The sequence below is a fragment of the Erinaceus europaeus genome, chromosome 16, assembly GCF_950295315.1.
Source record: "Erinaceus europaeus chromosome 16, mEriEur2.1, whole genome shotgun sequence".
NCBI lineage: Eukaryota > Metazoa > Chordata > Mammalia > Eulipotyphla > Erinaceidae > Erinaceus > Erinaceus europaeus.
The window spans coordinates 28,640,316-28,784,494 of record NC_080177.1 but is presented as its reverse complement, the minus strand read 5'-3'; the positions used below and the strand labels follow the sequence as shown (position 1 = coordinate 28,784,494).

At 40.1% G+C, this 144,179-nt stretch overlaps 3 protein-coding genes across 5 annotated transcripts; 2 read left to right on the top strand and 1 right to left on the bottom strand.

Moving 5' to 3' along the window:
- Positions 1–29,013: 29,013 nt before the first annotated feature.
- On the bottom strand, positions 29,014–60,246 carry LOC103121213 (coiled-coil domain-containing protein 170-like). Of its 3 annotated transcripts, XR_009545308.1 has the most exons (10): positions 60,187–60,246; positions 53,891–54,200; positions 52,813–52,941; positions 50,171–50,427; positions 46,107–46,242; positions 41,065–41,265; positions 37,092–37,319; positions 33,950–34,162; positions 30,417–30,487; positions 29,173–29,274 (listed from the first exon to the last, which is right to left on the bottom strand). XR_009545308.1 is itself a non-coding variant. In XM_060174856.1 (9 exons), exons 2-9 carry the CDS (start codon positions 54,026–54,028, stop codon positions 29,122–29,124), a joined length of 1,455 nt encoding a protein of 484 aa, XP_060030839.1. In that variant the 5' UTR covers positions 54,029–54,200; positions 60,187–60,246; the 3' UTR covers positions 29,014–29,121. The 3 variants fall into 3 exon arrangements, 2 of the variants coding, with proteins under 2 accessions (XP_060030839.1, XP_060030840.1); XM_060174856.1 differs by lacking the exon at positions 30,417–30,487 and having other exon boundaries at positions 29,014–29,274; XM_060174857.1 differs by lacking the exon at positions 30,417–30,487 and having other exon boundaries at positions 29,014–29,274; positions 53,891–54,194; positions 60,187–60,214.
- Positions 60,247–65,014: 4,768 nt separating this feature from the next.
- MTHFD1 (methylenetetrahydrofolate dehydrogenase, cyclohydrolase and formyltetrahydrofolate synthetase 1) lies at positions 65,015–127,027 on the top strand. Its single transcript, XM_016191933.2, has 28 exons — positions 65,015–65,243; positions 75,513–75,597; positions 85,881–85,940; positions 86,376–86,429; positions 87,423–87,559; positions 87,696–87,796; positions 90,676–90,812; positions 91,554–91,665; positions 97,489–97,616; positions 98,379–98,476; positions 98,643–98,816; positions 99,467–99,603; positions 101,109–101,155; positions 103,192–103,299; positions 103,427–103,501; positions 104,921–105,023; positions 107,112–107,188; positions 108,372–108,512; positions 108,902–108,970; positions 109,237–109,348; positions 109,785–109,924; positions 111,543–111,584; positions 117,261–117,361; positions 118,386–118,563; positions 121,499–121,606; positions 122,239–122,391; positions 124,963–125,056; positions 126,708–127,027. The coding sequence occupies exons 1-27, from the start codon at positions 65,203–65,205 to the stop codon at positions 125,050–125,052; spliced, it is 2,808 nt and encodes a 935-aa protein (XP_016047419.1). The 5' UTR covers positions 65,015–65,202; the 3' UTR covers positions 125,053–125,056; positions 126,708–127,027.
- An 8,569-nt stretch (positions 127,028–135,596) lies between these two features.
- On the top strand, positions 135,597–143,615 carry AKAP5 (A-kinase anchoring protein 5). The gene is made up of 2 exons (XM_060174855.1): positions 135,597–135,830; positions 141,458–143,615. The coding sequence occupies exon 2, from the start codon at positions 141,696–141,698 to the stop codon at positions 143,202–143,204; it is 1,509 nt and encodes a 502-aa protein (XP_060030838.1). The 5' UTR covers positions 135,597–135,830; positions 141,458–141,695; the 3' UTR covers positions 143,205–143,615.
- Positions 143,616–144,179: the final 564 nt, after the last annotated feature.

Below are 144,179 nucleotides of genomic sequence, written 5' to 3'. Positions count from 1 at the left end.
CTAACTGGGGTCCTTGAGCATTGTAACATGTATGCTCAACCAGGTGTACCACCACCAGGTCCCCTCAGTAATCTTCTGTAACCCACTATTAATTACAAATTTTACAGTGGCTGGATTTAAAAAAAAAATACAGATGGAGGCTGGGTGATGGCACACCCAGTTAAGCACACATATTACCAAGCTCAAGGACCCAGGTTTGAACCCATGCTCCCCACCTGCAGTGAGGGAACTTGCTTCATGAGCAGTGAAGCAAGTATGCAGGTTTCTTTCTCTGGGGCTTGGTGATGCCGGCACTATGAGTCCACTGCTCCTGGTGGCCATTTCCACCCCTCCCTTTTTTAATGAGGAGAGAAATTGAGAGAGGAGGGAAGACACACACACAGAGAGAGAGAGAGAGAGAGAGAGAGGATCAGGGGTTCAAATCTGAGTCCATGTGAGTATCCTTTCTCATAATACTATGTGTGCTTAATCGGTTGTGCCATCAACTGGCCAACCTCCACCTCTGTATCTTCCTCCCCTTCTCAGTTTCTCTTTGTCCTATCTAAAAAAAAAAAAAAAAAGAAAAGAAATGGCCTCTGAGTGCGGTGGATTCGTAGTGCCAGCACCAAGCCCCAGAAATAACCCAGGTGGCAAAGGGAAAAAAAAACCATCTGTGCACAGGTAAGTATTTCTTTCACATCTACTACTGCTTTATCTTCTAAACCTAACCAGAAAAATAAATGATTTCCTCCACTATCCAATTCTCTCACAGAAAAATAATTATACAGTCCAAAAACTATCTTCTCCAACTGGTTCTTGCAGCTTCTGAGGGATCTCCAGTGCTTTCTGATATACTTAGATTTCTCCATTCTCCCACAGACACATGACTTTTTCTCCTCTTTTCATGCCTCCACCATTTTTTTTCTCTATTTAAGAAGCTTTGCTCAGTGATTTCTCCTTAATGGTTCTCCCCATGTTAAGATCTCATGACCTCCTCAGTCTACTCCCAAATAGTCTTTTCTCGACCAACCCCACTTGCTGTCACATAGGATGGCACTGACTTTTATAGTTATCTAGGCTCATACTTGACCACATCACACTTTATTTTCACACCAACACTGTGATACTGATTTTTATCCCCATTTTTCAAGTTAGGAAAAAAGAGAAGGGAGATATATTGACCATTCATTTAAGCCTGTATCAACAGATCCTTTGTCTGCCTTATTTCATTTAATCCTTTAGACAATCTCACAAGGTAGATAGTATTTATGTTCCTATTTAACAAATGAGAAAGCCAAAGCTCAAAGTTTAAGCAGCTTGTCCCCATATCACATACCTAGTAAGTACTAGAGGGTTCAGATCAGATCTATTTGACTAGAAAGCCTATTTTCTCTAAACTGCTAGTTGCTCTAAGATTTTTCTTTTTCTTTTTCTTTTTTTTTTTTGCCTCCAAGTTTATTGCTGGGACTTGGTGCCTGCACCATGAATCCACTGCTCCTGGTGGCCATTTTTCCCATTTTGTTGCCCCTGTTGTTGTTGTTGGATAGGACAGAGAGAAATTGAGAGAGAGGGGAAGACAGAGAGGGGGAGAGAAAGATAGACACCTGCAGACCTGCTTCACTGCTTGTGGGGAGCTGGGTGCTCGAACCAGGATCCTTACTCCATTCCTTGTGCTTCCTGCCATATGTGCTTAACCCGCTGTGCTACTGACTGGCCCGCTGCTCTAAGATTTTAATACACTACGTTAATAGAGAAAACAAATGCACAGAAAAAATAGTTACTGACAATATCTAGTACAAATATAAGTGGCAAATGGGTGATGAAGATTGGAATTTTTGTGAATGTTCAGGAGACAACTGGCTTCCCTGCATGCATGGGTTTCCTGCAGATATTTGCACTAACCTCCTAAATTTATTGCATCTCAGACATATGTGGTGCTAAACTCACTCAGGGTGTCCTCTGAAGTCTATGCATCCTTCTCTTACCTCTCCCCCCACCCCCCGAATCTTCTAACCCTGGCATTCTGGAAGCTGCGTTCAGGTTAGATGAGTCCTACAGCTAGGATGGAGAACACAAAGTCATCAGGGAAGATGGGTCAGGGTTTTCATCTTGACCACTTAGTTGTTTGCCCTTGAACATTCCTGCCCTCTTTGACCTTCCTATGGAAGGTCACTTGCTCAAAAAATACCAATTCCCAGCTCATCACCCCAGTAAATTCTGAACCAGAAACTCCAGGGTAAGTCCTGGGTATGTACACTCTCCACAAGCTACTATGTGGTTTTATGATCAGGGAAGTTTGAGAATTATTGTTGTAATGTTTTCAAAGTGTATAATAGAATCTGCATAAAAGGACAGGTAACTAAGACCAAAGATGACTCAGTTGTGTGTAGGAGCCTGTGCATGTGGATTTAGGAAGCTTATTGCTCAATATCCAGGTATTTGCAATTTGGTTGTTAAATCACTAAGAACTTAAAATCTGCTATGGTGAGTAGTTACACCACAGTTAACTGACCAAAAGAGGAGCTCAGGTCTGTTTCCTTCATATCAACACAGGACAGATTGAAGTGAGCACTTTCAGGCAGTTGTCTGGTTTGGGGTGTATGCCTCAATTTGAATAGTGTATTTTTCTTATGGGGTTTTTAAACACTGAATACAAAAGCAGGAAGTTTTTCATTTGGTAGTTTGTTTTTTGCCACCAAGGTTATCACTGGGACTCGATGCCTGCATGAAGAATCCACTGCTCCTAGAGCTTTACTACCTGTAAATCCCCCCTCCACCCTGTGCAGGTGGGGCCTGGGGCTTTGAACCTGGATCCTTGGGCATGATAATATGTATATTCAACCTAGTGTAAAAATAATTACCAGGAATTATTTTTTAAGAGCTAGTTTATGGGCCTGAGAGAGATAGTGCAGTGCTTATGTAAAATTACTTTCATGCATTAAGTACCAAAGGTCCCAGGCCCAGGCCCGAGCATCACCATAAACCAGAGTTTAGAAGTAGTCTGACTAGGGACTTGGCAGTGGCGCAACTGGTAAAGGCAAAAAGTTACTGTGTGAGGACCTGGGTTTGAGCTGCTAAACCCTACCTGCAGGGGTGAAAGCTTCACAAATGGTAGAGCAGGCTGCTGATGTCTCTCTTTCTCTCTCTCTATTTTTCCCTTTCTCTCACTCTATTTCTATCATAATTTGAGAAAGAAAAAAAAATACACCAGGAGCAGTGGATTCATCATGTAGGCACAAAGCCCCAGCAATAACCTTGGTGGAAAAAAAAATACTGTGTGTATGTATTTTTAATTTGTTATTATCTTTATTTATTTATTGAATAGAGATAGCAGACATCTACAGGAATGGAGTGATAAAAAAGGGAGAGAGACAGAGAGATACCTGCAGCCCTGCTTCACAATTCATAAAGCTTTCCTCGTGGAGGTGGAGACCAGGGGCTTGAACCCAGGTCTTTGCACATTACAACATGGGCACTCAACCAGATGTATCACCACCCAGTCCCCTATGCATTTTTTAAGGGCTGGTTTACTAACATGCTACCAAGCTGGGGCTATTTGTCTTTCTTTCTTTTTTTTTTTTTTTTTTGCCTCCAGGGTTATCGCTGGGGCTCAGTACCTGCACTATGAATCCACTGCTCCTAGAGGCTATTTTCCCCTTTTGTTGCCCTTGTTGTTATTATGATTATTGCTGTCATTGCTGTTGGTTATTTGTCTTTTTATGGGTAATTAAATGGAGTTTACCTGTCGCTTTAGTCTACGCACATTCATAGTTAACTTCCTTTATCATTTCTCCAGTCTGGGTAAGTTTACTGATTTATTCAGCTCAGCTCAAATTCTATGGAGGATCACCTACTGTAAAGTTGGTTCTGATTTCTTTCTTTCTTTTTTAATCCTAGAGAATCTATGTTTTACACAACAGTTTGCTGTCTCCCTCTAATGGATGAAAAAGAATAAGGCAAGTGATATTTCTATATGTTAAATCAGAAGGCTTTATATTAATGTGTGATATGTAACATATTTTGAAATAATTACAGCAGTTTATTCAGCTTATCTTTAAGAAGAGCACAAAACTGGTCTTTTGTTTTCATTAATCCACTGTTTATCATGTACTTCACTGTGTGGCAGATATTGAAGTATATCAGTAAGACTAAAACTATGCAATGAGATTATAGAATGAGAAAAATAGTCTATAGTCAAATGGAAACATTGCCAGTAAAAGTTACGGAAAAGATCAGAGTAAAGAGAAGTATGAGTAATATGCTACCATATGTTCATAAGGGGGTGAAACATATATCACATCAAATGTCTCCCAAAGGAGCTGGGCAGTGGTACACCCATGTAAGTGCATAGGTTACAATGTGCAAGGACGATGTAAGTACACAGGTTACAATGTTCAACCCCCCAGTCACCACCAGCAGGGGGGAGGCTTCATGAAGCAGTACTGCAGGTGTCTCTCACTCTCCTCCACTGCCACCCCCTCCCCCTCTCAACTTCACTCTGTTCTAATAGAATAAACAGAGGAAGAGGGAAGAAAAGAAAGATGAAGAAGAAAAAGAGCCACCAGAATCAGTGGATTTGTGTGAAGGCACCCAGCCCCAGTGATAACCCTGGTGGTAATTAAATAAATAAATAAATAAATAATCTCCAAAAACTTATATTCACATTAATTGGCTTTCCATAGATAATTTAAACAGATTAAGTTAAAGGAAAAAAATAGTAATCAGGATTGGGGAAATAGCATAAAGGTTATACAAAAACTCTTATGCCTGAGGCTCTAATGTCCCAGGTTCATTCCAGAGCACCACCACAAGCCAGAACTGAGCAGTGCTTTGGTCTTTCTTTCTTTCTTTCTTTCTTTCTTTCTTTCTTTCTTTCTTTCTTTCTTTCCTTCTTTCCTTCTTTCCTTCTTTCCTTCTTTCTTTCTTTTTTCCAGGGTTATTGCTGGGGCTTGGTGCCTGCACTACAAATCCACTGCTCCTGGAGGCTATTTTTTCCCTTTTGTGCCCTTGTTGTTTATCATTGATATTATTGTTGTTGTTATTGCTGTCATTGTTGGATAGTACAGAGAGAAATAAAGAGAGGGGAAGAGAAAGATAGACACCTGCAGACCTGCTTCACCACTTGTGAAGCGTCCCCTGCAGGTGGGGAGCCAGGGGCTCAAAATGGGATCCTTACACTGATCCTGGAGCTTCCTGCTATGTGCACTTAACCCGCTGCGCTACTGCCCAGCCCCCTGTGTCTTTCTTTCTGTATCTCTCTCTCTCCTCCCCCCATATAAAATATTTAAAAACATTGTAATCAAACTGTATGTAAGACTTTGTGAGTATGGTGGCTATCAGTGGGGAGAGCACAGAACTTCAGTGGTAGTATGGAACTAAACCCCTATAATCTTGTGATCCTGTAAAACATTATCAAATCATTAATAAAAATTGAAAGAAGGGAGTCGGGCTGTAGTGCAGCGGGCTAAGCGCAGGTGGCGCAAAGCACAAGGACCGGCATAAGGATCCCGGTTCGAACCCGGGCTCCCCACCTGCAGGGGAGTCGCTTCACAGGCGGTGAAGCAGGTCTGCAGGTGTCTATCTTTCTCTCCTCCTCTCTGTCTTCCCCTCCTCTCTCCATTTCTCTCTGTCCTATCCAACAACGACAACAACAATAATAACTACAACAATAAAACAACAAGGTCAACAAAAAGGGAATAAATAAATTAAATAAATATTTAAAAAATTGAAAGAAGAGGAAATTTGTGAATTAATTCCATTATAAAAGAATAGGATATCCAAAAATAGAGAGCTTTATCATGTTCTTTAAATAACAACGATGAGGGTATCATGATTTCAATACAACCTGCTCCCTCCTTGACAGCTTCAAGTTCTGTACTGTCAAGATCACTTCCTGATTGTACTGCTTGTTACAATCACAGAGAAATCATTCTTCTCTGTTTCCCCACCACCTGGATGCTTATCTTTTGTCCTTGTAGAAACCTGTTGGAGATTTGAGTGCATTTCTTGCTGGCTTTTCTATATATCATGCTCCTTTTGATTGTGGATGATGCAAAGGTAATTCCTAATACAAAATAAACAAATGTTGAATGTTAATATGACAGAAATGAATGAGACATATCATTCATTTAAGTTACTCTGCCATTAGCAACCAGGCAAAGGATTTACTTGCCAAACTAAAGAGCTTTCATTTTACTTTGTAGGCAATAATTCATTCAAAGGCTTTAGGAAAAGAGTATCCAGTAGATTTAAATTTTAAATAATTTTCCTGAAGGGAGGGAGGATCTGAAGAGATCTGCACTGTGCAGGGCAAAAAGAGCCATTTGTGTAGTTTTTCTACATCAAGGGCTTAATGTATAGAACTGGAATGCTTTAGGGTTATAGTAGGAATAGACTTGGGTGAGTCTAAGTTGAACACAATGTATAGGGGCTGGGCACACCCCATAAAGCATACACACTACAGTGTGCAAGGCCCTGGGCTCAAGCCCCAGCACCCTCCTGCAGGGGGGAAGAAGTTTCATGAGCAGTGAAGCAGTGTTGCTGGTGTCTCTCCCTCTCTATCTTCCCTTTCTGTATCAATTAAAAATAAATAAAATATTAAAATGGTGATAAAGTATGTGGTCCTTTCTTTTTTAACTTCATCTACTTAATTTGATAAGACAGAGAGAAGTTGAGTGGGAAGGGGGACAGAGAGACACCTGCAATCCTGCTTTACCACTTGTGAAGCTTCCCCCCACAGGTGTGGACTGGGGTCTTGAACCTGGGTCCTTATGCACTGTAATGTGTGCACTTGACCAGGTGTGCCACTATCTGGTCCTAAGTATGAAGTCTTTATTCAAATGAATTATTCTTGGTTTGGGAGTAAATTAGCCAATAACTTCTCAGAGTGTGCTAGACACACAAACAAGTACTTAAACCATATATATGTATATATACATACATGTATATTTAGATGCATATATATAGTTATTCCACACAGTGATCCTATAAGCAGATCTTATCATTCCCAACATTTTATAGTTGAGAATACTGATATTCAAACAGGTTAGCCAACTTGTCTAAGCGAGATAAAAAATGTCAGACAAATTTGAACTCACCTGATTCCATGTTTTCAAGTATCAGCTGCTTAACAGAAAGCCTAGTCCCTGCTTAGTGGCAAACCCTGCCTTCTAAGAGCATGACCTTCTTTCCAGATGCCTCTTGGCAAAAACAGCAGAAAGGGTAGTTAGACTTTAACCTTCTCCTCTTTTCTCCCAATTCTATCATATTTCCATTCATGCCTCTCTCCTTGCCCCCAGCCCAGTTCCCATCATCTTCAGATCCATGCACTCTTCATCCTATGTCCAATACTCTCACCCACTCGACTCCTCTTCATCTTCTTCTCTTTTTTTTTGCCTCCAGGGTTATTTCTGGGGCTCAGTGCCTGCACCATGAATCCACTGCTCCTGGAGGCTATTGTTTTCCCTTTTATTGCCTTTTTTTTAATCGTTGTTGTGGTTATTATTATTGTTGATATTACTGTTGGATAGGACAGAGAGAAATGGAGAGAGGAGGGGAAGACAGAGGGAGAAAAAGACAGACACCTGCAGACCTGATTCACCACTCGTGAAGAGACCCTGCCCCCACCCCCGCAGGTGGGGCGCCCTGAGCGCAACCAGGGTGCTTGCACTTAACCTGCTGCACTACGGTCCAATCCCCATTCCCAGCCTCTTTATCTCCATTTCAACTCCCCTCTCACATCCTCTCACCTCCATCCCAGTTTCATTCATCTCTCTTCAGCCAGCTCTCATATTTATCTCAGGTCCTCCTAATCTTTGTGGCCTGCCTTCCTGTAGCATTGAGGACCCAGGTCTATTCTGTTCCTTTCCCAAATCAAGTATTTCCAGAAATTACCAATCTATTAAGATAGATAAGGATCAAAATCTTCAGATAAAGCTTTTGTTTTTAATTTTCAACTAAATTATTCATTTCCAACCTTAATAGCTCTGTTTGATGCTAAGTCCAGAGAATTTTTAATATTTATTTTATTTAAATCATATATATATGTATATATACATACACATATACAGAGAGAAATATAATAAGAGAGAGAGCAGAGTACTGCTCAGCTCTGGCTTATGGTGGTGTGGGAGCTGAACCTTCCTCTCCCCAACAGGAAGCTTTAATGGTGAATCTCTGCTGTGCTCCAGTACTGACAGTGGGTAAAAGTTGGGAAATTAGCATGCTAGAAGGTCTTCCCACTATCAGAACTTCCTTATCGCCCCACGTTGAGTCTCTTAGAAAACAGAGAGCCTCTCTTCAAAAGATCCTCACTCCAAACCTATGCCCCATTTTTAATAACAAAGAGGGAGGAAAAGAAGGAGAGGAAACTGACCAAGGGGATAGTTCAGGTTCAGGTGAGTTTCACAGCCAACCATCAATCACCAAACAGCCTCCAGACCTGCCAGAGTCCCTCCTTACAACTGTCCTTATCATTTCCAAGGTCTCAAGCAAGAATATAAATGAAGACTTACATGTTTAAAATTTAACATGATAAATCAAGTAACATCATTAGGCAAAAATGCATCTTTGTGTGCAAAAACCTTTGCAAATGCACCTTTGAAATGATAAAATTTTAAAGTATATGCAATGCTTCTGTTTGCTAGGACTGAAAGTTGGCAAAGTATAAAGGATGACTGAGTTATTACTATGCACATCTGTGTTTTGCTGGTAGGATAACAATGTTTGAATGAATAAAAACATTTGAGTAATAGCATGAAAGCATACATAATTAACAATTACTCCCTAAAAAATATTGCCTTAATCCATTTGGGCTGTTATTTAAAATTGCCACAGACTGAGTGGGTGACTTACAAACAACAGAAATTTATTCCTCACAATTCTGGAGGCTAGAAATCTAAGATTAGAGAGGGTGGATTCAGATGAAAGCCTCCTCCCAGGTTTCAAACTGCTGACTTTTGGTTATGTTCTCACAAGGTAGAAGGTACAAGGGGTTCTTTGGAATCTTTTATTATTGTTCCACTCTCAAGGTTTAAGCACCTCCCAAGATGGTGGTGCACCAAGTTGAGTGCACGTGTTATCATGCACAAGAACTAGGGTTCTAGCCCCTGGCCCCCCACCTATAGGGAGGAAGTTTCCTAAGTGGTGAAGCAGTGCTGCAGGTGTCTCTCTCTTTCCTTTTCTATCCTCTCTTCCCTCTCAATTACTCTCTGTCCTATCAAATTGAAAATTAATGAATAAATAAATAAATACTTTTTAAAAATTACTTTCCAAGGCTCCTTCACCTTGGGCATCAGATTTCAAAATAAAAAAAAAATTGAGGCAACACAAACATTGAGATTACAGCAATCACATAACTTTTGCTTTGAAAAGCAACTGTTTTTTTTTTTTATTTAACTCAAAAATTATTTTGTTCCAATCGAATGTTTAAATAATTCATGCCATATTATGTAAAGGATAAAATAAAATGTAATTCTCAAATTGTAATTTCTTTTTCAATTGGCTTTCTTTCTGTTTTTGTTTGTTTTTAACCACAGTACTGCTCAGCTCTGGTTTATGGTGTTGTAGAGATTAAACGTGGGACCTTGGGGTCAGGCAGTAACCGCAGCGTGTTAAGCGTACATGGAGTGAATGAAGCACAAAGACTGGTTTAAGGATCCTGGTTCGAGCCCCCAGATTCATGAGTGGTGAAGCAGGTCTGCAGATGTTTATCTTTCTCTCCCCCTCTGTCTTCCCTTCCTCTCTCCATTTCTCTGTCTTATCACACAATCTTATCAATCATTATTAAATCAATAATAAAAATAATAAAATAAATTATACATATAATAATTTTAAAATCCTAGGTATTACCATAAGCCAGAGCTGACAAGCACTTTGGGGAAAAAAATATACTACCAGATGGTTTTAATTATATGCAGAATATAAAGAGATAAAACAAATTTGAAAAAAAAAAAACTAGTAGTAACCAAACTGACTCTTAGACTTTATGCAAACTCTTCTTATCAAGATAAAATGAAATGGGCACAAGAGAAAAAAAAAAAAAGATGAAGTAAAAGTGGGAAAGAGATGAAGGATTCCAATTAGGGTAAAATTTGATGATAAGTATGATAAGGTAGTGTGTGTGTGTGTGTGTGTGTGTGTGTGTGTGACTATACTCTGTAATAAAGTAAAAAATAAATTTAATAAATGTCCTTCTCTGCCACTGGCAGCAATACAAACCTTAAAGCATTTTGGACATAGCTGGATTTTACTCAAGGACACAGGACCTAAACAAAGGTAAATAAAGGACCTATTTCCTAGTTTAAGAATTTCCATTGGCAATAGACATTGGATTTTGCTTTTTCTGTGTCTGCCATGTACTAAATGTTTGTGTCCCCTGATAATTCATGTCAAAATCTCAACCCTCAAATGGAATAGTTGTAATAGGGAGAAGCTTAAGTAATGAGAGGAAAGCCCTCATGAATAGAATCAGTGCCATTTAAAGTTGCTCCTGAAAGATCCTGACCCCCTACCAGCATGTGAGGACACAGAAATAGATGCCATCCCAATGTTCCCTTACCAGACACCACGGTGAATATTCTGGTACCTTTATCTTGGACTTCCAAGCCTCTATAACTGTGAGGAACAATTCTATTATTACTATTTTCTTTATTTCTTTATTGGATAGAGACAGAAATTGAAAGGGGGAGTTATAGAAGGAGGGAGACAGATACCTGCAGCCCTGCATCACAACTTGTAAAGCTTTCTTTCTCCCTGCTGGTACTGGTGAGGACCAGGGACTTGAAGCTGTGTCAGGCATTTCTACACTCCCAAAAGAATACAAGAGAGCAGGGGAGATAGCATAATGGTTATGTAAACAGACTCTCATGCCAGAGGCTCCAAAGTCCCAGGTTCAATCCCCCACACCACCATAAGCCAGAACTGAGCAGAGCTCTGGCATTTCTTTCTGTGTCTCTATCTGCATCTCTCTCAAAAATAAAATTAATAAAATTAATAGATAAAAGGAGAATACAACAAGAGAGTAGGGGAGATAGCATAATGGCTATGCAAAGAGTCTCATGTCTGAGTCTCTAAGGTCTGAGATTCAACCCCCCCAGGAGCTTTTCAGTTTCAGGCAGTAAGTCTTGCCTAATTGGTCTAAACAGAGGGAAATGTAACATCTCACTTAATACGTCTGGGTATAAGGCAACTCTAAAATTTCATTCTAAAATCGTAAGTGCAACATGGTCATGCAGTCTGAGCTCCTTTCTGTTTCCTGTTCTTCCACTCATGGTGTGACTCACCTCATCCTCAAGTCAACTAGTCATGCTTTTCAACAATATAACAGTTCATAGAACACATTCAAGCATGATAGTTGATGAAAAAAGGATTATCAGAGGTTTGCTTTGGTTTTGCAAATAAGGAAACTAAGAGAGAAAAAAAATTCTGAAAGTCTCTCCTGTGTGTATTTCTCAGGTCTCCTTAGTCAAATTAGCCCACATCCATGTCTAAAACTAGTCCCTCTCTCCACCCCTCCCTCTCTTTTTTCTTTTCTTTCTTTAGTATTTTAACTGCCACCAGAGTTATTGCTGGGATCTAGTACCAGCACTATGAAGCCACTGCTGGCCAATTTCTTCCTTCCTCCCTCCCTCCCTCCCTTCCTTCCTTCCTTCCTTCCTTCCTTCCTTCCTTCTTTCCTTCCTTCCTACCTTTCTCTTTCTTTCTTCTTTGCTCCTTTCCTTTCTCTCTATCTTTATTTCTATTTCATTTGATATGACAGAGAAAAACAGAGAGGGAAAGAGAGACATACATACAGACCTGCTTCAGGGCTCATAAAGCATTTCCTCTGCAAGTGGGAAGCAGAGGCTCAAACCTTGGTCCTTCCGCAAAGTTAACATGTGTGCTCAACCAGTGCTGCCTGACTTCCTAAAACCAAGCACTTTCTAATGCAAAGAGCAACTGACTTGCTTGGATTTACTAAGATTTACTTCTGGGGGTCAGGCAGTGGCATAACAGGTTAAGCACACATAGTATTAAATGCAAGGAACTGCACTAGGATCCAAGTTCAAGCCCCAACTCCCACAACCCACCTCCAGCTCCCCCCCTGCAGGAACGCTTCACAAGTAGCAACATAGAGACCCAGCAATAAAGATTTACTCCTTTCCAAGGGCAGGGGAAATAGCATAATAATTATGAAAAAGACTTTCATGCCTGAGGCTTTGAGGTCTCAAGTTCAATCCCCTTATGCCACCACAAGCCAGAGGTAAGCAGTGCTTTGGTAAAAAAAAAAAAAAAAAAGTTATAATAACTATTAACTATTATTATTATAAATAAATAAATACCCCTTTTCTGTGCATAGTACTGCAATGAAAGGGTACATCCTAATAAATATGGACCTCTAGCCACAAAGAAAAGGGAAATGGTAGTTTAGTAAGGAACCAAAGGTACCTGCTACAATGAAGATGCCAGTCCCTAAAGATCTCGTCAGGACTACTACTTCAGAATGCCTGCATTTGCATTCAGCACAGTTTGTATTCATCCAGGGGCTAGTATCAAAACCCACCGGAACCCCAAAATAATAATAGAAATGCTGAAAGCTTTTCAAAAATGAAAAAAGCATCAGGTGGATAGCAATGGTAAATATATAATACAGATTTAATATATGATTATTAACACTCTTTAAAGATAAAATTATATGAGTGTAGTTCCGAATTTTCAAGGGATTCTAAGAAACTTTTACAATCAGCTCTTGCATTTGCTTTAGCTAACCTAACATGGCATTATCACATTTTTCCATCTTCCCACTGTTGTTAAAAGTTCTTATTAGAGGCAACAAAAATGGCATATTGCCTTCAAAATCTCATTTACAGTACATTTGAAATACTTAACATGATTCAATCTGTCTGACCTACTCTTTCATCTATGTCCCTGGTCATTTGCTGTCAGTTACCTAGTATGTCCTTCCCTGCAAAATGAAACTTTTTTTTCATTATTATTAGATTTTTGCTCACAGGTCTCCAAAATCATTTTAACTTGCAGCAGTGCTTAAGAGATTGGAAGACGCTAAAATTACTAAGAAAGAATACTGACTTAGGGATTGATTTTAAAGTAATCATGAAGCACTGTTGCCTTAGAAGGTGTAAGAGATACTAAAGAAAATTATATTAAAATGCATTAACAGGAGAACTTATATTACTTTCAAAAGACTCTTAAATTCACATTTGGGTCTCTTAACACTTTAAAATTTACTGTTTGAATCCCAGCTAGCAGAACAATTTTGTTTTACATTTAGATGTGGGCATTTATTTCCCCCTAGTACATTTTCCACTAGTCATTACTAGATATCATCAGTGGTATCTAGTAGACTTGAAGAATTCTCACATGTGTGCTGTAAGACTTACCATTCCCCAGTGAAAACAATGCACTGCTTATGAAAATACTGCTATAATACTAGATGGATGTGAGAAATATATTTGGAAAAAAAAGAAAACAGTTAACACAGATTTCTTTCTTGGGTACAAAAGCAATATTGGTTCCACAGTGAAAGTATATGTGTGAAATGGTTACTTGAAATAAACTGAAAATATTTTTAAATGTAAACTCATAATTTTAGATAATTTATTTTAGATTACTGAACTAGTTAATTAACCTATGAAAAATGATTGTTGCAGACTTGTCAGAAAGTTGAAGAAATATTATTATTATTATTATTATTAACCAGAGTAGTACTAAGCTCTGATATATGGTAGTGCTGGTAATTGAACCTGAGATGTTGGAGCCATGGGTATGAAAGTTTTTTCCCCATAACCATTATACTACCTCCAAGTTCAAGGCATAATTTAAGTATAAAAGTTATTACTTTAATGTACATTTTTATTAATTTCTTATGATGTTTTTCTCCTATGTATTCATTTGTCTATGAAATTAAATACAGATTATAGAAGCATCTATTATTATCCAAGGTAGTTTTACAGACTGCCTTTGTTTGAGATGACTTCCTCCCCACTGTGTCCTGGAATCCCACCTTCTCAGAGCCCTACCCACTAAGGAAAGATAGAAATAGGCTGGGAGTATGGATAGACCTGTCAACACCCATGTCCAGCAGAGAAGCAATTATAGAAGCCAGACCATAAAGGTCCATACTCCCAGACAGATAAAAGAATAAGGAAACTTCCAATGGAGGGGAGGGGATATGAAACTCTGGTGGTGGGAATTGTACCCCTCTTATAACCATAATCTTCATAATCATTATTAAATCACTAATAAAAATAATAAATAAAAACTGCCTTGAATATCCGTCATATTTTGTCAATAAACTTTTATGTAAGAATCTTTGCACATAAATGAATTAGGACAAATCTTTTACTACGTTAGAAGTAGTCTACTCCAGGGGCCAGGCGGTAGCCGGTTAAGTGCATAAGGCATGAAGCGCTGGTACCTGCATAAGAATCCCGGTTCGAACCCCCGGCTCCCCAGTCACTTCACAAACAGTGACACAGGTCTGCAGGTGTTATCTTTCTCTCCCCTTCTCTGTTTTCCCCTCCTCTCTCAATTTCACTCTGTCCTATCCTGCCAGTCCCTGTTCAGGCGCCATTTGCTGGTCCCTGTTCAGGGCGCCATATGCCGAGCTGGGCTAGCTTCACAGACGGTAGAGAGACGACCAGGGACTCATGGCTGAGCTGGGAAGCAGTATCTCGTTTATTAATCAGATATATCGCCTTTTATGCATCTCTTTACCGGAAGTGGCAAGCGAAAGGAAATGACTAGGAAAGGGGGCAGAGCAAAAAAAAAAAAAAGCGCAAAAGAACACAGAAAGCTTCCATTTAACCAGTGGGGATTAAACCAATACCCTGCAGGCAGGGCGGGACCCAGGTAAAACAGTGATTATGTAAATAGACCACATCCTAAGTAATATAAGCGAACCTAATGTGATGATCAAAACAGGTCTTAGAAGCAGAATTCAGAAGCATACCAACACTATCCAACAACAACAACAGCAATAACAAGAAGGGCAACAAAATGGAAAAAAAACGGCCTTCAGGAGCAGTAGATTCATATTGCAGGCACTGAGCCCCAGCAATAAGCCAGAAAGAAAAAAAAAAAGTAGTCTAGTCTATGTCGACATTTTAAAAGATTTGTGTATATTCACAACTTGTTTTCACCAAGCCTCTCAGACCATTGAATGTGATTAAGATTTATAAAAGAGAAAAACAATAACCTTATATACTAACAGAAACAATCTTGTTGAAAAATAATTTGATCACAAAACCTCAGCAGGGCGCAAATTGCACAGTATTTATCAAAACCTGAATGTTGTGCTTCTGGGACACTAGAGTTGGTATACTTTTCACTGTTTTCCTTGCCAAGTATACCTAAAAGGCTGAGGCATAGTACATAAAACAAACATAAAAAGACTGAAAGGTGGAGAGAAAAAAGTAGATGATCCAGAGATCTTAGGCCCTGGGGAATAATATGGTGGTTGATTTCCTGGGTTTTCTCTGATGCCTTATCAGTCCCACTTATGGAACAGAAGAGTTCAGCTTCCCAGAAATGCCCATGTCTAAAAACAGTTAAGTATTATCATCTTAATCTGTTAGGCTGCTATAACAGAACAGACTGGGTAGCAACATAAACTTATTTCTTATATTTCTGGGGACTAGGAAGTATAAGGTGTGTCCACATATGATGGAAAGAGTGCAGTATTTATCCGGAGCTCCTTTTATAAGGATATTAATCCCATTCATGAAGACTCTTCCATCATGACCTAATAATTCTCAAAAGTCTTACTTTCCAAGGGTATCACAATGAGTATTCAACATAGAGATTTCAACATAAAAATTCGAGGGAATACAAGTATTCAAATCATAGCAATTATGAACAACTTCACATATAAATTTCTCAAATTAAATGGACTGATTAAAAAAATAGAAACATACACAACTTATTAAACTTTAATTAAACTTAATTAAAAGTTGGCACATAACAATTCAGGGCATTAAATATATATAATTTTAAAATATACTCTCCAGACTGGGGATCCAGAACTCTGGTGGTGGGAACAGTGTAGAGTTGTACCCCTATCATCTTGTAATTTTGTAAATCAATATTAGATCACAAATAAAAAGAAAAGAAAAGAATATATACCCTCCATACACAAATTTCCCTGTTTAGATGGTATAACTAGAAAATTCTACATCCCCTGGAAATTGTCTGGGGATTTCTCAAAACACTGGAGATGGACCCACCCTATGATCTGGCACTTCCTGTCCAAACAACACAAAAACATCTATGCAAAGAGATCCGTGTACACCTATGTTCATAGCAGCACAGTTTGTAATACTGGAAACAAACCAGTGGCCCAACAATAGACAAGTGGCTATGAAAGTTAGAGTATATAAACAAAATGGAATACTATTCAGCTGTAAAAAAAAAAATGATGTAACTACCTCCTTTGCCACAACTTGGATGGGACTTGAAGAAATGTTCAGTGAGATAAGCCAGAAGGAGAAGGACAAATACCAGATGGTCTTTCTCACAGGTAAAAAGTAAGAAATAAGAAAAGAGAGAGAGAACACAGGGTGAACCTGGACTGGGTGTGGTGTATTGCAGCAAAGCAACAGGTCTTGGGGGAAGGAGAGATTGGCAAGAGAGTAAAAGCACTTGCTGGGGACTCAGTGCACAATGGTAGACAGGGACTTGGGTGAGTGGTAGGAGTGGGGTGCAGACACCTGCCACGGGGAAGTAAGATGCCTCCAGCAACAGTCCTGTACCAGTTTTCCCAATAAAAGTTTTAAAAGAATTCTGTTGAAAATATCAACAACAACACACACACATGCACACATACAAAACACACACACACACACATACACACACACACACACTGCAATAGGTGGATATTTCAGTGTTGTGATTCTCCCTCTCCCTGTATATCTAAAGAAGTCAGCCCAGAGTAGTGAAATCCTGACAATGACCAAAAGAGAGAGGGGGAGAGAGAGAGAAAGGGAAAGAGAGGGAGATCAAGTAATCTTAAAAATCAATAATAAGGGGACCAGGCGGTAGTGCACTGGGTTAAGCACACATGGCACAAAGCACAAGGACCAGCGTAAGGATGCCGGTTCAAGCCCTCAGCTCCCCTGCAGGGGGGTAGCCTCACAAGCATTGAAGCAGGTCTTCAGGTGTCTTTCTCTCTCCCTCTCTGCCTTCCCCTCCTCTCTTGATTTCTCTCTGTCCTATCCAACAACAATGACAACAGTAACAATAATAATGGCAACAAAAATGGGGAAAATGGCCTCCATGAGCAGTGGATTCTTAGTGCAGGCCCCAGCGATTACCCTGTAGGCAAAAAAAAAAAAAAAAAAAAATCAACAATAAATTACCTATCCATGAGAGAAAGCATCAGACTATAACTCCAGCATACATGGTACTAGTGATTAAACCAGAGACCCCATACATGCAAGTCCTACACTACACCACTGTACTATCTCCCCAGAAACACAATCTAACTTTCAAATGGGAACAGTCCTGAACAGACTTTTTACCAAAGGGGATATACAGATGACAACTGAACATATGAAAAGATGCTAAATAAACAAGCAAACAAACAAAAAACAACACGGCACAAAACAAACAGGGCCCAGGCAGTGGCACACCTGGTTAAGCACACACATTATAATGCACAAGGACCCAGGTTCAAGTCCCTGGTTCTCACCTGCACGAAAGCTTCACGAGTGGTGAAAGAGGGCTACAGGTCTCTCTCTCTCTCTCTCTCTCGCCTCCTCCCCTCTCAATTCCTCTCTGACTCTATCCAATAAACACACACACACACACACACAACACAAAACAAACAAAAGAAGCTCAATGCCATATGACATTAGGCACCCTGCATATTGAAACAATGAGATACCACCACATACTGTTAGAAATGCTGGGAGTAGCATTCTGTCCCTTATGGCAGAAGAAGTTGATGGTGGAACTGAACTCCTGTGAAAAAAGCAATTGTGGGGGCTGGGCAGTGATGCACCCAATTAAGTGCACATATTACGATGTTCAAAGATATGGGTTCAAGCCCCAGCTCCTCATCTGCAGGGGGGAATGCTTCATGAGTGATAAAGCAGGTCTGTAGGGGTCTACCTTTCTCTCTTGCTCTATCTCCTCCACCCCTCTCAATTTCTCTGTCCTATCAAATAAAATAGAAAGAAAAAATGGAAAAATAAATAGCTGCAGGGAGCAGTGGATTCAAACTACTGGCCCAATGATAACCCTGGTGGGAAAAAAAAAGACCAAACATCTAAATAAATATTCCTTTAATAATGTGATAGATTATTTTAAATGCTAAAAATCCAAAACACTGAGAACACCACATACTGGTGAGCAAGTGGAGAATTGGAACTCTCATTTATTGCTACTGGAAAGAAAAATGATACAGCCATCTTGGGAAACATTTTAGCAGGTTCTTACAAAATTAAAAATGTTCTTATCATATGATCCACTGATCATACTCCTTGTTTACTACTGAATGAGTTGAAAATGTGTGCCCCAGGCTGGACAGCAGCATACTTGGTAGGGCATACACATTATATATGTAAGGATCTGCACTCAAGTCCCCAGTCCCTTGCCTGCAGGGGAAAACCACAAGCAATAAAATAGTGCTGCACATCTCTCCCTCTCTCTCCCCACCCCTTTCCCTTTCAGTCTCTCTCTGTCTTTATGAATAAAAATATTAAAAAATTAAAAATTAAAAAAATTAAAAAGAAAAAAGTCATTTAACTTGCTCAACAATTTGTTTGGCTTTGTATGTTAACTCTCTTTTCAGTCACCAGGTTCCAGATGTCATCAGGATGCTGGCCAGGCTTCCCTGGACTGAAGACCCCACCAATGTGTCCTGAAGCTCCACTTCCCCAGAGACCCACCCTACTAGGGAAAGAGAGAGGCAGACTGGGAGTATGGACCGACCAGTCAACGCCCATGTTCAGCGGGGAAGCAATCACAGAAGCCAGACCTTCTACCTTCTGCAACCCACAATGACCTTGGGTCCATACTCCCAGAGGGATAGAGAATGGGAAAGCTAACACGGGAGAGGGTGGGATATGGAGACTGGGTGGTGGGAATTGTGTGGAGTTGTACCCCTCCTACCCTATGGTTTTGTTAATTTATCCTTTCTTAAATTAAAAAAAAAGTCATTTAACCAAAATAAAGAAAAGAAAATGTACCCCAAAAGAAACCGGGGGGGGGGCGGGTAGTAGTGCAGCAGATTAAGTGCACAGAGCACAAAGCGCAGGGACCAGCCTAAGGATCCCAGTTCGAGCCCCCAGCTCCCCACCTGCATGGGAGTCACTTCACAGGTGGTGAAGCAGATCTACAGGTGTCTTTCTCTCCTCCTCTCTGTCTTTCCCTCCTCTCTCAATTTCTCTTTGTCCTATCCAACAACAATAACAATAATAAGAACAACAAGGGCAACAAGAAATGGAAAAAATGGCCTCCAGGAGCAGTGGATTCATAGTGTAGGAACTGAGCCCCAGTGATAACTCTGGAGGCAAAAAGGAAGAAAGAGAGAAAGAAAGAAAGAGAGAGAGGGAGAAAGAAAGAAAGAGGATCCTATATGTGAATGATTATAATTTATTTTAAATTACCAAAAACAAGCAAACAAAATTGGAAACAAGTAAGGCTCACCAACAAGTGAATAAGTGAATGGATACCCAGACTGGTATATCTGCACAACCAAACATTATTCATCAATAAAAAATGATAAGTTATAAAGCCATGAAAAGACATGGAGTATCTTAAAATAAAAATTGCTAAGTGACAGAAACTATTACAAACAGGCTACAAACTAAACTACTCCAATTATATGGCATGAAAAAGACAAAAGTATGGAGATAGAAAAAACAAAGGCTTGGAGAGCAGGAAAGAATGAATAGATGCAACACAGAACATTTACAGGGCAGCATAAATAGCCTGTTAGTAGTACAAAACTATGTACTCTGATGGTTATTAAATGTAACTATACATTTTCCAAAACAATCAAAATGTGGGAGGCAAGGCAGTGGCACATTGAGTCAAGCAAACATAGTACTAAGGACCCACGCAAGGATCCTGGTTCCAGCCCCTAGGGCCCTACCCGCAGAGTGGTTGCTTCACAATGAGTGAAGTATGTCTGCAGGTGTCTCTTTTTCTCTCTACCTTCCTATCTCCCTCTGCCCTCTCAATCTCTCTCTGTCCTGCTGGGCTAGCTTTACAGATGACCAGGAACTCATGGCTGAGAATGCAGTGCAACCAATCAATCTAATCTCTATTCATTAGAAAATCTTGTCCTTTATATCTCCTGAGGCAGAAGTGTCAGAAAGAGGAAGTACGTAGGATAGGGGGTGGGGAGAAGGAAAACAGGGTGTGACTAGGAGAGGGGTGGAGCGAAAAAAGAGTACAAATCAGTGGGATTAAACCAGTGCCCTGCAGGCAGGGCAGGTCTCAGGTAAAACAGTGATTATGTAAACAGACCACAGCTTCAAGCAATGCAGGGGAACGGAAGCAGACTTCGAAGCAGACCAACACTGTCCTATACAATAAAAAAAGAAAAGAAAAGAAAAGAAAAGAAAAGAAAAGAAAAGAAAGAAAATTGGTTGCCAGGAGCAGTGAATTCTAGTGCAGACAGCTCCAGTGATAACACTAGAGGCAAAAAAAAAAAAATTCAAAATGTGTAACATAGTAAACCCTAGTGTAAACTATGATATTTAGTTATTAGTGTATATATAAACTGATTCATCAGTTATAAGTGATCCACACTAAAGCAAAATGTTAATAGTGGGAGATTTGCAGATATAATTAAACTCTGTATTTTATATTTAAATCTCTAAGTCTAAACCTATCCTAAAAATAAAGTATATTAATTTTAAATGGTATATCCACACAACAGAATATTAAGAAATAAAAATAACAAAATGCCAGTATATGCTACATTAGTTAACCTCAAAAATATAACCGTAAGAGTACCCAGATATAAATGGCCATATAGTATAGTCATTAATTTCTATGAAATGTATATGAGCAAGAGCAATCTTTAGGGGTGACTAAAGTGTTCCAAAACTGAACTATGGTGGTGTATAGATTTGCTAAATTGATATATTTTCTAAATTTGCTCAAAATCATTGGGACAAGCTGGATAGAGCTGGAAGTGATTATGATAAATTAAATAAGTAAAGAAATGAAAGATGGGGAAGATAACATAGTGATTATGCAAAAATAGTTCCATGCCTAAGGGTCAAAGGTCCCAGGTTCAGTCCCCCATATTACGATACGTCAGAGCTGATCAGTGCTCTGGGAAAAACATACAAACAAGGAAGTTGGGCGCAGCGGGTTAAGCGCATGTGGTGCAAAGTGCAAGGACTGGCATAAGGATCCTGGTTCAAGCCCCCGGCTCCCCACCTACAGGGGAGTCGCTTCACAAGCAGTGAAGCAGGTCTGCAGGTGTCTGTCTTTCTCTCCCCCTCTCTTTCTTCTCCTCCTTTCTCCATTTCTCTCTGTCCTATCCAACAACAATGACAACAATAGTAACTACAACAATAAAACAAGGGCAACAAAAGGGAATAAATAATAAATAAATATTTAAAAAACATACAAACAAAAAACAGGCAGATAATTACTGGGTGGTTTCATGCATATGGAGAATGAAGATAACCAAAGTAGATGAACTTGAAATAAAAGATAACCAAACAATTTCTTCTTAGACTTTGTGAAGACTATTGGCGGTTGGGGGGAGGAAGAGGAGGGAAGCATATGACTTGTTGGTAAATATGATGATATTACATACTCCTGAAATCTTTAATTATGTAAATAACTAATAATAACTGATTTTTAAAGGTAATTAAACTCAAGCTGGGGAGAAAGCATAATAGCTATGCAAAAGATTTCCATGTCTGAGGCTCCAAGATCCCAGATTCAATCCCCAGCACCAAGATTAACCAGAGATGCCCATGTTCTGGTCTTTCTTTCTGTAACTCTCATTAATTTAAAAAAAAAAAAAAAAGTCATTAGACTTCACTAGTGTCAAAGGGATCATAAACTGTCACAAAAATTAACCTAAACATCCCATCTTCTTTAACATATGTGTGAACCAGAAATCAGTATGATCCTGTGAAGAGGTTGTACCCAAAGATTTCAAACTCTCTGCTAGGTGACAGAGAAACACAAACAACTCAAGCACATGTCAATCCTTAGCCATCAAAGATCCTTAAATAACAGCCAGGCCATGATGGTCAACCCATAATTCCCCAAAAGAATGGACTAAGGGGGGTGGTATATGGGAATGGAGGTGGTGTGGGAGATAGCTCACTCAGTAGAATGCATGAACTCACCCACCACATAAACACTCATTCTTTATCTAGTAGAATTACTTTTTTTTTTTTTTTGGCACCAGTTATTGCTACGGTTCTGTCCCTGGTGAGATTTTGTTGTCAGTGAGAGACAGAGATGGAAAGAAGGGGGAAAGGCAGAGACAAGGAGAGATTCTTGCAGCACTGTTTCATGGCTTGTCAAGCTTTCCCTCTAAAGGTAGAAACAAAGGCATTAACTTGCGTTCTCATGCGCCGCCCCGTCATGACCACCAGAGAGACTGACAAAGTCATCTCCTCTGGACCTGCATTCAGACTTCAAAGAAGCTGGGCAGAAGGACGGGAATGGGTCGACGCATTCTCCCCCGTTATTGCTACAAACAATTATACTGTCACAATTGATTAATAATGCTTTGGCAGTGCCTGGTGAGAAATTATACTACAAAGATGATAATAATTTTATTGTTAAAAAGGCCTTCTAAAATTATATAAATATATTTAAAACAAATTCTAAGTCATTAGATTATCAATTTTAATATTTTTCCTGGCTTTGTGTATGTCTTGCTGGTCACAATAAAAGACTACAACCATGACAAGCCTTCACATAAAGAATCAGCCTTTCATATGGTAAAAAGCTTTCTTAAAATAAAAAATTCCCTGTATGTAGCCCAATTTCAGTTTATGTGACTTAACAATGTTTTTATGTTTTTCCAAAGATAACAAAATCTCAGCTGATTCCAACAGCCTTAATAGTCTTTACTGATGAGTCCTCCTCAAAGACAAGACCACAGACTCCACACAGCATTCTTGGTGGAACACTCTTTACTATTAATATTTTAATTAGACACACAGAAAAAATCTGCCAGTGATGGGTTCTGAGAAACTACAACTAACAGTAGATATATACTGGTTAAATGAAAAGACCCCCTGTCAGGGTCCTAAAAAGACCAGATCCCGTCCTCATATGGGGACGAGGGCATGTTTGTGTTTTCTCCCATACAGATAATGAAGCCCGCTGGCCACCAGAGAGGTCCATCCAACAAACGGAGGAGAAAGAGACAAAATGCCTACAGATGCCGAGACCTATAAAAATTGACAAAAAAGATGGAGAAGCTGAGGCTTGAGATCACCCGGCGTTGTTGATAATGATTATACAAGAAAAATTAAGCTCATGATCTTCTCCCCATATGGGGTCGCTGCCATAGTAGTTATAAAACACTATGTGTTACTCCTTTGCCTTATAATTCCTCCACTCCCTGAGATAGGACTAGGAACCACCTTATGGGCATTTGACAACACAATAATATTTCCCATGACATTGATACCCTTCAGGCCCAGATTAGTGCCATAAGCGCTTCCTCCCTAGATACCCCGGATTTTTGAAAATTTGCCCAATCTCTAAAAGAGGGTTTGACATTTCTCAACCCTATTAATTGGCAACATATTCTCATATCACTGGGAGGCATTGTTTTCGTACTAGTAATTGTTCTGCTTATTCTTCCAGTCCTCTTCAAGCTCCTCTCCAGATCCATCAAACAGCTCCAAACCGAATTCCACTGCTTTAAACTAAATAAAAAAGAGGGAGATGCGCCGCCCCGTCATGACCACCGGAGAGACTGACAAAGTCATCTCCTCTGGACCTGCATTCAGACTTCAAAGAAGCTGGGCAGAAGGACGGGAATGGGTAGACGCATTCTCCCCCGTTATTGCTACAAACAATTATACTGTCACAATTGATTAATAATGCTTTGGCAGTGCCTGGTGAAAATAGAGTCAGAAGCACCCCCTCTCCCTTACACAGGAGCATATTTAAAAGTTACATTATAAAAGTGGAAAAGGTGGGTCAACATAGACAGACAAAACAAGTCATGTTATGACTTGCCCCTCATAGAAACAATACAGAGATTGAGGCCTCCCAGGTACAAGTTGACGTATTAAAACAAAAAAAGATTAATAGTTAAACTATACCAGACCTAGATGAGCAGTGGTCCACGACTAGGCAAAGATCTATATGCCCCCATAGAAGATTAATGGTAGAGATAGCCCTCAACAAAAGTCTAAAACAATTCTGGGTACAACCTCCCCTGGGAACAAAACGATACAAAGTATTGTACCCATTCTTTACAGTTATGGGGGAATAACATGTAGCCTGCCAAAGCCACAAGACTATTGTTACTTCTTTATGAGCTGGTTGCTTAGACAACCTAAATGTAACCTGAAAAAAATATAAAAGCTAATGCAGTTTCACTATTAAAACGAGTCCAGATTCACCCTCCAATAGAGTGTGGTGTCTATCTGTTCTCCCTCGCCCACTCCTGACCCACCTGGGAGGTTGCCTTCAAGACCCCTGACCCTCCTGCTGTTCATCCACTGAGTGGTCCGCGGCATTCTCATACATAGCAATGTGTGCATCTGCATACAGTTCACAGAGAGAAGAGTTTTGTAGGCACACAGACCTAGTGATAAACTTAGTAGCAAAACATACTGTAGAACGGTATGCAGTTAATAAAGGAATACGTATATATTTTTACAATCATGAGATGCTATCAAGTAGAAGAGAAATGTTGCATAATATTTTTACTAGATAATCCAACTTTTATAAAAGTACCAACACACACACACTTGTATATTTGCATAGCCATGATAGTAACATTGACTACTGAATTAAGATAGGCAGAAAAGAGAGGTGGGCAGTAGCGCAGAGGGTTAAGCGCATGTGGCACAAAACACAAGGATCAGCCTAAGGACCCGGTTCGATCCCCCAGCTCCCCAACTGTAGAGGAGTCGCTTCACAAATGGTGAAGCAGGTCTGCAGGTGTCTATCTTTATCTCCTCCTCTCTGTCTTCCCCTCCTCTCTCCATTTCTGTCCTATCCAACAACAACGACATCAATAACTACAGCAATAAAACAACAAGGGCAACAAAAGTGAATAAATAACTAACTATAAATACTTTTAAAAAGATAGGCAGAGAGAAAGTTGAGGAATATTGTTTCAAATCCTTTAGCATAATTTCAAGAGCTGTGGTAATAATGTCAGCACGTATATTTTCTGTTGTGGGGGAGGAGACGTTATGGCTTCAGGCCTTTTCAAATAGAAACAGAGATACACACATGTAGAGAGGGAAGAGAGAGACCTCAGCACCAAAACTTCCTCCACTGTGGTGGGGGTTCAGGTTCAGGTTCCCACCAATGGTGACGCAGACACACTACCCCGGTGGGTTATTTCACCAGTCCACTTTATACAATCTCCAAAAACTTTACCAAAGGTTGACTAGGGGGAGGTCGCGCGGTGGCGCACCCGGTTAAGCGAACAAAGTGAGGTCCCAAATTTAATCTCCATAATAACTGAAACTGAAGTTGAGCAGTGCTTTTTTTTTGGGGGGGGGGAGAAGAAAGGAGAGAGGGGGAGAAGGAAAACAAAGAGGACAAGGAAAGGAAGGAAAAAAACAAGGGTGGTTTTTTTACTTGCATGGACAGGCTGCAGTGGATCATTTCTATACACATTTCTTAGGGCAAAGTTAGAAGCTGAATAAGAGCACATAGATCTTCTGAATAACTAGGTTATAACTTCTGGCTAGTTGACTAGTTAAAATTTGTGCTGTCAGCTGAAAACATTAACATAAACTGACCCAGTCTCTAAGGAAAACAGTATCAAGTTTTCTCAAACTCGTAAAAATACATCGACGGGGTCAGGGGACAAGCTCGCTACAGAGGTAGCCTGCCACGCACGCGGCCCTGGTTCAAGTCCCGGCTTCACTCGCAAGCGACACAGCACCAGGCTGAGCAACTGCCAGGCCACCCCCTGCCGTTGAGCACCCCAAAGGGAGGCGTGAAGTCCCCACAGTTTTTCTGCGGTTTCCCCACCCGTACGCGACGGCACTTTCTGGACTTGCACCAGGCATCTTTCCCAGCGAGACAGTCACCGCCGACTCCTTCACGTAGCCTCACTCTACAGCAAAGGACTTTCTAGACCGCGCAGGTGCAGCCACGGTCGGCGGTCTGAGGGCGCAAGCGCAGTAGTACACTCTCTCTTTAAGGTTGTAGGTGCCCGGCCGGGTGAAGAGTCCTGCGCAGCCGCAGAAGAAATCGCTCCACAGGTTGTGCTGTGACCACAACGCAGTCCTGAAGGTGAATTTCGCAGAGGCGGCTCAGCTGCGCCAGTATCAAGTAACCATATTTGAGTGTATGGGCCCTATAGGGGAGCTCCAGACTAGGGTGTGGTGGTAATGGTTACTCTTGACAGGGGGAACACTAGGCAGAGTATAGAGTCTTATAGGGGGTCTCAGGTGGAGATTATTGTCAGCCTGTCACACCCGAAAACAAGAGCTTTGCAGCTTCAAGATTCGGGTTCAAAACTTTTTTTTTTAAAGATTTTTTTATTTATTAATGAGAAACATAGGCGGAGAGAGAAAGAGCCAGACATCACTCTGGTACATGTGCTCAGGGGATTGAACTCAGGACTTCATGCCTGAGAGTCTGATGCTTTATCCACTGCGCCACCTCCCGGACCACTCAAAACTGTTTTTTCCAAAGTAATTTTAATCAGTTCACAGATTTATGTAGCTTTGAAAATATCCATGCTTCAACCCCACAGCACTAAAACAGGAATAAAGAGTGCTCCAGTGTTGATACTGTAAACTACTTGGAGCTAAAACTTGCAGTATTTTCCTAGTAACCAAGTATCATTGGGAAGAATGATACTTTAATGCTGGAAAAGTCCATGGCATGCTGAGTACCCTGTCATGCACCAGTGTCTCTGCACAGTTTGAGAAGCATGACTTTGAACATTTAGAAAGCAAGTGATAGAGGTGGGGGTGCTGGGGGAGGCTGGACCATGATGCACACATTACCATGCCAAGGACCTAGGTTCAGAGCATAAGGGAAGCTTCATTAGTATTGAAGCAGTGCTGCAGGGTGACTCTATCTCCCCTTTTCCTGTCAATGTCTCTATACAATAATATATATATATTTTTTAAAAATATGAAAGTGACTGGTTGTCATTTTTCCTTGAGTGAACATACGAGATAATTTTCCTTTAAAATTATACTTCTGCAAGGATCGATGTGCTCTAACTCCTTTCACCCTAAAGATTCCTCTCTAAGCCTGATGGAAGGGCCTTTTTTTTAAAAAAAAAATTATATTTATTTTCCCTTTTGTTGCCCTTGTTGTTTTTCATTGTTGTAGTTATTATTATTATTATTGATGTCATCATTGTTAGATAGGACAGAGAGAAATTGAGAGAGGAGGGGAAGACAGAAAGGGGGAGAGAAAAATAGACACCTGCAGACCTGCTTCACCGCCTGTGAAGCAAGGAAGGGCCTTTTAAGTGGCAGTTGCCAGTGCGGAGTATCCATATACGTACCCAGATTCTGACCTGTCCGTACAGAGGACGTCTTCAATAAACTTAAAACTACTTTGAAAGATGAGTAGTTTCCTGTTTTAATAAATTAAAAGGTTAGGAAGATACCACAGTGGAAGCAGATAAGACTTGCATGGAAGAGGTTCCCACTTCTATCCTGGGCAATATCAATATCTAGAACTGAGCTGCGCCCTGCTCAACATAATGTATTAACAAATCAAATTAGAAATTATACTATTAAAAATGTTTATTATTAACTCAGAGATGTTCTATTATCAGGATAACAGTGGCAGGTGCTATTAAGTAAGAAAATTAAAACATAATACAGTCTTGCACACTTATATTCTTAATGCATTTTCTCCTCTACATTTCTTGTCTGATTCTCATACTCTGCTAATCAAGTACATTAGATCCAAATTACAGAATATGGGGTGAGAATATTTTGCAGACACCTATCACAGGAATGTGAGAAATTTTACCCATATGTAAACAATTGTACTGTAAATCATTTAACTTCTCTCAATAAAATAATTACAAAATTCAAATTACAGAATTTAATTTTGTAAGGGGGAAATATCCAATGTACTGTTTGTTCACTCTATGCGATTAGCCTTGGGTGTAAATATTCCAATGAATATTACAAGTTCTGATTAATAGTCCATCTTAAAATACAGTTAGTAATGAATACATCTTATTTACTTTAACTTTTTTTTTTTGTAGAGACAAAGTGAAAAAGACCACAGCAACAAAGCTTCCTTCTTCAGAGGACCTAGTGGGGGTTGTATTGTTATATGGGAAACTGGGGAATGTTATGCATGTACAAACTATTGTACTTACTGTTGAATGTAAAACATTAATTCCCCAATAAAAAAAAATCAGTCAAAAAAAAAAAAAAGAATCAAAGAAAAACACACACACACACACACACAAAAAGCTTCCTTCAATGCAGTGAAGACCAGGCTTGAACCTGGGTTATGTACATGGCAAAACAGAATACTATATAAGTAAGCTATTTTGCCAGGCCTGTAATGAATACATTTAAGATATTATAGTTGCCCTTTGAATAACACATCTATGTACAATTTGATTTCTCCAAATCTATTTACCATATATATAAGTAACTAGACAATAAATAAATGTATATAACAAGATTATGACAAAGCTCTAAGTCCCTATGGTGAAACCAAGATCACCATCTGATGTAGAATGAAATATACTGACAACTCTCTTGGAAATGTACCCTTACAGTAGTAACAGTTCTGTAAATCAACATTCCTTCAATAAGATATTGATTTTGGGAAAAAAATATATATAAAGGTTATGACAAAGAAATATTGAGTGCCAAAAACAAAAAGATAGAGGAGATAAAGAGGACATTTTTCAATGTATTTTATTCATAATGTAACCATAATCAAGATGCTACAGGAAATGTCCCATATCTGTTAATGTTCTTGCTGACAGCATGGAAGATGTTGAATTTTTTATTCATTATCCTGTCCAGCCTGACCAGTCTTTGACTTGTTAGAATCTTCATAAACTTGTATAATAAGCCTTAGGTGATTAATGATTTCCTTGTGTGATGTTTTTGTGTTAAATCCCAACATTTTCAGAATAGTTTCTTGAAAGTTGGCAAGCTACAAAGAGCCACCACAAAAAAAATTAAGATATATTATTAATTTTGGTCACCTACGTACTGCATATAGTAAGATTGGTACTAGAAACCTAGTCTTATTTAACATTTCTTTGTGAAATGTATTGTTCTGCATGTAAGTACTTATTTATATAAGAACTTTACTCAGTTCTGACTTATAGTGTTGCTAGAGATTATGGGACCTCAGAGCTTCAGGCATGAAAGTCTGTTGCATAAACCAATATACCATCTCCCTGACCCTCATCTACTATTTAATCTAGAAAAATTGTCTCCTGTATTACAAAAACTTTTCACTTAAAATTTGAGTTATTAAAATTTTCCTTTTATGATTATTATTTTTTATTTGTGTTGCTTTTATTTCTGAGTGTTTTTTTTTCACACATAAGGTAATTGCTTTTTGAACTTCTAGCTTGCTGTATGACAATAATAGTGTCCTAGATATATGTCTCTTTCTCATCCTCCAAAAACTAGAATAGATGAATAAGAACAAGTAAGTCATACCTAAAAAAAAAAAAAATAGAGAGAATACTACAGATAAGTTTGCATACGAGTAGGAAAATACCCTAAGTCAGCAGAAGCAATTAAGGATGTTTTCACTGGTGTCCAAAAATGGGACAGTTCATATATTGATAAATGCTACAAGTAAGTCTGAGGGTTGCTTGATCAGCATACCATCAAATAGGGAAGAAAAAAACAGAAATGGAAATTTTAGACACTGCGCTGTCTGAGGGAAAAGGGGTACACTGGAGAGGGAAAGATGTCTGTTGGAAGCTGGTGATAAAGAAAAATAAAAACATGAAACAAAACAATTTAAATTAAGAAACATATAAGCAAGAGTATTGCCAAGTCAAATATATAAACCCTAGCCCCTAAATAAAAGGCTTTATGTAGTCTACTTTAAGAACTGTACGAATAGAAGAGGGTAGTACTATATCAGAGCACTATCAAGTAAGCCCTGCCCCTAGCAACCCTAAAGCAGAAACATCTGAAATCAAAAGGCTAACACAATTCAAGGGATTTTAAAGTGAACAGTTAAGAAACGGGGAGGTGGAGGGAGGTGGAGCACACAGTACAGTGGACACATTACCATGAAGCAGGACTCAGGGTCAAGCCTGTGGCCCTCACCTGCCAGGGGTGAAGCTTCATGAGTAGTGCTATGAGTGTCTCTCTCTTTCCTCCCTCCTCTAATTCTGTCTCTGTTTGAAAAGAAAGGGGGAAAAACACACACAAAGTGAATTCATGGTGAATATTCATTTTAAAAAACTAAAAATAAGAAAGGTGGTAACAAGTATCACCCAAACTGTTCAGGTGATGGAAGTACCCACCCCGCATGCAAATAATCATAAAGCAAAAGGAAAAACAGGTCTTGCAAAATGCCTGATATGAGTTAAATATCAAACAGGGACTTGCAAACAAGGGGGAAAACACAGTTCTTTTGAATCAGAAATGTAATGAGTCAGAACAGAAATAGACCAAATAAGATGTGCTTGATTGAATTCAAGCAAGAACAAAACAAAATCATCTCAGAAATAGAGAGTGCCTAATGAAAAATAGATCAAACTAAAAATAATAAAAGACACTGAGGGGGTCAGGCAGTGGTGCGCCCAGTTACGTGCACTTATCACCATGTGCAAGGACCCTGGTTCAAGCCCCCACTCCCCACCAGCTGGGGGGATGCTTCACAGTGGTAAAGCAGGTCTGCAATTGTCTATCTTTTTATCTCTGCACCCCTCTCCTTTCAATTTATCTCTGTCCTATCAAATAAAAATAGAAAATAAGGGAGTCAGGAGGTAGCGCAGCGGGTTAAGTGCACATGGCACAAAGCACAAGGACTGGTCTAAGGATCCTGGTTCGAGCCCCTGGCTCCTCATCTGCAGGGGAGTTGCTTCACAGGTGGTGAAGCAGGTCTGCAGGTGTCTATCTTTCTCTCCCCCTTCTGTCTTCCCCTTTTCTCTCCACTTCTCTCTGTCCTATCCAATGAGGACAACATCAATAACAACAATAAAAAAAAACAAAGGCAACAAAAGGGAATAAATAAATAAAATGAAACAAAATATTTAAAATAAATAAATAATAGAAAATAAAAAAAGAAAAAGAAAAGAAAAAATGGCCACCAGGAGCAGTGGATTTGTGATGATTTGTCATACAGGCACTGAGCCCCAGCAATAATCCTGGTGGCAATGAGAAAGAGACAGACTGAGGAGAAGAATATACAAGTAAATGTGCATAAGTTCAAAGAAGAAAATATTTTAATGCGAAATAGAGAAAGATACAGAATGAGACAGAGGGGAGTCGCGCTGTCGCGCAGCGGGTTAAGCGCAGGTGGCGCAAAGCACAAGGACCGGCATAAGGATCCCGGTTCGAACCCCAGCTCCCCACCTGCAGGGGAGTCGCTTCACAGGCGGTGAAGCAGGTCTGCAGGTGTCTATCTTTCTCTCCTCCTCTCTGTCTTCCCCTCCTCTCTCCATTTCTCTCTGTCCTATCCAACAACGACAACAACAATAATAACTACAACAATAAAACAACAAGGGCAACAAAAGGGAATAAATAAATAAAATAAATATTTAAAAAAAAGAATGAGACAGAGAGAGAGAGAACGAGAGATGCAGACCAGAGCTCAATTCTGGTTTATGTTGGTCCTAGGGATTGAATTTAGGACCTTAGAGCCTCAGGCATGAAAGTCTTTTGTATAACCACTTGTTAATTGGTTAAAATTACGTGTTTTAAGCAACTAATAGATATGTGATATAATTTCACTATAGATTTAAATGTTTAAAAAGATCAGTCTATGTAATGAGAGAGAATAACACAGTGGTGAAATTTAAACTCTGGACCTCACACTTGCAAGCTTGCAAGTCTTACACTATACTACTGCATAACCTTGCAAGCCTCAGTAGCCTAAGTTTCAGTCTTTAAAAAAATCTCTTTGCTAAGCATTGAGACCACTAGAGCCCCCCTGCTGGAATTAGGGAGCTCAGAAATCCCCAAGATTCTTACCCCCTCATTTCTGCTCAGTTCCCTCTCTGGGTTTTTTTTTTTTTTTTTTGCTTCCAAGGTTATTGCTGGAGCTTGGTGCCTGCTCCATGAATCCACTGCTCCTGGAGGCTATTTTTTCCCTTTTGTTGCCCTTGTTGTTTATCACTGTTATTGTTATTATTGTTGTTGTTATTGTTGCCACTGATGTTGTTGGATAGAACAAAGAGACATAAAGAGAGGAGGGGAAGACAGAGAGGGGAGAGAAAGATAGACACCTACAGACCTGCTTCACCTCCTGTGAAGCAACCCCTCTGCAGGTGGAGATCTGGAGGCTGGAAACGGGATCCTTACACCCATCCTTGAACTTCAAGTATGTGCGCTTAACCCACTGCAGCCCTACCACCAGGTCCCTAGTCTTGAATTCTAAAACTCAATGCCCCCCATCTCCAACATTTCCATGTAGTAGTTATACCTGTCATCGTGTTTTCTCTTCCTTGCAACTTCTACCTCCTCCTTTTCTCCTGACTCCTTATTCTGTTGCAGATTGCTCCCTGATCTATGAATCTTCTCATCAATTACGATCTATTTCTGAGGGTCAGGTAGTAGTGCAGCGGGTTAAGTGCATGTGGAGCAAAGCACAGGGACCTGCATAGGGATTCCCGATTCGAGCCCCCGGCTCCCCACCTGCAGGGGAGTCACTTCACAAGCAGTGAAGCAGGTCTGCAGGTGTCTTTCTCTCCCCCTCTCTGTCTTCCCCTCCTTTCTCAATTTCTCTCTGTCCTATCCAACAACGAACAACATCAACAACTACAATAATGACCACAACAAGGCTACAACAATAAATGCAACAAAAGGGGAAAAAATGGCCTCCAGGAGCAGTGGATTCATGGTGCAGGCACTGAGCCCCAGCAATAGCCCTGGAGGCAAAAAGAAAAGAAAAAAGATCTATTTCTATAGGTACCACCCCAAGTTAATGCCTTCTTCATGCAGTCAATGGGCCTGGATTAAGTGGTACTCCTTGTTGTGTCCACATCACCAAGTATGTCTCTATGATTTGCACCCACCACACTGCCAGAAGATATGTAATTAGTACTTGCCAGATTAATTAATTAATAGATAATTATTAAGCAATAAAGGTGGTGATGCCTCAGAAATTTTCCTTGATATAGTAAAAATCAAAGTAAATTTAGAAACACTATCTTAATGTCCTAGAATGTGACCAGGCCCTAAGCAGTTTCCCATGAACTCCATTTCCACATCCTTAGTACCGCTAGCATTGCATAGGCAGAGTGTATATACAAACCAACCTAAGCTAAGAGAACCATGTATCACATCCCTCACCACTGTGGATTCACCAGAGATGGACATTTGACCTGAGTCTGTAAGATCCTTCCTTGGGATTCTCAATGCTATCAAAGAAATTCTAACTACAGATTATCGTTACTATCTGACAGACAACACAACACACAAAGGAATGGCTATGAAGAGATTGTGAGAAAGTTTCAGGTGCTGATTCTAGAGCCTAGGTTCATCTCTGCTCCCTCAAAGGTCTGGTAGTTTAAATTTACCTTTGATACCAAAAACCAGTATATCTCCTCTAAATCAAAACCGAAGCTGAGACAGGTGATTAGCATTTCAACTTAACAAACTTAATGAAATAATAGTTAAACAACAACCACCACCTCTTCTTGTCCTGACACTTCTTCAACTGTGGTCTTTGCTGTGCAGACCTCAGAAATGACATCTAAGGTCTGATGATCTCGCTCTTCTTCCATTCTTGCCTGTTGTTCAGTAGAGTCATACGTAGTTTTCAAATTGTCTGTTTTCATAATTGTTTCCCCTTTAATTGTTTCAATATTTGTTAAAGATTTCCTGAGTTTTTCAATTGTTTTGTCCTGTAAAGGTGGGGGGGGTGTGGGAAGAGGTGGTAGAGATGGTTGTGATTAGACCCTTTCTAAATAGACATACTACAAGACAAATTCGTGCTCCTTAAGAGCTATATATGGAAAAGGGGAGAATAATAATCCACACCTTATGAGTTGAGATGGTTTTTTTTCACCACCATACTTATTAAGACCCAAGATTCTGTGAGCACTTACCTTAAATGGGTAGGCCTAGACCTCTAGTGGCTCTGTCTCACCACTGTCACTGGTCATGTCCATCAGGAACAACATAGTGGACCCCTCTGTGGGCCCCTATAGGACCTTGCCCTCAATGTGGATAAATAAGGGTAGGGAATATTCCATTCTCCAAAGGGAAGTTGGATAAGATACTCTACCTACTACCTGAGGATGATGGGTCCTGAAAATAGTGCAGCCTGGAATGTTCCTAACCGTGACCACAGAATGCGAGCTCAGACCTACAGGGACGCAGAGGTTACATAGGCTCCTGTGCTGACTATGGGCCTCAGATCAAATCTATGGGGTGTACAGTTAACAATATTTATACACTTTTCCCATATTTGGGAGCTACTCTCCTCCCTGATTCAGCTTTCTAGTTCTTTTTTCCAACTATGACACCACCTCCCCAGACAATAACTAGGTCACCTGCATGTTAGATGTCAAGCTCAGACAAAAACTAGTAAGGTCATGGGACTCTTGGAATATACCTAAAATAGACCTACTAGCTTTTTCCAGAATGGAGACCCCAATCTCCTTCTGCAATATTCTTGCCTTTAGGTTCATGATTAGTCAACAATTTGTTCTGCCTTATATCTTAACTCTTTTACAGCCACCAGGTTCCAGATGCTATCATGATGCCAACCTGACTTCCCTGGGCAGATGACCCCACCAAGATGTCCTGGAGCCCATCTCCCCAGATCCCTACACAACTAAGGAAAGAGAGAGACAGGCTGGGAATATGGATTGACCTGCCAATGCCCTTGTTCATTGGGGAAGCAATTACAGAAGCCAGACTTTCCACCTTCTGTACCCCATAATGATCCTGGGTCCATACTCCCAGAGGGACAAAGAATAGGAACGCTTTCAAGGGAGGGGATTATATATGGAGTTCTAGTGGTGGGAATTACATGGAATTGTGCCCCTCTTGTCCGATGGTCTTGTCAATACTTCCATTTTATAAATAAATAAATAAATAAATAAATAAATAAATAAAACCTTTTAGGGCTGGGGAGATAGCATAATTGTTATGCAAAGAAACTCTCATGCTTGAGCCTTCAAAGTCCAGGTTCAATCTCCCACACCACCATAAGCCAGAGCTGAGCAGTGCTCTAGTGGGGAGGGGAAAAAAAAAAAATATATATATATATATATAATATATGGCTTTCATGAGGTCCCAAGTTCAATACCCAGCACCACCATAAACCAGAGCTGAGCAGTGCTCTGGTGTCTGTCTGTCTGTCTGTCTCTCTCTCTCTCCGTGTGTGTGTGTGTGTGTGTGTGTGTGTAATTAAGATATTTTGAAATAATCTTTTAATTTTATGCCACTGTAGCACAATTTAGACCAAATAATTTTTTTCCAATTAAGATTGGAAATAGGATTTTACAAGCATTAAACCTTTTTTTCATTTTTTTATTTGTGATTATTAGTGAGTTACAAGATTTTAAGATAATAAGATATAGTTCTGAGGGGTCAGGCAATGGTGCACCAGGTTAAGCACACATAGTACAAAGTGCAAGGACTCACTCAAGGATCCTGGTTTGAGCCCCTGACTCCCACCTGCAGTGGGGTCACTTCACAAGTGGTGAAGCAGATCTGCAGGTGTCTTTATTTCTCCCTCTATATCTCCCTCTTCTCTCTCAATTTCTCTCTGTCCTATCCAATAAAAATGAAAAAAAAAAAAAAAGCCTGCCAGGAGCACTGAATTCATAGTAGCAGCACTGAGCCCTAGCGATAATCCTGAAGGCAAAAAAAAAAAAAAAAAAAAGTATAGTTCCACACCCTCTAGGATTCTGTGTCCCTACCTATCCATTTCCCAAATATAACCACCATGAGTGCTTTTACAAATGAAGCATTTGGTGTTTAAAGAGGCTTAACATATAGTTCATGTCTTCAAAAGTATCAGTCTCTACTAACCAAACAGGAATAGGTAAAATAACTGGCTCTGCAATAAGAGAAATACTGCTGATAAAATGGTTACCAGAAGGCTTACAGTATCTGATGTGTCTATAGTGTAAGGCATAAAATATAAGTTTGGAATATTACTATTAGAGTTGATACTGGGAAGTTCCAAGGAGGAGTAAAAAAGAATTTTTTTAAAGACTGAATTTTTAAACAATTCTCTTAGTAAGAGAGACAAAAATAAGATTAAAATAAAAATAAAGGGTTCCAGAATCCTCCATGTTGAATACTAAGGCAAGTACATGAGACTTGAGTGCAATTGCTAATATTCTTTCTTAAGGTGACTAGCTTTGTAAGTACCCAGTTTCATTACTCTTCAATATACAACATACTAGGATAAAAATCTTTTGTACGCATGTAGAAGAATTTTAGTGTTTTTCTTTTAAATGCAGTGCCTGGTACCAAACCCAGGACCTCATAAATATACATTTCTACTGAATCACTTCCCTGGGTCCACTTTTATTCTATATCTTCCCTGGGTCCACTTTTATTCTGTATCTCTCAGAGTGAGACAACAGAGCTCTACCATCTGTGAAGGACCACACTTTTCTTCCTTGGTGTTTTCCAGAGTGCTCCCATGTAATTCCAGTGATCAAACAGATGGCCTCATGTGTGGAATGCATGCACTCTCCTCATGCAGTCCCCTCCCAGGTTCCTCAGTGAGTCAAATGAGAAACATACATCTAAAATAACACTAGATCAAAGCTTAAGTGAATTTCTTTAAAGCCTTCCTTCTTTACTTACTTTAAGGACATTTACTCTTGTCAGTTGAGTTTTCATATTTTTATTGGACAATTTCAAATCACTGAGCTGTTTCTGTAGTTTCTGAACTTTCTCTTCTAATCTTCGAGTTGTAGCAGTCTGCAAATTATGCTGAATATTCAATAGCATATGTTGCTTGCTGTCCTTCTCTAGCTGTTTAAACATCTTGCTTCGCTCATCTATCTGGGTATTCTTTGTTCTGGAGCTTTCCTTTGTAGGAATCAACAACATGAAAAAAAACAGAAGATATGCTGAAAATGGTGTGCTATTCTAGAGCGATAAATTGCAAATGTAATAATATTTAAATTAGTACAGTTTCTGTCATCATGAATGTGTGTTAGTAAAACAATACAGGAGCTAAAACATGACAAGAGAATTGATAGTTCAAAGCTTAACAGCATACATTTAAGGAAACAATTTTATGAACACCAGATAGTAGTATAGCTTTCACTTTGTTGTCACTGGGGCTTAGTTACTCTGGGTAAACACTTTTGCAAATATGAGGGCCAGGAGGTAACACACCCGGTTAAGTGCACATAGTATGAAGCTCAAGGGCTCGTGCAAGGACCAGAGCAAGGATCCCAGTTCCAGCCCCCAGCTCCCCACCTGCAGAGAGGTCGCTTCACAAGTGGTAAAGCAGGTCTACAGGTGTTTTTCTCTCATCTCCTCTCTATCTTCCCCTCCTTTATCAATTTTTCTCTGTCCTATCCAATAAAATGGAAAAATAGCTTCCAGGCACCAAACCCCAGCAATAACCCTGGAGGGGAAAAAAAAATACTTTTTCAGGTGGAGAGAGACACCACAGCATCAAGGTCTCCTCCAATGCAGGGGAAGGGGGTCAGGGCTTAAACCTGAGCATAAGTTAATTTAACTTTTCTAGGAATGTATTATAAGTAAATAATTATAAAAATCGATAAAGATTCATTTAGAAATCTATGATGATGCCACCAAGATGGCAATAGAGGAGATTCTTTATTTTGATCCCAAGAAAAATAACTAGCAACCACAAGGCAGTTGGTTCAGCAGTAGAATACAGGACTTGCATGGCTGAGGTCCCAAGCTTGAGCCGTAGGACTCAATATGCTAGATTGGTAGTCTGGGTCCCTCATTCTCTCTCACACATAAATAAATATCCAAATCTAAATCAACAACAACAAAAAACAATTAGCCACAATTAGTTTCCCTTTGTATGGTACCCCCATTTCATGAGTGAAGGCTTGAATCTGGGTCCTCACACATGTTAATCTACTGGACGCGCTACTGCCAGATACTCTCAAGGAATGTACTAAAGTTTCCTGTATGGCCTAAAGTTTGTTTTGATAACTATTCTTTTTGTGCCTGTAAAGAATATGATCTCTATTTGTCGGGTATAAAGTTCTATACCTAATGTTCAAGAATGTTATTTCAGGAGTTGGGTAGTAGCACAGTGGGTTAAGCGCACATGGCGCGAAGCACAAGGACTGGCATAAAGATTCCGGTTCCAGCCCCAGGCTTCCAAACTGCAGAGGAGTCGCTTCACAGGTAGTTTAAGCAGGTCTGCAGGTGTCTAGCTTTCTCTCCCCCTCTCTATCTTCCCCTCCTCTCTCCATTTCTCTCTGTCCTATCCAATAACAATGACATCAATAACGACCGTAAAACAACAAGGGCAACAAAAGGCAATAAATAAATAAATATTAAAGAAAAAAAGAATGTTACTTCTGTGGTTTGGGTTGTTTTTATTCTGGTTATTTTTATTTCAGGTTGGTGAAATAACTCAATTTGATCGTGGAAAAGTTACGCTCAAGTTCTTCAAGCATAATTTCTGGTTGTTGTCCCTTCTGTTCTGTCAGTTTGTATATATGCATTTATGATGATTTTTGCTGACTTGTTTTTTTTCTTAAGCACTAGAAACATTATCTTCCACATAACTATATATCTGGCTAACATGATAACTGAAATTCTACTTTGAGTTATTTCTGAGGGAACTCATAAAACACTATATACAATAGTTAAACCAAGAAGAAACATTGGAGAAATGAAACAAGACAAGAGCCCAGGCAATATAGTAAAGTGTTGGGCTACACAATTAACATACAAAAGTCAGTAGCATTCCTTTATGCAAACACTTCTTCTTCTAGCGTTTGCCCTTCTTCTGTAGCCAGTCAACAGCATCAGGTTGAAAGCTGTCAGGAGCTGCTTGTTGCTGGCTTTGAAAGTGACTGGGATCCAATGCAAACACTAAGTTACAACAAGAAGAAATCCAGAAACCAATTCCTTTTACTATAGCAACAAAAACAATAAAATATCTAGAAGTAAACCCGATCAAAGAAGTGAAAGACCTGTATACTGAAGATTATGAGTCACTAATTGAAAAAGACACAAAGAAGTGGAAAGATATTCCATGTTCATGGGTTGGAAGAATTAACATCATCAAAATGAATATACTGCCTAGAGCCATATGCAAATTTAATGCAATCCCCATCAAAATCCCAACCACATTTTTTAGGAGAATAGAATAAAAGCTACAAATGTTTATCTGGAACCAGAAAAGACCTAGAATTGCCAAAAACAATCTTGAGAAGAAAGAACAGAACTGGAGGCATCACACTCCCAGATCTCAAATTATATTATAGGGCCATTGTCATTAAAACTACTTACTTAGTACTGGAACATGAATAGACCCACTGACCAGCGGAATAGAATTGAGAGCCTGGAAGTAAGCCCCTACACCTATGGACATCTAATATTTGACTAAGGTGCCCAGACTATTAAATGGGGAAAGGAATGTACGAACTATTGTATTTACTGTCAAATGTAAAACATTAATTCCCCAATAAAGAAATTTTTTTAAATGGGGAAAGGAGAGTCTCTTCAACAAATGTTGTTTGAAAAATTGGGTCTAAACATGCAGAAGAATGAGACTGAACCACTATATTTCACCAAATACAAATGTAAATTCCAGGTGGATCAAGTACTTGGATGTTAGACCAGAAACTATCAGATACTTAGAGGAAAATATTGGCAGAACTCTTTTCTGCATAAATTTTAAAGGCATCTTCAATGAAATGAATCCAATTACAAAGAAGACCAAGGCAAGAATAAACCAGGGGAGTCACTTCACAGGCGGTGAAGCAGGTCTCCAGGTGTCTGTCTTTCTTTCCTCCTCTCTCCATTTCTCTCTGTCCTATACAACAACGACGACAACAATAACTACAACAATAAAAAAAATAAAAATAAAAATAAATTAAAAAAAAACAAGGGCAACAAAAGGGAATGAATAAATAAAAAAATTAAAAAAAAAAAAGCTTCTGCATAGCAAAAGAAACCAATACCCAAACAAAGAGACCCCTCACAGAATGGGAGAAGATCTTCACATGCTATGAATCAAATAAGAGGCTAATAACCAAAACATAGAAAGCTCACCAAACTCAACAACAAGAAAACAAATGACCTCATCCAAAAATGGGGAGAGGACATGGACAGATATTCACCACAGAAGAAATCGGAAAGGTCGAAAAACATGAAGAAATTCTCCAAGTCATTGATGGTGAGAGAAATACAAATAAAGGCAATGATGAGATACTACTTCACTCCTGTGAGAATGTCATACACCAGAAAAGATAGCAGCAACAAAAGCTGGAGAGGTTGTGGGGTCAAAGGAACCCTCCTGCACTGCTGGTGAGAATATAAGTTAGTCCAACCCCTAGGGAGAGCAGTCTGGAGAACTCTCAGAAAGCTAGAAATGGACCTACCCTATGATCCTGCAATTCCTCTCCTGGGGATATATCCTAAGGAACCAAACCCACTCATCCAAAAAGATTTGCATATAACTATATTCATAGCAGCACAATTTGTAATAGCCAAAACCTGGAAGCAACCAAGGTATCCAAAAAGAGGTGAATGGCTGAACAAGTTGTGGCATATGTACACATGGAATATTACTACTCAGCTTATATATATATCTGGAAATTCTTACTTTATTCCTGTTCAAGTCCAATTGCTCTTGAGAAAGATCATTAATAACAAATTTCTCTTCCAAGTGTTTCAAGGGTCTTTTTTCTTCTCTATGTTTTTCTTCAGATTGGGATAATTCTTGAGTGCTTTCCTCATAGTGGTGATGTAGCTTGTCTAGTCGTTTTGTGAGCATCTGAATTTCCTGCTCCAAATTTTCACTTCCCTGCAAATATATATATATGATCATTCCTGATTTCTATTTCTATTTCTTTCAAACCTGTATGCAAGCTCTACTTAACTGACATTGTAGTGACATTAACTAACTAAATAGAAAACTTGGAAGACTTGACATGATATATATGGTGTATATGTAGAAAGATATTTTAGGAAGTTGGTAGCACAGCAAGTTAAGCACACATGGCAGAAAGCGCAAGGACTGGCATGAGGATCCCGGTTTGAGCCCCTGGCTCCCCACCTGAAGGGGAGTCGCTTCACAAGTGGTGAAGCAGGTCTGCAGGTGTTTTCCTTTCTCTTCCCTCTCTGTCTTCCCCTCCTCTCTCCATTTCTCTCTGTCCTATCCAACAACGGTGACATCAATAACAATAATAAAAATAATAATAAACAAATTTTTTAAAAAGACATTTTAATTACTTTTTTATAATTTATTTCTTTATTGTAGAATTAATGTTTTACATTCAACAGTAAATACAATAGTTGTACATGCATAACATTCCCCAGATTCCCATTTAACAATACAACCCCCACTATGTCATTCATCATCTTTCATGGACCTGTATTCTCCCCACCCACCCACCCACCCCAGAGTCTTTTACTTTGGTGCAATACACCAATTCCATTTCAGGTTCTACTTGTGTTTTCTTTTCTTATCATGTTTTTCAACTTTGGCCTGACAGTGAGATCATCCCATATTCATCCTTCTGTTTCTGACTTATTTCACTCAACATGATTTTTTCAAGGTCCATCCAAGATCGGCTGAAAACGGTGAAGTCACCATTTTTTACAGCTGAGTAGTATTCCATTGTGTATATATACCACAACTTGCTCAGCCACTCATCTGTTGCTGGACACCTGGGTTGCTTCCAGGTTTTGGCTATTACAAATTGTGCTGCCAAGAACATATGTGCTGCCAAGAACAGATCTTTTTGGATGGATGTGTTGGGTTCCTTAGGATATATCCCCAGGAGAGGAATTGCAGGGTCATAGGGTAGGTCCATTTCTAGCCTTCTGAGAGTTCTCCAGACTGTTCTCCACAGAGGTTGGACCAATTGACATTCCCACCAGCAGTGTAGGAGGGTTCCTTTGACACCACACCCTCTCCAGCATTTGCTGCTGTTACCATTTCTGATGTATGACATTCTCACAGGAGTGAAGTGGTATCTCATTGTTGTCTTGATTTCCATTTCTCTGACAATCAGAGAATTGGAGCATTTTTTCCTGTGTTTCTTAGCCTTTTGGATCTCTTCTGTGGTGAATATTCTGTCCAAGTCCTCCCCCCATTTTTGGATGGGGTTATTTGTTGTCTTGTTGTTGAGTTTGGCAAGCTCTTTATATATGTTAGTTATTAAACTCTTGTCTGATGTATGGCATATAAAGATCTTCTCCCATTCTGTGAGGGGTCTCTTGGGTTGGGTAGTGGTTTCTTTTGCTGTGAAGAAGCTTTTTAATTTGATGTAGTCCCATAGGTTTATACTTGCCTTAGTCTTCTTTGTAATTGGATTCGTTTCATTGAAAATGTCTTTAAAATTTATGCGGAAAAAAGTTCTGCCAATATTTTCCTCTAAGTATTTGATAGTTTGTGGTGACATTTTAAAATTATTATAGAGAAATAAAACAGCATATATAAACTTTAAGAGTGTGAAAAAATCAAAACACTACAATAAACAGCCTACTGGGTATCAGGTTTTACTAGTACATTGAACGTTAGTAATACCTATCTTTATTTAACTTTTAGGGTAGAGAATAATTGGATTTCACTAGAATAATGTGGTGATAACAAGAAGACATGATCACTTAAACCTACTAGTTCAAAATTTTGATATAATTTACCTGTAAGGTGGGTGGCACAAAAAACTAAATTGACTGATTTTACTGCACTGATTGAAGTCACCAGTGTCTGATCATCCCATAAACATTAACTTCACCATCCCACTACTATCCTTTTTCACCAGAACACTGCTCAGCTTATGATTGTGCTGGGACCTCTGACAACCCAGGCGTGAAAAGTCTGTGCTCCCACTGGGGATATCTCCTCGGCCTCCTACCTCTAAAGATAGCATTCATTGAGCTCACAGTGAACTATACTACGTTTTCATCATGTGTTATCCCTATTCATCTTTATAACCATTCTGTGAGACAGGAACTATCAATTACAGTCCCTACCCCATACCTGCTTCTGTGAAATTTCACAAACGAAACAAGAGGCACACAGAATATATGTAAAGGGCACACGACTGTCAATGGAGGAGTCAGAATTTTGTTTCTTTCTCTCTTCCTCTCTGTCTTCCCCTCCTCTCTCGATTTCTCTCTGTCCTATCCAACAACAACAACATTAATAATAACTACAACAATAAAACAGCAAGGGCAACAAAAGAGAATAAATAAAAAAGAATTTTTTTAAAAAAGCAAAATTAAAATTCAGAGCCAGAGTTAGTAAGTTGGCCAATATCAATATCCACATTTTAAACAAATTTAAAGGGTGCCAAGTAGTGGCACACCCAGTTGAGCGCACATGTCACAATGTGCAAGAACCCAGGATGGAGTCCCCAGTCCCCACCTGCAGGAGGAAAGCTTCACAAGTGGTGAAGCAGTGCTGCAGGTGTCTCTCTGTCTCTATCCCTCTCCATCCCCCCCTTCCCTCTTGATTTCTGGCTGCCTCTATCCAATAAATAAATAAATAAATAAATAAAGGTAATAAAAATTAAAACCAAATTTAAAAGATTATGTTTTATGTCAATATACTTAGAGATCTCCAAAACTACTCATTTGCATCAATTTTCTGAGTCCTCTGTTTCACAGCTTCCTCTGTGCTTGGTAGGGGGCTAGCACTACTGCTCAGAAGAGTACACAACTAATCAAGGAATTTCTGATAGCTGGATTCTACTCATGTAGTGATTTTTATTAGTAAGTTGCCAGTGTTTTATAAAATCATAAGCTCTCAGAGGTTTGATTTCACATCCACACAATGTACGTATAAGTCACCACACCCTCCAACAAAGTGTTACTCCCTTATATTTTTGTTTTGCCTTATAGGTTAAATATTGTTGACATTTATCCCACATTCTCTGTTTATCTTTTGTTTCTTTTTAATATATTTTAATGTTTATCTTTATTTATTTATTAGAGACAGAAATATAGAGAGGGAAAGAGACTGAAAGAGAGACCTACAGCCCTGCTTCACCATTCCTGAAGCTTTCCCCTTACAGATGGAGGCCAGGATCTTGAACTCAGGTCCTTGCACACTGTAATGTGTGCACTTAACCAGGTGTACCACCACCCGGCCCTTCTTCTTTTTTTTTTCAGAGTGAAAAATCTCTCTCTCTCAAAGTTCTTGGCTAGGATAGCACCACCATTATTCTAAATATGCCAACCAATATATTAAACTTACCTTTTGGATTTTGATATAGAGACACCTAAGTTTTTTATTTTTAGTATTTTGTTTATTTATTGGATAAAGACAGAAGAAATCAAGAGGAAAGGAAAGATAGAGAGGAAAAGAGACAGTAAGATCCTTGGAGGACTGCAGCATTGCCTCAATGCTTGTGAAGCTTCCCCCTTGAAAGTGGAGGAGGAGGAAGAAGAGGAGAAGGAGAAAGTGGTGGAGGATAGGAAGAGGAGGAAAAGAAAGAAGAGGAGGAGCTGCCACTGGAAACAATGGAGTGACTGTACAGTTACCAAGCCCCAGAAATAATTTTAATGGCCAAAAAAAAAAATCAGCATTTTAAATCTCCTAATGAAATAACTGAGTTGGGCAAGGATCTTTAATGAATAATAAGACGTGTGTAAACTTGGCAGAAATATGGCTGTTTTCTAAGACAGTTATGATTATAGAACACTACTTAATAATAAACTTTGATAATATAAAAATATACATGAAAGAAGTTTCTGTTTCCCAACCTCTCCTTTGTACTCTTGCAACTGTCCTGCTTACACTGTCAGGAAAAAATACATATAATGTAATACTCCTCCTTTTCCCAACATTCCATAGGAAGACTACATTTATACATTTAAGCTTTCCTTCCCACCAGATCCAAAATCCAAATTTTATAAATAGCAGGAACTCAACTGTGTGAGAAATTTCATTCTCTACCACCTACCCTAGCAGCTCTCTCACAGTTCCATTCCCTTTAGACTTTTTGAATCACAGAGGCCTTCAGATGCTCCCTGCAGGCTCTGTCTCTCCAAATCTCAGAAAAGCTCCCTTTCAACCATGTTGTGTGGTGTTCTCTGATCCTCCATGCAAGGAAGACCAACATTTGCTAATAATCTTAACACAGATAATAAAAATCCTGCTTCTAAAGAAAGAAACAAACCAAGTCAGAAAACATTCTCTAGAGCCCAAGTGGTGGCACATCTTATTATTTTTTATTTGTCTCCAGGGTTATCACTGGGGCTCAGTGCCTGCATTACGAATTCACTTCTCCTGGAGGCTATTTTTTTCCCCCTTTTGTTGCCCTTGTTGTTATTGCTGTCATTGTTGTTGGCTAGGGAAGAAAGAAATCCAGAGACCAAGGGAAGACGGAGAGAGAAAGATGGGCACTTCAGACCTGCTTCACTGCCTATGAGAGCCCCCTGCAGGTAGGGAGCAGGGGGCTCAAACTGGGATCCTTACGCCTTGTGCTTCACACCATGTGTGTTTAACCTGCTGCACCACTGCCCGGCCCCTTATGGCGGCACATCTTGTTGAGCACACATTATAATGCGCAAGGACCGAATTAAAGTCCCTGGTCCCCATCACAAGCTGTGTTGCTCTCTCTCCCTATCTTTCCACCCCTCTCAATTTCTCTGTCTCCAAATAAATAAATAAATACATAAAATTATTCTCACCTTCATCATGAAACTATCCAATGAATAGTCTTGTTCTCTGATCTTCATGTAGGGGGTGGATCTGTTACCACTTGCTAATTTTTTCTCCAAAAGGTCTGCTTTTCGCTCTGCCTTTTCTCTTTCAACCAGATGTATTCTGTGTAAGATTTCAATAGGAAAAAAATATATATATCATAAGACCAACTGAATAAATTTACAAACTTCAATTTAGAATTATAAAAGAAATTGTATTTCACTTGAAATAAATATACTAACAAAATAATGGGGGCAAGGAGGTATGGTGTTAGCACTAAGGACAAAAACAAAAACAAAAGCAAAAAGTTCATAATGACTCAGTCTCCAGTTATATTAAAAGACGTGATGAACTTATTACAGGTGGTAACTTATTACTGAGAATATATTTACTTGGAAAGTAAATTGCTATCAGTCAATTCTTTAACTTTATCAGCTTTCTTTTCCAGATACTGTACAGCTAGGAAAAAGAAGAAAATCCCACTCTTCCATTCACTAGCTTTCGATTTTAAGAAAGTTTTCAGTCTAAGTAGTTTGTTTCTCTGTAGTTTCAAGCTCCTGTGTTTTCCTTTCAAAAGTAACTTTGTAGAGACAAAAGACTAGAATAAACCTCATTCTATCAATTGACAAATGTAGTAAGCAGAATAAGAATGAGTTACATCGTTATTCATATAGAGTGGCTTTTTTGTGACTTTTTAAATGTTATTAATTTTATAAAAGAGAAAATTAATGACTTTATTTCCTCTTCTGTCAACCAAGAGTGCATGACCAATTATCCTCTGTCTGTATACCAACTGTAGAAACCATGGATACAAAAATTACAATTTGGAGGGGCCAGGTGGTGGCACACCTGGTTAAGTGCTCACAGTACAGTGCTCAAGGACCTAGGTTCAAGTCCCTGGTCCCCACGTTCAGGGGAAAAGCTTCACAAGCCAAGTGGTGAAGCAGGGATGCAGGTGTCTCTCTGTTTCTCTTCCAATCTGCCACTCCCTTCCCTCTAGATTTCTGGCTATCTCTAGCCAATAAATAAAGATTTCTTAAAAAGAAGAAAAAGAAAAAAATTACAATTTGTATAAAGGACAAAATCACATGGTTATCCCAATCAATGCAGAAAAAACTTACAATAAAACTCAATGAACTTTTTGTTATAATACATTCAATAAGCTAGGGATGGAAGGGAATTGTTTTTTCAATAGGGAGTTAGAAATCTAAAGAGGAGAAAAATGTTAGGTAAAACTTTTTTGCTTTTATTTTTTTCTTTATTGAAGGGATTAATGGTTTGCAGTAGTTTGTACATGTGTAACATTTCTGTTTTCCACATAACAATTCAACCCTCTCTAGGTCCTCCTCTGCCATCATTTTCCAGGACCTGAACCCTCCCCTCCCCACTCCAGTGTCTTTTACTTTGGTGCAAAACACCAAACCCAGTCCAAGTTCTGTTTTGTATTTTCTTACTTTTCAACTTTTTTTTATTACTTATTATGTAATAATGGTTGACAAGATTGTGGGATAAAATTAGTACAATTCATACAATTCCCACCACCAGAGAGCCATATCCCATCCCCTCCATTGGAAGTTTTTCTATTCTTTATCCCTCTGGTAGTATGGACCAAACATCTCTGGGGCACAGAAAGTCAGAGGTCTGGCTTCTATAATTGCTTTTCTGCTGAACGTGGGCTTGGCAGGTATATCTATATCCCCAGCCTGTCTCTACCTTTCCCTTCTGGGGTAGAGATCTGGGAGGGAGGGTTCCAGGACACACTGATGAGGTCATCTGCCTAGGAGAGGAAGGTTGGCATCATGGCAGTATTTTTCAACCTGTCTATAAGTGAGATCATCCTGAAGGGAATTTCTTACACAGATAAAGAACACCTATGAAATCCCATAGCCAATATCATACTCAGTTAAGAAAGACTGAAGTCCTTCCCCCTAATATGAACAAAATACGATGTCTTGTTTCCCTACACTGTCATTCAATAATAATTTTGTTTTGTTTGTTTGGGGATATTGGCCGGTTTTGGTACCTGCACTACGAATCCACTGTTCCTGAAGGTCATCTTTTTTTTCTTTGTTCTTGTTGCTGGTGCTGCTGTTGTTGTTGGATAGGGAAAAGAGAAATCGAGACGGGGAGAAGGGAGGGGAGAAATATAGGCACCTGTAGACTTGCTTCACCCCTTGCAAAGCGACCCCCCTGCAGGTGGGGAGCCTGGGCTTGAACCAGGATCCTTGAGCCAGTCTTTAAGCTTCGCACTATGTGCACTGAAGTTGGTATGCTACTGTTCGGACCCCTTGTTTTTTTGTTTTTGTTGTTGTTGTTTTAATATTTTCCCTTTTGTTGCCCTTGTTGTTTTTTATTGTTGTTGTAGTTATTATTGTTGTTGTTATTGATGTCGTCGTTGTTGGATAGGACAGAGAGAAACGGAGAGAGGAGGGGAAGACAGAGAGGGGGAGAGAAAGATAGACACCTGCAGACCTGCTTCACCGCCTGTGAAGCGACACCCTGGCAGGTGGGGAGCTGGGGCTTGAACTGGGATCCTTACTCCACTCCTTGCATGCTTTTTTTTTCAACAGTCAAAACCTGGAGGCAACTTACAAGGCAGTGAAATCTACTTTATTTATTTATTTATTTGGATAGAGAATGAGAGAAATTCAGAGGGGAGGGGTGGTTTAAGAGGGAGAGAAACAGAAAGACTTGCAGCTCTGTATCATGACTTGTGAAGCTTCCCCCTTGCAGGGGAAAACCTGGATTCTTGGGCATTGTAATGTGTGCACTCAACCAAGTGTGCCACCACCCAGCCCCTTATTCAATATGTGCTGGTGGTTTAAGTTAAGGGAATTAGGCAAGAAAAAAAATTTCAAGTATCCACATTAGAAAGAAAGATGTAGGGGGCATGGTGGTAAGCGCACATGGCAGGAGGCACAAGGACCGGCATAAGGATCCCATTTTGAGCTCCCAGTTTGAGCCCCTATATCCCCACCTGCAGGGGGTCGCTTCCCAAGTGGTGAAGCAGGTCTGCAGGTGTCTCTCTCCCCATCTCTGTCTTCTCTCTCAATTTCTCTCTGACCTATCCAACAACAACTACAGCAACTAAAAATAACAACAACAAGGGCAACAAAATGGAAAAGGTGGCCTCCAGGAGCAGTGGATTCATAATGCAGGCACCGAGCCCCAGCTATAACCCTGGAGGCAAAAAAGGAAAGATGTAGATCTTTTTACAGATAACATTGTCATATGTAGAAAGCCCCAAGAAATACACACAAGGCTACTAAACTATAACAGTTCAGCAAGACTGTAGGGCATAAGATTGAAATACAAAAGTCAATTTTAGTGGGATGTGTGATAGTACACCCAGTAGAGTCCACATGTTACTGAATGCAAGGACCCGGGTTCAACCCTACTATTAAGAGAGAATCTTCACAAGTGATGAAGTAGTGCTACAGGTGTCTCTCTTTCTAGCTCTCTCTCTCCCCTTCCTTCTCAATTTCTTTTTGTCCCTGTAAAAAAATAAAGAAAAACAATGAACAGTGCAGGCATTAAGTCCCAGAAATAGCCCTCATGGGGGAAAAAGGGGGGTGAAGAGCTAATTCATGCTATAATACAGTTGTACCTCGAAAACACTGTGCTAAATGAAAGAAATCAGATACAATGACTATGTACTATACGACTGCAGTCACATAAAATGTTCAGAAAAGGCAAATCTACAGAGCAAGAAAGATTCCTGAAGATTGTATTAATGACTGGAGAAGCTAAACTAGGAAGTAATTGCTGATGGCACGGGATTTCTTTAGGAGCTAATGAAGTTCTGAAATTAGATTGGTTATAGTTGCATAGCCTTGTAAATGTAGTAAAAACTACTGAATTGTACACAGAGTAAATTCCGTTATATAAATCTTACATCAACAAAAATGCTTATTATATAATACGTTTGAATCAGATATTATGTAAAAATCTACTAGATTTCAACTTAGTGATCAATCAAGAGTATAAAGTTTATATATTATTTGCAAATGTGCGTCAAATGTATTTGAAAACAAAGTATAACATGCCTTACCTTAAATGCTTTTCTAGTTCTGTAATTCTTTCAGTTAGATCCCAGTTTCCTCTTTCAAGACTCTGAATATTGGTATTTTTCAAAGATTTAAGTCTGGTTAGAGAAGCAATAAGTTTCTCTAGGTCTTTGATATCTTCTTTCAGGGACATTATCTGGAATGACTGTTGTACATTATTTTCTTTGTAATTTTGTAGCTCACTTTTCATCTCTTGCAGAGAATATTCTTTTATTGAAAGTTTGTTTTGAAGATTTCTTAGCTAATACAAAAATGAAAGTGTTACTTAAGATCATTTATAATTGTGCCTGTAAAAAAAAAAAGTATGATTTGGGAGTCGGGCGGTAGTGCAGCGGGTTAAGCGCAAGTGGTGCAAAGTGCAATTACTGGCGTAATAATTCCGGTTCGGGCCCCTGGCTCCCCACCTGCAGGGGAGTCACTTCACAGGCAGTGAAGCAGGTCTGCAGGTGTCTTTCTCTTCCCCTCTCTGTCTTCCCTCCTCTCTCCATTTCTCTCTGTCTTATCCAACAACAACGACATCAATAGTAACTACAACAATTAAACAACAAGGGCAACAAAAGGAAATAAATATTTAAAAGTATGATTTAAAATCATTATATTTAATCAATGTGCGACTATGCTATAGGAGAGATGAAACATTCAAACTTCCTAACAGCATATTCCAATGTTAAACACATTAAATAAAGCCGACACATAAGGTTTAAAAATAGTGATTTTATTCTTATCAAAAGTAAAGTTGTTTAAAGTATCTTGATTCTTTTTTAAAGCTTTTTTTATATTTATTTATTCCCTTTTTGTTGTCCTTGTTTTATTCTTATATTTATTACTGATGTCATTGTTATTAGATAGGACAGAGAGAAATGGAGAGAGGAGGGGAAGACAGAGAGGAGGAGAGAAAGATAGACACCTGCAGACCTGCTTCACCGCCTATGAAGCGCCTATGAAGCGAGCGACTCCCCAGCAGATGGGGAGCCAGGGGCTCTAACTGGGATCCTTAAGCCGGTCCTTGCACTTTGCGTCAACTGCGCTTAACCCGCCTGACTTCCCCCCCCCTTTTTTTATTAACCAGAACATTGCTTAACTCTGGTTAAGATAATAAATTGAAAAGAAAAAAAAAAGAATGATGATTCCTTCTTCACCTCATCTTGGATACAGTTTGAAGGAATCATATTGAGATAAATCAAAAAGAGAAGGGTAAATATGAGGTGATCTCCCTGGCTGGCAGAACTTAAGAAACAAAAACAGAAAAGGGAAGCACAAAGTAAAACTTGAACTGGCTTGGTGTATTTCACCAAAGCAAAGGATTCTGGATAAGGAAGGCAAGGAGAAGGGGTAGGAGGAGTGAGGAGGGGACACTTGGAGGTCCTGGTGCATGACTATAGAAAAGGATCCAAGTTGGCAGTGTGTTTTGCACACATCTATTATGACAAGTTGAGAAATTATGCTAATATGTCAACAACGTACTGTAACCCATTAACCCCCTAATTTAAAAAAATGGAAAAAAGTTTTGTTTTATATATATGTATGTATGTATATATATGAGAGAAAATATATGTTCACACAGTTAAATGCATTTTAAAACAATTTTGGGAACCAGGTGGTGCACCCAGTTGAGAGGAAAAGGAAAAAATGACCACCAGGAGTGGTAGATTCTCGCAGTACTGAGCTCCCATGATAATCCTAGAAGCAAAAAATAAAAAATAAAAAAGTGGGGGGTGGAGAAAGCTGGTTAGTGTCCCAGAATGAAAACATTAATAATTTATCTATTTTTCATTCATTCATTATTTATTTATTTACTGGGACGGAGAGAAATTGAGAGGGGAGGGTGGGAGAGAGAGAGAGAGAGAGAGAGAGAGACATGCCTGCAGCACTGGTATACCACTTGTGAAGCTTCCTTCCTGCAGTGGGGCCCAGGAGTTTGAACTCAAGTCCTTGCACACTATAACATGTACTCTCTGAGTGAGTCACTATACAGCCCTCCAAAACACTTTAGTTAAAGGTAACTATAGAGATGGTACAGACAAACGGTCACATCACACTATGTTTCACAATTAAAATGACCCCTAGGCTTCCAACCATGGGTACCTATAAAACTATCTCTTGCAATAAATATTTTGAGGATAATTGGAATCTTAAAAAAAAATTCCTACAAGCACTATCTAGTTCATTATAGAAACTAAAAGTCAAGATATTTCCTATTAATGAGGTTTCTTTCATTTTCATCAATTGATGTAACTCAGGTATTTATCACATATTAAATAAGAATAGTGGGTACTTGCCACTTGGTGCTACATTTAAAATGGGAATTAATTCTTTCCATCAAAATGCTTAATACATATTGTTATTATTCTTACATCAATTTTAAGTATGGTAGTCTCTAAGTAATAGTCAAACATTACAACATTTGGTAGTCAACTCAAAAGCACTTAACTTGTACCACCTACAAAGCAATTTTTATCAGACAGAGTTGACACTAAATTAGTACTCCTCAGTGATAGAGTTCATTATTGAGAGAGAAAAACAAGAATTAGTTAAGATACACATTAATATTTTTATCAGAATGTTTCCCTACTCTTATAGAGAATGTGCTTTCCCATAGTGTTGCTTATTGAGATAATCCATATACCTCAGCTGAAAGATTCTTGTTTTTTACCAACAATCCAGTAAGGTGAGGGCGAACTATGCAAGCTGACTTTTTAGGGAATATAACTGCGTTCCTGGTTGGAACTACTGCAAGAGGTGGATCAAAACCATCCTAGAAAAAGAAATGGCAAATTATCAACTAAGCATATACTCTATAGATGAAAACCTGTAATGTCTAAAGATAGTGATCTCCCATCCAAGTACTAACCAGGCCAACTCTTCCTAGCTTCCAAGATCAGGTGTGTTCAGAATGGTATGGCCATAGACAGATAGGTAGAGAGAGAAAGTCAGAGTCTGGTGCACCTGCTAACACACACATAATACTAAGCACAGGGACCCGAGCAAGGATCTAAGTTCAAGCCCTGCCTCCCACTTGCAAGGGGAGATGCTTAACAAGCAGTGAAGCAGGTCTTCAGGTGTCTTTCTTTCTCCTTCTCTATCTCCCCCTCCTCTCTCAATTTCTCTCTGTCCTATCCAATAAAATGGAAAAAATTGCCACCAGGAGTGATGGATTTGTAGTGCAAACACCAAGTCCCAGCATAACCCTAGAGGCAAGAGAAAGAAAGAGAAGCAGAGAGAGAGAGAAGCAGAGAGGCAGAGAGACAGAGAGGAAGAGGAAAAGGAGAATACAATAGACCAAAATGTAGTGTGATCTGGGTTTGAACCTGGGTGATGCACAAGACAAAGCAGGTGCACTATTCCAAGTGAGCTAGCTTTCCAACTCTGTCATCTTTTTAAATCAAATACTGTTCTGGAACTGCTGTACTACACTGAAATGTCATAGTGATTAAAAAAAAAAAAAAGCAAAACTAATTAAAATCAATTTGAATTCCCATTAGAATAACATGGTTCACTCTTTCTTACTCTCAAGAATCACAAGAACGACAAATCCTTAAACCTCATCTTTTGCCTATTTACTGCCAAAGGCTTGAAAAGGTGTTAGCACAAGGATTAGAATGTGGGCAAACAGAACTGGACTTTCCTTTCTTCTTGTTCTCAACTGTGCAGAATACTCTTTTATCCTCGCCTTCTGGAAATAGAAAATACCAAACCAAACTCACCGCTGGGGTATTTTTCTGAGCTGTGTGAGCTGATAGACACCTGGGTTCCGTTGGTTTAGCCTTCTGGGGCACTTTGCTTTGGCCAACAGCAAGCTTTCCTGGATCTGAGTGGTTTATAGTCTGGAGAGGGCCTGGCATGCTGATGAGGCAAGGAGTATAATGAAGATCTAATAATGGTGATCTAACGTATCTCCAAGAGGAGTTTGCATAGAGTTTGCATTGCACCAAGAACAATGTTTTCTGGAAGGTTCTGCTTCAGATTCTTCCACCTTAGACAGTCCTCAGAAAGAACTGTCCACTGAACCTGTTGCTTAGAGACAAGGTAGATCTCATTACTAAATATATATAGTACAGCACCACAAACACTGTTTAAAACTGTAATTTGAAAACAGTGAAATTACTATTTTTCATAGCTGAGCAGTATTCCATTGTGTATATACACTACCATTTTCAGCCCATCTTGGATGGAGCTTGAAGAAATAATGTTAAGTGAAATAATTCAGAAGCAGAAGGATGAATATGGGATGATCTCACTCTCAGGCAGAAAGTTGAAAAACAAGATCAGAAAAGGAAAAACAAGATCAGAAAAGAAAACACAAGCAGAACCTGAACTGGAGTTGGTGTATTGCACCAATGTAAAAGACTCTGGGGGTGGGGTGGGGTGGGGAGGGAGAGAAAATTAAAAAATAAAATAAGTAAATAAAACTAATTTGTTGAAACAGTATAGTAATATACAGATACGTACTTATAGTTAAGTGTTACTTGTGAATGATATCCTTAAAACACCCACTTTGCAAATTTCTTTCATGTTCTATTTTTCATTTTATCAGAAACATTAACTATTTCCCTTGAGGTTCAGCCAACAATTAAAGTGTCGAGCATGAGTTAAGAATGTAGAATGTGGCAGTTCCTGTGCTCCTTCTGCCCCAGAGGAATCTAAACTACAACCTCACAGTATGATTTTTGTAAATTCAATATTCCAAGAATTTAGTACTGGAAATTTTAGTATTTCCCTACCTAGCCCATCCCATATATTATATTTACCAAAGTGAATTTTTCTAAATGTTAATTGAAAAACAACATTGCCCTCAATTAACATTATATTGCTGTTATCAAACAATCAGATAATAGGTTTTTTTAAGATCAGGGAATGCATTCTGAGGGAGCAGCACTTACTGACTGTACAAAGGAGGGGCTTTATCTAAATGGACTATGTGTTCCTTTGCTGCATGGCATCTTCTAGAAAATTTAAAATTTAAAAGTCAGGGGCTGGGCGGTATAGCACCCAGTTAAGCACACATGCTGATATGTGGACTGAACAGTGCAAGGACTGGTAGCTGGACCGGGGTTTAAGCCCCATGCCCACCTGTAAAGGGGAAGCTTTACAAGTGGTGAAGCAGGTCTGCAGGTGTCTTATTCTCCCTGCCTACCCCTTCGCTCTCAATTTCTCTCTGTATTATCAAATAAAATAGAAGAAAAATGAAAAAAATGGCCCCTAGGAGAAGTAGATTCACAGTGCCAGCACCAAGCCCCAGCAATAGAAGCAAAAAAAAAAAAAAAGAAAGAAAGAAAATTGAAAAGTCACAGGAGAAAAATGAAAAATGTAAGGATAGTGTAATGTACAGGACATAAAGCATGAAGACCTAGTTTTCTTTATTGATATTAAACAATATTTTGAAATTCCTCTGTTAAGCCTATAATCATTATAATGTGTAAACCTGTAATTACTACAGACTTGAGAATATATAAAAATAATTATATTTTTCTAATATTGAGGCTAATTATTAAGTTTATAGTTTATACGTAAACTATAAAGATATAAGTGAAGGCTTTAGTGTCTTCATCACTTCATACTTAATATTACTACATCAATTCATTTTCTAAGAATATGGGAATCAGAGAGTAAAACAAATGTTGGTAAATAGAAAGGAGAAAAAAACAACAACCACTTAGTCCTAAAGTAAAAATGATGTCAGAATTACGTTTATTTTATTTTTTCAGTTTATTCTTTTTTTAAATAGTTTTATTTTTTATTTTTATTATTGGATAGAGACAGAGAGAAATTGAGAGGGGAGGGTGAGATAGAGAGGGGAAGAGACAGAGTGATACCTGCAGCCCTCCTTCACTTGTGAAGCTTTCCCCTGCAGGTGGGAACCAGGGGCTTGAATCTGGGTCCTTGTACACTGTAATATCTGCACTTAACCAGGTGCTCCACCGCTAGGCCCCTCAGTTTATTCTTAAGAATCCTCTCCTGGGGGGTGGGGACAGACAAAATAGCTTAACTTGGATAGGTGCTTCTTTGCCAAATGCACAACCCAAGTTCAAGTCTGGTCCTGACCACACTGAAGGAAGCTCAAGCACCGTGGTCTCACTCTCTCTCTTTTTCTGTTTCTATTTAAAAATAAATAAATCAGAATAAGAAACAAGTCCTATCGCAGGAATAGTATAATGGTTATTAAAACAAACAAAAACCTTTCATTCCTAAAGACTCCAAAGCCCAGGCTCACTATGCCTGTATTACTTTAAGCCAGAGTAGTGCTCTGGTAAAAAAAAAAAAATGAATTAAAATAAGAAGATTAAAAAGATTCCCACACCTATGGACATCTAATCTTTGACAAAGGTAACCAGACTATTAAATGGGGAAAGCAAAGTCTCTTCAACAAATGGTGTTGGAAAGAATGGGTTAAAACATGCAGAAGAATGAAATTGAACCACTGTATTTCACCAAATACAAAAGTAAATTCCAAGTGGATCAAGGACTTGGATGTTAGACCACAAACTATCAGATACTTAGAGGAAAATATTGGCAGAACTATTTTCTGCATAAATTTTAAAGACATCTTCAATGAAACGAATCCAGTTACAAAGAAGACTAAGGTAAGTATAAACCTATGGGACTACATCAAATTAAAAAGCTTCTTCACAGCAAAAGAAACCACTACCCAACCCAAGAGACCCCTCACAGAATGGGAGAAGATCTTTATATGCCATACATCAGACAAGAGTTTAATAACTAACATATATAAAGAGCTTGCCAAACTCAACAACAAGACAACAAATAACCCCATCCAAAAATGGGGGGAGGACTTGGACAGAATATTCACCACAGAAGAGATCCAAAAGGCTAAGAAACACAGGAAAAAATGCTCCAATTCTCTGATTGTCAGAGAAATGCAAATCAAGACAACAATGAGATATCACTTCACTCCTGTGAGAATGTCATACATCAGAAATGGTAACAGCAGCAAATGCTGGAGAGGGTGTAGGGTCAAAGGAACCCTCCTGCACTGCTGGTGGGAATGTCAATTGGTCCAACCTCTGTGGAGAACAGTCTGGAGAACTCTCAGAAGGCTAGAAATGGACCTACCCTATAACCCTGCAATTCCTCTCCTGGGGATATATCCTAAGGAACCCATCACATCCATCCAAAAAGATCTGTTCTTGGCAGCACATATGTTCTTGGCAGCACAATTTGTAATAGCCAAAACCTGGAAGCAACCCAGGTGTCCAACAACAGATGAGTGGCTGAGCAAGTTGTGGTATATATACACAATGGAATACTACTCTGCTACCGTTTTCAGCTGATCTTGGATGGACCTTGAAAAAATCCTGTTGAGTGAAATAAGTCAGAAACAGAAGGATGAATATGGGATGATCTCACTGTCAGGCCGAAGTTGAAAAACAAGATCAGAAAAGAAAACACAAGTAGAACCTGAAATGGAATTGGCATATTGCACCCAAGTAAAAGACTCTGTGGTGGGTGGGTGGGGAGAGAATACAGGTCCATGAAGGATGATGAATGACATAGTGGGGGTTGTATTGTTAAATGGGAATCTGGGGAATGTTATGCATGTACAAACTATTGTATTTACTGTTGAATGTAAAACATTAATTTCCCAATAAAGAAATTAAAAAAAAAAAAAAACAAGAAAACAAGGGCAACAAAAAGGGAATAAATAAATAAATATTTTTAAAAAACATTAAAAGAAGAACAAAGTGTTTAAAAATCAGAAATCTAAAGGCAAAAATATAACAAATGAGATTGGGGTCTCCATTTTGGAAAAAGCTAGTAGGTCTATTTTGGGTATATTCCAAGGGGTCCTTTACTTTACTAATTTTTGCCTCTTCCCAACAGCTAACATGCAGGTGGGCCAAAGGTATTATCTGGGGAGATGGTGCCGGGATTTGAAATAGGACTCGAAAGCTGTATCAGGGAAGAGAGCTGCTCCCAAATATGGGAAAAGCATATATTGTTAACTATAAACCCCATCTATTTGATCTGCTATCATGCCAACCTGACTTCCCCTGGCTGACGACCTCACCAATGTACTCTGGAACCACACCTCTCTGGAGCCCTGTCCCACCAGGGAAAAAGAGAGATAGGCTGAGAGTTATGGATCGACCTGCCAAGGCCCATGTCCAGTGGAGAAGCAATTACAGAAGCTAGGCCTTCCACCTTCTGCATCCCATTATAATCCTGGGTCCATGTGCCCAGAGAGATAAATAGGAAAGCTTTCAAGGGAGGGGATGGGATACAGAACTCTGGTGGTGGGAAATGTGTGGAATTGTACCCCTCTTATCCTATGGGCTTGTCAATATTTTTTATTTTATAAATAAATTTTTTTTAATTTTAAAAAATTTTATACTTGGGGCTGAAGAGATAACTCACTGGGTACAGCCCTCCATAGTAATATGTGTAGCCAACGTTCAAGTCTTGGTACCATATCCAAGGGGCTATGGTACTGGAGAAGGCTGTGGTGGACTCACTCTGAATGAAAAAGTGGCCCAAAACAGTGAAATCATACACATGTGAAATTCTAGTTGCAAAAAAATCGTATTCCTTAGGATTTCATTTTTAATTTTTTTTATCATCTTTATTTATTAGAGACAGCTAGAAATCTAGAAGGAAAAGGGGCGATAGAGAAGAAGGGAGACAGAGACATACCTGCATCCTTGCTTCACCACTCACAAAGCTTTCCTCCAGCAGATGGGGATCAGGGGCTCAAACCTGGGTGCTTGCATACTGCAACGTGTACTCAACCAAGTGCACCACCACCCGGCCTCCAGTTACAGTACTTTTTTAAATGTTTTATTTGACAGAGATAGAAATTTAGAGGGGAGAGGGGAGACAAAGAGTGAAAGAGACAGTGAAAGACACCTGCAGCCCTACCTCACCACTTGAGAAGGCTTCCCCCTGTATGTGGGGGCCGGGGACTGGAACCTGGGTCCTTGCACACTATAATGTATATGCTTAACCAAGTACATCACTAATTGGCCCCAAATCTTGTTTTTTTTTTTTTCCTCCTCCAGGGTTATTGGTGGGCTCGGTGCCTGCACCATGAATCCACCGCTCCTGGAGGCCATTTTTTCCCCCTTTTGTTGCCCTTGTTGTAGCTTCATTGTGGTTATTATTATTGCCCTTGTTGACGCAATTCGTTGTTGGATAGGACAGAGAGAAATGGAGAGAGGAGGGGAAGACAGAGAAGGGGAGAGAAAGACACCTGCAGACCTGCTTCACCGCCTGTGAAGCGACTCCCCTGCAGGTGGGGAGCCGGGGGCTCGAACCGGGATCCTTACGCCGGTTCCTGCGCTTTGCGCCACATGCGCTTAACCCACTGCGCCACCGCCCGACCCCGGCCCCAAATCTTGTTAATAAAGCAGGAGAATAACTATCTGTTCTTACAATTCCTTTACAGTACTTTTATTTTTATTTACTTACCATTTTCTGATTCTCCTGTTAAAAATAGCTAAATGAGTTTCACTCATATTTAGTCTAAGAAAAAAAGTGTGAACCCACAAGCATAACATATAAATCCTCAATATCAACTTAAGTAGAAATCATTTTTTGATTCCTACAAAATAAAAATAACTTTTCTTCCTTTATAGTATGTATCTATTCTTTTCTTGTCATTCAAAGTATGCAAAACTCGAATCCCTCCTACTACATTGAAGATACCTAAGAAAAGGATCTATTTCTAGTTTATCTCTATCACTTCATAATAGGTACACAAAATATAGCTGAAACTAAAGAACACAACAGAAAAAAAAGTCCTTAACACAAGCTAACATACATATGGTGATAACACTGTTTTCTCAAAATTAAATTCTTATAAAAATAGTATGTATCAGAAGTCTAAGATAAAAAATATAGCAAAATGACACAAGTATTTTGTGATTTTTAGTTTATACATGGCTATTCTATTTTGTTTTTAGGCATCCTAAGTTTTATCAATACTTCAGGTTAGATACACTGTGATATATACTTCATTTAATAGGAAGTAAAAATAAAAACATACATTTTTACCATATCAGGCACAAGAATGAATTCTGAATCCAAGATCAACTCTTAGAAGAAACCTGAATTGTCCACTAGGAGTGACTACTCTACAGAATTTGCCTCTAGAATGCCAATATATCAAAGAAGCTGTTGCTAGGGGAACGCATCACAGAGCTCAAAGGAAGGAAAAAGTGACATCCTAAAGAGATACAGTAATTACTTCCCTAACTATAAGTGAAAATACCAATTGTTTTTTATCAAACATCAGTAAACTTAAGCACTTTTAAGAAGATGATGCCACCCAAAGTAAATATTCCAAAGTGAAACCCACATTTGGAGCTATTCTTTTGTGAAATTCTTGAAATACGTCAAACATCTGTATTCCCAGGCACAAACCTCATCCACAAAGAAGTGCTTTGACAGGAAGAGAAAGTAATTTTATCCAAAAAAGAAAAACGGAAAACTGGGATTCTAACTCTAGTGAAGTACATTTGCAACAGAGAGAGTATGTTCCCAATATGTACTCGACATCAACACCACTAGGATTATTACAGTAAATCTTTACCTTACTTTGTGTATAGTTTTCTTTTTCTTTCAGAAACTGGGACTTTAAGGAAAACCAATTTATTGTAGGATAATTGATATAAAGAAGAATTAAATGAAGGGCAGGAGTAGGTAGCATAATGGTTATACAAAGAGACTCTCATGCCTGAGGCTCCAAAGTCCCAGGTTCAGTCCCCTGCACCACCATAAACCAGAGCTGAGCAGTGCTCTGGGAAAAAAAAAGAAAAAAAAAGAAAAAGTGAAATGAAATTACTACAGCCTATTCTTACTAGTCACAAAACTTCTGAATTTGTGAGATGATAAATTTTAGTCTTTATTTTATTTAATTTTTAAATATCTATATTTATTTATTATTGGACAGAGACAGAGAGAAATTGAGAGGGAGGGGGAGATAGAGTGGTAAAGACAGAGACACCTGCAGCCCTGTTTCATCACTTGTGAAGCTTTCTCCCTGTAGGTGGGGTCCGGGAGCTTGAACCTGGGTCCTTGCATACAGGATGGTGTGTACTTAACTAGGTATGCCACTACCTGGTCCCAATTTTCAATCTTTAAAAAAAATGTTTATGTATTTATTTACCAGAGGTAGTATGGGTTTTTGAATCTGGGGCATCAGGCTTGAGAGTCTGTTTGCCTAACCATTATGCTGTCTCTCCAGCCCCAATTTTCAGTCATTGTATTATTATTATTATTTTTTATTATTACTATTATTTACCAGAGTACTATTCACCTCTGGCTTACAGTGATGTGGTAGATTAAACTTAGGACTTTGGAACCTCAGGAGAAAGAATTTCTTTATGCTATCTATCCTCACTCATCATTGTATTATTGGAACAGTCTGTGATAGAGTAGTAAAGTAAAAGCAATTACCAGGAAAAAAAAAATTCACTAAAGATGCTCTGACTCTGTTACATTGATGGATGAATAGCTCTGTAAATATACTAAAAGTCACTAGACACTTTAAATCGAGAGCATTTTATGATATGCAAAATTATATCTCAATAAAACATGCTAGTAAAACAAAATAGTTATTCTGTATATGAGGTCACTCTAAAGTATTTTCAGAACTGGGTAAAATATCTCACTGACATAGTGTGCTGCTTTGCCATGTGCATGACCTAGGTTCAAGCACAGCCCCGAACGTAGTGAAGGAAGCATTGGCGTGGTAATCTCTCTCTTGCTCTCTGCCTTTCTAACTCTACAAGAAAAAAAGAGAGAAACAAAGAAGAAAAAAAAAAAGACAGAATTAAGGAATCAAGCAAAAGCCACCTACTAAAAGTACCACCTCCCCCTCACCAAAAAAAAAAAAAATTCTGGAAACACCCCTCATCCCCTCTTCATGGTCACTGCAGCAATGTTCACAATAATCAAGACATGGAAACAACCCATGTGCCCGCTGATGTAAGCATGGATGAAAATGTTACTCAAAAACATGTACTGTTCAGTTACTATAAAAAGATGGATGGGGGACCCGGCAGTAGCACAGCAGGTTAAGCGCACATGGCGCTAAGCGCAAGGACGGGCATAAGGATCCCGGTTTGAGCCCCTGACTCCCCACAAGTGGTGAAGCAGGTCTGCAAGTGTCTATTTTTCTCTCCCCCTCTCTGTCTTCCGTCCTCTCTCGATTTCTCTCTGTCCTATCCAACAACAACAACAACAATAATAATAACAACAACAATAAGCAAGGGCAACAAACAGAAAAAAAAAAAAGATGGATGGATCTTGAGGGTATTCAACCAAATGAGATCTAGCTGGAAAAAAAAATAGTTTGATACCATTTACATGTAATATAAAAAAGCTGAATCCACCCACTCACACAAAGAGAATGGTGGCAGCCAGGGGATTAGGGAAACCAATTTGGCTAAGAAGTACAAACTTTGTGGCCCTGGAGGTGGTTCCGTGGATAAACTATTGTATTCTGTTTCTCTCTCTTCCCCTTTCTTTCATAAAAAAATGAATCTTTTTAAAAAATATTTTTATTTATTATTGGATAGAGACAGAGAGAAATTGAGAGAAGAGGGAGAGATAGAGAGGGGAAGAGACAGAGAGACACCCTCAGTCCTGCCTCAATCACTCGTGAAGCTTTCCTCCTGCAGGTGGGCATCAGGGGCTTGAACCTGGGTCTTAAGCACTGTAGTGTGCGCGCTTAACCAGGTGCGCCACCACCTGGCCCCTTTGAATCTTTTGTTTTAAAGTACAAATTTTATGTGCTAGATGTGTACACTGGTGATGTAAGGTATAGCAAGGTAACTACAATTATTATTATTTTTAAAGTATTTTATTTATTTTTGAGAGAGATGCAGAGTGAGAAAGACACAGAGAAACACCAAAGCACTGCTCAGCTCTGGTTTATGGTGCGGGGGGATTGAACCTGGGACTTCAGAGCCTCAGGCATGACAGTTTCTTTGCATAACCACTATGCTATCTACCCCCGCCCTATAACTATTTTTAAAATAGAGAATGAGGCGGAGTATATAGCATATTGGTTATGCAAACAGACATGACTGAGGCTCCGCGGTTTCAGGTTCAGTTCCCTGCACCACCATAAGCTAGAGCTGAGCAGTGCTGTTACAAAAGAAAAAATAAATAAATAAGAGAATAAAAACCCACAGCACAGAAGTTTTCTTCAGTATTGTAGAGGTCAGTTTCCAACCTGGGAGGCACACACTGCAAAGCAGCACACTAACCGAGTGAGCAATTTCATCATAATACTGTATTATATGCTTGTGAATTGTAGATCTCTCCTGTTATCACTAGGCTCCACAGTTAACAGGAAGGGATGGATCTGCAACTAACTTTATTGCAGTTATTTCACATTACTTCCTTGTAGCATTCATGATTTGAATTTTTTTTTTTTTTTTGCCACCACTGGGGATTGGTATCAGCACTATACAAATCCACCTCTCCTGATACCTGTTTCCCCCCTCTTTTTTTTTTCTATTAATTTGATAGAACAGAGAGAAATTGAGAGGAGGGGAAGGAAGTAGAGAGGGAGAAAGAGACATCTGCAGTACTACGTCACTGGTCATAAAGTTTGTTGTCCTGCATGCGGTTACCAGGGGCTTGAACCCTGGTCCTTGTCCAACATCAAGCACGCAACTGGGTGCGTCACCGCTTGCCCACTGAACTTCACATCTATGCCAGTACTATCTAGTAAAGTAGGGAAAAGGAAGTAAACAAAGCAACCAGGACAGTTTCTCTCACAGAACCACTGTGATGACTTCTTAGGACTTCGTATAATTTCAGCCCAGAGCTCCCCAGTGGAGAAAACAAACATGGCTGTTCCATAAGAGGACTTGACCTCCCGAAGTACCACCCACCACCCTCTGCGATCCCTCTCCCCTCAAAGCAAAAGCCCAAGCCACTTCTATTGAAGAAATAAGTGTCAACCTTGGGCCTCATGGCCCCCAACCATACTGTCCTACAAACTCATATATATATATATATATATATATATATAATTTATTATTATATATTTATTATATATATAATTTATATACAAATTTTATTTATTACTGCATATAGACAGAAATTGAGAGGGGAAGGAGAGATAGGGAGAGAGGTAGAAGAGACATCTGCAGCTCTGCTTCACCACTTTGCTTTCCCCCTGCGGGTGGGGGCCAGGGGCTTGAACCTGGGTCCTTGTGCACTGTAATGTGCGCGCTTAACCAGGTACACCGCCTGCCGCCCGCCCTCCCTAGATTTCTGTCTTAGCAAATCCACTCTTTGCAAAGCGGGGCACAACCTTCCGCAAGGGCTTCCAGGGACCCAACCAGAGTCCCACAGCACTTGCAGCTCCGCCCTGGCCCTGGGGCACAAAGTCTGAGAAGTGAAAAGCACAGAGCGCCGCCCAGCCCTCAAGGCGCGGGTAGGAAGGAAGTCTCCACTAGGATGGCGCGGGGCGGGAAAGCCGGGTACTGCCTAGCAGATTCTTCTGGTTTAACCTCTATGAGCCACTTTGGCATCCACCGCAGCCACGCTGTGAAAACCACGTGACGTCCGCGACCTGCCCGACAAAACAGTTTGTCCCAAACTCCCCCAATCGAGCCGGCGTAACTCAGCTCGCCCCCTTCCGGCCTCGCCCCCAGCTTCGCCCCCGAAGGTCTGACACTGAGGCCACACCCCTCCATGAACTGGTCCCGCCCCACAAGAAGGCTCGAGCTGAAACAGGTCATTCCACCTGCCAATCATTTCTTCTAGCCATTCATCACAGCTCATCTTCCGGCGACATGGCAGACGTCCCGTTCAGTTCTCCATGACAAGAAGGACCTACGTCTTTCCGGATAGCACCGGCGAATCTTGGTCCTGGAAGGTCTTGGGGTAGGGGTGGGGCTGGAGGACGGGCGCAGGCGCAGTGGTAGCATCTCCCTGGACGATCGCTAAGCACGTGGGTTGGGCTTGATCTGCGTGGCTGGACAGAGAGTTGAACCTGGATCTTGGAGTTTCCAGCGTGGGCAGCGGACTACTAAAGGCCATGGCACCTGCGGAAATTCTGAACGGGAAGGTGGTCTCCGCGTAAGTACCTGTCATTCCTGTAGGGCTGCCGGCGGGGGCTCAGCTGAGTGTGCAACTCCTTGCTTTTGGCGGGAGGGACATTAGTCCACCGGTGGGGAGCCAGGACGATGGTCTGAGACTGAAGACTGATAACGTGCAGGCGGAGAAAGAGCCCTGGGCGCAGATTGCGTTTGCATATAGACTATTAGCTCTGCCCTCAGATTCATGACTTTATTTTATCCGGCCCCAAAGTGACAACTTTCTGTCATAAGACAGTAGTTGGAGTTATCGGCAGCACCACAGAACTCAGACATCTTTTTTTTTTTCCATCTATAATTTAGAGGTGAACAGACTTGACTTGAAAATAGTGAGGTGACAAAGCTAATGAGTGACAGGGACTCTTTTCCCACTAGTCGATTGCCTAGTGGGCTCCAGTGTATGTTTCTCACTCTTCAGTTACATATTCCTCTAACAGCCATTGCCTGACCTGGCCCTAGAGTTAGTTTCTGGTTTTTATATATCAGTATTTTGATTTCTGAGTCCTAATGACATTCTGTATTTCCTTTGACCTCTCTCTGTTCAACCCTTCTAGGAAATCTTGAGTGCTTACCTAGTATTAAGTGTGATCGCCAAACTTACACCCCGGAAGTAACATAGTTGCTAAAAAAATTTTGTCTGGAGATTACTAGTGAGGAAAGTTATTAGACTAGAAGAGCGAAGGATGTATTTTGTCTGACCTTCCTGGAGGTTGTTGCTCTTCAGACTTTTGACTTGAGTTATTTATTAACTGCTGTAACAGGTAACAGTAACTGTCCTATGAACTTCTAAATTTATGAGTAAGCTATAATAAGAGTTACTGGTGGTCACACTTACCTTGAAGCATAATTATTTATTTCTAAAAGGTAGAGATGGTGGGTAAAGAAAATGAGATGGTAAATTAGATGGTGATCAATCTTCCACATTGGTGAGGAGGGACACCAGACTTGTAGATTAGAAATTTGGGAGTCAGGTGGTAGCACAGAGGGTTAAGAGCACGTGGCACAAAGCGCCTGGACCGGCCTAATGACCCAGTTCGAGCCCCCTGCTCCCCACCTGCAGGGGAGTCGCTTCACAAGCGGTGAAGCAGGTCTGCAGGTGTCTGTCTTCCCCTCCTCTCACCATTTCTCTCTGTCCTATCTAATAACGACATCAATAACAACAATAACTACAACAATAATGAAAAACAAGGGCAACAAAAGGGAAAATAAATATTTAGAAAAAGAAGCTGTAGTATTTATATATGCCTGCTTTTCAACAAGTGGTTTACTAAACTACATTGTTTGTGCTTTACCTTTTATGTTTCTTTCTACTCAGACATACTGCCTTGACCAATAGCTTTTTCTTGATAGAGTCTTCCTTTTAGAAAGACTGGTTGGGTAGAGAGAATGTAGGCCTGCTTCTTGGCTAGATACTGAAAATAGTTGCTCACCAGATATGTTTTACTTAAGCAGAGAACAAGTTAAATACTGCTAGCTGCTGTAAGCTCCTTAGGGGGAAATTCTTATTTTATGTCTGTACTTCTAAACACCTGGAAACCTTTCTCTCTTGAATACTATGTATTGTGCCTTTAAGCAAAATTCATCTCTCTATAGCAACATTTCTCTATCTAGACTATTAAATTATTAAGACAACTAAATGAGAAGAGCACTTAGAATTCTTCCTGACACATAGTTGCAGTAGTAATTATTAGTAATTATTGTGTAGATGAATAACTGACATGTTATCTTTTTGACAGTGATAAACTGCCTTGAGACCTTTATGTTATAAAGTGTTAAGAGATTGTACTGAGGGTCTATGCACGTGCCTCTCTGTCCTTTAGAGAATGAGAAATGTAGAAAGGGGAGAGAGAACAAAGCACAGCTTCATCATCTCTGGTGGTCTTCTTAGTGCTATTATGTGGTGCCAGGGATTGAACCCTAGTGTATCTCTCTGTGTCTTTCTCTCTCTTCATATCACTCAAAAATAAAAATATATATATATAGTACTAAAAAAAAAGAAAAGAAAAGTTATTCAAGCTTGGGCAGAGGAGTTATGGCTTTGATTGCCAGTGTTAATTTGCATCAGGAAATGGGGGGGGAGGCTTTTGTGAAAGGTTTAGCCAGAGCACCTCAGGAATTTTTCTTCTGCCTTGTATGGCTTAGCATGTTAAGTGGTTGTTTTGGTTGGGCTTTGGTACCCAGGTACTAGTTCCCACTTACTTTATTTTATTTTTATTTATTTACTTTGGATAGAGCCAGAGGGAAGGGGGAGATAGGGAGAAAGAGAGACACCTACATCACTGCTTCACTACTCATGAAGCTTTTCCCCAGCAGGTAGGAACTAGGGCTTGAACCGGGATCCTTGTACATGGTAACATGTACGCTCTACCAGATGTGACACTGCTCAGCCCCTCCCTGCTTATGTTATAAGCAGTCTTTTAGACCTAAGACTTTCTGCCCTAACTTTCTCTTTAGTCATCTCTAAAATGAGAAAGACCAGGTTTTTCTGAGACTTTTCTTAAGTCAGAGCTCTGTCAGAGCTCATGGTCTACTCTTCCTCTCTGAGTGGAGATCCCCAGTATTTCACATTTTTGCTCGTTCTCGCCACATTCCTCCAGGATGATGATCCAGAAGCCAGTTTTTGGGGTATTGGGGTTATTCATTGGAACCATAATGAGCTGCTTTGGCCAGATCAGTATTTAGGTACTCCTGATATATTGAGACCAGCTGTGAGTGTAGGACCCTTATTGGTAGACCTGCTGGTATAAGCAAATATATTGGCATAGTCCTCCCACATCTTCATACTCAGGACCACCCTGATAAAACTCCTGCTGAGATCATACAGTTGTGCCTTAGAGGACAAATGTAGTTATATGTTTTATTTGGCTCACAGGTTTTTTTGTTTGTTTGTTTTTGCCTCCAGGTTATTGCTGGGTCTTGGTGCCTGCACTACGAATCCACTGCTCTTGGAGGCCATTTTTTCCCATTTTGTTGCCCTTGTTGTCATTATTATTGTTGCCATTGCTGTTGTTGTTGGATAGGACAGAGAGAGATCAAGAGAGGGGGAGAGAAAGACGCCTGCAGACCTGCTTCACCACCTGTGTAATGACTCCCCTACAGGTGGGGAGGCCGGGGGCTCAAACCTGGATTCTTATGTCTGTCTGTCCTTGCGCTTTGCGCCATGTGCGTGTGCTTAACCCGCTGCGCTACCGCATGGACCCGCAGGCTCACAGATTTTTTAAAACTGTATTTCTTCCCAACACATTTATATGTGGAATTACACATAAAAGTTGGGATGCCTGGCTTTTTTGAGAAGAAATGGGAGGAATGGTAATACCTTCTCTATCCTTCATGTTCCTAATTTATAGGATCAGAGTAGAAACTGTTCCATACAACAGGGGGACAGAGGTGGGAACATACTGTTCAGGAATTCTACCACACCTGATTGTGTGCACTTAGACTGTGTGTTTCTATTTTATTTTATTACTTTTTTGTTGTTGTAGTTTATTATTGATGTCGTTGTTGTTGGATAGGACAGAGAAACGGAGAGAGGAGGGGAAGATAGAGTGGGGGAGAGAAAGATGGACACCTGCAGACCTGCTTCACCACCTGTGAAGCTACTCCCCTACAGGTGGGGAGCCGGGGACTTGAACTGGGATCCTTATGCCGGTCCTTGCGCTTTGCACCAACTGTGCTTATCCTGATGCGCTACCGCCCGACTCCCCCATTTTTTTTTTTGAGAGAGAGAAAGAGATGGAAAGATAACAAAGTACTTACTTCTCCACTATCTATGGAATTCCTGCCGCTCTCATTGGTGCTGCAGATCCAACCCAGAACCTCACAAATGTAGGAAGAGTACTCTTGCTGAACTTCTTCCCTCCCCATATAATATACTTTAAAATTGAAAAAAAAATTTTAAGGAGTTGGGCGTTAGCGCAGGTAGTGCAAAGCGCAAGGACCGGCATAAGGATCCCTGTTCGAACCCCTGGCTCCCCATCTGCAGGGGAGTCGCTTCACAGGCAGCGAAGTACGTCTGTAGGTGTCTGTCTCTCCCCCTCTCTGTCTTTCCCTCCTCTCTCCATTTCTCTCTGTCCTATCCAACAATGATGATATCAGTAACAACAATAACTACAACAATAAAACAAGGGCAACAAAGGGGAATAAATAAATATTTTTTAAATTTTTTTAAATTTTTATTCCCAGAGTACTGCTCAGCTCTGGCTGATGGTGGTGCAGGTGATTGAGCCTGAAGCCTCAGAATCCCAGACATGAAAGTCTCTTTACATAACCATTATGCTGTCTCCCTCTCCCCCTCTCCTTATCTAATACACTTCTAACCTTTAAAATCATACCTTCTGTGAAATTTCTCTACCAATTCATGCTAGTTTTCTAACTATTTGTTTCAAGATCAGTGGTTTTCAGCTGGAAGCAGCTTTGCCTTCCCTTTGACCCCAAGCACATTCAGCCAGGACATGTCTGAAGACATTGTGGGTTGTCATGGAACCAGAAATGCTGCTGTAGCCCTGCAGTGCACAAGACAGCCCCCACAAGAACAGATTATCTCACCACAATATCAGTAGTGCTGAGATAGAGATACACTGACCTAGTAGTTCAAGTGGCAGTTATTCTGTACTTTTGTATGTGGATTTATGATGACCATAACACTCAACTCATTTGAGAATTCAGTATTTCAAACCACTTAGCTATTTTCATATCATAAAAATCATGCAATGTACCTTTCCCTTCATATGTATAAGAAATAGAATGGAGGGATTTTACATTATAATTTTTATTGGAACATGAATTCCTAAGGGCCAGTTACCAAGTGCAAGCACCTGGGTTCAAGTCCCTACTCTGTATGTAGAGGGGACAGTTCATGAGCTCAGTTGGGTCTGCAACCATCCAGTCCCCAAGTATTTTATACTTTTTTTTTTTTGGCCTCCAAAGTTATCACTGGGGCTCAGTGCAACAACACTGTGAATCCACCACTTCTGGCAGCCATATCTCCCCCCCCATTTTATTCAATAGAACAGAGAAATTGACAGGGGAGGGGGAGATAGAGGGAGAGAAAAAGGCACCTGCAGACCTGCTTCACCACTTGTAAAGTGTCCCCCCTGCAAGTGGGAAGCTGGGGGCTCAAACCTGGATCCTTGCACTGGTCTTTGGGCTTAGGACTATGTGCACTTAACCTGGTACACTCCCCTCTCTCCAGTATTTTATTCTTAAAAAGAATAGAGTAGGATTTATTTTTAAATTTATTGATTTATGAGAAAGATGTGGGAGAAAAGAGAGAGAGAAATGGAGAGAGAGAGAAACCAGAGCACTACTCTGGCATATGCAGTGTAGGAGATTGAACTCATGATCTTTAAACCACTATACCACCTCCTGGGCCACTAGAGAAAGCATTTCTATTAGTTAACTGCTCTGTATCATGACACCACGTATCTTTCACTACTAGTGGTATGTGAAAGCTACAGTTCAGTGGGGAAAAAAATCTTTAAAAAAAAAAACTAGGGGGCCAGGTGGTGGCACACCTTGTTGAGTGCACATGTGCAAGGACCCAGGTTCTAGCCCCCGGTCCCCACCTGCAGGGGGAAAGCTTCGCAAGTGGCAAAGCAGGGCTGCAGGTGTCTCTATCTTCCTCTCTATCATCACTTTCCCTCTTGATTTCTGGCTGTGTCTATCCAATAAATAAAGATTTGAAAAAAAATTTAAAAAACACTATTATATTTGTGAGAGAGAATCAGATCATCACTCTGGCCCTTGCAATGCCAGGAATTTTACATGGGGCCTCAGGCTTGTGAATCCAGTATTCACCCACAGTGCCACCTCATGGGCTACAAATAATTATCTTTAAATTTTATTCAACTAGGAATATAAAATGTATTTCTTGAAACACTAGGTGTCCTCACAATCACAATTGTTTCCTCAAGGAACTAAATGGCAAGCTTTTCAAAAGTTTGAGGTGTTTTTAAAGCTCAAAAACTTAAACAAAATGTTATATTTTATAGTTAACAGTCATTGTAATTGATACTAATATTGCACTACATATACTTATACTACATATTACACAGATAGTACAATAACTATAATATAACAATCTATCCCTTGTGGGGAAAACATAACAGATTTTTTTTTTCTTGTTCAGGAAGACCTGTTGTGAAAGATTATTTTCTTTATTTTTTGACCAGTTACTACAAGCATATTTTGTGAGCTTTAAGAAAGTCATGGGGGCTGGGCGGTCGCATCGCGGGATAAGCGCACATGGCACAAAGCCCAAGGACTGGTGTAAGGATCCCGGTTTGAGCCCCCCAGTTCCCCACCTGAAGGGGAGTCGCTTCACAGGCGGTGAAGGTCTGCAGGTGTGTATCTTTCTCTCCCCCTCTCTGTCTTCCCTTCCTCTCTGCATTTCTCTCTGATCTATCCAACAACAATAATAACAACAACAATAAACAACCAGGGCAACAAAAGGGAAAAAATAGCCTCCAGGAGCAGTGGATTTGTAGTACAGGCACCGAGCCCCAGTGATAACCCTGGAGCCAAAAAATAAAACAAAAAAGAAAAGAAAATCATTTTAAGAATTACTCTAAGATTCTGCTGTTTCAGTCTCTGCTGGCTTGTGGCAGCTTTTTTGCATCATGTATGTTTCCTAGCCATATAGTTAAAAAAAGACTACTGAGGGGCTAGGCGGTGGTGCACCTGATTGAGTGCACACATTACAATGCACAAGGATGCAGGTTCAAGTCCCCGGTCCCTACCTGCAGGGGGAAGCCTTCAGGAGTGGTAAAGCAGGGCTGCAAGTGTCTCTCTGTCTCTCTGTCTCTCTCCCTTCCCCTCCCCTCTCAATTTCTCTCTGTCACTATCCAGTAAATAAATAAAAAGAAAAAAAATTTAAAAACAGACTACTGCATAGTATTTATTGAAGTGTTCTGGCTAATTTACGTTTTATTTTATTTTATTAAAGATTTGTTTATTTTAATTAGGGAGAGAGACCTCAGAGCACTGTTCAGCTCAGAGCAATTTTCAGCTCTGGCATGTGGTGATACCCAGGATTGAGGCTGGGACCTCTGGAGCCTCAGCCATGCAAGTCTAGTACACTACCACTGCACATAGCATCAGCCCATTGATTTTTATTTTAACCATGATTTTATTTTTCACAATTATCAGATGTCAAAAATTTGAAAATGAACTATTAATTGGAATTTGTAATGAAAACTTTTAAGAGGGTTGTACAAGCCTTGGGCAAAAGAGATCTGTATGACTGTTTATGGGTATTAGGCTCAATTAGGACTCTCTAAAGATTATAGGATTCTACAGGGCTCTACACATCTATGGGTTAGCCTCTTCCACAGATATATGTGGGTAAAGTTAACTTTGAGAAAGCTGATAGTAATACTCAACACTCTTAATCCATAGAGATACAGACAGGCTGAGGTATAAGTTTTTTTTTTTTACTTGCATTTTTTTTTCTCTTGAAAAGGAACCGGTTACCCCAAACATTACACTTTAATGGACAGCAACAGAAGTTCTTAACCTGAGGCACTATTAACATTTGGGCTGGATAAATTTTTGTTGGGAGGGACTGTTTTTATATTTAATTTTATTTTATTGCCACCAGTTTATCTCTGGGACTTAGAGCCAGCACTATGAATCCACTGTTCCTGGAAGACAGTTTCTCCATTTTATTTTTTCTACATTTATGTTTTTACTTGATGGGACAGAGAAAAATTGAGAGGGAAGAAATTGAGAAGGGAGAAAGAAACACTTACAGACCTGCTTCACGGCTCATGGAGCATCCTCCTTGTAGGTGGGGAGCAGGGGCTTGAACCATGACCCTTATGTATGATAACATGTGCCCTTAACTGAGTGCGCCACAGCCCAGCCCCTTGTTTATATTTTTTTATGTGTGTCTTGTCCTTGGAGCTTGACTGCTCCAGGTAGACTTTCTCAGATAAGAAAGAGGCTGGGGGTCGGGTGGTAGAGCAGCGGGTTAAGCGCAAGTGGCGCAAAGTGCAAGGACCGGCGAAAGGATACTGGTTGAAGTCCAGGTTCCCCACCTGCAGGGGAGTCGCTACACAGGCGGTGAAACTGGTCTGCAGGTGTCTATCTTTCTTCCCCCCCTCTGTCTTCCCCTCCTCTCTCCATTTCTCTCTGTCCTATCCAACAACTAACGACATCAACAATAACAATAATAACTACAAGGCTACAACAACAAGGGCAATAATTAAGCGGGGGGAGGGCCTCCAGGAGCAGTGGATTCATGGTGCAGGCACTGAGCCCCAGCAATAACCCAGGAGGCAAAAAAAAAAAAGAGGCTAAGAGACAACTGGAGAAAGGGAAAGATAACACAACACTGAAACTTCCTGTGGTGTAGTGGGGCCTAGGCTCAAACCTAGTGACACCCAAGACCAAGTAGTTGTCCTCCTAGGTGAGCTATCTTGCTACTCTTTCTGTCTTGTATGTTGGAGACTGTTTCCTTGCAGTCCTGGACTTTACCCACTAGATGCCAGTAGCAACTTAGTTAAAACTACATCTACATCTGCATATCTAACTGGCTATAATTATTTCATTAGTATCTGTAAAGACCAGAGAAAATTTACTGGTTTGCTGTTTCTTTGTCTTATTGAAATCATTGACATATGCTGGTACTGTTTTCTCCTATACTCAGATTACACTATACCTTTCCTTGGATGTTTGGAATGTTGGTGGGTGTTGTATGTTGGTGTGACTGTGGTAGGTTTAGTTCTACTATTCAGGGGCTGTCTTTTCCCTGAATGTACCAGGATGGTATAGAAGTGGAAGGCACTTGAAACTCAGGGGAGTTCCAGCTGATTTAGGTTTAGTAATTAGGAAGTTGTTCTATTATATAGTAAAAACTCTTCTGGAAACCAGCTGGGGCCCTATTCGGGGAGTCCTGAGTTTCCCAAACAGACATGTATGGATCGACCTGTCAATGCCCAGTTCAGCACCCATGTTCAGCAGGGGAGCAATTACAGTAGCCAGACCTTCCACCTTCTGCATCCCACAATGACTTTGGGTCCATACTCCCAGAGGGCTAAAGAATAGGAAAGCTGTCCAGGGAGGGGATGGGATACAGAGTTCTGGTGGTGGGAACTGTGTGGAGTTGTACTCCTCTTATCCTATGGTTTTGTCAGTGTTTCCTTTTTATAAATAAAACGAAAAAAAAAAAAAAACTCTCTGGAAATAAGGAACTATCAGCATGAAAAAGCATCCTATCATCTAGTCCATCACGACGTTATGAACCTAAAATAAGGCATGAGGAAAGAAGTGTGAATTTTTGTTAAGTTTTTAAATAGTTTTTTCAGGTCTGGCTGATATTTGACTTTCATTATTACACTTTTCATTTTAGTGTTCTTCAATTAGTGTAAAGCAATATAGAAAACCAGAGGGATTTGGGCGGTAGCACAGTGGGTTAAGTGCATGTGGCACAAAACACAACAACTGGTGTAAGGATCCCGGTTTGAGCCCCAGGCTCCCCACCTGAAAGGGGAGTCGCTTCACAAGTGGTGAAGCAGATCTGCAGGTGTAATAAAACAACAAAGGCAACAAAAGGGAATAAATAAATAATTTTTTAAAAAGAAAGAAAACCAGAACAGGGAACATTTAATGCACGTAGAACAACCTCATTGTAACCATCACGGTTTTTTGTTTTTTTTTCAACCATAGCAGAAAATTTCCCACCTGTTATTTTAGTATTCTGGGTTGTCTAGTTCTTGCTGATAATGGCTTGTGTGCATTTAAAAATGTCTTTTAGTACTTTTTTGTTCTTGTCACATGAAGCTTTTTAAAAATATATCTAAAAAATTTTTTTTATTATCTTTATTTATTGCAATAGAGACAGCCAGAAATCGAGAGGGAAGGGCAGGTAGAGAGGGAGAGAGACAGAGAGACACCTGCAGCTCTGCTTCACCACTAGCAAAGTTTTCCCCCTGCAGGTGGGAACCAGGGGCTCAAACTCTGGTCTCTGTACACTGTAACATGTGCGCTCAACCAGGTGCACCACCACCTGGCCCCTCCTTTTAGCTTTTAAAACTTTCATTATTCATTAACATGAGAGAGCGAGAACCACTAAGGCCATATGAAATGCCAGGTATTATACTCACTGGACCTCATGCCCGAGAATCCGGTTTTTTATTTATTTATTTATTTACTTACTTATTACCAGAGAGCACTGGTTGTCTAATAATTCATGTTATTTGCTTCTGCTTGAAATATTATTAAGTACTAACTCCAGCCTTACCTTTTTCCCTAGGCAAATCAGGGAGACACTTAAGAACCAAGTCACTCGGATGAAGGAGCAAGTACCAGGTTTTATACCAGGCCTGGCAATTTTACAGGTATTGTGACAACCTATCTCCATGAATAGCCTCTTACACAGTATTTAGTAGGCATTCAAGGTATCTCTGTGTGTGTCTGTGTGTCTCTCTCTGTCTCTCGTTGTCTTTTTGATTTTGCTCTGCTGGCCCCCCTTCAGCTCAACTTCTAGATGCTTGTGTGTGCTGGCTCTCAGCCATTCTCTGCGTACCCTTTCCTAAGCCCAGTGTCTTGTCAGCTTTACTTTGGTCTGAGGACCCTTTTGCACTCTTTACACATGTAAAATGCCAAGAGCAAGCAAGCTCATATGTGGCATAAATGACACTTATTTATGAAAAAAATTTGAAAGCAAAATTGTTTATTGTTTGTTGTTTTTTTTTTTTAATCCCTTACTATCTTGCTTAATAAAAACCAGCTGGATCCTTGTCTGCTTCTGCATTCAGTGATGTCTTGCTAAATGCTAACTTGATTGAAATATATGAAAACATTCTGGCCTCATACAGATGTATAATTATAGAAGGGATAGTTTTCTTTCTTATTTTTATTTTGTTTTATTTCCCAGAGTACCACTCAACTTTGGTTTATGGTGGTGTGAGTGATTAAACCTGGAACTTTGGAGCCTCAGGCGTGAGAGTGTCTTTGTGTAACCATTATGCTATCTCTCCTACCTTTGATATTCTTTAATTGACCTCAAATAATTGTGGGTATATTCTTCATTACACTAGGACTCGAACAATATTTTTTTTAATATTTATTTTATTCATTTATTCCCTTTGTTGCCCTTGTTGGTTTTTTTTGGTAGTTATTATTGTTGTTGTCGTTGTTGGATAGGACAGAGAGAGAGGAGAGAAAGAAATGGAGAGAGGAGAGGAAGACAGAGAGAGGAGAGGAAGACAGAGAGGAGGAGAGAAAGATAGACACCTGCAAACCTGCTTCACCGCCTGTGAAGCAACTCCCCTGCAGGTGGGGAGCCGGGGCTCGAACCAGGATCCTTATGCCGGTCCTTGTGCTTTGCGTCACCTGCGCTTAACCCTCTGCTCTACAGCCCGACTCCCTCGAACAATATTTTTAAGGGTTAATTGTGATATATAATCTGAAACTATCATTTCAGCTTTATACTTTGCTATATCAAAATTTGTTGTTTTGTGGTTTGGGAGGTGGCACAATGGATAAAGTGTTGGGCTCTCAAGCATGAGGTACTGAGTTTGATCCCTGGCAGCATATGTACCAGAGTGATGCTCTGGTTCTGTAGCTCTCTCCTCCTATCACACTCATTAATAGATAAATAAAATCTTTAAAAAAGAACTCATTGTTTTACGTTACAGTTTAATAAGCTATGTAGCCATGTATGGTTTTATGTCCTCTATTTGTAACTTGAAAATAACGGGTTCTGGGGCCAGGCGGTGGCGCACCTGGTTAAGTGCACATGCTACAGTGTGCAAGGACCGAGGTTCAAGCCCCTAGTCCCTACCTGCAAGGGGAAAGCTTCATGAGTGGTGAAGCAGGGCTGCAGGTGTCTCTGTCTCTCTCCATGTCTGTCCCCCCTCCTCTCAAATTATGTCTCTATCCAGTAATAAATAAATAAAAATAAATTTAAAAAAAAGAAAAGAATGAGTTCACTGAATTACATAGGTCTTACACAGTATAGGAAAAAAAACACAGTTGTTAATATCACCAATGAACTCATCAAAAAAATCTTTTAAGTTTAGAAAGCTAAACTCAAAGCAGTGAATAAGAAATTCTAGTTTTCACTTGACTACTTGAATTTTATCATTGGCAATAAATGCTACATCATTTTTCTTGAAGCAGCAGGCTAAGTTTATCCAGCATTTAGAAAATATTTGCCAATATTCAAGCCTGAATATTTGTTGTCATTTGTTCTTAAAGATGGTGTTCCATTTAAAAATGCTGTAATTCAGCTTGCAAAACCAAAAAATTGGAAGTGCTATTCCTGGTGACTTCCACTATGTTTCTATATACAGCAGAACTGCTTTACAGGAGTACACCTGTTTCTTTACACCAAATATTGAAAAGACGTGGGGTAGGGGAGACAGCATAATGGTTATGTAAACAGACTGTCACGCCTGAGGCTCCCAGATCCTGAGTTCAATCCACTGCACCACCATAAGCCAGAGCTGAAAAGTGGATTGGCAAAAAAAAAAAAAAAAAATAGACATATACTGAAGGGTTAATGTTTAATAAAAATTATTAATTTTTACTGCTTCATCCGGGGCATTTGTGAAATTGGCATCTGTTTTTACAGAGAAATGTGTGGCACCAAAGAATACTCTTATACTTGGTGCTGTTATATCTATTCATGCTAAGTTGCCAGCAGTCTTACCATTACTTAATACACTTGTCCTTTATTTTTTAATTATTTTTATTTATTTATTATTGGATAGAGGCAGAGAGAAATTGAGAGGGACAGAACGATATCTGTAGCCCTGCTTCTCCACTCCTGGGGCTTTCCCCCACAGATGGGGACCAGGGACTTGTGTACTGTGATGTGTGTGACTAACCAGGTGTACCACCACCTTGCCCCAACTTGTCCTTTATTAAGCCTGACTGCAGATGCTAATACAGTGAAAAGGGCAAATGATGTCATAGTATTTTATGAAAGTACTTTGTCACAGCTCTTCTGAAAAGGCCTCTTAGGGTTTTCTTTTTTTTTTTTTTTTTAGGATTTTGTTTATTTATGAGAAAGATAGGAGGAGAGAGAAAGAACATCAGTCTGGCACATGTGCTGCTGGGGATCAAACTTGGGACCTCATGCTTGAGAGTCCAAAGCTTTATCACTGTGCCACCTCCCGGACCACAAAGCCTTAGGGTTTTCTCAAGAATATGTGGACTATGCTTTTGAGGATCATTGCTTAGATAATTTTTATTTGACCCAGAATAAATGAATTATTTATTATTTATTTATTTTGGTAGAGCAGATAAAAATTGAGAGGGGAAAGAGAAATAGAAAGAAAGACACCTGTAGCAGTCTTGGACTGCTCATAAAGACTGGGGACTTGGGCTAGGCTAGATAGCATAATGGTTATGCAAACAGACTCCCATGCCTGAGGCTCCAAAGTCCCAGGTTCAATCCCCGCACCACCATAAGCCAGAGCTGAACAGTTCTGGTTAAAAATATATATAGAAAGAAATAAAGACTGGGGACTTGAATCTGGGCCCAGTTAAACTTTCCAAAACTAGGTCTAGTCAGTAACACTTTCCTCCTTCTCCTTCTCCTTCTTCTTCTTCTTCTTCTTTTTTAAGGTTTTACTTATTTGTTAATGAGAAAGATAGGAGGAGAGAGAGAGAAGGAGCCAGACATCACTTTGGTACATGAGCTTGGGACCTCCTGTTTGAGAGTCTAATGCCTTATCTACTGCGCCATCTCCCCAACCACTAGTTAGTAACTTCTTTTTTTTTTTTTAATATTTATTTTATTTATTTATTCCCTTTTGTTTCCCTTGTTGTTTTATTGTTGTAGTTATTATTGTTGTTGTTGTTGGATAGGACAGAGAGAAATGGAGAGAGGAGGGGAAGACAGAGAGGAGGAGAGAAAGATAGACACCTGCAGACCTGCTTCACTGCCTGTGAAGCAACTCCCCTGCAGGTGGGGAGCCAGGGTTTGAACCGGGATCCTTATGCCGGTCCTTGTGCTTTGCGCCACCTGCGCTTAACCTGCTGCGCTACAGCCTGACTCCCTAGTTAGTAACTTCTAAACTTGTACTTCTGTCTTTAAGACTACAGGTTATTGGGACATCCCTTCCTTTTCAAATCTCTAATGGTTATTGTTCCTAATCACTTGGATATCAGAACCTTTTGAATGTCTTAGGGCTGACCCCTCTGCTATTTCTGTTTCACTTAATTCTTTCACTGCTAAGGCTCATGAAGCCCCATTCTTGCTTGAGAGAATGCTTCCTAATTTAGCTCACAAGTCAGGTTTTCTTCCCTGAGCTGTAGATTCATCTAGTAGAAGGCAGTCAATAATTAGTTATCATGTGGACAAGTGAAACTTCCTTCAAAAACACCTACTTCCTTCACATTTCTCTATATGTATGACTCCACACGTATTTAATCCACTGCTAAGTTTCTATTCTTTTTTCATGAATAATTTCAGAGTGAGTCTTACATATCCCACCTCCCATTGCTAAGAATTTCTTGAATGGAAAGAAAAGCACAGAGGGGTCAGGCAGTAGCACAGCAGGTTAAGCCCACATGGCACAAAGCACAAGGACCTGCTTAAGAATCCTGGCTTGAGCCCCTGGCTCCCCACCTGCAGGGGGGTCGCTTAATTGGCGGCGGTGAAGCAGGTCTACAAGTGTCTGTCTTTCTCTCCCCTTGTCTCCTCTCCTCTCTCCATTTCTCTCTGTCCTATCTAACAATGACGACATCAGTAACAACAACAATAATAACAACAATGACAACAATACTAATAACAACAACGATAAACAACAAGGGCAACAAAAGGGGGAGAAAATAGCCTCCAGGAGCAGTGGATTCATAGTGTAGGCACCAAGCCCCAGCAATAACCCTGAAGGAAAAAAAAAAGCACAGAAGACCTGGCATTCTGCCTTTTGTGTTCTGTGCTACAGTGGGTTTTCCCTTGTTTCACAAATTGCTATGCATCAAAGGTTTATGTTATCGGTAAACGGTTGGTACATTTGGAGGGGGCAGTTGTTTCTTGGCCTATTCTTGTGAATTGTTTGTTACAGAAAGAATACATTTAATAGGCAAGATCTATATCTGTAAACTTTTCATTACTAATATTGTAGTTTTTTCTTGCTTATAAGACTGACTTCTAAGTGTATGGTTGCAACCAAGGTTAACACTGGGGCTCCATTTCCTGTGGATTTTCTGTTCCCCCTTTCTAGCGGGGGAGTGGGAGAGTCCCCTTAAGAACATCTCCACTGGGAAGCAATTACAGAAGCCAGACCTTCCCACTTTCTGCATCCCACAGTGACCTTGGGTCCATACTTCCAGAGGGTTAAAGACTAGGAAAACTATCAAGGGAGGGGATGGGATATGGAATTCTGGTGGTGGGAATTGTGTGGAGTTGTACCCTCTTATCCTATGATTTTGTTAATGTCTCCTTTTTATAAATAAAAATTTTTTTAAAAAAGAACTTCTCCTCTGCTCCTGAAGCCTCTCCCCTGACCAGGGTTTGAAGCCCAGTCCTTGTTCCTGGTAACATGTATGCTCTACTTGGTGGCTCCCAAGTTTGTATTTTTATCAACTGAAATGTTTTTGTTACATGACATTGTCCTTGCCAATGACAGACTGATAGGCCATTTCAGTCTTGCACTTAAGCACCAGAATCAACATCTTTCCATGATGCAGAGCTTATATATTTTAATCACATGTGTGCTGCCTTAGACATGTTTTTTTTTCTCTCTCTCCTAATCATGGTGACTGATACCACCATTTTTCTCACATGATCAAGCTGAAAATCTAAAATAATCTCTTTAGGATCTCTCTGCCTTACTCTACACATCCCACTAGGAATACTGTGCTAATTGGTTCTGTCTCTCTTAAGTGCTTGGAATCTGTTTTTTCCTTCTGATTTCTATAGCTACTTTCCTACAGGTTTTAAGTTTCTGATCTTGATGTTCTCAGTCTATCCTCTTAACAGCAGCCTTTGTCAAAATGCAAATCTGTTCACAGTACGCCCAACCACGCCTACTCCCTGTCCTTTACAAAAGGAATGCCAGTACAGCTTATATACAGGATCTACTACAGTTCAAACGATCTTTATACATATCTAGTTGTTCTAATTTCTTTTTTTAAATATTTATTTATTCCTTTTTGTTGCCCTTGTTGTTTTATTGTTGTAGTTATTATTGTTGATATTGATGTCATTATTAGATAGGACAGAGAGAAATGGAGAGAGGAGGGAAAGACACCTGCAGACCTGCTTCACCACCTGTGGGGAGCCGGGTACTCAAACTGGGATCCTTACGCTGGTCCTTGCGCTTCGTGCCACATGCACTTAACCTGCTGCACTACCGCCCAGCTCCCTAGTTGTTCTAATTTCTATACAGCCTCTGTAGAGTAGGAAATTCGTCTCCTGATAGTCACAGTAATGATGCTTAAAATGATTTTACATAGCTTGCTCAAAGGAATAGCATTACATTCAAGAATATTCATGAAATAATCCAGGTTATATACTTTAGAATTGAAAAAAAAAGTTAAAACAATCTGCCTAACTTCCAAGTACCTAGCTATTTAAAAGAAATTAATACTTGATTTTTTTCAGTATAAGAGATGTAAATGAGGCAATATTCCCAGCCATAGCTCATAAAATATTTTATTGATAGCATAACTGATGCTGGCTTCTTATAAAGAAAATGCTTTTGGGGGCTAGGCGGTAGTGCACTGGGTTAAGCACACATAGTGTGAAGTGCAAGGACCAGCACAAGGATCCCGGTTTGAGCCCCCAGCTCCCCACCTGCAGGGGGGTCGTTTCCCAAGAGTTGAAGCAGGTCTGCAGGTGTCTGTCTTTCTCTCCCCCCTCTCTGTCCTCCTCTCCTCTCTCAGTTTATGTCTGTCCTATCCAGCAACAACAATAACAGCTATAACAACAATGGAAAAAATGGCAGCCAGGAGCAGTGGATTCTTAGAGCAGACACTGAGCCCCAGCAATAACCCTGGAGGCAAAAAAGAAAAGTAAGTAAGAAAGAAACAAAATACTTTTTGTATAACTTATTTGAGTCTCACAACAGACATAGATAAAAAATAATTTTAAATGACTTTTCCACCAGGGTTATTGATAGGGCTTGATATCTACATGACAAATTGACTACTCTCAGCAGCCTTCTTTTTTTGTCTTTTTTGATTGAGACAGAGAAAAATAAGAGGGTGGAAGAGAAAGAGAGACACTTGCAGCACTGCTCTATTATTTGTGAAGCAGTCACCACCTGCCCCCCTCCCCACACACACACAGGTAGGGACAAGGGCTTGAACCCAAGTCTATGAGCATGGTAATATGTGCACTCTACTGGATGTATCACCACCCAACCCAAAAAATAAACTTAACTGAACTGAATACCTATAAAGGTTTCTTGAGGGAGTTGGCAGTAGCGCAGTGGGTTAAGCACAGGTGGTACAAAGCGCAAGGACCAGCATAAGGATCCAGGTTGGAGCCCCCAGCTCCCCACCTGCAGGGGAGTCGCTTCACAGGTGGTGAAGCAAGTCTGCAGGTGTCTATCTTTCTCTCCTCTCTGTCTTCCCTTCCTCTCTCCATTTCTCTCTGTTCTATCCAACAACAATGACAACAATAATAACTACAACAATAAAAAAGGGCAAGAAAAGGAAATAAATATTTTTTTAAATTATAAAAAAAAGAATGTATGACACAGGATATGACCTGAAAAGAGCCTAAAATATATATTGTCACGGGGGAGGGGTGGCGGTGGCCAGTAGCGCAGCGGGTTAAGTGCAGCAAAGCACAAGGACTGGCATAAGGATCCTGGTTCAAGCCCCTGGCTCCCCACCTGCAGGGGAGTCTCTTCTCAGGCGGTGAAGTTGGTCTGCAGGTGTCTTTCTCTCCTCTTCTCTATCTTCCCCTCCTCTCTCGATTTCTTTCTGTCCTATCCAACATTAATGACAGCAATAACAACAATAATAATAACAACAAGGATAAACAAGAAGGGGAAAAAAATAGCCTCTAGGAGCAATGGATTCGTACCGAGCCCCAGCAATAACCCTGGAGGCAATGTATGTATATTTTCTGACCCATGGGGGGGAAACCTTTTCAGATTCCTGGTGTTAAAAAAAAAAAAAAATCCCTAACTCATTCTGAGGTAGGATTTTTTTTTTTTTCCCCAAGAACATTGCTCAGCTCTGGTTTATAGTGGTGCTGGGGATATAGGGCCTTTGGTGCCTCAGGCATGAAAGGCTTTTAGCCCAACCATTGTACTGTCTCACTAGCCCAGTAGGAACTCTATAAAATACTTGTGGTTTTCTTAATAAACTTTAATTTTTTCCCCCTGGGAAACCAGTTTTCCATCCACCTACTTAACTGTCAGTCAAGAGTCAACTGTTCTTCAACTAAACACTTTTTGTGCATCTAGTCTATCAATGATTATATAACTCTTCTATAAAATACCTAATTGACTCCTTAAAGGTCTTTTCCCGGAGTCAGGCAGTAGCGCAGCGCGTTAAGCAGCAGGTTAAGCCAAGTGGCGCAAAGTGTAAGGACCAGTGTAAGGATCTTGGTTCAAGCCCCCGGCTCCCCACCTGCAGGGGAGTAGCTTCACAGGCGGTGAAGAAGGTCTGCAGGTGTCTGTCTTTCTCTCCCCCCCTCTGTCTTCCCCTCCTCTCTCAATTTCTCATTGTCCTATCCAACAACAACAAGATCAATCATAGCTACAACAATAAAACAACAAGGGCAACAAAAGGGAATAAATAATAAATAAAAAATTTTTTAAAAAGGTCTTTTCCTTTGATTTAGAATTATAATAAAAGTTTGACACATGGTCATAATTATAAATATTAAGCCTTCTTGTTGAAACTGGTGACAGTTATTTCTGAAAAATTCAGACAGAAAACAGTTGTCTATAGGAGCAGCAGAAGACTTCAGACTTCTCTTTGTAACACTAGATACTGAAGATAGCATAGTTGATAGAAAATGCCATGATTCCAAATGCAGTCAAGTGGGTTCAAGTGCAAGAGCAGCAGAACATTATTCTCATATACATAAAGATTCAGAAAAATGTCCATACACCTTTCTTGGAAGATTGACTTACAGTTGCATTTCCCCTCCCAAGAGATGAATGAAGATAAAGTTTAGAATAAGTTGTGGCTTTTAAGACGACTGGCACTGAATAATAAAACCACTTAATCTAGTTAAGCCTAAGTAACTAATACAAATTCTGTTTGTGAAAAATGTAAAAAAAAATAACCCTCCTATATTTTGAACTATCTCCTTTCCTGTTTTTATCTTAAAACCCCAGAGTATATTAAATCTTATAACTGAATCAGTGAATGAGGGTTAGATGATAGGAACAGTGAACATATATAGAAAATGGCAAAAGAAGACACTAAAATTTTAGAGAAGTCCTCACAGGAAGCAATGACTGTATTATGTCCAAACATATTTCTATAACAAATAGAAAAATCAAATTCCCCACAAAGGATTCTTCTGGCTTTTTTGAAATTAACAACAGCAGGAAAACTGAGAACTATACATTGAGGATATATATACATATATATATATACACACACATATATATACACTTATATATATACACACATATATATATACCCACACACATATATATAATCAACTAAAGTTAAGACTAAGGCCATATTTCTGAGTTTGAGGGAAACTTCCTCTAACAGTGTGACAAGGGCTGGAAATACTATTACCATAACCTGCTTCTTTTCTGCTGCTGTCCTAGAAAAAGGAGCCATGCATGTATTGCAGCAAAGTAAGGGACTCTGGGGTGAGGGTTCAAGTCTTGGAACATGATGTCAGAGGACCTAGAGGGGGTTGAATTGCTATGCAGAAAACTGAGAAATGTTATATGTATACAAACTACTATATTTTGGTTTTTGTTACTTTATTTTATTGTTGACTAAACCATTAATCCCCCTAAATTAAAAAAAAAAAAGTTAAAAAAGAAAGAAAAAGGAGCCATGCTTCAGTTATCTGTTGTTAAGGAATCTACGACTTCTTTCTCTTAATACCCTCTGCAATTTTGAGAGCATGTGGCGTATCACTCTGAGACCATTACAGCCTCAAAGGACAAATGATGAAAATACTTAGACATGCCCTATTGTAAACTCAGTGGCAAAAATAAATACCATAGGGGGCCTGGACAGAGGTGGGCCTGGTTAAGCACACACATTATCATGCACAAGGGCCCGAGTTTAAGCTCCCAGATCCCAACTCTGGGGGACAGGAAGCGGTGTTGTAGGTGTCTCTTTTCTTCCTCTCTATCTCCCTCCTCAATTTCTCACTGTCCTATCAAAATAAAACAATATAATTTTTTTAAAAATTTAAAGGAAGAAGTCCCATAATTCACGCAGTGCCATAGCATTCTTGCTTAGTTTTCAAGGCAGATACAGAAGTCCCCTACTTTTCTCTTTATTTGACTTTCTAGGGGAAATAAGGAGGACCTTGTTTAGGGTGAATTTGGTAATTCCCTCTGTCTTCATGTCTTCATCCTGCCCCAGCATTCTCCTGTAAAAGTTCTCTGTGACAAGAGTTTCATGATTAAACATTCTTTTTATCAAAACTAAAATTTTAGAAGCTTCTCTGTATACTTTGCTTTTCTCTAAGTGCCTGATTTGCATGCATTTATTATTCTAGGTTGGTGACAGAGATGATTCCAATCTTTATATAAATGTGAAGCTGAAGGCTGCTGAAGAGGTAATTCCTGGAATAGCGGTGCCATTACTCTCCTCCCCTACATCAACCCCTCCAGGGTCCTGTCAGTTACCCCTTGCCCTATGTGTCCCTCCACAGAAAACCATTGTCCACCACACTAGTCAAAAATAGGTATCTTAGAGCTGTGGCCTCTAGTTTGCCCTTGAGTGTTTCCCAATCAGTGATTTACTTACTTTCCAAAGAGCAGGAATAGCAAGTAAGAAATTGCTTAAGTGCAGTGAGGACAATTAACAAAGGAAGTAATGGGATATAATCAAAACGAGAGACTAATTCTTCCGAATAGGTGAAATGGATACAATGATTAACTGACTTTACCTGGCTTGTTATAGTCATAGCCATAAAAGAAATGGGCACATATCTCAAGTTTTCTTGCTATATATATCTTTTAAATATTATTCATTTTTTTTTAACTTACAGATTGGGATCAAAGCTACTCATATAAAGTTACCAAAAACGGCTACAGAATCTGAGGTGAGCTGGTTATAAGTGGATTAAGAGGGCAGCTGGATTTTCTTTTTTTGGTATATGGAACTCTAGGGAGTGGTAAATTTAGTATAGGAAAGACCTTTAGATAATTCTTTCTTCACAGACACTGCCTCCAGAAAAGTCTTTGGAACTACCGAGTGAATGGGGTAGTCCTAGGGTATGAATGACACTCAGAATGTGACTGCACCAGCATTTGCTTCTGAACAACTGCAGTGTTCATTAAAAATGAATACTTGGGGGGCCGGGCAGTAGCGCAGCAGGTTAAGCACAAGTGGTGTGAAGCGCAAGGACCAACATAAGGATACCCGTTTGAGCCCCCAGCTCCCCACCTGCAGGGGAGTCACTTTACAGGCAGTGAAGCAGGTCTGCAGGTGTCTATCTTTCTCTCCCCCTCTGTCTTCCCCTCCTCTCTCCATTTCTCTCTGTCCTATCCTGCAACAATGACAGCAATAACAACAACAATAAACAACAAGGACAACAAAAGGGGAAAAATAGCCTCCAGGAGCAGTGGATTCATAGTGCAGGCACTGAGCCCCAGCGATAACCCTGGAGGCAAAAAAAAAAAACAACAGATACTTGACTCATGTTTTAGAAACCAATTGGGCATTGTTATTGTAGTAATGGTACTAAAGGTCCTAGCTCTTTTATTTGATGGATTTCTTACCAACCATTAAAAAGTTACATTCTGTGTTTAAGTGAAGTAGAATTGCTCTCAGAATTCAAGGTGAGGTACATTCAGAAAAGATTATAGTGAAGTTGTTGGGGGGGCGGGGTGGGAAAATCTGACTTATTTTTTTTTGACCAGAGCACTGCTCAGTTCTGGTTTATGGTGGTGCAGGGGATTGAACCTGGGACTTTGGAGCCTCACGCATGGGAGTCTGTTTGCATAACCATTATGCTATCTACCCCTGCCCGAATATCTGACTTTTGACTTGATTGTTTGTTCGCTCTTTGATTTCTGTGTGGTATTACTTTTAGGTATTAAATTATATTATATCTTTGAATGAAGACCTCACTGTACATGGGTTCATAGTGCAGCTTCCTTTAGATTCAGAGAACCCCATTAACACTGAAGCAGTAATCAATGCTATCGCACCTGAAAAGGATGTGGATGGGTGAGTATGACTTGACTTTCTTTACCACATTATATTTCCTGTTCTGTTTGGGGGAGGGAGGCATACCACCTTTACATCAAAGATAAAGATATCTAATTACCTTTATTTCCCCCTTTCATCACGCTCATTATTTTAGACTGACTAGCATCAGTGCTGGAAAACTTGCTAGAGGTGACCTAAATGGCTGCTTTGTCCCTTGTACACCCAAAGGATGCTTGGAACTCATCAAAAAGACAGGTACAAACAAATGAAAACAAAACACCATTTCTCAGATTCTGGTCTTGACATGTGGAGGTATAGAGGTAGTACACTGTGGACCTTTAAAAAGTTTGGTTATTTGCTGGAAATAAAAGCCCTATAGAATGGGTACTGTTAGGCTGTTGGAAATGCCGTGGCCTTTTTTCTGTGCAAAAAAGACATCATGACTTTTCAGACAGCTGAATATTGTTAACAGTTGAGAAAATAGGTTCAGACAACTGAGTAACTTGTCTAAGGAGCAACAGAGCCACAACTTGAACGCAGGGCTATTTGAATTCAAAGCAATTTATTTTATGTGAATAATATCCTGTATGGTATAAAGAACTAAGATAATGTTTGTCTAATTTATGACCAGTGCACTCCTCACCTCTGGTTATTGGTGAATCTGGGGAGCAAACATGGAAACTCTTAGAAGCGAGCCCTGTGGGAGGCTCTGTAGCACAGAGCCTCCCGGGCTGTAGCACAGCGGGTTAAGTGCAGGTGGCGCAAAGCACAAGGACTGGCATAAGGATCCTGGTTCGAACCCCGGCTCCCCACCTGCAGGGGAGTCGCTTCACAGGCGGTGAAGCAGGTCTACAGGTGTCTATCTTTCTCTCCTCCTCTCTGTCTTCCCCTCCTCTCTCCATTTCTCTCTGTCCTATCCAACAACGACAACAACAATAATAACTACAACAATAAAACAACAAGGGCAACAAAAGGGAACAAATAAATAAAATTAAATTAAATTTAAAAAAAAAAGAAGCGAGCCCTGTGTGCTATACCATGGTGATATCTCTCAGAGAAAATTCAGACAGTATGTAAAGGGTTCATGGTGAAAAGTCTTTACCCACTAAATAAACACCAAGTCTTCATAGTAGTTCTAAGAATAGAAGGAGGACTGCAACAGGTTTCCCCCTCACTATTTAGTTGGCATCTTGGCATTTTATTTTTATCATGAATGCTTTCAACAAAGGTTGCTTTTTATAAGGCAGTATATCCTGTTTAAAGAAAGGTGATCATAAGTTTCAAGTGTTGTCACTATCTATGAAAATTCTCTGTGATTGTCAGAACAGGGTCAAGCTTTAAATCTTGGGACAGCTTCTATTCTTCAACCGTACACTTATATTGACTGGCATATTTAATAAACAGTGTTGCAGCTTCCTAAAAACAAATCTCATGAATCACAGCTGTGCTAGGTTTCCCACTTGTTGATAGTGAAACTGCCATTTACCGTAACAGAGCTTTCAGCCCTTTGCTGAATTTCAAAAGGCATAGTGAGGTACACTTGAAAAAAAAAGTTATTATTTATTTATTGGATAGAGACAGAGAATTTGGGAGGGAAGGGAGTGAAAGAGATAGCTTCACAACTCAGGATACTGTTTCCCTGCAGGTGGGAGACCAGGGGCTTAAACCCAGGTCTGAATAGGTATAGGTATAGGTATAGGTATAGGTATAGGTATAGGTATAGGTATATGTTGGCTGGTGAAATCACTCACTTGTTGATAGTAAAACTGCTATTGACCCTAATGGAGCTTTCAGTCTTTTTAAATTTTTTTTTCTTTTATTTCCTTTTTGCTGCCCTTGTTTTTATTGTTGTTGTAGATATTGTTGTTGATGTCATCATTGTTGGATAGGACAGAGAAATGGAGAGTGGAGGGGAAGGCAGAGAGGGGGAGAGAAAGATAGACACCTGTAGACCTGCTTCACCACTTGTGAAGTGACTCCCCTGCAGGTGGGGAGCCGGGGGCTTATGCTGGTCCTTGCGCTTTGCCACATGCGCTTAATCCACTGTGCTACCACCCAACTCCCTGGAGGTTTAAGTCTTTCGCTGAATTTTAAAAGACATAGTAAGGTACACTTTGCCGTGTATGTGACCCAAGTTCAGGCCTGTGCCCACCTCACTAAAAGAAACTTTGGTGTTGTAGTCTCTTTTACTCTTTCTTTACTTCACTGTCTCTATCTGTTAAAAAGCAATAATAAGAGCTCCATTTAAGCATAAACTGAAAGTTCACTTTAGGTGCTATTGAGGGCCTCAGGTACTCGATATCTTGTCTCTGCTTTTCTCAGTGTGCAGTTCTTTTTCAGACTTCACTTGGTGGTCCTGAGCAATTCCGGTCTTATTCCATCCTTGTACCTAATACTCATGGGAATAGATCTCATTGGTCAGTGGCTGAATGGTCACTTGTCTACAATCAAGTAGAATGTCAGTTCTCAAAAGGATATTGTGACCCAGGAGGTGGCACAGCAGTAGAGCATGAGACTTTAAGCATGAGGACCCGTTTGATCCCCAGTCTAACAAAAAGGACACTGATGTATTGTTATAAGACTGAATATTGAAAATCAAAGTGAAGACTTTTAGAGTGAAAGTTCCCTTTATCAATTCCCTACAAACAACTCTGTGGCTCAGGTCCTAAGCCAGAAGAGGAACTACATGGACCAAGTTGGAAAAAGAATTACTAAAACTAATTCCCCATGTTTCCCTGCACCCATTAACAGCCTGTACTTATAATTGTTTTTCCCATATGACTTAATCTAATGTTTTCTTCCATATGGTTATTTAGTTGTATATTAGAATTTCTTTTTTTCTTTGAGTATAGTCTTTCTTCCTACTCATCTATGACTCAATGAATGAATCTTGGCTTAATGTTTCTCCCCAAAACCCACAGCAAGGACACATGTCCAATTACCCATTTGTAGTTGAAATGCTAGGGTTGAGAAAATTATTGTCAAAGAAGGAATGTTGGGGGTGGGGGGGGTTTTCTCTGATGCTAAGAACCTGTTTTTTGCAGGGTTTTTTTTTTTTTCTTCCAAATTTTCCATCTAGGTGGCATGAAAGGAGGGAAGCTTCTCCCTCTGATGCTCACTGGCTTTTCTTTCAGGGATACAGATTGCTGGAAGGCATGCAGTGGTGGTCGGGCGCAGTAAAATAGTTGGTGCCCCAATGCATGATTTGCTTTTGTGGAATCATGCCACAGTAACCACCTGCCACTCTAAAACTGCCAACCTTGATGAGGAGGTAAGGAGTCTGGAGTGGAGTAGGAGTGGGTGTGTGTGTGTGTGTTTTCTCACATATCTATGTGTTGGAATGTTCTCACATAATGAGAGTAACTAATACTTAAGTGCCAGAAGCTGCCATATACTTATTTAATTCGATACTTGCCAACAATTGTACAGTTTGTTCTGACTATATTATTTCTGTGCCAGTCCTCATGGTAGTTAAGGAGCTAGCAATATAGTAATCAGGTATGACCTTTAGCAGTCAAACCCCTGAAATGCATAGCAGTGGTGACCTCAGAGGTGGAGGTGCATCAGGGAGGATGTGGACTGTGGTCCTGTGACATATATTACAGTTTGTTCTTGACTCTACATTGGATTCTTGAGCTTAAGGATTCTCACATGCACAACCTCTATGGGCAGTGTAGTCTCTTAGCTACAGGAAGAGAGTAGGTAAGATGTCTACCACCTGCTCTTTTGATTCCTTCCAAGCAATGCTCTCTAGAAGGTGGCAGTTCCATAGGTGAGGGAGCAGTGATTAATTTCTCTATTTAGTAAAATAACAAGTAGAAGGGAAGGGTAGCATTTTGCTTATATAGGGATGAGTGTAGCACATGTGAACTGCATTTGAAGCTTTAACCCAATAGCCTATCATATAGCTGGTGACAATTCCTTAGCAAAACTTAGGGATTTATTTTTCCACTCTAGGTGTTTGTGTATGTCTAGTTGTTTAATTTCTAAGGTCAAAATCTTCTTTCCCTAGGTAAATAAAGGTGATATCTTGGTGGTTGCAACTGGTCAGCCAGAAATGGTGAAAGGGGACTGGATCAAACCTGGTGCAATAGTTATCGACTGTGGAATCAATTACATTCCAGGTGAGTGCTCCTGGAAGAAGGTGGTTTTGGGGGGCATGTTGGACAGAGGAAGATACCTAAGTCCTCAAATAAAGTGTAAATGAGAACACATTTGAGACCTGAAGTGCTAAAATTCAGAGAGGCTGGCCTAGGTATCCCTGCAGTTAGTAGATGCCTCTAGAAGGCAGGTCAGTGTGACAACAGAGCCTCTGACTTTAGCCACTGTGACTCCTGAGATGACAACATTCAATGAGAGTGAGAGAAAGGGCAGGAGGGACATGTCACATTGTTTTCTTGTAGAGACCACCCTTTACTTTAACACCACATGGAAATATTGCTTTAAAATACTGTGTAGGGCAGGGGAGAGAGCATAATGGTTATACAAATAGATTCTCATGCCTGAGGCTCCAAGGTTCATGGTTTGATTCCCACACACCACTATAAGCCAGAGCTGACCTATGCTCTGGTTTCAAGAAAGAGAGAGAGAGAGAAGGAAATAAAAAAACACTGTAAAAGTTGCAGAGTATGAGGCTATGAGAGTGAGACTCATTCTGCCAAGGACTAGGAGAACTCTAGAATGATTTTAGGAGGACTTCACTAAGAAGATATTTGACCAGGACTTTTTAAATTAATTCATTATTTATTTAGAAAGGCAGAGAAAGTAAAAGAGATCACAGCACCAACGTTTTTGTCAGTGCCTTGGGGACGAAGCTTGAATCTGGGTCACACACATGACTAAACAGCATACTATCCAGGTGAACTATTTTGCCAGCCATAACCTGGGCTTTTCTTTTTTTAATTTATTTCTTTATTGGGGAATTAATGTTTTACATTTAACAGTAAATACAATAGTTTGTACATGCATAACATTCCCCAGTTTCCCATTTAACAATACAACTCCCACTATGTCATTTATCATCCTTCATGGACCTGTATTCTCCCCACCCACCCACCCCAGTATCTTTTACTTTGGTGCGATATGCCAATTCCATTTCATAACCTGGGCTTTTTTATTTCATTTTATTTTATCTTATCTTTATTTATTTATTGGATAGAAACCGTCTGAAATTGAGAGGGAAGGTAGAGATAGAGAGGGTGAGAGACAGAGACACCTGCAGCACTGCTTCACCCTGCAGGTGGGGACTGGACGCTCTAACCAGTGTCCTTGTGCATTGTAACACGTGCACTCAACCAGGTGCACCACCACCTGGCCCAAATTGAGCTTTTTTTTTATTCCCTTTTGTTGTCCTTGTTTTTTTTGTTGTTGTTGTAGTTACTGATATCGTCATTGTTGGATAGGACAGAGAGAAATGGAGAGGGGAGAGAAAGATAGACACCTTCAAACCTGCTTCACTGCCTGTGAAACGACTCCCCTGCAGGTGGGGATCAGGGGGTTCTAACTGGGATCCTTACTCCGGTCCTGGCGCTTTGTGCCACATGCATGCACTTAAGTGCATGCACTTAACTGCGCTACCACCCGACTCGCCAAATTAAGCTTTTTAAGGCCAAGAGGATAAAGTTTATCTTGTATCAATGTCCAAAAGTGTACTTGGCATCCTCCCAAAGTTTTGTTTCCTTCTACCCAAAGGTTTGAATCCTTTTTTTTCAATTATTAGCTTTATTGGATAGAGACAGCCAGAAATTGAGAGGGGATAGTGTGATAGTGAGAAAAATAGACAACTGCAGCCCTGTTTCACCATTCCTAAAGCTTCCCCCTGTAGGTGGGGACTAGGGGCTCAAACCCAGGTCATTGCTCATTGTAACATATGTGCTCAACCAGGTGCATCACCACCTGGCCCAAGTTGTTTCCTATTTTGGATCTGAATTTATTTTTATTTTTTTAAATCTGTTTTTAAATATTAGGCTTTTTTTTTTTTCTTTTTCTGTCTCTTCTGTACTGTCACCTTAAATGTTTAACCCTGAGATGGACTAGTATATATTTCTTTCTGGTGTCCCTAAAACATTCACTTTCACTCAGTCGTCTACATGCCATAATTGCCTTGCTTTGGACCCATAGGCCTCTAGTCCCCTCACCTTACTTGTCAGATTCCTTAGTACAATGCTAGTTTCGGCCACTCTGTGACCTTTCTCTCTCATGCACTTTATTAATACCCATCTTAATCTGCTATGAAGTGACAGCATATCCTTTGCTGTCCATCCTTATGCCATGTTTTTTCTTTGCCACTTATCGGCCTGAATCTCTAGTGGAGCAAATTACTCTTTCATCATGGAGTTTTTAGACATAGAGTTTGAAAGAACAATATAGTGAAACAATCATATTAGCCAGACTTTTTTTTTTTTCTTTTTATAAATTGTTATCTATGACTACCTATGGCCAGTAGTTTTGTATTCTTTTTTCTTCTAATATTTATTTATTCCCTTTTTTGTTGCCGTTGTTTTTTATTGTTGTAGTTATTGATATCATTGTTGGATAGGACAGAGAGAAATGGAGAGAGGAGGGGAAGACAGAGAGGGGAAGAGAAAGGTCACCTGCTGACCTGCTTCACCGCTTGTGAAGAGACTCCCCTGCAGGTGGGGAGCTGGGGCCTCGAACCGGGATCCTTACGCCGGTCCATGTGCTTCGGGCCACAAGCACTTAACCCGCTACGCTACCGCCCAACTCCCCTAATCAGACATTTCTGTGCATTAAGCCCCATTCCTGTTCATTAAACCCCTAAGCATTAGGCTACCCAGTTACACAAAGCTCAACTAGGATCTTCACTTTGAACACATCCTCTGTCTGAATGCCCTTTCTTCCTTTCAAACCCTGTCTGATTTTTTTTTCCCCTTGACAAAGGATGATCTCTGCTTAAATTCTTCTTTCTACCTCCTGTCCCATAGCTTTGCTGACCTACGCTCTCCTATTAGAGAGTCAGCTCCTCTGGTAGTGGTTGCTGCAGTGCCCTGTCCAGATTTATATCTTCTAACTACAGGCAATAACGTTGAACTGTTGAAGGGAATTATAGCAAAAATAATCTTTTCTCTTCCTCCCCTTTTCAAGTTTGAAATATAGACACTAAGCTGCCAGGAACATTAGTCACTGTCAAGCCTTCACTGTTTTTTAAGCTCCCTCCCACTCTGCCTACCATACTTTTAAGACAGTAGTTCATAATTGATCCCTCATTTTCTTGTAGTGTAATTATCTAATGGGTGATAAAGAAATTGCTCTCCTACAACTTCTCACTTTGAGCGCTTGCAACATGACATTCAAACTCATTCTGTTTAAAACCTTGCATTTCCATATCATATGTCGCCTCTTGGCAGTTGTTTTTTTTTTTTATCAGATTTGAAAAGCAGAAGAAGAAAAACTTGAGTGGAGAGCTTGAGTCTTGCAGGTAGATTAAAAATACTCACTTAAATATGAAACTTTTGTTCTACTCATTTATTTTTATTTTTTTTCTCCCCCCAAGGTCATCACTGGGGCTTGGTAGGCCTGCACCACAAATCCTCTGTTCCTGGAGGCCATTTTTCCCATTTTTGTTGCCCTTGTTACCTATGTTGTTGTCATTATTATTGTCATTGCTGCTGTTGTTGTTGGATAGGTTAGAGAGAAATGGAGAGAGGAGGGGAGAGACAGACAGACACTTATAAACCTGCTTCACCGCTTGTGAAGCAACCACCCTGCACGTGGGGATCCAGGGGCTTTAATCAGGATCCTTATGCCAGTTTTGCTCTTGACACCATGTGCATTTAACCTATTGTGCTACCGCCCGGCCCCCTCTCATTTATTTTTCAAGTAGACGGTAGAATATGAATAAGATGAAAGCATTGGCTTCCCTTGTGGCCAGTTGAGATTTTATTGATCCTAACCACATAGATAAATAGTAGCAATATTATTATATTGTTTTCCAAGAACAGCAGAGTCACTGAGTTACAGACCAGTGGGTGCACAACCTAAGGACTGTTCTTAGCAAAGATAGGTTTTTTAAGCACTGTGTTCCACTACTAGTCCACTTCTTAGCTCATATTTTGATTAAATTGTACTATCTACCAGATGTAATAACATCTTTTAAAATATATATACATTTTTATTTATTAATTATTGAGTAGAGACAGAGGAATTGAGAGAGGAGGGGAGATTGAGAGGGAAGGAGATAGACACCTGCAGTCCTACTTCACCACTTATAAAGCTTTCCTCCTGCAGGTAAGGACTGGGAGCTTGAACCTGGAATCTTGAGCATTGTAATGTGTTTGCTTAACCAGATGTGCCATCATCTGCTCTCCCCCCAAAGTAACATCTTAAGTTACTCATCGAATTAAGAAAGAATTAAACTATAAGTGTGTATTGACCATAACACATCAAAGTTTTTTTTTTCCTGCTTGTTTTATACTAAAGATAATTTGAGAAGAGACAGACTAATGGTGATTCATTTCAGTTATAAAGAGGGAACAGATTCCACACCCTGTCCCCAATCCAATCTCAGTATAGTGGCTTCTATACTGAACTCTATTAATTGGGGCCCCCAAATTAAACATACAGGCATCAGGTTGTAACTGGATCCTGACAGTGCAATAATTGTGCTGTTACTTATAATGACTGATATACACATAAGAGATGGAGGGGTATTTTAAGCTTAGGTCAGTGTTAGCCTAATTAAGACTATAAGAAGTGTTTCCCAACAAGGGCAACAAGAGGGAATAAATAAATAAAAAATAAAAATATATATATATAAAAAAAAAGAAGTGTTTCCTTAACATTTTAAAGTGGCATCAGTGATTATGAAAGGAAATATTTTGCCATCACTTGCTGCCTTAAAATATTCTAGAAGCCTGAAATTTCCCCCAAGGAGTTGTGTTTGCCTAATCCGGAAAAGATCATATCTATCTAGGATGGGGAGATAAATTATTCTTTACAGAATGTTTTCCTAACTTCAAATATACATTTCCTTTCAATCCTTGTGCATTAGGTTACATTTAATTTTCTTTACATCTGGGCTTTTCTGATTGTAAGAAACTCACTCAGGGGGGAGGCACTAGTCCTTAGTGAAAGCTGATCCTAGAGCTAAGGTCTCTTACATTCTGGCTCTTGGGATGCCCACACACACACACACCCCAGCTTCCTTTTCTTGGTCATGATAGTCCAAACGACATCATGTAGTGAAGTAGCTAATAACCTACCAGATTCTACCTCAGGAGCCTTAGATCTGCAAAGTCTAACCCTGTGTCCCCCGCCCTCCCCAACCCCAAACAGCACTGAAACCAAGTGTAGGATGTACTTTGTGTGATGCACCTTTAGGTTTTATTCTCTTGAATAGCTTATTCTTTGCTGATAAGATTTGTAGTTGTTCTTGTATCCTTTTAAGGGAAGTGCAATTACATTCTTTGCCTTTTGCATACATCTAAGTAGCTGCTTGTCTTCAGAATTGTTCTCCAGCTCACGCACAGAGCTTACAAAAAATGCTGACAGTTGCTGTAGAAACGGTTTCTGGCAGCTGTGACATAGTTTGAGCTTTGTGCACCCAAAAAATTCTTTTGTGGGCCTTGGCAAATTAACATTTTAAAAGATTCTCATTATACACTGGATAGCTGGATTTAAGACTAAAAAACAGTTGGGATTCTGTTTGCCACCTGACAAGCAACAAAAGGATTCTCCTGATTCTGAAAAACCACTTAGCAATCTTGTGAGTTTTTGCAGGTAAAACTAGTTTTTTCCCTAGGAAGGAAAAAGCAGCCGTCGTCCTCTAGCTTGTAAGTAAAGTAGGCACTTGGGCCAGATGGAACCACACACCCTAAACTCCTCATCAGTTTTTGGAATCAGCTGTCTTAATTGATCATGTAATTTAGAAATAATGCCAGGATTGAAATTCTGAAACTTGGTTTGGATTTCTTCCCCCTCTTGACCAGATGATACAAAGCCAAATGGGAAAAAAGTCGTGGGTGATGTGGCCTACAATGAGGCCAAAGAGAGGGCAAGCTTCATCACTCCTGTTCCTGGAGGCGTTGGGCCCATGACAGTGGCAATGTTGATGGAGGTGCGTGCAAATAATCATTTCTGTAAGCATTCTAAGTAGCTGATAGGGTTCATGTTACTGCTTTTCTCTCCAAGTACAAATGTCAAAAGTCTGCTCAGGTACTAAGTATGACTGTGTCTCTCATAGAAAAAGAGGGGATGGGTGGTGCACCGGGTTAAGTACAAGGACCCACACTAGGTTCCTGGTTCAAGCCACCTGGCTTCCAACCTGCAAAAGTCACCTCACAAATGATGAAACAGGTTTGCTGGTGTCTCTCTGTCTCTCCCCCTCTCTATCTTCCCCTCCTCTCTCCATTTCTCTCTGTCCTACCCGCCTCCCCCAAATCGAAAAAAGAAAAAAATGGCCACAGAATCAGTGGATTCGTAGTGCAGGCACTGAGCTCTGAGAGAGAGAGAGAGAGGAGCTGAAAGAATGGAGAAGTAGAATCATAAATATTAGAGGAAAGTAGGGATGTTACAGTTCTCAGTTGCTTTGGAATATAAAACCTTTAGCAAAAGAGAAGCACAAACACTGACTTTCTAGGTACATTTTGGTTTGCTTGCCCTTTTTAAAAACTCACACCAGCTGATATGGGAAGAGGCATGCAGCCCAGAACATTTTGGGTGCCTGCAGACTCTTGCCTAGAATTGAATGAAACATGTTAATAGGCGGATCATAAGCCTGTTCATTTTGTGGTTGAACTGGAATGACCCAGGATTTGGGATTGAGGTGGAGCTTAAAATAATCACCTCACCTAAGTTCCATTTGTGTCATTTTGTTTAGAGCACAGTAGAGAGTGCAAAGCGATTCCTGGAGAAATTTCAGCCTGGAAAGTGGACTATTCAGTATAACCACCTTAATCTCAAGACACCTGTTCCAAGGTAAAAATAAAATTCTAATTTGTGTGTTGTGGGTTTCTAGCTGATGGGATTCTATAGCTGTTTTTGTCCCGTGGGAGAGGGTGGAGTGAGCAGGGAGCTGTCATTACTAGGATGAGTTTAAATTTAGTGAGTAAAGATTGATACATATCTCTGTGTTTCTTTTAAGTGATATTGACATATCACGATCTTGCAAGCCAAAGCCCATTGGTGACCTGGCTCGAGAAATTGGCCTGCTTTCTGAAGAGGTTGAATTGTATGGTAAAACAAAAGCTAAAGTTCTACTGTCAGCGTTGGAACGCCTGAAACACCAGCCTGATGGAAAATACGTGGTAGTGACTGGGTATGGTTTTAATTCATTTGCCAATCAGATCTCAATATTAATCCCAATTATTATTACCCAGGGTTGCATTTGCACTTACCATATATATGTGAAAATTCCTTTAGCTTGGTGTGTGTATATGTGTGTATAGCTTCTTACAGCGATCATGTAAAGTAAAAATAGATTATAACTCTAGAGATGAAAACATTTGTCAAGATTATCCATTTACTAGGTAGTAGGGTTGAATTCTGAAAGTTGCCTTCAGACCTTGAATACATGAATTCATTATTCAATAGACCTACTGAGCTTTCATTGTTAGTGCTTGCCTACATTACATGTAAAAGCAATTTTTGAGGCTTTTAAGCAGGGAAGTTAAAATTATAGTAGTATCTCTCTGCAAAGTAAAATCTTTTTTGTTCCCCACAGTGAGAACTAAAGGTTTTTTTTTGTTTTTTTTTCCACTCCAGACTCGAGAACTAAAGTTTTATAGTCTCTTAATTTTAAAATTTGGGGAAATGACAAATTAGGCTCTTGGGATAGGTCCTTTTTAGGTGTTTCATCTTTCCTACTCAGATTATAAGTTCTTCTCTAGATTCTGTTAAGTCTGATTTAGTGACTGGCATAAATTTAACTCATACATTTAATTTTTCTCATTTGCTTTCATCTTGAAGAATTACCCCAACACCACTAGGAGAAGGGAAAAGCACAACTACAATTGGACTGGTGCAAGCCCTTGGCGCCCATCTTCAGCAGAATGTCTTTGCTTGTGTTCGACAACCTTCTCAGGGCCCCACCTTTGGAATAAAAGGTATTAGTTGGACTAAACCTTGTATGGCCAAAGGGCCTCTACTTCTTCAGCCCTTCAACCATGAATATTTATAGGGACTTCAACTTATGTAGGCACCAGGAACACCCTCCCACCACCACCACCATAATGCTGCTTTTGGTGAAAGTTATCATCAGATTTGCCCTATCTCCTACTGCTGCTATATACATAGGACTTCCCTGGTACAGATAATACGTAACCAGTGGTGATGTTTATATACCTACTAGTCAACTGTTAGCTACCACAACAGCAAGAAAGTTAACATTAGCTAGTGACTGAGAATTATATATCAGCAACATTTACCATTCTGTCTGTTGTTTTGATATATATGATAAATTTGCATGGTTCTACTTTTGAACTTGTCTTTTTTTTTTTCCTTTATTGGGGAAGTAATGGCTTACATTTGACAGTGAATACAATAGTTTGTACATACATAACATTTCTCAGTTTTCCACATAACAATACAGCCCCCACTATGTCCTCTGTCATCCTTTTCTAGGACCTGTATTCCCCACCCACCCCAGAGCCTTTTACCTTGGTGCAATGTGCCAACTCCAGTGAACTTGTCTTAATAACCCCCGCTTCCTTAAGACTTTAGTTCTTAAGGAACTAAACAAGGGTATTCCCCTTGCTGTGTTTATTAAATCTGATATCCTCCTTTTCCTCTTAGCACAAATTATCCTATTTCCATAGTGTAGTCTTTGCCTCACAGAACAACAAAATCTATATCTTGGGTTAAAATTTATACCAGTGATAACCTGATAGTCCAAAAGGGCCAACAAACAATCTGGCAATTAAATTGTGATTTTTGTTGTTGTTCTTCTTGTTGTTCAAGCTATTTATTTAGGACAGAGACAGAGAAGTTGAGAGAGAAGAGGGAGACAGGGAGACAAAGATACCTGCAGTGCTGCTTCACCATTTGTGAAGCTTCCTTCTTTCAAGTGGGAGCTTGGGACTTGAACTTGCATCTTAGCACATGGCAATATGTGTGCTCAAGCAGGTACACTACCACCCAACCCCATGATGTTGTTTTCTTACATGTGTCCTATTCAGGAATAATTGCAATCTCCATGTTTGTGTTTGATATATATATTTTAGTGTCATTTTTAAATGCCAGGTAACATTTATGAGAATAGGAAATTGAACAGGTTTGCCTTTATGTACTGTAGACTAGGTCTTTAAATAAATGTTAACAATTACAGGGAGTCTATTTCTAAAGATAATGAATAGTGTGTGTGTTCATATTTTTGTCATTTAGTTTCAGATTTCAGTTGCAAGACTGTTCAGCATGAACAACATCAAGTGTTTTAGCTTGGTTTAAAAAATTAGAAAACACTTGATCAAATCTGTCTAAATGGTTGTAAAAAAAAAAAAAGTAAACAAATAATTTCCCAGTATTTAGAGAACCCCGTATGTTTTTTGTTTGATTCTGGAGTCATGGAGAACTGTAAGTAACATGTGTTACACCTTTTTGGCCTATTCTTTAGGTGGTGCTGCAGGCGGTGGCTACTCGCAGGTCATTCCTATGGAAGAGGTAAAGTGTCTGGGCTTTACTTAAATCAGGTCCTTCGTTATGGCTTTTCTTTTCCTTTCAGAGATTAACTATTATTGTAGAGCATTAGTTAGATGACTAGTTTCTCGGCAGAAACAAACATACAGGGAAATGCACGTTAATTTACAAACTTATGAGCTAGCTTAGTTATTTGACCAGGACTTCAAAGCCTGTCTTTAGCAATAATGAATTCCAGCAAGCAGTCAAATGAAGGATGAGACTGAGAAGAACTAACACTAAGTGAACTCAAAGTAATAAGTGCAGAAATGGAAAACTGCAGGTGTAGAACTGATACTTCTCCTTCACTGCTGAGTATGTCTCCCGTAGTCCACTGGTTTTTTGTTTGTTTTTTTGTTTGCTTTTAATTAGTGATTTAATAATGGTTTGCAAATGCTAAGATTATAGGGGTATAGTTGCACACTACATCCACCACCAAAGTGGTGTTAGTCGTTTTCACAGTTGTAACGTGGAATCTGTGTAGTCTTGATTTGCATTTCTCTAATGGTAGGTGAAGTGGACATTTTTTCATGTCTGTAGGGCATCTGCATGTCTCTTCTAGAAAACTACCTATTTAGAGGCCAGGTGGTGGCACACCTGGTTAAGCACATACACTGTAGTGCTCAAGGATCCAGGTTCAAGCCACTGGTCTACACCTGCGTAGAGTAAAGCTTCACAAATGGTGATGTAGAGCTGCAGGTATCTCTCTGTCTTCCCTCTCAATTTCTCTCTGTCTCTATCCAATAATAAATAACTAAAATTAAAAAAAAGAAGAAAACTGCTTACTCATATCTTTTGCCCTCTTTTTTATTGAGTTTTTTTTTTTTGAACCATGTGATTTTTTTAAAAATATTTTTATTATTGGATAGATACAGAGTGAAATTGAGAGGGGAAGAATAGATAGAGGGAGAGAGACAGAGACACCTGCCACCTTGCTTCACCATCTGTGAAGCTTCCCCCTGCAGGTGGGCACAAGGAGCTTGAACCTGGGTCCTTGCACACTGTAATGTAAGTTTTTGATATCAGTCTCTTGTCAGATGTCTGATGTGCAAATATCTTTTCCTAATTGCTGGGTTGCTTTTTTTTTTTTTTTTATGTACTAATGAGAGAAATAGGAAGGAGAGAAAGAGAACCAGACAGCATTCTGGTACATGTGCTGTTAGAGACTAAGCTCAGGAATTAATGCTTAAGAGTCCAGGACTTTACTGCTCTACCTCCAGGGCCACAACTGGTGGCCTTTTTATCCTTAGGGAATTTTCAACACGTAGAAGCTTTCCAACTTGATGTATTCTCCTTTATTTGTGTTTTATTATAGTTTCACTGGCCCATGGGATTGAGTCCCCAGTATATACAGTATATTTGATGTTAAGGTCCTGAAGTGTTTTACCAGTGTTTTCTTCTCTGTATATTATAGTTTTAGGTCTAACATCCATATATTTGGTCCATTTTTAGTTAATTTTGATGTATGGTGTGATGTTGTCGTTACTGGACATGCTAGTTGGGGATTACTACAATTTCTTTTTTTTTTTATCTACAATTTCTTTTTTTAAAAAATATTTATTCCCTTTTGTTGCCCTTATTTTATTGTTGTAGTTATAATTGTTGTTATTAATGTCGTCGTTGTTGGATAGGACAGAGAGAAATGGAGAGAGGAGGGGAAGACAGAGAGGGGGAAAGAAAGACAGACACCTGCAGACCTGCTTCACCACCTGTGAAGCAAATCCCCTGCAGGTGGGGAGCCGGGAGCTCAAACCAGGATCCTTACATAAGCCAGTCCTTGCGTGTGCACCACGTGCGCTTAACCTACTGCGCTAACTGCCCAACTCCCTAAACTACAATTTCTTTTGAGGCTAATCCGTAATTGGATTTCTTGGAGAGCTACTATTATAGGATGTTTGTCCACTGACTGTACTGCCATCAGTTGTCCATCAGCTTCAATACTGTGATTTAGTTTCAATAGAATAAATATTTTAAAGATACAGAGAAGCTGGAAGACTGATGGGACTTCTGCTCTTTTGTAGTTTAATCTCCACCTCACTGGTGATATTCACGCCATTACTGCAGCTACTAACCTAGTTGCTGCAGCCATCGATGCCCGGATTTTCCATGAACTGACCCAGACTGACAAGGTAAACTGCTGAAGCTTTTGAAAGGCTTGAACCACCTGAATTCAGATTGGTTCCTAGGGTGCTAGGAATACAGGTAGAAAGGCAATAGGCTTTCTCTCACTTAAAAACCTTTGTCTTTTTCTTTAAGGCTCTCTTTAATCGTCTGGTACCTTCAGTAAATGGCATGCGAAAGTTCTCTGATATTCAAATACGAAGGTTACGGGTAAGTTTTTTCCTTTTCCATTTTTGATAATGTATGAAATTGGGTGATTACTATGAAGGTAAATTTCCTTAGGGTAGCCTACTGTGGATCAAATTACATCTGTAACCATGTTCTTAAGGATATGATTATTCACAGCTCTGGAGATATCACAGTGATAGTGTATAGGACTTGTATGCAGAAGGTCCCAGTTTCAGTCCCTGGAACCACCATGTGCCTGCCAGAGCTGAGTGGTACTCTCGGGGGGTGGGGGTGGGGGTTGTCATGATAAACATTTCAAAGGTTTCTAGTGAGAAGTAACCTCTACCTTCAACCTTTATAATGGGATCAAACCCAGGGCCTCATGCACAGTATAGCATCCCATATACCCAGTAAGTATCTCCAAGCCCTTATATTCTATAGATAGACTGGTATATATAATGTTCAAAGAGCCTATGTGCTGCTTATTATCAATATTAGTCACACGATGGTTTCACTCATGTTATATGAAGAATTTAAACAGTGAACTTATAAAGATTTAAAATTTCTGTTTTATTAGTTTTCGAAAGATTTACTGAAGTTGGGGCATAAGCCCTACCAGGTAGACTATTTTCTGACTCCACGTACAAGGTTTTAAAACAAAGCCCTCCTAACCAACACAGGAAAAGCACTCTGGGAAGAACAGGGAAACTCAGACCTACCACGAGTCAGGAAAAAAAGAAACTATTATAGAATACATTATAGAATGGGATTCAAGTGGGTATTCATTACAAATAACAAAACTTCCCAGAGCCGCCACTCACACACACCTTCCCCCCACCTCATATATATTGGAACTTCACCACTACAGACTGACTTTTTCAGATAGAAAGAGAGAAACAAAAAAGAGGGGGAAAGAAACCACAGCACTGAAGCTTCCTTCATTGCAGTGGGGACTGGGCTTAAACATGGGCCAAACTTATGGCAAAGCTGCATGCTTTCCAAGTGAGCTATCTTGTCAGCCCCCTGAGCCTTTTATTATGCCTTTTGGGATAGTCAGAAACGGTGAAACGTTCAAGGTAGTGCTACATTAATGCATGGAAACATGACTCACATGGGTTCTTACTGATATACTTATTTTTCCTTTTTAAGTTTTTTTTTTTTTTTTTTTTTTTAGAATTAGACTCCTCAACTGCGAAAACTTTGTTCATTATGCTGCTTTCAATGTGGTTGGTACAACATACGGAGTGTTGCACCAGATGAACAATAGGCATTAAATATAATCCTTCTAAGTACTAAATTGGGGAAAATGCCTCTGATGTTCAATTATGGGGACAAACATATTGATTTCATTTCTTAGTTCATATAAGAGTAGGAAATAACTCTCAGTCTCACCAAAGGGATCAATCTTCTGAATTTCAAAAGGTTTATTTGCCTTATGGTATGCCTTAATTTTCTCTCTAGAGACTGGGAATTGAAAAGACTGACCCAACTACACTCACAGATGAAGAAATAAATAGATTTGCAAGACTGGACATTGATTCCAGCACCATAACTTGGCAAAGAGGTACCAGGAGCAGTACACACACCCCATTTGCTTTGGTGATACTGCACACCCCACATTCTTAGAAATGTCAAAATTTGAGGGTCCATAAGCTTTTTGGTTAGTCGTTTTTAGGGTTAAAAAGCATAATGAAAATGGAGACTTACTCATTTCCAGCCACTTCAATCAATTTCTCTCCTTATTAGCTGTAATTACCCCTCCCTTTGTTGGGTTAGTTGGACATTTTGCTGGCTGTTCAGTGTTGATTGGAGTGAGGGTGTCTTCATCTAAATTGCTGCATAAAAATAATACTTGCTAATTTTATGCAAAAACTTTTGGTGTCATAAAGTAGAAAAATGATGTTTAATCACTTCTTGAATCATAGTGCCCTTTATTCTCAGAACTTGTCTGGCATAAGCCACTAGATTTTTAGCTTTCTAGCTTGCCTACTCACTCTTCATTTCACTAAACTCTTACAGTAATAGTCGTTATTGTTTAAACACTTAGCAATTCAGTGAGTTGCATGGCTGCCATGTATGACTTTTCTTTATGTGTAACTAGCATGGCTTGGAGCTTTATCTCTTGCCAGCAGTACATCAATTTATCCTTTATCGCTGCTAGTCTAATTCATTGCTTTTTAAAGAAAAATAGGAGAAGGGGAAAATTGATCATATTATAATCTGGGTATTTCACATAGAGAAATTAGATTTAGGGAACTTAACACAATTTTTTGAAAGATATAGAGATGGATAGCACATTATACATATCTTTATCAAGTGGTGTGCATGTACCACGGGGTACAATACGTATTTTGCTTTTAGAGTTTAAATTGTTACAGATTCTATGGAAAATAATTTGACATGTTATCACATGCCTTCAAAATGCTTCTCTTTGGCTTGTTAAGATTATAAACTGTTTTTTATTGTTTTTGCCATTGTATAGTTTGTATTTTCTTGATTAACTTGCCATACAAAAAGAAGGGAAGATTTGGATGGTCTTCCCTAGAAGCGAGTAGATAGCATAATGGTTATGCAAAGAGACTCTTCTGTCTTAGGCTCCAAAGTCCCAGGTTCAATCCCCTTCGCCACCTAAACTAGTGCTGCTCAGTGGTCTGGTAAAAATTTTTTAAAAGGGAGTGGGGGGGGGGATAAGCGCAGCGGGTTAAGTGCAGGTGGCATGAAGCACAAGGACTGGCGTAAGGATCCCAGTTCGAGCCCCTGGTTCAAACAATAAATAAATACTTAAAAAAAAAATAAGTAAGACACTAAAATGTTAAAAGCAGCTGATCCTGAGATGTTTACTTGAGATTAGTTAGCAGCTTAGTATTTGCCAGGTTTTCTAAAGGTGTATGTATAATTAAATAGGTATTCTGTCATTGGAATGGAAATTCTTCTGAGAGTGCTCAAGAGAAGATCACTTTTCATGCTTCAAAAGGAGCCTGCCCTTGCCCCTGTGTTCATGACTCTTGTGTTTTTCAAGATAACAACACAAACCTTGACCTTTAGAAAAACTGATCTGTTCTGGTTTTTCCTTAATGTTCTGGATTTTCTTTTTCACTCATGAATGAGAGAAAGTCAGAGCATTACTCTGGCACATGTGATGCCCAGGATCAAAGTTAGGACCTTTTTATCTTTATTTATTTATTGGATAAAAACAGCCAGAAATTGAGAGGAAAGAGGATGATAAAGAGGGAAAGAGACAGAGAGACACCTGCAGCCCTGCCTCACCACTCTTGAAGCTTTCCTCCTGCAGGTGGGGACTGGGGGCTTGAACCTGTATCCTTGTGCACTGTAACATCCTTGTGCACTATAACATGTAACTCAACCAGGTGCGCTACCACCCGGCCCCGAGTCCAGACTTCTGTTATAGTTGTTTGAATTTTCTAGAGTGAATAACAACCAAGACATTTGGCAATTCTTTTCTTTAAAAAATTGTGTACATTTATGGTATAAGGACATTTCTTAACTTTAATATTCTAACTTTGCTGTAAATTTTGAAATAAAATACTAACAGATATTCTAAAAGCTAGATTTACTGCTTTAAAATTCTAGTTCTTTTAACTTTATTATCCTTTTATTGAAACTTGTCTTGTATCTTTCCTTCTTACGGTAGTATTGGATACCAACGATAGATTTCTGAGGAAGATCACAATTGGACAGTCTCCAACAGAGAAAGGATACTCACGGACGGTAAACAGTTGTCCCCTCCCCCTTCTTTTTAAATTTTAGTTGTTTATTTTCATGAGAGGGAAAGACAGAGACAGAAATACCAAAGCACTACTTAGCTCTGCCTTACAGTGCTTCCAGGGATTGAGACCTTTGTGGCCTCAGATATGACAGTCTGGTTTGTATCACTGATGTTTTCTCCCTGGCCCCATTAGTTCCTTTTTAAGTAAATGGGTCATATGAACAAGATCCTTGGTGTTTTATCCTCCTCCATCCTCTCTTATTGGATTGATGCTGCCAGGTGTTGTTCTGCCTTCTCCTTTTTAAAATGGAAGTGAGTAGGTGTATGGTATTGAGCACTGCTGACAGCTTTTGCAATAAATCCCATGTGTCACCTGTGTGTTTTTCCCTCAGCATTTCTCCTGGAGGTGGAGAATCCCAAGTGAATATCCTTGCACATAAATTGATTAAAACTATTTTTTTGTGTGTGTGGCCATTTTACAGTGTGTCTTTTCTGTGTAAACGCTTCTATGTTGATCCCTTGGATGTTAAAGAAGCCATAAACACAAGGATTGCTGGCCCTACTAGAACACTTATTTAAAATTAAAAAAAAAAAAAATTGACTACTCATGGTCTTAAATAACTGATTACAAATTTTTGCAAGGATTTTTTTTTTTTTTTAAGCCTCCAGGGTTATTGCTGGGGCTGGGTGCCTGCACTATGAATCCACTGCTCCTGGAGGCCATTTTTTCCCGCTTTGTTGCCCTTGTTGTGATCATTATTGTTGTTATCATTGCTGTTGTTGTTGGATAGGACAGAGAGAAATTGAGAGAGGAGGGGATATTGAGAGGGGGGAGAGAAAGATAGACACCTGCAGACCTGCTTCACCGCCTGTGAAGTGACCCTCCTGCAGGTGGGGAGCGGGGGCTTGAACCAGGATCCTCCTGCTGGTCCTTGCGCTTTGCACCATGTGCCCTTAACCCGCTGCACTACTATCCGACCCCCAAGGATTATTTTTTTAAGATTTTATTTATTCATGAAGAAGATAGGTGGAGAGGGAGAACATTAAGTTCTTTGTGCACTATAATGTTTTTCTATCCTTTTAAACTATTCATTTAAACTTTGAATGCAAATTAAGGATCATTTTTACAATTCATGCTTTCAGTTTAATGCAGTTTTCATGTTGTGTTTTTTCCCCTGCTAATAGGCTCAGTTTGATATCTCTGTGGCCAGTGAAATCATGGCAGTCCTGGCCCTCACCACTTCTCTGGAAGACATGAGAGAAAGACTAGGAAAAATGGTGGTGGCATCCAGCAAGAAAGGTGAACCCATCAGTGCTGAAGATCTAGTGAGTATCTGATCACTCTGGGCTTGGTGATGGCATCTGTATCCATTGTCCTGGCACCTCAGCAGTTACCAAAAACAAAAATTTATGCTATTCTTAAGATGCAGCAATTAACTGATGAATTAATTGTGATTATGCTAACTATAATATAGTTATGAAATTCATAACCTTAGCCACCTGCAGGCACTAACTTCATGAGTGGTGAAACAGTGCTGCAGGTGTCTATCACCTCGAATGAAATGTCTCAATGGCAGAGTAGCATCCTGGTTTCTCTTTTACATACTACACTCAACAAATAACAATAAAAATACCTAAATATGTTACAGTTTGTTTTTAAAGGGTTGGGGGCTTTTTGTTGATTGGGATTAACACTTCACACCTTTGTTTTGTAGGGAGTGAGTGGCGCATTGACGGTGCTTATGAAAGATGCGATCAAACCCAATCTTATGCAGACATTAGAGGTGAGCATAATGATTCCCACTTCCTGAGCTGGGTGTCTACTTGCAGGGAAGTGTAGTTGCAACATGCTTTTTTCTTGGGGAATCAGAGATCTTCTCATCCCACTCGTCTCTTTCTTCCCATTCTTCCTCATAGTAAGATTGGGACATAACTGAAATCTGTTTCCCCTTTGGGAAATCTTTTTCTTTTGGATCCTAATTAACTTTCCTGTCCTGGACTGTGATCCTGTTTTGAAGCAGGATTGCTCCTGATGTCTTTACGTTCACAGGGCACTCCAGTATTTGTTCACGCTGGGCCGTTTGCCAACATTGCACATGGGAATTCCTCTATCATTGCGGATCGGATTGCACTCAAGCTTGTTGGCCCTGAAGGGTTTGTAGGTGAGTACTTTTGCAATACCAGTGAAGAGAACAGAGAATGTTTTTCCTTTCACATCCAGGGAGTCAGAAAAAGACAGATACTAGATGATTTCACCCATGTGTGCAATATAAGGATTTAAAATTGATGAACATCCAAAACAAAATTAAAAAACTAAACCAGTGAACATCAATCAACAACAGAACTAAGGTTACTTGAGGTGAAAGGGAGTAGGGAAGGGAGATGGATATGCCATTATGAGAAACAATTTTAAGATGTCAGGTGAATCTGTTATCTTTATAATTCACTATTAAATCGTTAATAAAAACAGAAAAAAAATCAATAGATTTCTTATCTCCTTCAACAGCAACAATGAAGGAAGGAAGGAAGATGGTGGATGAAAAATAATATCAAAGGCATCAGAATATGTATTTCATATGGCTGCTTTTCTCCCTACAGTGACAGAAGCAGGATTTGGAGCAGACATTGGAATGGAAAAGTTTTTTAACATCAAATGTCGGTATTCTGGTCTCCGCCCTCATGTGGTGGTGCTTGTTGCCACTGTCAGGGCTCTCAAAATGCATGGAGGTGGCCCCACGGTAAGGACTAAGAGTTAGAGGAGTTCTGATTCTTGAAAATGGCTAACAGGAAGTTGATGCCTTATTCTGTTTTTTCTTCATGCTGCTCTTTATAATTAATAGGGTGCCCAAAGCAAGGGCATTTCAGATAGCTCTTAAGCTGTAGCTTTATTTACTTAGGCACTACTAGCTCTCAACATTCTTTTAAAAAATAAATAAATACATAAATAAAATAAAAAGCCAAAATGGCTTCATGGCCTACCTTTCTAAGGAAAACATGATAGTATCTAAACACACACACTTTAATGTTTAGTGAAACACAACATTGAATCCCATTTCCCCTCTATAAATAGTGACCCAGGCAGGCAGCCAACCACACCACTGAGCTCAGATAGGTCGGCTGCTTCCTGGGTGGTGCATGCCAGATGGGACCACCAGCAGCCTGGAGTGGGAGGGAGAAAAGTAGCTATGCGCAGGACTGCAGGTACCATAGAGACAGCTTAGGACTAGTTTACCTTCAACTTCAACTTGAGTTTTGCATTTTCCTAAATTCTTGCTGGTTAGAAATTAAACTTTTTATCCCATTGCTTTAATGCCTCTAATGCATGCATGTAAAGACATGGTGTTATTTTTCAGAAATTATTTGAAGAACTTATTAAATACCTGTCTCCAGGGCAGGGGTAGATAGCATAATGGTTATTCAAAGAGACTTTCATGCTTGAGGCTCCAAAGTCCCTGGTTCAATCTCCTGCATCACCATAAACCAGAACAGTCTCCAGAGGCCTGTCTATTCCTTGGGAAATGAGCTGTTTCTCACCCACAGATTAAAATCAGCATTTCTTGGTGCAGTAATGGGTTTTTTCCTAGGATAGAAGTTCTTAAGCATTCTAGTCTCAGAACTGTAGATGCTTGAAAAATTACTGGGGCATGAAAGAAGTTTTGTTTAAATGAGTTATATCTATTGATTGACATTTACTCTTTAAGAAATAAACACTGAATTCCACACTAATAAAACATTTTAAAATGAAAACCTATTATAATTCCTCCCAAATTTTAAGCATTGTACATTTTAAGCCCTCTTCAGAATCTAACTTCATTGAAACTTTGAATTCTCTTGAGCTTTTGGCCTCTTATACTATCACACGCCACGTAATCTTTGGAAAAGTTGATTGTTCACTCAGTGAGGAAATGAGAGTGGAAAGGCTCATAATACCTTAATATATATGGACACAGAGCCCACGGTGAGGGCCAAAGCCATAACACAACCCCAGCACAATTTCCAGTCTTACTTCAGAATGGCCTGTGCATGACTGACAGCTGCCATTTCCCCTATACGTTCCTCACTGCCATGTGCTTCTCTCACTGAACTTACTGCCCGGGCCTTCAGAATCCCTTCCCCCATCTATCTCCCTTTCTCACCTCCTTGACTCAAGCCACAAAAGTCTCCTGCTTTGCTCAGAGCAACCTTTGTTTCCATGTTTAAAAATAAAGCCTTGTTCCTTAGAGCAAGAAAGCCCTAAATTGCTATATATCACCCCTAGGCGTGGAGTTTCTGACCTTTAACACACAAGTTAATACAAGATAGTAAAAACGAGTTATAAGTAGAAAATGCCTCTGACTTTATTTCCTTTTCTTCCAGGTAACAGCTGGCCTGCCTCTTCCCAAGGATTACATAGAGGAGGTAATTTATTTATTTATTTATTTTTTTGCAAGATTTATGAAATTTATTTATTATTTCTTTTTTTTTTAAATTTTTTATTTAAGAAAGGATTAGTGAACAAAAACATAAGGTAGAAGGGGTACAACTCCACACAATTCCCACCACCCAATCCCCATAATCCCCCCCTCCCATGGTAGCTTTCCCATTCTCTAGCCCTCTGGGAGCATGGACCCAGGGTCATTGAGGGTTGCAGAAGGTAGAAGGTCTGGCTTCTGTAATTGCTTCCCCGCTGAACATGGGCATTGACTGGTCGGTCCATACTCCCAGTCTGCCTCTCTCTTTCCCTAGTAAGGTGTGTCTCTGGGGAAGCTGAGCTCCAGGACACATTGGTGGGGTCTTCAAAGAGGAGGTAATTTAAAATAATTTCAGATTACTTGTCCTAGTAGCACTACACCCTGAATCAGTATTACTTGGAAAAGAACTAGGGTAGCTCTTGCTCCTGAAAGCAAAAGATACTAAAGCAGTGTGCTAAAGAAAGAAAGAAAGAAAGAAAAAAAAATTTTTTTTTAATCAGAGCTTTGGCTTATAGTGGTGCTGGGGTTTGAATCTGGGACGTCAGAGCTTCAAGCTTCAAAATCTTTTTGTTTGGATAACCTCTAAGCAATCGCCCCTGCCTGAAGAATTTTTATGAAATAGAAAAGAAAAACAGATTTTCCCCATATTTGATGCCAGTAAGACTAGTAGTTGCTTCTTAACAAGGATCAGTTTTTCCTCCAGATCTAGAAATACTTTTTAAAGGTTTGATTTTTTTAAATCTTTATTTATTGGATAGAGACAGCCAGAAATTGAGAGAGAAGGGGGACTTAGGAAGGGAGAAAGACACCTGCAGCCCTGCCTCACCACTCACAAAGCTTTCCCCTTACAGATGGGGACCAGGGGCTCAAACCCAGGTCCTTACGCACTGTAACATATATACTCAATCAGGTATGCCACCACCCAGCCCCTAGAAATATATATATTTATTTATTTATTTATTCCCTTTTGTTGTCCTTGTTGTTTTATAACAATAAACGGTTATTATTGATGTCGTCGAGAGGGGGAGAGAAAGATAGAGACCTGCAGACCTGCTTTACCTCCTGTGAAGCGACTCCCCTGCAGGTGGGGAGCCAGGGGCTCAAACTAGGATCCTTATGCCAGTCTTTGCACTTTGTGCCATGTGCGCTTAACCTGCTGCGCTACCGCCCGACTCCCTAGAAATACATGTTTTTTAATTGTTACAGCTTGAGGCAGGCAGTGCTGCTGGCGTCTAGAGGGCAGGGCTACTGGTAAACTACTACATGGCACAGGACAGTCCTCACTACAAAGAATTATTTGGTTCCAAAATATTAGTAACAAGAAGGTCGGGAGCCCTCTACTAGACTAATGGAAGTGTCCTTCATTGTCTTTCTTGCATTAGTTGGCTCATCCTTAAATGAAATTCAGATCAGAAGCAACTTGGACCTTTTAATTTATTATCATTACTGATTTAATATTTGTCTATAAAATCCTAAGATTTAAGGTGTAGAATTGCACCCCCATGGCTCACCCAACACGCCACCAAACTTTCTCTCCCCAACAAAATAGTAACCAGTTTGGTTACTATTTTGGTTCACTTCCTTTAGTTTCTGTGCCACAGATGAGTGAAACTGTCAGGTGGTCTTTGATATCACTTCACTTTGTATAGTCACCTATAAAATCGATCCTTTTTGTCATTGCCAGGGCTTCACTGCTCTGGCTCAACTTTTTAATGTAGGAAGTATGGGTGAGAGTGAGGGTAAAATGGGACACGACATAGCGCCAAAGCTTCTTCCAGTGTGATGGGGACCAGGTTTAAACCTCAGTCAAGTGCATAGAAAAGCAGGCACACTATCTAAGTGAGCTATTTTGTTGACCCTGAAGTATTTTTTATACTGCAGATTTTTTTTTTTTTAATGTGGTATTAGGGCCTCGCACATATGTGATGGCAATTGCCCAGTGGCCTTCCCTGGTCCAATCTTCTAATGCTGTTTTGTTTGAGAGAGGAGGGGCCAGGTGGCACACCTGGTAGACTACACACGTTACTATATGAAAGGACCTAAGTTCAAGCCCCCAGTCACTACCTGTAAGAGGGAAAACTTCACAAGCAGTGAAGCAGTGCTGTAGGTATCTCTCTCTCCCCTCTCAACTTTTCTGTCTATTCAAAAAAAGAAAGGGAAGAAATGGCCACCAAGAACAGTGGACTCACCACGTAGGCACCAAGCCCCACCGATAGCCCTGATAAGAAAAGAAAAAAAGAAGGGAAAAGAGAGACAAGAAAAAAAGAAGGGAAAAGAGAGACCATAGCATCGCTGCAACATCCATAGAGCTCCCCTGGTGCTGGCCTTGGTACCTGTGTGGTGCCAGGACTCAACCCCGGGACCTTGTGTGTGGTAAGGCATGTTCCCTATAGGGTAAGCCGTGTCTGACTCCTGGCGCTACCTAATAAGCCTCCTTCAGCCACTCATTCATCATTTTAAGATCCACGTGTTACAATTTCATACTACTCAGGGACTAGATGATAGGTTTACCTGATGGAGGGCTTTCTTTCCCATGTGTAAGACCTTGGACTGGAGTGCCAGCACTGCATGGGAACATCACAGATGGCACAGGAGGAACTCCATGGATGGTGGCACAATGCTCTGGTGTCTCTGCCTCTCTCTCTCAGAGGATGAAATAAGTAACCCCAAGATATCATTTAGCAGTAGTGAGGCTCTGGGTTCACTCACCAGTGCCACATAGAAATAGAGAAATAAACTCAGTAAAGGGCTGCAGCAGTCAGGATCCTGATTCTATTTCTAGATGATGCTTTCATGAGCTAATGCAATTTATAGCATCAAGCAGGAGCTCAAGGGAGAGTTGTGAGCTCTATCCATTTTATATTTATATCACTTACCGACATCACTAGAGCCAGTTTGGGGCAGTTATTTGAAAGACAGATTCCTGAATGAGATGATCAGGTCAGCTACTGTCATCGTTAATTCTGGGCTTTTTTTGTTTGTTTGTTTTTTTGTGAGGCTTTTAAATTGTCATGCAGTACAGGGTCACTGTTCAAGCCTGAAATGAGGTATTTTAAAAGTAGCTAGAAAAGAACTGTTGCCTTCTTGAGTCTGCCTGGCTTCTGAGTTATGATTTGCCTTTTATGGTCATTTGTCTGATTCACGCGTAGGAGGGCAATTCACAGTTCTGGCCCTCCTGGCACCCCGCAGCCTTTCCTGTGTCTAATTAGAGTGACTGCCCCTAACTGGCCCAGCTGGTGTCTTCATTTAAGAAATTCTACTTATTTAAAACTGTTCTCAATCAGTCTTACATATTAATTGGTTTTCATGTGACTAGAGGTAAAGAATTTGCAGTTCTCTTTGGAATATCAACTAAAATCTAATCTTAGGTTCAATTATCAAAAGGATAAAAGCATGAGTCTTCTTTATAATGATAACAGTGTTTTCTGCCTTTAACTTCCCCTCCTCTTTTCCTTTTCTTTTTTTTTTTTAATATGGAATAACTGAACACTATTATTACTGGATTTTCCTCATGATCTAGTGTATATATTTTTATATGAGAATGTTATATATAGTGTTTAATGTACTTAAAAGTTTATAATATGACATGCTCTGTGTAAAAACAGTTACAATGCAAAAACATATGATTCTCAGTTCCCTCAACAGTTTATCATTTATTTCTTGACATTTAAAAATAATTATTTATGCAACAACTAGGGCAACAAAAAGGGGGAAAAATGGCCTCCAGGAGCGGTGGATTCATGGTGCAGGCACCGAGCCCAACAATAACCCTGGAGGAAAAAAAATAATAATTATTATTATTATTTATTTTTAGATAGAGACAGAGAGAAACTAAGAGGGAGATAGGGACACCTGCAGTGCTTTTTCAGTGCCTAAGAAGCTTCCACCCTGCAAGTAGGGACCAGGGGCTTGAACGTGGGCCCTTGTACATTGTAACATGTGTACTCTATCTAAAGTATGCTACCGCCTGGTTCTCTTCAACAATTTTTTTTAATTCATAAGTTACACATGTTTGAATTTGTCCAAAACTGGTATTATAATCTTCATAGTTAAGCAACTTTAGACTATCTTTGAAATGTTAATTACAGATTGTCTCCTTTTTATAACATACACATGGAAATATTCACTGAATGTATATATAATCATTCACTGACTCAGTCTTCTATTGAAAGAGGTTTGCATTGTCTGCAGTTTTCCAGTGCTGCAAGCACTGCTGCAGTAAACATCTCTAAAAAGAATCCTTCATTACTTTAATCTAAGTGTATTTTGTTCTGAAAAATGGCATTTTTATGGTCCAGCATATATATGGCTCAGTGGTTGAGCACCTGCCTTTCATATATAAGGCTCTGGGCTTGATTGCTGGCTCCACGGAGAGCAGCAAAGGGAGCTCTACCTACACATGGTAGATGATGTTTGTGTTCTCTCTCTCTTCCCCCCCATCTCTCTTTCACTTTTTCTAATTTAAAAGATTTTTTTTTTTTAATTTAGGTCAGGATGGTGGCTTGGTGATAATGTACATACCAGAGTTCTCTCTCCAGCACTGCATCTTTTCAAAAGAGCCTTTACCTTACTTCTGTTATTATTAGTAAACATTTTTTCTTTTATCTTTTTCTGCAATCAGGGATATTATTTGGACTTGGTACCAGCACTATAAAGCCACTGCACCCAGCAGCCATTTTTTTTCCTTTCCTTTTTCTTTTTTCTGTTTTTTTATTGACTAGGACAGAGAGAAATTGAGAGGGGAGGGAGAAAGAGAGACACTTGCAGCCCTACTTCATCTCTCATGAAGTGTCCCTCCTATCAGTGAGGAGCCGGGGCTTGAACCCACATCCTTATGCTTTATCTGTCTTTATCTTTTTGTCCTAATTGTATGTTGTTCCTAGCAATTGCTCATGATTAAGATATTTGAAATTAGGGGCTAGGGAAACAGCATGATTTTGCAAAAGACTTTCATGCCCTAGACTCTAAGGTCTCATGTTCAACCCCCAGCAGAACTAGGCAGTGCTCTGATTGGTCTGTTTGTTTACCTACCTATCATTAAAATAAGATATTTTAAAAATATACTTGAAAATAGCACTTATAGTTTGTGTTGCCTTTATTATTTTTTTTTATTATTTATTGGATTGAGACAGAAATCAAGAGGGAAAGGGGTGATAGGGAAAGAGAGAGACAACTGCAACACTGCTTCACCACTCAAAAAGCTTTTCTCCTGCAGGCGCTCAAACCTTGTGCATTGTAACATGTGCATTCAGCCTGGTGTGCCACCACCCCACCGCTGGCTGTAGAATTAACATGGGTTTATATGTACAGTATAAATAAACATCTTATTTAACAGCAGCTCACTCCCTTTAAACAGCAAATAAGCTGTTCTTGCAAATTCACCTGTACTCATGTTTTTGGTATAACCAGAAAAAAAGCACAGTTGATGTTAAAGGCTCCACAGAACACAGTGGAGTCGTGCAAGGAATCTTGTGATTCTTCTGATCTTCTCTGCCTAGTTGTCCTGACAGTGTCTGACCACTGGTTTGAGGAGACTTTTTCTCTTTTAAGCAGAACCTGTACTCCTTTGCAGCTTTGCTCTCTGACTTCACAGACCTTTCACTGATTTTTTTCCCCCCCGTAGAACCTGGAGTTGGTTGAAAAGGGCTTTAGCAACCTGAAGAAACAAATTGAAAATGCCAGAATGTTTGGAGTTCCAGTGGTAGTAGCTGTGAATGCATTCAAGTAAGTTCAAAGTGTAAATGTCAGGGAGTGAGGTGGGTGAAAATTTGTCAGAAATCACCTCCTAGAGCTACTACTTTTAGCTTTATTCTGTTTTTTGATTACTGCTGTTTGTGGTAAGGCCTTAAGCAGCCATATGAGAGCCTGGAATATGACAGGCACCACACACATCACAACAAACACATCACTCACTGAAGATCAAGAATCAGGTTTAAATTCCAAGGGTCAGGGGGTTGGGCGGTGGTGCACCGGGTTAAGTGCACATAGTATAAATTCCCAGGACCCTTCCTTCATGAGGTGAAGTGGATAAAACATAAACCTAATGCCAAATGTACTTATTAGTCTCAAAGGCCTTTTGTGCTAACAGAAGGTCATAGCCCTACTGAGTTCTGTGACTTTACAGGTTTGGTGGGGTGTTGTCTTGACAAAGAGTTGAATGTATTGAGCTGGAAGTGTTCCTGTGAGAAAGCTTGTGTGGGCTGTCTACGTATTGTAATGCTCATTTGGGTTCTTGTAATGGTCTAATCATAGCAGAATGAAAAGCAAAATATTTAAATACTAGTGTTTATTGAAACCTTATTGTGCCTAGAATGTTCTAACTATTTTGCATGAATTTACCCTAAACCTCATGATATTCCAGTGAAGAATTTGTTTTGATTACTCCTGTTTCATGAGGTAATCAAGACACATGATGATTAAGTAATTAATGAAAGCTATCCAGCCAGTAGGTTATGGAACCAGAATTCCAACCCAGGTTATACTATTTGATTAATGTCCATTTTTTAGTGACTAATCTCCATGTGTTTTACTTATTTATTTTAAAGATGTATTAACATGAGAGAAGTCGAAAGCATCACCCTGGCACACTCGATACTGGGATTGGAACTGACGACCTTATGTTATTGAATCCAAGACTCTAGCCACTGCACCACCTCCTAGACCTCCTATAAATTTTAATGAGAAAGAAAAGACAGATGCTGTCTCTGACTATCATAAGCACTTTAGTATGAAGTATTGTCTTTTACAGGACAGATACAGAGACTGAGCTGGACCTTGTCAGCCGCCTTGCCAAAGAACATGGGGCTTTTGATGCTGTCAAGTGCACTCACTGGGCAGAAGGGGGCAAGGGTGCTTTGGCCCTGGCTCAGGCTGTCCAAAGAGCAGCTCTGGCACCCAGTAGCTTCCAGCTCCTATATGATGTCAAGGTGAGTTTGAACAGTGAGGTTTCTGTGTGACTGTCTCATTAGAGCCCTGTGTTTAGCACCTTGAACCCTGTGGGTTTGTTTCCATATAAGTGAATTAAATGACCATAGTCTGAACTCTGAACTCTAGACAGCTCTTATCAAAGCATGCAGTCTTCCATCCAAGACACCCAGGGAAGTTGGCTCACATCCTACCTTTTGAAAATGCTCATAGTATAGTTCTTTTGCTGGCTGAAGAGTGGGTTGTATATAGTACCAAGGGTGTAATTTACTGCCACCTTTAACCCAAGCCACCAAAGAAGTTATGAACAGCTGAAAAGAGGTAGTATAGGGCTGGTGAAATGCTCTGCCCTGTGAGCCTAGAGCCCACCACGTTGAAGGAAACTTCGGTGCTGTGGTTTCTTTCACTATCTCTGCCTCTGTCTCTAGCTAAAAAGAAAAGAACAGAATAGAGGCTATATCAAGCTCAAAAGTTGTGACCTCTTTCCAGTAGTAAGGGAAAAGTATGTGTTCATTAGCTCCTTACAAACAGGGCTGCCTCTAGTTCAGAGAAACACCCAGGTTCATAATCAATGCACCCTAGCAGACTTCAGCATTTGTCATCACTGAGTAAATAATACTATGTCTAGCTTAAGTACTGCTTATTTCTGGGATATAGTAAAGTTAGTTCAAAGAAAGAATGATCTTATAGGGTTGTATTTTGTTTTCAGTTCTCTGTCTCATATATTTCAGGACACAGTTGGCCATCATAACAATGGGAACTTTGTTAAAAGACATGAAATGAATGAAAGCTATTTCTGCTTATATATTCTCTCTCTTTTTTTTTTTAATATTTATTTTCCCTTTTGTTACCCTTCTTGTTTTATTGTTGTAGTTAATGATGTCGTTGTTGTTGGATAGGACACAGAGAAATGGAGAGAGAAGGGGAAGACAGAGAGGAGGGGGAGAGAAAGACAGACACCTGCAGACCTCACCACCTGTGAAGCGACTCCCCTGCAGGTGGGGAGCTGGGGGCTCAAACCAGGATCCTGAAGCCGGTTCTTGCGCTTTGCACCACCTGCGCTTAACCTGCTGCGCTACCGCCCGACTCCCTATATTCTCTCTTTTAAATATTATTTAATTATATGGGGTAGAGACAGAGAAATTGAGTGGGGAGAAGGAAATAGAGAGGGAAAGAGACAGAGAGACACCTGCAGCCTTGCTTCACCTCTCTTGAAAGTTTGCCCTGTCAGGTGGGGCCCAGGGGCTTGAACCCGGGTCCTTGTGCACTTTAATGTATGTGCTTAACCCACCTGGCCCCTCTGCTTATATATTCTCTAAGCTGGTTTGGGGATTAATTTTAAAAAGGTAGCTATAGAAAGGTGAAAGGAGGCTGGGGAAATAGCTCCATCTGTTAGAGCATCAGCTTGCATGCCAGAGCTGAATAACCTTCTCTCTCCCCTCATTCTTTCTCATAATAACTATTTTTTAAATTTTTTTTATATTTTCCCTTTTGTTGCCCTTGTTTTTCATTGTTGTACTTATTGTTGGTGGTAGTGTCATCGTTGTTAGATAGGACAGAGAGAAATGGAGAGAGGAAGGGAAGACAGAGAGGGGGAGAGAAAGATAGACACCTGCAGACCTGCTTCACTGCCTGTGAAGTGACTCCCTTGTAGGTGGGGAGCTGGGGGCTTAAACTGGGATCCTTATGCCGGTCCTTGCACTTTGCTCCATGTGCGCTTAAGCTGCTGTGCTACCTCCCGACTCCCCATAATAACTACTTTTAAATATTTATTTATTTAAGGGTCTGGGTGGTGGCACACCTGGTTGAGTACACATGTTAAAATGCTTAAGGACCCAGATTTAAACCCCCAGCCCTCACCTACTGGAGGGAAGCTTCCTGAGTGGTTGAAGCAGTGATGCAGGTGTCTCTCTCTATCTCTCTACCAAGAAAAGTATTATTATTATTGAGGGAGAGATGCACAAAAATGTAGAGAAAAAAACAGAGCACTGATCAGCTCTGGCTTATGTTGGTCCTGAGGTTTGAACTTGGGACTTCAGGACCTTAGGCATGAAATTCTTTTGCTTAACGATTATACTGTCTCCTCAAATCCCATAATAAATATTTTCTGATAAATAACAAAAAATGGGAGGTGAAAGAAACCCTGTTACTTTTGAATTTTTACATTCTTTTGTTTCTCTTTATCCCTTTCAGATATCAATGCAATTAACATTCTCCTGTTAACATTTTTCTATTCAGCATTAGTTTTATAGACTGTTTTGAAAGTCTGTTCAAATAATCATCTTTTTAGGAAATACCATAAACAAGAATTTGTGTATAAGCACTTTTGCTAAAACTCCCCACCCATAGTGAACAAATTAAGAACTCCAGTGTTGGGAGTCTGGCGGTAGCACAGCGGGTTAAGCGCATGTGGTGCAAAGCGTTAATGGACAGGCTTAAGGATCCCGGTTCGAGCCCCCAGCTCCCCACCTGCAGGGGAGTCACTTCACAGGTGGTGAAGCAGGTCTGCAGGTGTCTGTCTTTCTCTCCCCCTCTCTGTCTTCCCCTCCTCTCTCCATTTCTCTCTGTCCTATCCAACAATGATGACATCAAGAACAACAATAACTACAACAATAAAAAAAACAAGGGCAACAAAAGGGAATAAATAAATAAAATAAATATTTTTTTTTTAAAAAAAAAAAAGAACTCCAGTGTTTCCCAGCCTCTCTCTCTCTTGTCTGTCTGCTTCATAAAATGAATAAAATAAAACCTTATTTTAAAAAAATATATTGAATTTGGCCTTAAAATGTTTCCAGCTCACATAAACCACAAGCTATTTGCTTATCTGCTAAGTATATAAGAACCCTTTAGGGATTATGATTGGAATGTGGCCTTGTCTCACTTAAGCATCATCATATGCATACAATCATCGTCTCTCCTGTCTTCCCTTTGTCCCAGCTCCCAGTTGAAGATAAAATCAGAATCATTGCACAGAAGATCTATGGGGCAGATGACATTGAATTGCTACCAGAAGCTCAGCACAAAGCTGAAGTCTACACAAAGCAGGTAGATATTGGTTGGTTCTTTCAACTTCACAAAGCAGCTTTTGCAGTCGGAATCCCTGTGATCCCTCAGCCCTATCAAGCACTCACCACTTCACTTCTATGGATAGCCATCTCTCTCCTCTGAAATACTCAGTTTGGTTTAGGCCACTCAGTCCCAAGTTCTTTATAATAGCCAGTGATGGAATACGAGCATGTGCAAAGCCATAAGGAAATAGTGACTGTCCTATTAAAATATTCAGAGTCTGCCTTTACTTTGTGTCCTCACTCCAAATTACTGTTTTCGATTAACTTTATAATTTTAAATTGACAGTGCTTAGATAAATTATATAGTAATTTTCCTATATTGTATAGGTAAGGAGAACATATCTGCAGAATACTGTTGTGACTATTTACATCCTTCTGACAGATTTGCTTTCTTTTGTTAATCTGTTGAAAAAGTCATGACTGATTTTTTTTTTTGCATAGAAATATCAACCATGACTTTTCCAACAACTCAATATAACTAAGCTGAAGGTTGTTAAAATAGAAATGAATATAAAGGTAATTAAAGACTCAGTGCTATTGTTAAGCCGCGATGTTGTATTGTCAGCTTTTTTGTTCTACTTCTGTTTTTCTGTTTCCTTCTTTGCCCAGGGCTTTGGGAATCTGCCCATCTGCATGGCCAAAACACACTTGTCCTTGTCTCATAATCCAGAACAAAAAGGTGCACCTACTGGCTTTGTCCTGCCCATTCGAGACATCCGTGCCAGTGTCGGGGCTGGCTTTCTGTACCCGTTGGTAGGAACAGTAAGTACTGCAAATGGAGGGGTGGGTGCTTGTTTGCCTGTTGCTCATCTTGAATTAAGTACTAAACGCTGTTAAGTAAATGTCAAGTGAGTAGAATTTGTTGCTGAGAAGAATGTTGGAATCAAGTTAAGTTTAATCCCTTTGCTATAGACCAGGGGTAGGGAAATTTTTTTTCTGCCAGTGGCCACTTGAATGTTTATATTATTCAAGGTGAATTGCCAGATACCTCTTATAGATTTGTACTTACTAAAGGAAGAAAATTGCTATTAGCAAAAAAATAAAATTAAAAAAATAAATGAGTACATGTATTCACAGTATGAACTAACTTGTTGGCCCCTTGCCCAAATTTCCCCCCAGACTTACCTATCTGCACACTGTATTTTGTATGTATCTACTCCAAACCAACACACCTGTAAAATATATCAATGGATCTCTTTTTGTAGTTATGTTATAGTAAGAAGCTATTAGAAGGTGACATCATAGAGTTGCAAGTGCCTACTAACATTAAAGCTATTCCAGCTTCATCCGTGCCAGTTCGGACCATTAGTGCCATCCTAAAGGTGCTAGTCCTGCCTTTCTCAGTGCTCATTGTGGAGCAGTGTCAATATATAACTAATCAATAGGCAGTGTCTTCAAAGCAGCATCCCCAGCCATTTTAAAAAGCAAGAGTCTGTGGCCAGGGAGATGGCTCAGTTGATAGAGTATAAGACAGAAGTTATGGGAGGGCTGGGCAGTAGGGCAGCGGTGTAAGCACACTTGGTGAAAAGTACACAGACCGGTCTAAGGATCGTGGTGAAACAGGTCTGCAGGTGTCTATCTTTCTCTTCCCCTCTCTGTCTTCCCCTCCTTTCTCCATTTCTCTCTGTCCAATCCAACAACAACAGGGCAATAAGGGCAACAAAAATGGGAGAGAAAAAAATGGCCAGGAGGAGTGGATTTGTAGTGCAGGCACCGAGCCCCAGCCATAATCCTGGAGGCAAAAAAAGACAGAAGTTTTATATGTATATTTATGTGAGGCCTTGGATTTGATCCTTGGCAACACATATAACTGAGCAGTAATATCAGTTATTTCCGTCATAAAATTGGTAGACCAGTCTTTTTTATTTATTTATTTTTTTAAAGACAGCCCTGTTATAATCATTAGTCCTTGGGATTTCTATAAATTAGCTTTTAGGGAGTCGGGTGGTAGCGCAGCAGGTTAAGCACAGGTGGTGCAAAAAAGCACAAGGATTGGCATAAGGATCCCAGTTCAAGCCACTGGCTTCCCACCTGCTGAGGACTCGCTTCACAGGCGGTGAAGCAGGTCTGCAGGTGTCTGTCTTTCTCTCCCCATCTCTGTCTTCCCCTCCTCTCTCCATTTCTCTCTGTCCTATCCAACAACATCAATAACTACAATAATAAAACAAGGGCAACAAAAGGGAATAAATAATAAAAAAATATGTTTTAAAAAAAAAAGAAATTCCCTTTTAATAGGAATCCCAAACCATTTCTCCAGGAACTTGAAAACTTGAATATTGTAGAAATATGTGTCATTCTTTCTACAGAAATCGTCCATGGCTACCAGTGTGTGTGTGTGTGGGGGGGGGGCAGTAGCTGTACTCTTGTCACCTTTGATGTGTATTGCTGAGACAGGACATAGAACAGAAAGCAAAACTGAAAAGTGGTCAGGCCCGTGAGTTTGCCTATAACCCAAATAGCAACTGCCCTTCAGCTTTAAGATGCACAACTAAAACAGTGTCACATTACAAGCCAGCTAGGACTGAGACATTTCCTAGTATAATCTAAATGATGTAACAGCCACTACTCTTAACGTCTTATAAGTGCTACTGGTATATTAAGCAGATTCAGAGTTTAGGATTCTATGTATTGATTCAAGGTATGGTGATCTCTCTTCTGTGTTTTGTATCTAAGTTCATATATGCATATACATGTGACCTTTTCATTTTAAAACTCTTTTCTGGCATTTCTCCTCTTTAGCAATTATCCACCCTCCCTTTCTTTTTATACATATTTATTTATTTATTATTGGATAGAGACAGAGGGGAAAAACACAGAGAGACACCTGCAGCTCTGCTTCACTACTCGTGAAGCTTTCCCTCTGCAAATGGACTTGAACCTGGGCTCTTGTGTACAGTAATGTATGTGCTTAACCCGGTGAGCCACCACCCAGCCCCCCACCCTCCCTTTCTTATGGAGGTCTGCTGTCTTGTAATAAACTTCCTCTTAATCCTTTCCTAGTAAATTCCTAGTAAATGAAATGCTGATAGTGCGCTCAGGGATTTCATGGTCTGGGCATGTGAGCACTCACCCTGTTTGGTGGCTGGCCCTGTGCTATCGACTGTGCTTTTCCCTTCTCTCTCTAAAAAAGTTGTTTTCTTTTTTTTTTAATTGTTTTATTTTAATATTTATTTATTTATTCCCTTTTGTTGCTTCCTGTTGTAGCTGTCAGTAAGGAAGAGGACAGGACTGGACATTTTGTTAGCAACCATAAAGTAATCAGTCTTTGTGCCTTGAGTGTTCTGAGAAGCAGGGGAAAAGGTTCGCTGTAACTTTGCTTTCTACATCTCCTAGATGAGCACAATGCCTGGGCTCCCTACTCGTCCATGTTTCTATGATATTGACTTAGATCCGGAAACTGAACAAGTGAATGGACTGTTCTAAATAAGTAAGTGTTTTAAACGTGTGTGTGTGTGTGTGTGTGTGTGTGTGTGTGTGTTTTAACAGTGGTTTATAAGATCACAGGGGTATAGTTTCCTAATGGTGAGAGTGTTTTCTTAATGAGGCATATTTTTGACTAATAGGCCTCCAAATAAAGTTATGAAAATATAGATTGTAATGCTTTCTTTCAAAACATCTCTGATGAGAGGGGCCATTTATAAGAGATGGCAGTAACCCATAAGCAAAATGTTTATATTCCAACATATTTTTGAAAGGGCATGGCTTCTCACAGAGATAGAGGAGAGACCTGCCACTGATGAACAGGGGCTGGAGTGGGTGCGTGACTGCAAGGGAGTCTGTTGGTTCTGCCGGCATACCAGAAGACTATGGCTTCCCAGCAGATAACACATTAGAAGCTGAAGGTGTGTATACTTTGAATAGGCATCTAGAAAGCAAGAGTTGAGTGAGTACCCCAGAAGTAGAAAAGAGGGAAAATAAGAAAGTGAGAATTAGATTGATCCTGTCTTCCTAGCGACAAGAGGATTGCAGACAATGGAGAAATCTCCCATTTCACAGGGAAAGGTGACTTTGCAATTGTACTTACACACTACCAGAGCTACCCAAATATTTCAGAGTCAGGTATATGCAAACTTGCCATTCTCACCTTATAGCTCTTCCTAAGAAGGTATCTAGCAATCTACTTTAGAAAGCAATGAGAAATAAACTTAAGAAAAAAAGAACCTGGTTTTCAGGAAACTGAATCCTGATCTGAAGAAACAGTAGTGAAGGGAGATCCTGAACAACTGCAGTGGGGTAGTTACAAATCCAATGTGGGACCAGTGTGTGAAGAACTTGAGAAAGAACTAGAGTGGCCAGGTGATAAAGAACACTTGCTACAATGCATAAGGACCTGGGTTCAACCCCTGGTCCCTGGCTGCAAGGGGGAAGCTTCATGAGTGCTGAAGCAGGTGTCTCTCTTTGCCGCTCTATATCCCTTTCCCATCTCAATTTCTCTGAGTCCTATCAAATTGAGAGAGGGAGAACAAAAAGGGGCAATGACCACCAAGTACAGTAGGTTTGCTCTGCATGTATGCTGAGCCCCAGCAGTGACCTGGGTTCAAGTTCCCTACACCCCATGCAAGGCGGGGGGGGGGGGGGTTTCCATGAATAGTAGAGCAGTGCTGGAGATGTCTCCTCTTAAAAATAAATAAATAAAACTAAAGGGAGAGTGAAAGTAAAACATGACTGCCAGGAGTGATAGAACTGTATAGGCACCAAGCTCCAGCAGTAAACCTGATGGAAGGAACAAGGGGAAGAATGTAAAAGCCCAGGTAGAAACAAACTATAATATCTAAACAACTGTGAGGATGGTAAGGGAGACCTTGTGTGCACTAAGCCTGTTGAAAATGTGTCTGCAATATAGGAAATGTCCCGGTTCATGTTTAGTCTGGCCTTAAAAGGTTTTCACACAGTCAGAATCTAAATACTGTATATTGTTTTTAAATTCTGTGACAAGATCCCAGAAGAGTTGGTTGTGGCAAAGCTGTAAATTAATAGCTTTTACAAGGCAAGAAAGCATTGGTTACAATGTGAAAGAAAGGAGGACACACATTGGTGCCTAGAAGAAATATTTATGTCTTGTTTCATTTTCTTTCTAGATTGTACATCTTCAGGAAGCTACTTTGAAATTTTGACCGATGTCTGTTTGGGCCTGCTGTCTATTAGGAAGTGTGGGAAAATCAAGCGAGGTCAACCTCTGCACTGAAGAGCTACTGAAATAGTGGGATAGGGGGGTCTCCAGAAGCCTTTTTTAGTCATAATTCTCATAACCTTTTTAGTCATAATTCTCATAACCTTTTTTAGTCATAATTCTCATAAATTAGAACATATCATGCACGTATATTTACAGAATTTCCATAAAATAAAAGGAACTAATGTTTGCAATCTCAGCGTTTAAGTATAAATTCTACTATTAAGAGACTGTGCTGTAATTGTTTTTAATCGGAGAAAATATTTCTTATACAAACTTTTATCCTGAATTAGCATAGAGTTCCCATTGATGCCACAGCCTCAGCACAATTTTTATTTAGTTAGTTAGTTTTTAATCTAGAGCACTACCCAGCTCTGCCTAGTGGTGGCACTGGGGGTTGAACCTGGGACCTTTGATGCCTTAGGCATAAAAATAACCACTATGCTATTTCCCCAGTTTAGCACTTTTGTTTTTAAAGTCTTTGGGAAGGATGTTTATATAGCACTAACCTACTCTGTGCTATCATCATTTATTGAGCTTCTAATATGTACCCCAGCTCTGTGACCTTACATAGAATATGAGTTCTGTTTGTTTGGGTTTGTTTTTTTTTTTTTAATTTATTTGTTTGTTTATTGTTGGATAGAGGCAGAGAGAAATTGAGAGGGGAGGGAGAGACAGAGAGAGACAGCCACAGCCCTGCGTCATCGCTTCAGAAGCTTTCAGGTGGGGACCTGGGGCTTGAAGCTTGGTCCTTGGGCACTGTGATGTGAACACTTAACCAGGTGTGTCACCTCCTTACCTTGTTTTTAATTTTCTTAATTTTTTAATTATCTTTATTGGATATAGACAGCCAGAAATCAAGAGGGAAGGGAGAGATAGAGGGAGAGAGACAGGAACACCTGCAGCCCTGCTTCACCACACAAAGCTAACCCTACACGTGGAGACTGGGAGCTGGAACCTGGGTCCTTGCACACTGTAACGTGTCCTCACCCAGGTGCGCCACCATCCGGCCCCTCTCTTTTTATTTTCTACCTCTGTTCTTATATCATTTTTTCCTCCGTGTTCTCCTTGTCTTCATACAATGGATCCTTCTAGGTGATGTTGCTTCCCCCGGGTGCTAAAGCTAAAGATGCATTCTGGGTTTCTTTGGTTTTGTTTTTGTTTTTTTTTCTAACTTTTATTCATAAAATGGAAACACTGACAAGACCGTAGGATAAGAGGTTTGTTAATATTTTTTTCCCTTTTGTTGCCTTTGTTGTTTTATTGCTGTAGTTATTATTGTTGTAGTTATTGATGTCATTGTTGGATAGGACAGAGAGAAATGGAGAGAGGAGGGAACGATAGAGAGGGGGAGAGAAAGATAGATACCTGCAGATCTGCTTCACTGCCAGTGAGGCAACTCCCCTGCAGGTGGGGAGCTGGGGGCTCGAACCGGGATCTACCTGCTGCACTACTGCCCAACCCCCAAGGTTTGTTATTTTTAATTCCCTGGACTTTAGTGTTGCAATGCAGTTTAACTCTTGAGAAAGAGAGAGAGATGATGGTGTTGTTTTGGTGAGTGTATGGAAAGAGGTCATGAGCACAGAGCCCCAGTTCTACCAGGCTTTGTGCAGTACCTAGCACATTGTACACATGATGTGGGCAGTTCCTGTTACATTATTCAGGCCCAGTCTGAAAACTTGCAGTGTTTCTGATGTTTATTTTGTGTTGCATGCCTCGTGCATGAATAATTTCAACCACTCCAGGGCAATTTTTTCATATAGATGAGGGGGGGGCGCACCACAGCACCAAGCTTCCCCAGGGGACCTGGGCCATGTGCATGGCAAGGTGGACCCTCCCTCTAACAGGCAAGCTCTCCCTAGTTCCACTGACTATTTTTTTTAAGTGTCCTATAAAATCTTATCTAGAGGTCTAGTGGTGGTGATGGGCCCAGTAGAGCACACACATTACCATGCATGAGGACCTGGGTTCCAGTCCCTGGTTCCCACCTGAAAGGGAGAAATTTCACCTGTTTCAGGTGTCTCTCCTTTCTCTTTCTCTCCCTCTCTCCTCCACCCCTCTCCTGCTGAAGAGAAGAAATGGTCACCAGGATCAGTGGAATTGTCATGAAGGCACTGACTCCCAGTGATAACTCTGGTATCAAAAGTAAATAAATAAGGGGACCAGGCAGTGGTGTATCCAGTTGAGTACACACATTACCGTGTGCAGGGATTCAGGTTCGAGCTTTCACACCCCACCTGCGGGGGTGGGGGGGTGGGGGTGGTGGTTCACAAGCAGTGAAGCAGTACAGTAGGTGTCTTATCTTTCTCCCTCTCAATTTCTCTCTGTCCTATCAAAGAAAAGAAAGAAAAAAGGTGGAGCTGGGCAGTGGTACACTCGGTTAAGCACACATCACCATGTTCAGGGATCTGGGTTAAAACCCCCGCTCCCCACTTGCAGGGAAGATACTTCACAAGCAGTAAAAAAAAAAAATCTGCAGATGTTTGTTTATCTTTCTCTCTCTCTCTCTCTCTCTCTCTCTCTATCTATCCCCCCCTTCTCTCAATTTATCTCTGTCCTTTCAAATAAAAATGAAATAGAAAAATAAGGAGTGGGTGGGGGAATTGCCATTAAGAGCATAGATTCATAGTGTTGGCACCAAACCCCAGTGATCATCCTGGTGGCAATAAAAATAAAAAGAAAAAGGAAGGGAGTCAGGTGGTAGTACAGTGGGTTAAGTGCAGGTGGTGCAAAGCACAGGGATCAGCGTAAGGATCCTGGTTCAAGCTCCCGGCTCCCCACCTGCAGGGGAGTCGCTTCACAAGTGGTAAAGCAAGTCTGCAGGTGTCTATCTCTCTCCCCCCCTCTCTGTCTTCCCCTTCTCTCTCCATTTCTTTGTCCTATCTCTGACATCAATAACAACAACAATAATAACTGCAACAAAACAGCAAGGGCAACAAAAGGGAGTAAATAAATAAATATTTAAAAAGAAAAGGAAAAATGACCACTAGGAATGGTGGATTCTTATTGCTAGCACTGAGCTCCAGTGATAACCTTGGTGGCACAGAAATAAGTAAACCTTAGAAATAAAATAGGGGGGAGTCGGGCGGTAGTGCAGCGAGTTAAACGCAGGTGGCGCAAAGCGCAAGGACCAGCATAAGGATCCCAGTTGGAGCCCCCAGCTCCCCACCTGTAGGGTCGTCGCTTCACAAGCAGTGAAGCAGGTCTGCAGGTGTCTCTCTCCACCTGTCTGTCTTCCCCTTCTCCATTTCTCTCTGTCCTATCCAATAACGATGACATCAGTAACAACAATAATAACTACAACAATAAAACAAGGGCAACAAAAGGGAGTAAATAAATATTTTAAAATAAATAAAGAAAATATAGGGCCAGGCAGTAGTACACTGGATTAAGCACACATAGTGCCAAGCACAAGGATCAGCACAAGGATCCTGGTTTGAGCCCTGGCTCCCCACCTGCAGGCGGGTCACTTCGCAAGTGGTGAGGCAGATCTGCAGGTGTCATATCTTCTTCTCCCCCTCTCTGTCCTCCCCTCCACTCTCTGTGCTATCCAACAACAACAATAATGTAAAAAAGATGGCCTCCAAGAGCAGTGGATTCATAGTGCAGGCACTGAGCCCCAGCAATAACCCTGGAGGCAATAAAATAAATCCCTATCTGGAAGAATCTGTGAGATAACTAACATGGAAGCCTGCCTGCTTTGTCATATATGTGATCCAGGTTCAAAATCTAGTCCCCACTACATAGGGGGAGACTTCAGTCCTGTGGTTTCTTTCCCTCTCCACTCTGACTCTTTCTATTTGAAAAAGTCATCCCAGAGCAGTGAAACATCTAGAATAGTATTTACTATTTAGTATTTACTTCAGATTGTGAGTAAGGGGAAGAAGTCAGATCTACAGATTATCTTAAAAATTTTAGGATCCCTGGTATCTTTTTTTTTTTTTTTTTTTTTTAAGAAAGGAGACATTAACAAAATCCTAGGATGGGGGAGTACAACTCCACACAATTCCCGCTACCCAATCTCCATATCCTATCCCCTCCCCAATAACTTTCCCATTCTCTATCTCTCTGGGAGCATGGGCCCAGGGTCGTTGTGGGTTGCAGAAGGTGGGAGGTCTGGTTTCTGGCATTGACTGGTCGATCCATACTCCCAGTCTGCCTCTCTTTCCCTAGTAGGGTGGGTCTCTGGGGAGGCGGAACTCCAGGACACATTGGTGGGAGATCCCTGATACTTATTTGATACAGTCTTGTTTTACCACTCATGAAGCTTTTCCCCTGCAGGTAGGGACCAGGGTTTTGAACCAGGGACCAAGTAGAAGTGTGCCTTCAGTAAATATTCAAGTGTTAACAAGGTTTCCTTTTCCACTTGACAATATATCTAGACACCTTACTACATCAGCATTTTGAGTTCCTTCTTTCTTATGTCTGTGTAGTAAACTTTTCTACCAATAACACCATTGCTTCATAGATTTTACTATCACAAATTATGTACCAGTGAATATTTCCATATTTTATGTATCTTTGCAACTTTGAATATCTCAGATTCCAAAGCCTCTACTTTTTAAAAAATGTTTATTCATTTATTCCCTTTTGTAGCCCTTGTTTTATTGTTGTAGTTATTATTATAGTTGTGATTGATGTCGTTATTTTTGGATAGGACAGAGAAATGGAGAGAGGGGAAGACAGGTGGAGAGAAAGACACCTGCAGACCTACTTCACTTGTGAAGCAACTCCCCTGCAGGTGGGGAGCCAGGGGCTCGAAGCGGGATCCTTCCCTGGTCCTTGTGTTTTGTGCCACCTATGTTTAACCCACTGCGCTACCGCCCGACTCCCAAGCCTCTACTTCTTACCATCATCTTCCTACAAATCAGCTTCTGCTAAGCTATATAGAAACGGACATTCCAAAGAGGCTGAGCAGGACACACCTGGTTAAAGACACATATTACAATGTGCAAGGACCTCAGTTCATACCCCCAGCGCCCACCTGCAGTGATAAAGTTTCAGAAGCAGTGCTACAGGTGTCTGTCTCTCTTCCCTTCCCTTTTGATTTCTCTGTCTCTATCCAATAAGTAAATAAAATACTTTTTTTTTTAGAAAAAAGAAATCAACATTCCACTTGTGAGGAGGGAAAACTCTGTTTCACTTCTCTTCAAAAAGAAAAGCGTTGACAGGAGGAAAAAAAAAAGATTAAGGAGACTACCGAGCAGTTACTGATAACACGGGTTTTTGTAAAGTTGATAAGGAAGGGGAGTGATATAGTAAGACATAAAGAACAGAAAAATGGGTCAGGCATTGGCACACTGGTTAAGTGCACACATTATAGTGTGCAAGGACCTGGGTTCAAGCCCCTGGTACCCACCTGCAGGTGGAAAACTTCACAACTGTTAAAGCAGGGCTGCAGGTGTCTGTCTCCCTGTACATCTCCCCATCCCCTCTCAATTTCTCTCTGTCTCTATCCAATAATAAATAAATAAGATCAAACAGTAACTGCAGATTAATTGAAGACCTGGATTCAAGATCCACAGAAACAGTGTTTAAGGGGCATATTATCAATAGTATGTGATGCTAGAGAAAATCCAAGGCCTTACCTTTATAGTCCTTCTAGATTGCTGAATCTGTCCCCCATTCCTACCCTCTTCTGGGTTGCTGGTACTGTCCCTCCCCACGCTCATATTTCTGTTAGATTGCTTCATCTCTATTCTGCCTGTCAGATGCTGTTGCTATGCTTTGAAGATATATATATATATATATGTATATATATATATATTCATAATTCAAAAGGGAAGGCAGTACTTATGTGTTGTCAAATAAAGAGGATTACAATAGAATTATTGTTGAGTTTGTTGGCTGGTGCAATCCTGGTGGTGGCAAGAACAGATCAAGCTACAGGAGGGAGAACTGGAGTCATACACCCAGGTAATAAAATGATGTATTCTAGTATCATGAAAAATTACAGGGGGCGAGGCAGGGTTGCACATAGTACCAAGCACAAGAACCCGGGTTCAAGCCCTCCTCCTCACCTGCAGGGTGTCCACTTCACAAGCAGTGAAGCAGGTCTGCAGATGTCTCTTTCCCTCTACCTCCCTGTCCTCTCTCAATTTCTATCAAAAAGAAAAAAAATCAAGATCAAGAATCAAAACAAAAGGGGGGGGGGGAATGGCCACCAGGAATGTTGGATTTGTAATGCCAGTACCGAGCTTTAGCAATAACCAGATGGCAATAAAAAAAAAAAAAAAAAGATAAGGAAAATTACAGCAATGTATTTTAAGTATTATCTCTATGTGTGCTGGTAGTGATGGAGGTTGGGGATGAGTTGTTTGTAATATATCTTAAGAAAGCTACCTTTTAGTCAGGCTGTAGCGCAGCGGGTTAAGCGCAGGTGGCGCAAAGCACAAGGACCAGCATAAGGATCCCGGTTCGAACCCCAGTTCCCTTTTCATTGGTTTTGTTGATGTGTGTATGTGTGTGTGTCCTATCTTCTGTCTTCGTCTTGATAAGCTCATTTTATTTTTGCTTGGATTAATGCAAGCACCCAGATTTGCTAGATTTGAGAAATGTTGGATCTCATTTAGTAGTATGCAACTCTGTTGGTTATGAGTTGCATGTGTTTCTTTCAACTTAATTCAAAACTGACAGTAAACAAGGTCAGCAGCTTATGGGGATAAAAAAATGCTATTTGCAAAGATGAGTGTTCACTGAATGAACAAAGCTAACTTGAATCCTTAAATACAATTAAGCCAGATGCTTATGGATTTTCCGATTTTACAGCTCTTTAACTTTTTATTCATAAATTTAAGACCTTAACAGTGTAGCTTCATTTTTGCTACTGTGTCCTGAGAGTTCTTTCCTTAGTAAGTCACGATGGAGGCCACAGAATTTTACAAGTGTAAAGCATATTCTTTGAAAAGTATCCAAAAATGGATAAATGAGGTGTACCACCCCAAAGATCATGATCCCATCGAAGAAAGGAGAGAAGACAGAAAGAGAAGCTACTATTTCTCTCATCCTGGATTAATCTCTTAGATTTTTTTAAGAGCTGTTGATATTGGGATGTAATAAATATTTTAAAGTTAAAAAAAAAAGGATAAATGTAACAACTGCTTTTCAGTTACATTTTCACCCTAGTAGGTACATATGGATGGTATGCCTGGAAGGAGGTAGAAGAGTAGGCAGGATTGTGCATCTTGCAGGATTTTACAACTGGAAATCGAAAGAATGCCTTTGTAGCTACTATTAAACCTACCACCTCGGGAGTCAGGCGGTAGTGCAGCGGGTTAAACGCAGGTGGCGCAAAGTGCAAGGCCCAGCATAAGGATCCCCAGTTCAGGCCCGACTCCCCACCTGCAGGGGAGTAACTTCACAAGCAGTGAAGCATGTCTGCAGGTATCTATCTTTTGCTCCCCCACTCTGTCTTCCCCTTCTCTCCATCTATCTCTGTCCTATTCAACAATGACGACATCAGTAACAACAATAAAACAAGGGCAACAAAAGAGAATAAATTTTTTTTTAATTTTAATTTATAAAAAAAAAACAAAACCCTAACACCTCATCTTGGATGGAACTTGAAGGAATCATGTTAAGTGAGATAAGCCAGAAAGAGAAGGATGAATGTGGGATGATCTCACTCATAGAAGTTGAAAAATAAGAACAGAAGGCAACACACAAAGTAGAACTTGAACTGGGTTTGATGTATTACACCCAAGTGAAAGATGCAGGGAGGGGGCGGGGGAGTTCTGGTGCATGGTGGTGATGGAGCTCAGAAACACACCACCTTTCATGGGGTATACAATTGTACTTTACATGTACAAGGAAATGCTGCTGGTATTTACCTGTATAGTTAGCAACTTGTTTAGATAAAGTCCAGAAAAAACGTATGAAAATACACAACCTTGTGGCCAGGAAGGTGGCACAGAGTTAAGAGTTCAGGGCTTACATGCAAAAAATGCAAAGTTTAAGACTTAGTACCACATATGCTGAGGTGATGATCTGGTGTCCTCTCTCTGTGTCTCTCTTTCTGGTAAGTAGATAAGTAAAGCAGGGAGAAAGAATGCTGTTTGTGCCCTAATTGGAACTAGAATTGTGAGGAAAGCCATCGCCTGTTCACCCCAGAGTCCCACCACTGTACTTTGGGAGAGACAGGGTTAAACAGACATCAAGGAATATCCTGAGAAGAAACATGAGTACCTTTGTGGGCTATCTTAGCTTTCTTGATTTCTTTCTGTCTCTATCCAATAAGATAAAAATAAAAATTAAAAAAATATATATGAATGGAATGGGTCCTTCTGATCTGCCGGCATGGATGTTGGGGCATGGGGGGGGGGGTGTTGGGGTGTTGGGCAAGTTTTGGCATTTCAATTTTAATTCAGTATGCAATTCTCTCTAAACACGGAAGTTCACACTCTACCCAGTTTTAAATCCTGCTTTAAAAAAAAACAAAAGTCTTGTGGTCTGGGAGGTAGCACAATGGATAAAGCATTGGACTGTCAAGCATGAGGTCCCGAGTTCAATCCCCAGCAGCACATGTACCAGAATGATGCCTGGTTCTTTCTCTCTCCTACATTTCTCATTAATAAATAAAAAAATATTTAAAAAAAAAAAGTCTGCGGTGACTTTAAATATTCGAGGTTGGGGGAGGTCTATAATGAGGCTGCTTATCTAAAATTTAAAACCAGATTTTGCTACATTGCATTTCAAAATGCGGAGCTCACTACCTGGGCCCCCTCCCCACCTACAGGCCCTCCGTGATCCCCACGCCGGGGTCCGGATGCTAGCGTGCCCCCGGGCATCTGAGCCCACTCTGGGCGAGTATCTCGCAGGTGGCCCTCCAGGTCCCCGCGCTGGCCCCGCCCCGACCCCGCCCGCTCCGCGCGTATTGGTGCCGCGGGCTGTCGGTCCCGGCGCTTTGAGGAGGGGGCGCAGCCGGGCTGCGGTCCCTCTGCAGAGGGCTGCTGGCTTCGGGTGTGACCGCGGCTTCCTGGGAGAAGGACCCCGACAGCGCCCCCCTCGACCTGTGCAGCAAGGGCGGCCAAGAGTAAGAACAGGAGGGTGGGAGTCGGAGGTGGAGGAAGAGGGTCTCTGCTGGTGGCCATCTGGGTGGCAGAGTGGTTGTGGGGGGTGCCGGCGAACACTGGGAATCTGCACTCCCAAGCCCCCTGCCTCGAGGGCCAGGCAGAGAGAGAGAACTAGGAAGGTCGTTTATCCGCAGTCATTTCCTCCTGGGTGACCCTCGAGCTCTACCCACCTACCCTCTCCGCCCGCCCGCGGTGCAGCTCATGCTAAGTATGATTGTCCGAAGCTTTAATTTTTCTCCTTTTTTGCTCATTTTTTTCCCTTCGGGTAGGGGGGAGTTATGATTTTTGGATTTCTGGCGATCATAATTTTGCAGATAGCTGGGTTATCTGTTCCACGCCCCCGGCACTTTCCTTTTTGAGTACTTTATTCTGCGCTCTAGCTCTTGCCATAAAGCGCTTGAAGCCAGCCTGAGAGATTCCTCCCTCCTGGAGGAAGCTTCGGAGTTCACATCTGGCGATGAGAGATGGGCGGTTTTCGTCAGGAAATGGTTGCTCTTTGCCTTGACCCTCCTCTTCTCAAGGGGGGGTAGGGTGGGGAAGGGGTATGTTTTGTGGCATTAGATTTACGATTTTATCAGAAAATGACAACAGGGATTTTAAGATTCCTGAGACGTTAAAACTAACTGATTAAGGAGGAATCAGTTGCAGACTATCATTCTGAAAAGTTTTTAATGTTTGTGCATTTTCTCCATCTCAATCAAGTGTTTGGGCATTTGTTTTTATTTCTGTTGCATGATGTACACTTTTTAAAAAATATTTTTCTTTTTCTTTTTTATATTTATCTATTCCCTTTTGTTGCCCTTGCTTTATTGGTGTAGTTGTTGTTGTTGTTGTTGGATAGGACAGAAAAATGGAGAGAGATGGGGAAGACAGAGAGGGGGAGAGAAAGATAGACATCTGCAGACCTGCTTGTGAAACGACTGCCCTGCAGGTGGGGAGCCAGGGGCTGGAACTGGGATCCTTCTGTGAGTCCTCCCACTGCACTACTGCCCGACTCCCTGCATGATATACACTTAAGTGAGTTTCTTAAGCTGGTGTCTTTTGGGTAAGCCAAATCAGTTTCACAGTCCTAAACATGATCTAATATCAGTATATATGTCCATCCTCTAGCTAACAAAAAATGCTCGGGTGCTAAGAACACACAATATGTAAGTCTTCGAGCTAGTGTAGAGGTACAGGACACTAAGATGCTCATGTTTTAGTCCAGTCGTTATTCTACAGTGACTTTTTCTTTCTGTCAGAGGCATGGTGTGTGAAACACTCAACTTAAGTGAATATTTACTTACATCATAAGATGACTTTCAGAGTTATATTTCCCTGTAGTTCACAGAATCAAGAGTTACCCAATTAAATCTTTTTTTATAATATATTTATAAAATAGAAACACTGAAAAGACCATAGGATAAGAGGGGTACAATTCCCGCCACCAGAGCTCCATATCCCATCCCCTCCCCTAATAGTCTTCCTATTCTTTATACCCAATTAAATCTCAAGCAGTAACAGAGCCACATAAAAAACAGCTCAAAGAGGTGGGAGAGATAGTATAATGGTTATGCAAAGAGACTCTCATGCCTGAGGCTCCAAGGTCTCAGGTTCTATCTCTCATATCACCATAAGCCAGAGCTGAACAGTGCTCTGGTTTAAAAAGAAAAAGACAATTGCATTTGGGGGGCTAGAACATAATGGTCATGAGAGACTCATCCCCGAGGCTGCAAGGTCCTGCTTTAATCCCCAGCACCACCATGAACCAGAGCTGAGCAGTTAATAATAATAATCAGCTCAAGGAAAAGAATCCCTTTGCCTATTTTAGGATATTCATCAACTAAAATTCATAGGGTATTTGTGATATGATCACCTCTCATCTGTTTACTGTTATTACTGTATCATTGTAGATTAGGTTGTTTCTTTCCTAAAAAGGAGAAGATACCATGAAGATGGGCTCTACAGCTCCCAGTTAACTTTTTCAGATCAAGAGGGAGGGAGGGAGGAGGAGAGAAAGAGGAGGAAGAGAAAGAGAAGGAAATAAGGCGCAGCACCTGAGCTGCCTTCAGTGAAGGGGGGGCTGGGTTCCAACCTGGATCATGCACATGGCAAAAGAGTGTAGATCAGTTATATAAAATACATCTTTACATTTATGAGTAACCAACAATTTTCCAATCATACAGTTTATCAGTTTCATAATTTACTTTCTCATTAATTCCAGAATACACACACAGATGTCAAAAACCTGATTTTAAAATCAAAGAAACAAAATAGTAAGGACTCATTCTAATTGTTCCGCTTTAAATTGGTGGGCTCCCTTCTGCTAAAATGACCACTAAACACTTTTTTTTTAATTGATTACTCCAAAGAATTCATTTTGTGATGAAATTTTTACGGCCAGTTTCAGAGAATGGGCTTCAGAAATAGGCAGTCTTGGATCAGTAAGACTGCTCCCCTGGATAGTGTGCTTGCTCTGTTGTCCACTGTGCCTAGATTCAAGGTAGGCCCCCACCTTACTGAAGGAAGCTTTCTCTGGTGCTGTAGTGTCTTTCTCTCTTTAAAAAAAAAATTGGGGGGGGGGTCAGGCGGTGGCGCAGTGGGTTAAGCGCATGTGGCGCAAAGCGCAGGGACCGGCGTAAGGATCCCGGTTCGAGCCCCCGGCTCCCCACCTGCAGGGGAGTCGCTTCACAGGCGGTGAAGCAGGTCTGCAGGTGTCTATCTTTCTCTCCCCTTCTCTGTCTTCCCCCCTCTCTCCATTTCTCTTTGTACTATCCAACAACGAATTGCCTCAACAAGGGCAATAATAATAACCACAACGAAACTACAACAAGGGCAACGAAAGGGGGGAAAAAATGGCCTCCAGGAGCGGTGGATTCATGGTGCAGGCACCGAGCCCAGCAATAACCCTGGAGGAGGAAAAGAAAAAAAATTTTTTTTTTAATGTTAACTTGGAATGGTAATGACAGAAAAGAAAAGGGGAATGAGGAAGATAGCATAATGGTTATGAAAACCAACTCTCATAACTGAGGCTCCAAAGTCCCAAGTCCCAGGTTCAGTCCCCGACACCACCATAAACCAGAGCTGAGGAGTGCTCTGGCAAAAAAAAGAATAGAAAAGAAATAGGAGAGGGGCCAGGCAGTGATGGTCCTGATTAAGAGATCACACTACAATGTGCAGGGACCCAGATTCAGGTCCCTGGCTCCCACCTGCAGGGGGAAAGCTTCACAAGTGGTGAAGCAGGGCTGTAGGTGTCTGCTGTTTCCCTCTTTATCTTCTCCTCCCCTTTCAGTTTCTCTCTGTCTCTATCCAATAATAATTAAAAAGAAGAGAAAAGAAAGAAAAAAAAAGGAGGAAGGAAAGGGGCCTAGAGAGATAGCATAATGATTATGCAAACAATTTTAATGCCTGAAACTCTGAAGTCGAGGTTCAATCCTTGGCACTGTCATAAGCCAGAGTTTAACAGTACTCTAGTGGGGGTAGGGGGGAATTAGTGTGTGTGTGTGTGTGTGTGTGTGTGTGTGTGTGTGTGTGTGTAAGAAACAGGCAATCTTGGGCTGAATCTAAGTTCGGTTATCAAGCTGTGTATTCTGCAGCAAGTTACTTAACCCCTTTAAGTCTGAGTTTCTTCTGCAGATGGTGACGATACCACCACCTACTCACTTTGAGGAGTGTTAGAGATGTATGTATATATGCTTATTGTGATGAAAGGTTTGAACAGCAGATACCTAGAAACAAAAATGTTAAAATTATATAACTAAATATAAGAATGAAGAATGACACTAATGTTCCATTTTCCAAGAGTCTATATGGAAAGTAGCACCTCCTTGATAGAATACATTTTTAGATCAGGAGCCTTATGGTATAGTGGAAAAAACACTGGCAAGTCAGCCTGAGATCTAACTCTGGCTCTGACCTTATCTAACTTTGTAGCTTTTGGCTGGCCAATAGCCCCTTCTAAAATTCAGTTTCCTGCTCTGACTGGGTTTGAATGATTCTAAATAATATCTAAGGGCCTTTGCAGCTTCAGAATTCTTCATTGTATGTATAAAGACTATACTAGTTGCACATCACTCTGGCCTTCACTGCTTTATTGTTGTTTGCTATCTTGCAATTCAGAGTCATAAATTACATATATATATACAGCACAACTAGAGAATTGATAAAAATAATAGAAAATATGCAAGTAACCCAAAGCACTGAAACTTTCTTAACAGGGCAAAGGCAACTTCTGTTTTAAAGAGAAATATATACACACATACATAGTTTTTTTTTTTTTAACCTATAGGATTATTGCTGGGGCTCTGCCTGCACCATGAATCCACTGCTCCTGGAGGCCATTTTTCCCCCTTTGTTGCCCTTGTTGTGGTTATTATTGTTGTTGTTGATGTCGTTCGTTGTTGAATCTGACAGAGAGAAATGGAGAGAGGAGGGGAAGACAGAGAGGGGGAGAGAAAGACAACTGCAGACATGCTTCACTGCCTGTGAAGCGACTCCCCTGCAGGTGGAGCCAGGGGCTCGAACCGGCATCCTTCTACTAGTCCTTGTGCTTTGTGCCACTTGCGCTTAACCTGCTGCACTACTGCCCAACCCCCAACATATATAATTTTTGGAAAATATTTATCTATTGGATTTAAACAGAGAGAAACTAAGATGGAAGGGGAAAATAAGAGAGGTCGAGAGAAAGAGATAGATACCTGCAGCACTGCCCCACCACTCATGAAGCATTTCCCCCCTGAAGGTGGGGACCAGGGACTTGAACCCAGTGCTCTCAACCAAGTGTGCCACTACCCAGCCCCAAAACATACATAGTTTTAAAAAATTTTTTTTTAAAAAATATTTATTTTCCTTTTTTGTTGCCCTTGTTTTTTTATCATTGTTATGGTTATTATTATTGTTACTGATGTTGTTGCCAGATAGGATAGAGAAAAATGGAGAAAGGAGGGGAAGACAGAGAGGGGGAGAGAAAGATAGACACTTGCAGACCTGCTTCACTGCCTGTGAAGGGACCCCTCTGCAGGCGGGGAGCCGGGGTTGGGATCCTTACACCAGTCTTCTGTCGAGTTTCATGCCATGTGTACTTAACCCACTGTGCTACAGCCCGACCCCCACATATATAGTTTTTAATTGAAGTAGCATATTGGTTTATAACACTCTTAAGTTTCAGGAGTACAGCTTCACATCTCATCAAATATATATACTATATCACACCCCCCACCAAAGTTCTAATTACCATCCACCACCATCCAGCTGACCCTACTCACTACTCCTCCCAACTCCAACTCTTTTTCTCCTAGCAACCACCGTTCTGCCATCAGAAATTTAAGGCCTTGCATTTCTTTTTATTTCTTTCTGTTTTGTTTTTCTTCTTTATAGTCCTCATATAAGTCCAAATCATACAGCATTTATCTAACTTATTTCACTTAGCATTACTCCTTCAAGATCTGTCCATGTCACAAATATCAGTATTTCATCTTTAATGCCTGAGAATAAACCCCAGCTCAGTATGGGAAGCAAGCCTAACAGAATTACAGACATGCAAATGAAAAGTCTGTATAGAAAACATTAAGTTAGTAAAATAAAATACTACTCTCTTTTCTCTCATCAGGTTGACCTTTAAATAGAACCAAAGTCTATCCAGTAGAGGGCTTTCATGAAGGAATTACAGAAATATGGGTAACAGGAAATCTAGTCATTTTTACCTTGGAGAGAACATCTAAAACAACTGCATTGAATAAGACAAAGGGGTGAATATATCTGGAAGAAATTTTACCTTGTATATTTTTTGCCCACTTTTTTTGGTCATAAAAGTTTGCTAAAGAAGAAATAATACAGTTTTCTACTGAATGAAGGAGTGTAGAGTAAAAATGGATACCACTGCTTCTGAAATTCAAATAGAAAGCAAGAATGAGAAGGAAACTGCAGAAGTTAGTCCTCAGGATGAAAGACATGAGGGGGAAACTTCCATGCTTTGTTTCAAGCGAAGGAAGAAAGCAGCCAAAGCAATGAAAATCAAAGCTGACTCTAGCACTGCTGCTGTGGCAAAGAAGGATCCCCCCAAAACAGGAGTGCCTGATCAGTCACAGCCCCCAGGGGGGACCTGGACCTCATTCAAACGTCTGGTAACACACAAAAAAAGGTCAGATTCTTCAAAGAAGCTTAAATCCAGTGAGGCTGAGTTGCAACCTGAAATCAATGCTGAAGATGCTGATCTTCCTAAGAAAAGAACAAGATCCAGACTTAAGATTCCCTGTATAAAATTCTCAAAAGGGGAGAAGAGAAGTCATCATTCCAAAATTAAAGAAGATTCTGACTGCAACATCAAAGTCGAGGGAGAGACTAAAAATCTAGTTAGAAAAATTCCGACTCAGCCAGATGACCAGGTGACAAAGCCCAAGTCAATTCAGCATATAAATGAAGATGCCTCACGAAAAGATGGTAATGAGGTCTGTGAATCAGATGTGAGCAACAGCATAACTTCTGGAGAGAAAGTAATTTCAGTAGAACTTGGATTAGATACAGGGTACTCTACTATTCAAACAGAAACTCAAATCCTTGAAAAGGATATTGAAACAAACGAGGAAAAACAAAGAGTTCAACTTCAGCAAGCAAATCCACCTGAAACTTCAGAAACAGAACACAAACCACCAATGTTTTCGGATGTTCCTCCCTCACCCATAGTCCCAGATCAACAAATTACAGAAGTCAGAAGGAATATCCCAGAAAGTGGACCAATTTGGAAAGACCATGAAAGTAGAGAGGTTATAGCTGAAGAGAGTAAGCCAAAACACCCTGAACTGAGTCAGGAATCAGATGTTAAGGAAAATGAGATCAATACAGAGAAACCCAAGCCAAAACACACTGAACTGAGTCAGGAATCAGATGTTAAGGAAAATGAGATCAATACAGAGAAACCCAAACCAAAACACCCTGAACTGAGTCAGGAATCAGATGTTAAGGAAAATGAGATCAATACAGAGAAACCCAAGCCAAAACACCCTGAACTGAGTCAGGAATCAGATGTTAAGGAAAATGAGATCAATACAGAGAAACCCAAGCCAGAAGAAAACAAAAGAATGGAGCCAATTGCTATTATTATTACAGACACTGAAATCAGTGAATTTGATGTTAAGAAATCTAAAAATGTCCCTAAGCAATTTTTAATTTCAATTGAAAATGAGCAAGTAGGGATTTTTACAAATGATAGTGGCTTTGAGGGTAGAACTTCAGAATATGAAACACTCTTAATGGAAACTGCTTCTTCTCTTGTGAAGAATGCTATCCAGTTGTCTATAGAACAGCTGGTTAATGAAATGGCCTCTAATGATAATAAAATAAACAACCTTTTACAGTGACTTAATTGTCATATAATGGAAAGAAGAATGAATAATGAATTATTTTACCTGTATGTGGCATTTCTTATTCCATAGCAAGAGACTTATCATCTCTTGAATTTCAAGGTACAATTTTAAATACAGAAGTGCTAAAGAATTCATCAGGTTTATTAAAAACCCTCCCTAACCACTGAAATGCAGTTATTCACTTCTGGATTGAATGAAGTCAGGACAAATTGCAATGCAAAGTGACATATAGGGAGTTGCTAAAATGACAAGTGGAGACTGGGGTGCTTGAGATAAAGATGTATTTACTGAGCACTTATAGTGCATAAGCTCTTTAAGGTTCTCTGATGTCACAAAGCATGGTTATCTTATAACGGTTCAACCCTGTGTATAACGGTTAACATTGCATTCAGTTGTTGTTTTTTTTTAACTTTTTTACAACAAAATTTTCTGTTGTTTAAAATGGTGAATAAGGTGAGATATTTTTGTGAATATGTGATTTATAGTTTATTATATTCCTAGGCAGTAATATTCCCTCAAAATTAATTGCATTGTCTCATTTTCAGCAGTGGGCAAAATGTGTATTTGAATTAAACATGAATTGTTTTTGTTTGTTTGTTTAGTCTTACTCAAGTCCCTTACAAAAGCCATTAACAAATTCCTTCAGACAGACAAATAATTGTCATGTACAAAGTTATAGAAGCAGGGTGTATATTTTCCCCATCTTTCTTCTTCCTCAGACCTTTATAAATCTATTTGTCTGCTAAAAAAATGAAAACAGTAGCAAAAATAACAGTAAAAAAAAAGTGGGCTATTATTTTCCATCCAAGAGAAAGCAAACTTCCCAAATAAAAAAATTATCACAGATAACAGAATCCATTTTGCAAGATTACTTCTCTGAGGACTATATTCATCAACCTCTCCTCAAAGAAAGAAGAGTATATCCAAATCCTGCTTGCAGTAAAAATTCCTAGGAAATCATAATAATTC

Excerpts from the sequence above, each read along its gene's own strand:
- LOC103121213 (XM_060174856.1), bottom strand. The coding sequence starts at position 54,028 with ATGCCAGGCCCTCTCCAGACTATAAACCACTCAGATCCAGGAAAGCTT. Across the intron at positions 50,428-52,812 it reads ACAAGAATCTTTCAGCTGAG|CTAAGAAATCTTCAAAACAA; the intron begins GTATATGGATTA and ends TTTTTGTATTAG. Across the intron at positions 34,163-37,091 it reads CAAGAGTAAATGTCCTTAAA|GACAAAACAATTGAAAAACT; the intron begins GTAAGTAAAGAA and ends CCACCTTTACAG.
- AKAP5 (XM_060174855.1), top strand. The coding sequence starts at position 141,696 with ATGAAGGAGTGTAGAGTAAAAATGGATACCACTGCTTCTGAAATTCAA.
- MTHFD1 (XM_016191933.2), top strand. The coding sequence starts at position 65,203 with ATGGCACCTGCGGAAATTCTGAACGGGAAGGTGGTCTCCGC. Across the intron at positions 103,300-103,426 it reads AACTGACCCAGACTGACAAG|GCTCTCTTTAATCGTCTGGT; the intron begins GTAAACTGCTGA and ends TTTTTCTTTAAG. Across the intron at positions 111,585-117,260 it reads CCAAGGATTACATAGAGGAG|AACCTGGAGTTGGTTGAAAA; the intron begins GTAATTTATTTA and ends TCCCCCCCGTAG.